The following is a 144,179-nucleotide window of genomic DNA, read 5'->3' as shown; positions in this document are numbered from 1 at the left end:
CACCTGTCAGGCTTCGATCCAAAGTGGCTCAACGACAATTTTCCTTTTTGCTAATAATGCAAAGAGGAATGTTTGTGATGATGAAATAGGCAAACTCTAATGAAATGGTGTCACGTTATCATTAATTTAAGAAACACTAGCCTACAGAAAGAAGACGAGCGTCTAGGATTTGGGTAATTGCTGCTGCCTGTTCATATGGTGCATTTGAGTTCTGCTAACCCGATCCTGCAAAAATGTCTTTTTGTTCTACTAATATATAAAAACCTCTGCAGAGATACTGCTGCAGGTCTTTGGTAGTTATAGAGCCTCACATTTCTCACAGTTGTGTTTAACTCAGTGGCTACAGCTGATTTTCACTGCTGTGTAGAAATATAGCAGAGTAAAGTTATCAGGCAGCTTCTGAAGGTGGATGCACCTCCTTTACTGCTGGCTCTGATCTGCTTTAAACCCTTGCTGTGCATCAATTTAAGCAGCTTTAGATCATGAATTATTCCCCACAAGCTCATGATCAGGCAACAGGTAGACTTATTGATATGCTGTGAAGGATAGCTTGAGTGCATGTAGCAGCATCGGTTATGGGGATTAACATTCGCTGCGGTGATGATCAATAACAGCTAATAACGCCTGTTGTCAAGTGGTCTTTGTTGTTTTTCACTGCATTGCATAAACTTGGACGGAGAGAGTCGATGTTGGTTTGGTCCACTTCTCATCTAGTTCTCTGCACAAATGCCAAATATGTTGTTGGTCTGACCTGAATATTTGTTCTTCAGTCATTCGTTTTAGGATTTTGTTGTGAAAAAGAAAGAGGATACAGCTCGTTAAATCAAAACCAGCCAGTCTGTGGTTGTGCTAGTTCAGTAGTCTGTAAGTGAAGTCGATTCTCCCGTGCAATCCTTATGAACTCTCTTTTACACCTTTCTTTCAGCTCATGAAGGTTCCCATCAAAGGGAAAGTAAAGAACCAAGGTGAAGAGGGGAAGGAAGTGACCTCATAACCTTGAAATCTATACTTTCTAAATACTCTGTTGCTGGTTGAGCTAGTAATAGCTTTTACCAAGGGTCTAGATCACACTGCGTATTGTTTTGATGATACAAATGTGTCTTTGATCGTGAACGTTTCAGTTAAATGGAAGGTCAATCAGTCTTTTTCTTTTTAATATAAAAACATGCATTTCATCCATGTCCAGGTAAACTTTCATTCTCTTTATGTGTTTTTTGGTAAACTTGGTTCTGAAAGTCAAAATGTATTGTTCCTCAAAGTAAGACGGGTTTGGGCCCATTATACCTGGCACCCAGTGCCTGGGAAATGGCACCATATGACAAAGCTAACATCAAATTGACATCACATCCACTTTCGCAAGCTGCCATTTCTGCCGATCCTGCACCTTTTGATTTCTCTTAATCTGCCACTGCGGCCACAGCCAGGTTGAAGACATGAGAGCACAATCATGTTGGTTTTTACTGCTATTTTAATGATATATCAGTAGAGAAGCGCAGATATTCACAGATTATTAAGAAAAACCATTTGAATTCTTTATGACTCCTATACCATCGCTGATTTGTGGCGACACCCATCACTTAGCAGAATACTGCAGCAGCTACCTGTGCCACAACAACATAAATGGTTGTGGCTGTGTGATGATGTCGTTGGAAGTGCACAAAGCAACCAATGCGGCAGGTATCATGTGCCCCTAATAAAATGTGTGGGCTGTTTCAGGAGCTTGAACGATGTCCTGTCAAGTGTCAGCCAAATAATATCATTAAGGAACGTCTTTGAGTAGACATCTGTTCAATGACATGGGAAGGTTTGGTGAGGGTTAACACTTTATTTAGGATTTTTAAACCATCTGTCATTCCCAGATGGAAGTTTTACGAGGTAGTAAAACAGTTTCGGAAACTGTTTGTTTAGTGCACCCTAACCCGAAGTGGTTCACCAGTGACATGGTGGATATTTGAAGGTTGGTCCTTTAACTTTGCATGGATTTTTTGATGGGTGGGCAGGGCTCAAGGGTAACACGAGGCAAAGTTTTGACTTCGAATGAGGAGTTCAACAGTGGCTGGAATGAAGTTATATATTTTTTTTCCAAAAAATGTGTGTGATTGGGCTTTCTACGAGGCAAATGGCACATGGGGCTAAGGCAGTTCTTCCTTACCAGTTTCTCCCAGTACTGCTCATACTGTAGGAGCTTCCATTTATGATATGAAACACCTTCAGACAACTGTTCTCGTGTGCAGGTGTTACAAAAATTTATCTTCATTGAATCAAAGTCCTACACCTTTGCTCACTTTCCTCCCACCTCTCTCCTTTTTTCCTACTTCTGTATATTAAAGCTAAGTTCACTTTAAGCTCCAGCTGCCCTCAGATGGTGTCGGGAGACGTTCACGGTCTTTTGCAACAAAGCATAAGTGAATTCGCACCAATGCAGATTTGCCTCTATTCACATCACCCTGCATTCATTTGTGTTGTTTGCATTATTGCATAGGCAACATGCTTATGCTAAAACATGCTTCTAGAGGTACCAGAGCTGGAGGCTGCTCGTTTTGAAGCAGTTTCTTGTGTTAAATTCTGTTTTTTTTCTTCGTTTGGAGCTGCTGGGATCCTCCGTGTTTCCACTCACATCTCTGTTTTGTTTCCCACATTAGCACTGCTTTAGCTGCTGTTATGATAACAGAGCCGACCTGACCTGACCAGCCGGCCTCTTCCTCCCCTTCAAGCCTTCCGTGACGGGAACCTTTGCCCCATTGTTCTCTCTCTCTGGCTGTTGTTTGTGTGCTCCATCACTTTTCTCTCTCTTTCCTTTGCAGCCTGAGTTGCACCAGTTTATTTAGTTTGGCATTAAAGAAGCGACGTTCGCCGTTCTCCTTTTAGGTTAGTTGGCAGTGGAAGTTACATGTTTGTTGGTGCATTTGTTCTGGAGATAAAGCTCGCTGCTCACATAGTTTCTGGCATCCTGTGCTAAAATATCATGCGGCTGACTCTGCCCCTTTAACTGATTAAGATTCACTTGTTGCAAACAGCATAAAGCAGAGCATGATGGGAATCTTGAATGAGATAAGAGGATTACCTCTGCCCCATGAATCGACTCTTATCTTCCTGTATTCTCTTTCTCCTCTCATCTATCTGATACCGGTGAGTTTATGTTTACAGCAGAGCTAATCCAGCTTAGCTTCTTCCTCTGCGCTCACACTTCCTGTTGCTATAAAGGGAAAAGGACACTTAGTGCTCCCACATACAGGTGGGTATATCAAACGACATGTTTGACAACACCTCGATCAAGGAGAGAGCTGAATCAACTAAAACTGGCATCTTAACCAAAACCCTTTTCCCCTCTAACCTTATGTAGCTGTTGCTGTTCTGTGAGTCTATTGTGCAAGTGGTGTGATATGCCCATGTAGAAAGGATGGCACTGCAACGCTGGACTTGCCCTTACTCTGGGCTCCCTCTTTATTCTGGCAACTGGTACAAAGAAAACAGCACACAGTCTTCATTAACAGTGTGTAACGCAACTGCAACCTTCAGTTCACCAGCTTGGGAGTTTTTTTCCTTTTTCTTTCCAAACATAACACTTAACAAATGAATAAGATATATTTATACAACACAACATCAACAAAGTCTTTCTTTTAAAAGTTCTAGCTGAAACCAAACCTGTGATCGTATAGTAGCAGTATTATGTATTTATTTTTCTCCTTTTCCCTAAACAACAACAACAATAACATATAAAAACAGCTTTTCTATTATAAAACAATCATCATTGTTCATCTTTTTTTTTTTCTATACAACAGCATCAATTAAAACTTATACTTAAGAGCGCCTACCTGGTACAAAGAAAACAGCACACAGTCTTCATTAACAGTGTGTAAAGCAACTGCAACCTTCAGTTCTGTTAAAAAGAATTAGAACAATTACAATCTCATAGAGAAACATTAGAACTGAGTGCAAGTCAAAAAGCACCCGACTAGCTAACGAGTATTAGCTTAGCATGCTAACTAAAAATGCTACTCGTGAATAAAGTTACTACCCATGCATCAAAATGCCTGTAACTTTCAGGATACATGCTAGTACTGCTTACAATCAAAATATATGTTGACAATTACCACTATAAGAATGTTTTCATTAATACACATATAAAATTGACAACAGTATCGCTCACAAGCACCTACCACCAGCTTGGGAGTTTTTTTCCTTTGCTGAGGCATGCGCTGTGCAGCAATTTGGAACTTTAACAGTTGCAGTTGCGGTATTTGTCCACCAGGTGACTCCAACTATTCACAAAGCACATCAATTTTGAGGAAATTCATTAAGCTATTTTCTAACTCTGTTACATCAGATTGGTCTCCAGTGATTTCAGTTAGGACCATACAAATGGAAAAGCTCTTAAAAAAATGTATTTAAAAGACGGCATTCTCTACAAGTAGCCAAGACACAAATTTGGTACCAAATCCAACAGTCAGCACCTTAAAAAATACACCATGTTTATTCTTACTGGATAGCTCTTTATTAGCTTTGATAATTTCAGATAAATCTGAGAAAATAACCAATTATGTTTTGCAAACCCAACTCCCATTTTCTTGATACAGCCAAAATTATCTGCTTGTTAAGACATTTCATTGGTGGAGAGAATGATAATTTTGTGCTTTTATTAACTGTCTCTACTTTTTAAGAACAAAATCATTAGGATTACAAACATGTGCAGTCAAAGTGCAATAAAACTGTATATTGCTGGTTTTTGAGTCCTGATAGGTGGGGAAAACGATCATTTATGTGTCAGGGTGATGCCTTTAGGCACTTTCATCTTTCAGATTTATGAGTCAGTGTTTAGTGTTAACTGGGACTAGATCTTCATAACTTCTGCAGCCCACCTAAACAATACCTGGACAGAAGCAGTAAGATGTTCTCCATATATCCAACCATACATCTTCAGAAATATTCACCAGCAATTCTTGGTAGAATGTAGATAGGTATTTCTTGTCCAAATGCTTTTGAAGGACTGCTGACCAGACATCTGGGTAGTTCTGTGGCCATAGATCCAAAATGTTAATTTGATGATCTGAACTACTAAGCTGTCACTTTTACCTTGTGTCAAAGAGCTTCATGATGTTGTAAAATGCACAGATTGTCACCAAACTGCTCCTGGATCGTTGGAAGAAAGTGGTCTTTGAGGTAGTTTTTTGCATGGGCCGTCCTGTCTCCCTACCCTCACCCCGAGCTAGTCACAGCAGATGGCGCACCCTCCCTGAGCCTGGCTCTGCCGTAGGTTTCTTCCTCCTGAAAAGGATTTTTCCTTGCCACTGTTGTCCAGTACTTGCTCATAGGGGGCCATCTGATTTGTGGGATTTTCTCTACATTGTTGTAAAGTGTTTACCCTATCAGTATAAAGAACCTTAAGGCAACTGTTGTTGTGATTTCTTTTCTATGTAAATAAAACTGAATTGGAATTGAATTGAATGAAAAAGCAGGAGCTCCTTGAGCCTGGTTCTGTTGGGGGTCTCTTCGTTCTAAGAGAGAGTTCTTCCTCCTCGCTGTCACCAAGTGGCGTTCAGGTTCTTCACATAGCAGCACATTGAGGATGTGTTGTTGTGAGCTGATGAGACCCTATTTGTCAGGCTGATGTTCCTAAAATCTGGAAAGTCAGTGGCAGGATTTTTGATCTCATTATCAAAGAAACCATGATGTGCGAGGTCACAGCAGTCACTGCTGCGGTCATGGAGGACACGTGTTTTCAGAAATCTGCCCTCATTGATCGACCTCCCTCTATCTCAACTCCCATGAAAATACACGTATTGATCTCCAGTACTATCTTCATATTTTGCTGCTCCTCTCTCTTCTGCCTTTATCCTCTGGTGCGCCTCTCTTTTCTGTTTCAGTTCGATGAACATCAACCAGAAAAGAGAGCAATGATTAACCCCGAGGGAGGAGAAATCGAGCGAGGTAGAGAGTGAAGTGTAAACAGAGACAGAGATGTAGGAACTGAGGCTCTGATGCAACACTTTTAGTTTTAGAGAATAAAAGACAATCAGGCGGGGGTCTGAGTGGATCTGAAATCAAAGGAAGCGTGAAAATATGAGGTGTTATACACCTGAATGTTTTAAGGCTTCATTTTGAAGGCATCGATTAATTTTTATCAGAACAGAAATGTTATGCGGCGTGAAATCATATCTTCTTTCTTGTTGCACAAATAAAACATTTTTAAAATTGTTTTGATGGTTCCTGAGCGCGACGGCGCCCGCAGTGTCCCTGCTCTTCGTGTATCGAGGTAATAAGGACAGAGCACTGGGGGCTGCATATTGGCAAGAGTTTCAGTTGGCTTGTGTTTCTGTGCATGACCAGGCATGAGAGAACGAGCTCAGAGCGAGACTGAGAGGATTACTGGCCGACATGGGCCTCCAAAGTCAGGGTCAAAGGTCATGCAGCAGTGGCAGGACAGCTGAAGGGCGGAGGGGGATGATGGTGCTTTATACTCATCTGTCTTTATTCAGCTTGATGGTATCAGGATGTACAAACACTGCTTTAAGTATCTGCCTAAAAGACAGAGTCGTCCAATTTACCAGCTTTTTGTTTGCATCACAGTTTAATTTGTGTTTAAGGACCAGTTACACACAGTGTTGGGAAGGTTACTTTTAACTTTTACTTTTATTCCACTACAGATTACAGATTACATGCCCCAAAATGTATTCTGTAACGTATTCCGTTACGTTACTCAATGAGAGTAACGTATTCTGAATACTTTGGATTACTTAATATATTATCATGCTGTTTACAACTACATGAATGTACTATTGCTGTGATTTATTACTGTTACTGAAGGTCCGCGGCTCCGAACCGTAGTAAAGGGACCTCTGACTAATACGGTGGGTTCGTGTCGGCTCGTAGCTGAAAACTAGCTTTACTTTGTTGTCTGGGTCAACTTTGCTAGCAGAGACAGAGAGAGACGTTGAAAGGCTGCTCCAACAGAACTTATTGTTTCAGAGGAAAACATGAACACGGTGTACAGTCGAGTCTTAATAACGTACTTACAGCTGGGCTCGTCAGGCTCTCTTCTTGGCTGCAGTGGTTATTATTATATTTACATGCTTCCAGCTCCCGTTTCTGCTCGATGACAGCTCGTACTTTTCCTTTTTCTCCCTCCCTCGCTCACAGACACATAACGGGTACGGGCAGTCCATTCTCCCTGCAGCACGGACCTGCGACAATATGAAACAGGGAAGTACCGCCGTGTAATCCATTTATTTCAACAAAGTAACTGTATTCTAATTACCACCTTTTTAAACGGTAACTGTAACGGAATACAGTTACTCATATTTTGTATTTTAAATACAAAACGGCGGTACATGTATTCCGTTACTCCCCAACACTGGTTACACTAACGTCGCTCAGTTAGGTTTATGAAGCCAATTCAGTTTGTTCAGAAGCACTTTTAAAGACAACAAAGCACCCCCCCTCCCCCCGATTTAAAAAGAGAATAAAATAAAATAAAAACAGGTTTATAAAATGTTGGCGAGGTCCTGAAATGACAAACAGGAGCAGAAACTACAAAGACCCAACCTCCTCTATGTTTTAATCTGGATCAAGGGACAACCAGGAGCACCTGCTCAGCAGACCTCAGTGATCCTGTGCTCCAAATATTAGAGATCTGACAGCTGAGGAGACGCCAACCAGCGCAGTGACTTAACCTTGTAACAGTCATGTTGCCAGGAGGTTGCTCAGATTTGGGGAATGATGAGGTTCACATTCATACTTGTAACTGTCCCCTGTTTGGCATAACAAAATGGAAAACTTTTGGAAAACAATTCAAATCAATTCAAGAATCTGCAATAATACAGAGAAATTCCCAACAATCAAATAATCCCCTATGAGCAAGAACTTGACAACAGTGGGAAGGAAAAGTGGAGTCCAGTCCCTGCTGGATGTTTACAAATGTGTGATGGTACCAACATTTCAAGTGCTTGACCAAAACAAGACACCACCCGGCCAGAAGACACGCTAGGTGTCGAGGTGTTAGCAGCATGGTGACTCAGGCTGCTGCATGAGTGGAGCTGCATACACACTGGAAGCCGTTTAAAAGCAATGTGGCAACCAGAGATCACAGGAAGTGAATGGCAATCTGCGACTTTGAGCGACTAGCCACTGGACATAGGAAGTGGGCAGGACCAGAGACAAACTCCTTAAATTCAAGGTGAGCAACTGAAGTAACTACCAATGAGAGCAAATGATAGCACTGATTGACATATGACCTTGTAGTAAATACTTTAGAGGGTTACCTAGGCAACCAAAGCCTGGAATGTCCACAAGCATCCAGCCGTCAGTTTCCAAGTGATGAGCGAATCACTTACAGTGTGGATGCAGCTTTACACATGCTGTAGATGGTAATGTGGAATAAATCTCAAAGACTTAGTTTGAGAATTCTTACTCACTCTTTAATTCATATAAAATTTCAGTGGGACTGGGGTGGCTACTATTTTGCATTTATGTTTACTGCACAGCATTCATTAGCTTAGTGATGATATATATGCTTAAGATTGTTGCCCTGCAAATTTTCTATCTATCACAGGTTTAAAGTTAAAGTCAAATAAGAGGTTGAAATGTCAGATACTATCATCAGAAGACGGTGCTATCTTCCATGATGTTGCTTCTGTGTCCATTAAACATCGATGTGTAGCAGTGTTGGCAGTGCTACAGGATTTGGTCATCTATATTTTATGTTATCTGATGTCTCTCTTCTGTAATTTGCCAACATGTAAAGAATAAGATGAACTTAAAATATCTGATTAGGTCTCACTCATTTCACTAACAGATAAATCAGGTAGAGTTGCTGCCAAGGGGAAATGCAGTGTCCTTCAAAATAAAAGCCCAGCTATTTCTCATTTGGATAGCTGTGTGCTCTCGTGCTGGATTGTACGATATGACTGAACAGTAAAGTATGCACAGTTCTTCATGTGCCAAGTCCGGCTGGATGAGAAGCGTCTTGCTTTGGTCGTCAAGTTTTTCAATCATCTGGCCTTCCATACACCTGCTCCCCATCAGGTCATCACCCACATGCATATTTCAGGAAGTTCAATCATCTACTCCTTGCGTTGCAGCTTCTCGCAGGGAAAAGAGGCAGTATCCTGGAAAATGAACTCACCGAAAGAATCCCAACTGCCTGCCCACTCTCCACCTGGAAGGAAATTCTCCAACCTGCCCACTCACCTCTGCTCCTGTCCCCTTTGGCTCCCCTCCCTAAGTTCCCCATCTGGTTACGATCCCAGAGGTCCAGTTCAGAGACTCCGACGAGCTGAGACGAATCCTAACAGACAGCTAGCAGCTATAGCCGCCTATGTCGCCATCCACCTGTCAGTCAAAGAAGCCACGCCCTAATAATGCAAACATTTAGTCTTGATGAACAGGTGACTTATACACACACACATATATTTAAAGTCGTTATGAAAGGGGAAATGGTCCATTCACATTTACCCACAGATGTTTCTTCTTCAGTTCTGGTTGACAAACAGCTGGAAGCCCTCTCTGACAGGTGTGTCCAACAAGCTTTGAGGCCTTGAATTCACCTAATCAAACTATTTTGAAGACTCTGTTGGGATGTGAAGACAACCTGTCCTCCACAACATCTCTGACATGCATTTGACATGCCCGCCCACCCCACCCGACCGAGCCACGCATCAAACAAAACTGTTACTTCCACTACAACTTACAGCCGTGACCGTCCTTCCTGTGATGCTCTTCCAGAAGTCTAATGGCTCCACATGACGTTATAATCACGACATCCAAATCAAATCCCTGCCTTTTCCCCCATTTTTTTAAAAAGAATCCTGCGTGACATCGTGAAACACTTAACCAAGAAAATCCACTTCGCCTATCATCAGCTATCTGGACATCAGATTTGTCTCTAATCAACATTCAGAGGCCTAATGGACATTCCTTGGTTTCTGCAAGAATATCAAATGAGAGGAGAGGGAGGTTTTAATCTCTCCAATTACTCTGTATCTCCTGGTAATACAATCAGGCCGCAAAGGCACGATGGCAAGCCTTCAGGGCCTGCAAATCAGAAACAAATGCCTGGGAATCTAGCGCTGTCTCCAGCACAGAGAGAGGAAGCAGAGAGACAGATCAGGGGGGAAAAAGCCCTCAGAAAGTCAGATGAGGGAGTCGATAAAAAGTTTTTTTGGAAAAGGACTTCCACACCACCATGAAATAGGATTTTCTGCTCTGAATCGGGAAAATGCTCCCTCCTCCTCTTTTCTTCCTCTCTCCTTTAATCTAATTTGAAGGTTTTAATGGCAGTAGGGAAACGATTTGAGGTTGCTGGATCTCCTTCATATCTTGTTGCCTGGAAGCTCACAGATGTAACTGCGATCCTGCATTTATGTTAAGTGCTTTCTCTGCTGGTGAAAACAGTGGTTTTTGGACGTGAGGCTGTGAGGTTGGCCTCTAACTGGCACTCCTGTCAGTCCAAACCTTCTCGGTCCTCCTAACACCCCATCCTCTGACTGAGCCGCAGACACAGAGACGATTAGAAGCTGAGAGTGCAAACGGAAAGCAAACAAGAGGATGGAAAAGACATCTCTGTGCTGCTTCTCTCTCTCCTTTCTCTGCCTCCTTTCGTGGAAATCAGATAATCTCTGTGTCATCCTGTGATTGCTGCACTGGCGAGGCCGTCTCCTGCTTCTTAACTGGCAACATAAACCGTGGTTAAGGACCGACGGCGCACTGATCATGCAAACAGTGCCCTTAACTTTATACTGAACTGACTTATAGTGGAGAGAGGTATTAAGGGGTTTCATGTGCTTGAGCACACCTGAGGGATGCTCAGCTACTTTTTTGTCAAGATGAGGAAATAAAACGATGATTTAAAAAAAAATTCAAACATCATTGACGTGTTTTTTTATGCAAGGGAACCAATAAAGATCAACTGAACAATTAAAGAGCTGCAGAGGAGACGGACGCATCTGGGCGGGGTCTGCAACCACGCCTCGCTGGCTTAAAAGGTCAGCCAGCTCCCGAATGGTCATTGTTGTTGGTATGTGTCGGGCTGTGAGCCCCGGAGCTGCAGCTGACTGTGCGTGTACAACAACTGTAAAGAAAGTGTTGAAAAAAGTAAGCTGAAAATCACGTTCATGTTGTCGGGTCTGCTGTGGTTCTATTACAATGATCCTGCAAGGAAACCGTCCACCTTAAAAGTTGCCTCCTTAAATCTGGCACAATGAATTCAGCACTTTTGTCTTATCTTTTCTGTTATGTTGTAAAGATTAAATTCAAAGATGTTTTGGACATTTACTTTTAAAGGTTCGTGTAAATCAATACTTACTTGTATTCCATCTTGACCTTTGACCTCTTTTCACCTCAAACGAGATATTCCTTTTTTCATAGAATAATTAGTCATAAATTTTTTGAAAAAAAAAATCTTTTTTTTTGTAGAAAGTCAACAGTTCCTGTAATATTTCAAAATAAAAGCCCCCCAGCACTTCATTTCTAGTATGTAAGTAAACCACCTTTTGAGACAAAGATCACAAAGTGCTTCACAACAAAATACCAGAGAATTTAAAAAAAAATGAGATGAAACCCAGTTTACTAAATGCAAGCATAAAACGATGAGGCTTTTATTGCGGGTGCACAGTGTTTTACTATTAAAAGCAATATGCCCATAGAAATATGGCCAGGCTCACAGCAAAATGTGAAATATTAGGAAAAACAATAAATTTGTTTGTGTTTACAGGCAAATTTCATGTTTCTTCATCACAAATTTGTAAGTAGCATATTTCAAAATCCACAAGGTGACCGGAGAGACACTCTAAAGTGCTTCAGTTGTGTTTGTTGACTAAGCTGTCTAATCTTTAACGTAGAAAAAGCACGGTTGTTGTGATTTATAATTAAAAGTTAATTGAATTGAGAAGACGATCAAGAGAATTATTCAACACTGAAATATATACTCCGCAAACATGGTGGAAACTTGGCGGATAGAAACTGGTCACAGTACGGCTACAAAAACCAAACCACAAAGGAACAGATGTTTACGTTGTTTCTATGTAGAATACAGGTTGGGTACGAGAACAATAAGTGAGAAATATTGATCAGTAATTATCAGTAAAAAAAAAAAATTTTTTAAAGACAAAGAAATGGGCTGTTACTATATAAGTGAATATACTTTACTACTCTGAGCACTCAGGCTACGTCCACACGTACACGGGTATTTTTGAAAACGGAGATTTTCCAATTTTCATTTTAAAAAATAATCCCGTCCACACGTAAAGGCAGAAATGAAGGAGGAACATGTCAAAGCAGCAGGTGGCGCTATATTCCTAACAGTGTAGAAATGTTGGCCAATCAGAAGTCTAGAAGCCTCGGTGGGAAAAAGTAAACAAAGCTGGGGCATAGAAGCAGAACCGAGTCGGGACAGTAACTGTGTGTGTATATGTAAGCATTTAAACACTGCAGAGAGAACAATTAACAGTAACAGTATTGTAGAAATTCATTTCACCGAAACAATAACGTGGCGCACAGTGTGATGTCAAAAAAGGCGCACATCTTTGACGCTGCGTTTTCTGCGTTTTTCTCGTCCACACGTAAATGCAAAAACGGAGTTTTCAAAAATATCCACCCTGGCCAGAGTTTTTAAAAATCTCTGTTTTCAGTGACCAAAAACGCCGTTTACGTGTGAACGAAAGGTGCAAACACATAGAAAAATCTACGTTTTCAAAAATACCCGGGTACGTGTGGACGTAGCCTCAGATCTACCAGCCTCACTAATCCATGTTCTTCTTTCTACACCTTAGCACCTTGTCAAACATTCACACACTCACAGACTCAGGGTTTAGTATCTTGCCCAAGGATACGAGAGCACGCAGACTGGAATAGTTCGGCCATAGCCGCCCGCCTGGTTCCTACCTGTATGTGAGCAGACAGCCCATGAATCCTGCTTGTTCGGGAAAAGAAAAAACACTTTAAAGCCGCACTCTCCCAAAGTCAGCATCGTAAACCTGGGACAGGACTGTTTAGATCAGTTCGCCACTGTTTCTGGTTTCTTCTCATTCTTTATATGAAGAATGTTTTATTTAGTTTTATTCTAAATGATAAATAGAGTAGAAAAAAAAAAAATTATCTTGTCAGAAAGTCTGTGAAAGACATTAATGAAGCCACTCAAATCAATGTCGTAGATGTTACCTCGATGTCCGTGACAAGGCATTAACAAAAAGATTCAGGAGTTATGCATCAAAATATACTAAAATGCAAAAACAAATATAGGGAAATGGTTTGTGGAAGCCGGTACAGTACATAATTGAAGTTTGCCATCATCAGATTCACTGAAAAGCATAATGACCTGCAAGCCCAAATTTAGGGGAACGGAGAGTATCATAAAAGACAAAGGCATTTGTGCGACTGTAATGTGAATTAATGAGAGAATAACTGTTTTATATACTTACTAAAAAAAGAAACTGCAGCATTTTGTTTTGGCGAATCATCCTAAAAGGAAAGAAAAAGACAAAAAATAAAAGACAAATGATCCAGAACAAAAACATATATTAAAAAATGAATAATGATCAAACAGACAAACCACTGAAAAAGCTTCAGGAAATAAAAACAGATTAGATTAAACACGTGTGCAAACATGGACAGGAGGGAGGTTTAGTTTGATAGAGAGGAAGTGCACTGAAAGAGCCTGAGATAGAAATTAACATAAAGGTAGTAAGAGAAATAACAGAAATCTGTTACAAGGCAGGAAAAAAACCCCAAAAGGACAAAAACCAGGAGGTGATAAAGAAATCTTACCAGAGATCCTACAGCTCGAGACCTAAGGGAGAATAATGTTGAGGAAACAAAGTTTTGGAGGGAGAAAGTGGGAGATAGTGGAGTGGGTTGTTCACGTCTGCCCGTGGCAAGGATAATTCACTGCTAGTTCCAGGTGAGGCTAATTACTCCCGTCTGTCTTCCTTAGCACCGATGCTAAAGCACGAGAGCCTCGGAGCAAATCTCGCTGAGTACAGGTAGGTAAATAAATAAAGATAAATAAATGTTTTATTTAGAGGATAAATCTTCAGCTTTGCCCTGCAGCTTTGCTCGAGTTTACTCTGAGATTATTAACACAAAGAAGAATCTCAGCACAGATTTATTTACAGCAGGAAGAACGAAGGAAGATGTTCTAAGGAAGGACTTTCCCCTCAGTATCACAAAGGGTTTACAAATTACACATCAGAGAATAGTCACGTGTCCGTCATGCACTGTATATAAAAGATGCACAGTCTAGTTGTTTCACTTCCTGTTAATGGAATTGTACAAATATTGCCTGCACTAGAGGGCGCTCTAGGGACAAAAAGGCTGAAACATTAACGTTAGTTTTCAGAAATGGAGCATCATAACTGTTCAGCGTCTTCCCTCGATGGCACCTGTGCTTTGATGTCCCTAATACTCACATGAAGATATTTTACTGTAATATAAAATTAGTCCAGTAACTTAAAAAATCTGAAAAATAGATGAATATATAGCACATGATGTGCCGTGATCATGTCCGAGACTTGAACATATTTGGGTGGACGTCACTTAAATCAGCTCAGACTCGCTGAGCGCTGCCTCTAATGGTTTTTTGGAGTTGTTTTGTTTAACTTTTAGGGCTTCAGGCTGGAATAAGGCAGGTGGTATGTGGCATTCATTAACTATTAAAATCTCCAGTTTATTGCTTTGTGTGTGAAACCTGCTGCTTCTTTAACCTGCAGCTCAGATGTTTATGCAGCTGAGGTGAGTTTTATCCCCAGCTATTAGTGTAGGCACTGCCTAGAGAGGGGCTCTCTGAGTTACGTTATCATAAACTTTTACTAAAACAACAGCGTGTTACTCTACAAATCTCCTCTTTTATTTAGACTTTAATCCACCGTTTGCTCACAAAAAGCTCCACTTGACCTCCATGGCGGCTGCAGACGTGGGGGGTAGCTGGGAGATTTGTGACATTGGGCTTTTTTGAGGAGCAAAGAGCTTTTCTTCTCCAGCTTTTTGTGGTCCGAGGCACCTGGTGTGCGCTTAAGGCATGAATGGGGCAGCTGGGTCGTACTTCAAAGCAGACACAGGCCTTTCTAACAGCGGAGCTAAGTAGCACTGGAATGTAACTGAAGATCTGTGGTAGAGAAACAACAATAATAGCGAACAGAAGGAGAAGTTAGTAATAAGTTTATAAAAAATCCAAACTGTAAATACTTTTTAGCTGCACAGAATGGAAATATCTAGTAGCTGCGATCATATTTCTACCAAATTTTAGCAAAATGTGCCAGTTTGTGATCTCAGCGTCACAGCAGTTAGAAATACTGGATCATATTCAATAACAGTAAAATCTGATAGACATTTTGCCTGCCGCCATGTTGTTATTTGGATGCAAAATGACCATTTTTGGATGAGCGGGAGTGCTAAATTATCAGCTAGCTAGCTTAGTTAGCAAAGTTGATAATGTTTGTGCCATTCATGCCTTTCGGAGCACAAGTAATTCTTCCCTTTTTCTTCCCCAAGAAACTGCTTGCTACATGCTAATACATTAGGGCTGTTCGATATAACGATATATATCGGATGACGATATAAAAACGTCTATCGTTTCATTTTAAGCTATCGTTTGTTTCGTGGTGTCGCAAAATAAACTGTTTACGGCAATATTTTTTCATCGTTTTGATGGTCACTGTAGTGACTATATTAATTTCTTAAGTTCTCTCTTTCTCTTATATTTAATATAACCACACTATGGACAGACAAGCGCCTGTTTTTATGCGTTGTCGTTAGCAACAACAATGGTAAAACCATCACGTGTCCGCTTGTTTATGTTCCACATAAACCTTTCACAATAAAGCTCAAGATCCTGTTGAGACTTTTCGAAATAAACTGAATCACGTGAAATAGTATGCAGAGTATTTACCGATGAGAAGCAAAAAAGAGCCATAGGTGCTAAAAAATAAACCTTACACTCAAACGTTAGAACAGGCTTTTCCCTGCAGCACGCCGCAAAGAAAACGGCGGCCGTTTCAACCTATGTCTAAAAGTGTATCCTTCATGCATCGGTAAAACACTCAACTCCAGGTACACAGCGCGCAGTTGGAAACACTTCAGCTACCTAAGATTCACAGAATTTACAGAAAATGTTACATTTTTGTGATTTATATCGTTATCGGACGATAGATGTCTTATATCAGATATGAGATTTTAGTCATATCGCACAGCCCTATTTGTAAGTAATAGTAACTTTCATTATTTCAATGATCAAACAAATTGAAGTACCAAATAATCATAAATAGCTTTGCATTTGTTTTTTTGAAAGTAGCCATGACATTAACTGGCTAATTTTACCTAGCAGGCTGCATCATCTTCACTATGAGGCTCATATACACAGAATTTTTTTATTTTTTTTTTATGGGGGGGAGATGAAAAATGTGTGATTTGATGCTAAAGGTTGACCACAACTAAAACTCAAAGCACGTTTAATATGATTTATATTTTTATTATTATAATGCTTAAGAAACAGGATAAAACACAGTCTCACACACTCAGCACTTTACCTTTAATCTGCTCTTAATTCAGTTCAGTCCTGGGGACCCTTTAACTCAATTACACCCAACCCCCCTCTCACACACACTAATTGAGCTCTTCCTCCTTCACCAACTCGAGGAGCATCAATCAACGTGAAGTAGTTTCTGGAGCTTTTTTCTCTGGGAGGACAATTCGATTTGTCCACGCTCTGCGGCTGAAGAGGGACTCGAAACACAAAGAGAGTCATGACGAGGAAAAACTTTCTTTCATTACATGTTAACGTGAGTCAGGCCGTAATGTCTTGCTGCATGGCTGGGGCAATAAAAAACATGTTAACGTTACAGAAGCGTTCCATTAAAAGCCGTTAAACGTATGAAAAATCGGATTCCCAGGCTAATAATCTAATTGCTGGATTGGAAATTGCCTTCCACACATTGGAGAAACAGCACAGTTTTATTCCCCCAGTTTGCAGATTAGTGACATTTGAGAAATTAATTTTTTTTCCTGTTTAAAATTGGATCTACCGTGTTAAACTCCTGCAATATGTGCAGGGTGCTGAGGGGGCTGCACAGGTCTGTAAATCAGGTCCTGGTGGGCCCACGCCAGGAGGAATTTGTCATTGTAAATGCCAGGCGGTTCAGTGGAGCAGTAATGAGAGTTAATGTGTTGGAGGAGAACCACCATCAATATGGTGTGGAGCGCCTGATGTGGGGTTATCGTCCTGGTGCAACATGTACGCTCACTGTGTCAGCAAAATGACTGATGACCGTGTTGTGCCCGCTTGTAAGAGTATAAATGAATTAAATAGGTCCTGCCTTTACTTTGATAGATGCAACACGTGCTCGTGAGTCACGTCAGGAAAACCGTTCAGCCCGTCAAGATGTTTCTTGTCGATATTTCTGGATGACGATCTCGTCTTTCTATTATGCTGCAATTCTTTGGTTAGTCATCATCCCCAACCCTCTGCAGATTTTTATCAGCACTATTTACATTTTTAAGTTTGTTTTTTAGACACAATGAAGGCTACGACCACACGTACACGGGTATTTTGATAAGCATAGCTTCCCTACATGTTTTGGCCTTTCATCTGCAGATAAATGGCGTTTTGGACCACTGAAAAACGCTGTCAAAGTTGTGCACCTTTTTTAATACCATACTGTGTACTTTGTTTAATATCTTTTTGTTAGTTGGAACTTAATTTTTGAAAGTAAAAATGTTGGTGGGAAATCTAGTTCAGCCATTAAATGGTCAGAGGATCAAAATGAAAACTCAAAAGAAAATAAAAAATACATCCATATGTGTGATCAGAGCTGTGTGAAAGTTTTTGGGTGGACCTCAAAAGATTTTCAGATTTCTAACTTAGCTCTGTTGGTCTGAAGTTTATGAATTGTTGGAATACAATTATGCCAGTGATCCGGTTGAGACAGAAATGTTGATCACCTTCAACATTTGAACCCTGCTGTGAAACCAAAATTGCTCTGACCAATGGATATGGGACCTCTGGAGGTGGCGTCACAGCTTTGACTTCTGAACGGTGTTGCTAGCATCACTTTCTCTTAAACCAATCAACTTTCAAATGGTTAAAACATCTCAAAGACCTCCTTTGACTTCCTTCCCTGACGTACTGTCTATGCATGCAGAAATAAGTGTTGATGTCACCGTCCCACCCTGTATTTTGGTAGATTCTTAATCGCATTAGAAGTGTGATAATTCCACAAGTTCAATCTGTGTTGTTGTGTGTGACTTGACCATAAAAATGTCTGACAGCAATTTGATAGAGAGCCCGAGCGGTATTATGTGTGTGGGCGCGTTTGATTTGCGTCCGTCGCCAGCATGTGTCGCTGAAAGAGCGCCGCTGAGCGACCCCGGGATTCATTGTCCCCTCCAGATGTTTCCCCGAGCCACCCAAAGAGCTGCAGCCACAGGAGAAAGGAGAAAGAGTGTCCAGACAGCCATACGCTGTAAAGCCGGGCTGTAAATTTGACGCATGCCTCGGCCGCTATTTGCACCTGAATGGTGGTCAGGCTCAAGTGGAGGAAGAGGAGGAGGAGGAGGGGGGTGGTTGTTAAAGTCTACCACACAGAAACACATTAAAAGCAGCACATGCTCAGTTAGTAGAACAGCCTGCGACCTCCCCCTTCTTACTTTTTCAACAGGACAGTGTGACAGAAACTGTTTTTAAATGTTAATGAAAAACAATCAGTGAGCTAACGGGGAGTGTGTGAGCAGATCCGTTACACTGATGTAATGATAATGGTCAGCTGCTCAGTGGAAAGTCTGCTTCACGAAACTGATGCTGATGCTGACTGTAATTTTATTTATATAGCAACAATTCACACAACAGTTGCCTCAAGGCTCTTTATATGAGAGGAAAACCCAGCAATCTGATGATCCCATGTGAGCAATGATTGGTGACAGTGGGGAGGAAGAACTCTCTTTTCAACGGAAAAGTTCACCAGGATAATAGGGCAAAAAATAAGAACAGGAAAGACAGTGACATGCAGTAGTGACTTATGGAATGGAGGAGCAGTGCATCATGGGATGTCTCCAGCAGCCTGACAGGTCAACACGACCTCACCTGAAACTGTCACAACCTCTGATCTGCCAAATAGAATATTTTTCACTTTTACAAGCAGAATACGTCTACGTTAGAGCCTGGTTTAAGGTCGCTGCCTTAGTTGTGTTGGGCATCAACTGTTCCTGTTTATGTAGGTTTCCAACCTGACATCATGGTGGACACAGCTCGAGGTTTGCTAGGGAAACAGATGTTTGGCATCGCATCCTCGTTGTCCATCCTCGCAGCAATCACAAAGAGCTTTAAAGATGTGTTTTTTCAAAGTCCAAAATGGCGAATAAATTGAGTCACACGGTTAGTCTGCACATGTCTGCAAAGACTCAATAGTGGTGTTTGTGGCATGCGTCTGAATTGCCATTCAGGAAAAACCTCCCTTTGTTAGACCCTCTAACCTGACATGTTGGAAATTGAAACAGGAAGTAAAGAACTTCGGTCATTTTCTCCAGAAAGTTTCATCTTTTCCAGCTGCTACAGATTCTCCCTGTCTGTAATTTGAGTGTCTCTGAACTCATGCACTGATGTCTCATCGAAGCGGTGATAAAGACCAACAGAACCTCGCATGAGGGTGACGACTACATCTTATTCTTCATTTGCATTTCTTTTAAATAAAACAATGAGGTTAGGTTTAGGCAAAAAATAATTAGCTAAAGGTGGCAGAGCTAAGTCCTTCGATGGGAGTGACAAGATTAATTGTTAAGACTGGGATGGTTTGGATGTGTGCAGACGAGGGATAGTGGATATGTTGAAGAAAGGATGTTGAAGATGGAGCTGCCAGGCAGGAGGAAAAGAGGAAGACCTTGGAGAAGATTCACAGATGTAATCAAGGACACAACAAAAAGTCTGAGAAAGTGGTTAATTTCTTTGTTAAAATCAGAGCAGTTTGTGGATGCTTACTTAACCATCATGACCTAAAACGTCCTCCACACTGATCTACAGTAACTAATTGTGGAGCTCAGCTGAAAGTTGTTTTCTTTTAATCTCCCAGCTTTGGTTCACTCCCTTTCCCTGCCCCACGTCATCTCCCTCCACACTCACATGTGCTCCGTCGTATGTTTACTTAGCTCGAGCCATGTACCCCGAACGCCACATTAACTCCATTTTGTCACTCATCACAGAGTCGTGTTAGCGCTGTGACCTTTCAGCAGGCAGACTGACATATCATTACCGATACCCCAGCTACAGCCCATTAGAAAGCCATCTGAAGGCCTGCTTGTAACGACCGAATCACTCCCTTACGGTGTAATAAATAGAGCCGATTCACTTGCATAAAGTCCAGGAAATCTCTGCTTTATCCGACTTCTAATTCAATTCAATTCAATTCAATTTTATTTATATAGCGCCAAATCACAACAAATGTCGCCTCAAGGCGCTTCATAGGTACAGAGAAAAGCCCAACAATCATATGACCCCCTATGAGCAAGCACTTTGGCGAAGTACTAATCAGGTGACGCAGCGTTGTAAGAATGCAGTGTGAGCAAGCTGCAGCTTATAAACTGTTGACTTAATCAACAGGTTTGTTTGCACTGTTAATTTAGCATTTTGTCCACTAAGAGTGGATTTAATTAGGTGTCTACAGTCAAGGCTTCGTACAGACAAAATATTTAAGAAATGTGATCTGGAAAAGGTCAAACCTGGATCTGGTTTATCTAACTTTTTTTGTTTTAACATATAGAGCTGAAGCAGCTTGCACAGTTTCCACCTACAGAAACACAGAAAAAAAAATCAGAAGATTTAGTTCTTAAAACCAGCACTTAAACAGTCAAAGGAGGGACAGAGCTTATGCTGTGGGATCTAATAGATTCTGGGAATGGCTTGGGATTTAAGGTGGAAAAGCTGTTGTGAAGTCTTTTATTTTGGAAAGATGCCACCACAACTTATAGGCTTCCCTAAAATCAGAGGTGGAGGAGCCGTAGTGTGTGTTGATACAGGTGTGTTTTATCACCTGTATCCAAAGTAAGTATCATGTTGCTCAATTAGAGCTGAAACTGCAGATTGAAACCATAATCTCATCAGGAAAATATAATCTAAGGTCACAGATGTGTAAGATCAGACTTGTTTGCAATTGAAGGCCCCCTATTGGTCATTGTAGGGGGCCTTCAAGGAATGCAGGTTCAAGGTGCTTCATTATTGGCTGTTAACCACAACAGCTGGACCAGCAAGTACAAACATACAGGCGACATTTTTTAGCCCTTTGAAAGGTAAAAGACCAGATCGACTCTTGGAGTCCAGAAAGGGTTAAGCCTAGTTATGGACAGTGCACGCACTCACACACACAAACCAGGCCAACGAAGATCAAAACGAGACCAAATTTGATGGTGGGCCTGGCAGTGGATTCAAAGAGGCTGGTGTATTAGCATTCACACGCTGCTCTCATTTTTGCAATTAAACCTACATTGTATGTTGTTGCTGGCAACTACCAGAACTACCGCGATGGCACTGCAGCATTCACACTACCACGCTGTTCAAATAATGCAAACAATATGATGGTCCAAAACAAGCATCTTTGTAACGGTGGGCTGTGCAGCCTTACAAACACTGGCTGCTGGTCAAACAGTAACCAGTCTGGAAGTCTAATCAAAAAGCAGACAGGATGCTTTCTTCACAGAAAGTCCCCACATTTAGCTTTTCGTCGCTGAACTTGACTTTTGGCCCCTAAAAAAGGAATTTATATCAGCACGCTGAGGGTGTGAAACAGTCCATGAAGCAAGCATGTGTTCCACTTAAAGTCCTGAACATAACGTGGCTCATTTATAATCGATGGAATAAACAGATGAGCTCACTTAGGAGGCACAAAACTGCACCAAAGACACAAAATGAATCAAAAGACGCAAAATGTAAACAGAGAGAAACAAATCGGTGCCAAAGAGACACAAAATACACCAAAGAGTCAAAACGATATCTCCATAGAGATAAAAAAAAATATACCCAAGAAACGCAGAACGATGCCAGAGAGACTCGAAGCATAAGCAAAAGATATAAAATGGTAACAAAGAAACTTAAAATAACACTGGACTGACACAAAAACAATACCCAAGAGATAAAAAATGGTGCCAGAGAGAGAGAAAGCGTAACCAAAGAGATAATAAAAATACAACAAAGGCTACGTCCACACGTACACGGGTATTTTTGAAAACGGAGAGTTTTCGTTTTAAAAAATAATCCCGTCCACACGTAAACGCAGAAATGAAGGAAAACGCTGCTAGGAACATGTCAAAGCAGCAGGTGGTGATATATTCCTAACCGTGCAGAAATGTTGGCCAATCAGAAGTCTAGAAGCCTCGGTGGGAAAAGTAAACAAAGCTGGGGCATAGAAGCAGAACTGAGTCGTATGTGTGGAGGGACAGTAACTGTGTGTGTATATGTAAGCATTTAAACACTGCAGAGAGAACAAGTAACAGTAACAGTATTGTAGAAATTAATTTAACCGAAACAATAACATGGCGCACAGTGTGACGTCAAAAAAGGCGCACACCTTTGACGCTGCGTTTTCTCAGTTTTTCTCGTCCACACGTAAATGCAAAAATGGAGTTTTCAAAAATATCCACCCTGGCCGGAGTTTTTAAAAATCTCCGTTTTCAGTGACCGAAAACGCCGTTTACGTGTGGACGAAAGGTGCAAACGCATAGAAAAATCTGCGTTTTCAAAAATACCCGGGTACGTGTGGACATAGCCAAAGACTCAAAAAAGTGCCCTGGCATATGTGAGCGTGCTCGGGGTGTGAAGCTGGCATGTTTTCCATTTAAAGTCCTGAACTTAGCGTGGATCACTTCAGAGACACAAACTGGCACCAAAGAGACAAAAATCACACTGAAGAGTCAAAACAAATCAAAAGAGACATAAAATACACCAATGAGTCAATATAATCTCATCAAAGAGAAAATAACAATACCCAAGAGATTAAAAATGATGTCAGAGAGACATAAAACAAAGACATAAAAATACACCCAAGAGCCCAAAAGAAACACAAAATGAATCAAAAGACTTTTAAAATGTTAAAGAAACTCAAAATAATGACAGAGAGTCAGAAAATATTACCAAATATTTAAAATAACAACAACAGAGGCACAAAAACAATTTTAAAAAAGGACACAAATTACACTGAAGAGAACGAGTCCCAGCGTATGTGAGCGTGCTCAGGATGTGAAGCAGTGCATGACCCTGGCGTGTTTCCATTTAAAGTCCTGACCATAACGGGGATCGTTTATTATCAATGGCAAAAGCAGACAAGCTCGCTTAAGTTCTCATAAAGTGCTCTGAAACAGTATCGCCTCCAACATATATCAGGTGCTCTCAGGTATGTTTCAGTCAGCAGCTGCAGAGGATGTGGGAGCTGGATGTCCTGGTCACCCAAAAAGTGTAACGTAGAAAAAGAAACATATTTCTTCCTCAAAAGCAGCATGAACAATTTGCTTGTCCTCAAGGTTGTGGAAGTTGGATGTCTTGGCCATTCACTGTGACTGAGTCATCCATCTTTTTTGGAAAATCATTCGCCTTGGTGAACGTGAACTGACACATGAACTCTCCATTCATGTTTTCATACACTCCCGTAAGATCCTGGGTGCTTTCCAAAGATCCAGACCCGAGGTTATGACTCTTAATTGATTGCCATTTATGAGGAGGGAGTTCTTCCGTCAGTATTTAATTGCCAAATACTTCGTCATTCTTTTTTCTACAGTAGCAGATAATGACTTGAGGACAAGGATGATCATCACAATCATACTGGTTTCAATTGCTGCTGTAGTTCCAGATCCATTGTTCATAGTCTGTGGTGATGGAAGATGTAAGGGAGAACAGAGTATAACCTCTTCCATACCAACAAGGCTTACGACCACGCACCTGTAGATTCAGTATCACTCTCTGTAATCTTGCGTAAATACAAGTCACCAGCTGTAGTGTCAACAAAGGCACTTAGAGGCAACATCTGGTTTCCGCTTCCCTTTGACCAGCTGTAATCCAGAGCAGGAGTACCTTGTGAGGAACTACATCTCATCCTCAGATTGTTTCCTTCCACAGCTTCACCATCTATGTAGCATACCCGCATACTTAGCCTCTCCATTACGAACAAGTTAAAGTTTTTCAAAACTCCAGTAAATTTTTCACCTTGCTTTGGATAAACCTGGATACAGAGAACTAAGAGGCAATAGATGAAGAGTTTCACTAATTATTCGTGCTGTCAGCGTTAATCTCGTTAAAATGACGTTAATGGCATAACTGCATTAAAGCCCCGTGCATAGGGCTGCACGGCGCTAACGCATTAATGAGCTAACCAAGCTAACGAGTTGACGCCATCCAGCCCCACGCACGGGGTGATCCGCTCTAACTCGCTAACAGAGATTTGCCATGTTAATGTGGTCATGGCGTTAACATCATTTTAATGAGATTAACGCTGACAGCACTACTAATTATACTTTAAACCAGGAAGACGGCGGAAACGACAGCACGGTGAGGACACGACGCGGCAACAAGCAGGGGATGAAAATACACTACAGACTAAAATACACAGCAGGGTTATCAGCGCTGTGTCCCATTTTAGGGTCTGCACGCTTGAAGTACGCATTTTAAGTGCGGTTACGTCACCGCCACGCGACGATGGCTGTCCCAATTCGAAGTGTACTTCAAATGCATACTCCAAATGCGCCGTCGATTTCCCCAAATATCAAGCGTGGTCCGGTGCACGCTTCGTGGTCCCATATATCCCACAATTCATAGCGCGGCGGTGGGTGTGGATAATTTTGCTGCAAAATACGGCAGAAGGGAGCGGCCAAGAGTGAACTGTCAAAAGTAAGTACTGAATATGACGTCACTTATTCATGTGCGAATGTTTAATAACGAAGAACATTAAAACATTGCTGTTGGCCACATGTCGGCAAAGTTATGTGACATTAGTGATGTTTGTACTTTCAGCATTAACTTGGTTTTAAAGCCTCTACTTCTAAATATACATATAGTCGACCTTAATCTTACAGAGAATCTGATGATTTTATGGATAATTAAAGTCAGTCATATATCCACAAACACAACAAGCTGAAAGTCAGTGATATATATATATATATATATATATTTATACATATATATATATAATCTGACAATACTATAATATTGGCCATATTATATTTACATTACTACAGTGAGATGACTTTAGTCTCATGAACAACATTAACTAATTATTATTTACTAGCTAATCTTAAATGACTGTTCAGGACAGAAATGAAGCCCAACAATCATGTTTTACAGTCCTGTGATCTCAGCCTCAGATATTCAACTAATCAAAGTGATGTCATGACAAGAATGAATGACCAACAAAACATTTTTTCTCCTTCATTTCTGTCACACAAAGCTGTATCTCGCGGTTAGTATCATGGTTGCTAGGCAACCTGAACTGCGCGACGAAGCATATACCGTCCCATTTCACAAGCCTCTCACTTCCGCACTTCTCGTACTTATAGTACGCACCGTACGTAGTACGCGTAGTGCGCGTACTTCAAGCGTGCAGACCCTGAAATGGGACACAGCCCAGGAAATGGGAGGCAGAAGGGAAACACAGCTGGGAATAATTGGGCTGGACGAGACAAGGGAAGCAACAGAATAGATTGACATAAGACACGGACCTTCAAAGTAAAACAGGAAGCACACCAACTGAATGTACAAACTCAGAGACCCGATTCTGACACAGTACAGAGAGAACATAGGACAGGACTTAGACAGGAGACATGGGACCAGGGCAGCCACAGAGACACAGAAACCAAAACCTAAGAACTAGCAAATCCTAACAAGAATTAAACCGAAACATAAGACACTCTAAGCAAAACAAAAGCACTGAGTCAACAGACTCAGGACCATGACAAGATGCAAAGTGGACACTGTTCTTTAATGGCTCATAGAGATTATTGTATATCACACCTCCAGTATACCAGATAATTATCTCGTCACCTTGCTGTTTATCTGAAGGCACAATGTGCCACTCTATCTCCGTATATGCCAGGTTCTCCGATTCAAGGACAAACTCACAGTTAAGGGTCACACTGGAATCTCTAGCCACACAATCGTTTTTTATGTTTGAGGTTATTTCTAGAGCACAAACAGATTCTTTGATAAAGGGGTCAAATATTCACATAAAGATAAAAGGCAACAGCCCAAACTTTGTGGTGAAATATCTTGACTTCAGTGGCATAGACTGGATACAGCAGTTTTTGGGGGGGTTTGTAGAAACATCTTTCTGGCATACTTAAATATTGAGGATGGGATTCTGGCTCACTGCCTGGATTGAACTGGAAGTGAGCTGCAACTGTGAAATTTGAAGAGTGAACATGATCAGCAGCAATATCCCCTCATAATTTAAAATCAACAGGCGTGGGGGCAGCGTGGGCCAGACATGGATTACGTAGTAAAACAAATGCTTAAGCCTCGGCCCGTGGCTATCAAAACAGCCATTAGCATTTCCGCGACTGGTAATCACTGGTGTTGGGAAAACGGCGAGGAAGCCCTCTCAGCTGGCTTCCCACACGTCTCGCTGCAGAGTGGGCTTAAACACGCCTGCCGCTCATGTTGGGAAAGGCGCGTACACGCATTTGTACCGCCGCACATGAAAACACACATTTACTGGCTGACTTTCACACACTCGCACACGCTGTGTCACCGGATCCCGTGGCCTCAGGATGTAACGGAGGACGTGGCGGGTTCCCAGGGGAAGTTCGTGTTGGGCAGCGAGAAAACAATTAAGTCATCAGCATCGGGAGGAGGGGGAGGAGGAAAGGGAAATTGCCAGTGATAAGTTAAAAGGGGGAAATGGGATTAAAGCAGAAACAATAGGAGTTTCTAAGATATCAAATTAAAAGTCAAATGTCTCCAATTGTTGACGTGAACGTCTGCAAGAACAGGAGGGGAACTGTAAGGGTCGCTGTGGCGTGCAGATCGTCTCATTTAGAAGCTTTAGGCATGCACGGGGAGGGATGAAGCTTAACCTCTGCAAGCATGAATAAAATTAAACAAACACCAACCTGTGGAGCTAAAACAATGAACCAAAGCACCAAAACCTGCAGCCTACCAGAGGCTCCAGCAGTGAGTCAGATGTTAAAATGTCCAAGAAATAAACATGGTTACAGCCTCTTCTGGTCTCTACGACGAACTTCCTTCCTTCACAACAACTGTAACGAAGGGTGGGGTCTGGATTATTAGGGGTGTGGCCTCTTTCACTGACAGGTAGCGGTGAAATCTGTATCTGTCTACAAAGCGTCTTATTTTTCTTGACGTTAAATTAAATCCACATGTCTACTCTTGTCTTCCTCGAGGGAGGAGAGGAGCTACTTGTACCGCTTCCTCATACCATTTAATTACTTCTGATTGGATAATTTCCAAACTCGTCCAGCCTTTCTACACAACTTAATTAGTTCTGATTGGAGCTCCTCTCTTTGGAACATCATCTCGGGTTTTTTTGTTGATGAGAGGTTGTCAATAGTTCATCATTTTTATTTAGTTTTCTTCTTGTTTCCATCAGTCCTGTAGGACCTGAGGTTCGACGAATAGAGGGACTCTCCTGGAACTTGACATCGACCTTCCCGGGGAAGGGGGTGCTGAGAAGCATGAGCCCTCTATAACTAGAACACAAGCACCAGCCCCTTTATTAAAACAAAGTAAAGAATTCTAAAAATGTCAATAAAAAGCGATAAAATGCACATATTGCGGCTGGACATAACGTCTCTATATAATAACAGCTGAATAAACTCGGTGAAACACAATAAAGGATTAAAAATGGCTCATTAAAAAGTAAAAAAAAAAATAAACAGCAGATGTGAGGTGGCTTTAAAGTGCCTCAGTGTAACAGGCACATAAAGTTTAACATGCCCTGATGTTTGTTACACTAATGTGTCTTTTTCTTCGTTGTCCTAATAAAATCCGCAGAGCAGCATGTGGACCGACGCTCATCATTCAGAGGGTGTGAAAACGCACACCAGCTCACCCCGTCACCCTCTCCGAGCACACTCGTTCTGGTTGGTCTGCTTCGGCCCATCGGCCTCTCTTTGAACTGCTAATTGTTAATTACTTCAACATTTCTCAAACAGCTGAGAGGCTCACAGACCATCTGGGGCTGATTGTGCCGAGCGGCCTTTGATGGTGATTTATTTCCTGATGTCCACACGGCAGAGTCAGGGAAAGGCTGAGGCCGCCCGGCCCACGTCGCTCTGCACGCTCAGGAGAAGCAGCGATTACCGGCGCGCTCTCCTCTGCGGGCCAAGATCACGTTTCTGGTGAGATTAAATTCTCACTGCGATAAGGACCGTTGGAAACAGTTCAATCATGATCGCAAAGACAAGGAATTATTTATAACCATGTAGACACAATCTGGCTTTTGTTCCACATGACTTTTCTTTTTCTTCCTCCAACCAGCTCTGAGCATCAGTATCAAGAATATATCTTAGTTTATGCAGCAGTTTAATGTCTGTGATTTTGAGCAGAGGCAAGATTTAGTAGACTCAATGTTTACTGATAATGTGCTGGAGAAAACCTAAAAAAGTGCATTCTGGGAGACTTTCAAGGCTCATATCACCAGGTGGCCAATGACAGCTCTTCTTTTTACCTCCATTTAGGTACCAGGCAGATATTTTTACTTTACGCAATAAGGAGTTAACACAGTAAAAAATTAAATGTTACAGCATGTTTCAGGTGTATTTTTTCATTTCCAATAAAAATAAGTCAAACCAGAGTCTCTCGTCCACTCGATGAGCGGTCAAAAAGATGGATCATGGAAGGTTTTAGTGCATGACACAGTGCCGGGTGGAACGTGTCAGGTTAATGGGACTTGGTGTGTAACATTGTAACTAATCTGATGTAAAACAGCAAGTTTATCCTTCATGAAGCGCAGCTGACGTTACCCCGCCACCAGAAGATGAGTTAACCAGCTCTCCCATCATCCTCTGAGCTTCTCGTGGGCAGAATAAACAGTTTCCTCCGAAAGGGGTGTGTGTGTGCTGTCAGCCTCGCCAAGCCCAGCGTGCGTGTGCGTGTGGTGGTTGTCGAGCCATCTGTCCTCACTGTGGTGGAACTGATGAAGCTGTCAGACCATCTCCATGTGAATCCTTCCTCCCCTCATCATCACCTCTTTGTCACTAATTACAAGGTGTGTGTGTGCCTGTGTGTGTGTGTGTGAGATTGAGGTTGTCATCTTTCCAGTTCTTTTGTTGTTCCACCCATAAGAAGCAGTAAAGTCATTTTAAGTCGAGCTGCTCCCCGTCTGTAATGAATGCGTCGGTATCCGTTTATCTCTGCGAGGGAGCGTCCTGACAGGTAAATGAGCCGCAGATGGTGACATCACAGCAGGTGGCGGCTCTACAAAGCCGGTGATGTGACGAGGGAGGCGGCGTCAATGAGAGGGAGCGGTGACAGGGCTGTCCGTGCAGGAGACAGATACACTCTCAGCTCACACCTGAGGGGATCCGGCAGCACTTCTGGGGGAAGTTTTGTGATTATTCGACTTTCAGAGTAACGTGGCACGCTGAACTCGCTGAAATCGTGAACTTGATATCCAATCTGAGATGAGCTTTTACTCACTGATGCCAAAGACCAGAGTCTGATGGCAAAGGATTGTATTCCACATTTCAAGGCATAATCATTAGCGCTAAATATAACACAAATGACCCCAAGAGTCGGTATGAAGGAAGGAAATCTTGCAATCAGTGCGCTGTAGCTCAAAACACGCTGAATACACAACGATATACACATAGAAAAATAATAGTGTTTAAGATTGTGGGTGCCTACATTAGACACAATGCAACCAGTCAGATGATGTTTTACAAAAGCAAAGAGTCATTCTTAACTTACTAATGTCGCTGTTTGAACCGTCTGCATTAAAAGTCTTGAATCTAAAGTTTCCTTCGCCGAATTTCATTTGAAGAATAAAAAAGTTTTATTCTCTCTCTGATGTGACCTGGATTGTGTGTTTCTGTGTGTTTGTGGGAACCTGAGTGTGCGATGGCCTCCAAGGTCACTTCTCCTTCTCATGACCTCACTCTTTTCTCAGCATCCCCCCTCCACTTCCACCACCACATCACTTCCTCCACGGGCAACAAAAGGACTATTTTGGACCACAATGATCTTCCTCTGACAGAGACTCGAGCAGAGAGAGGAGTCTCCTCAGGTTCCCATCCACGTAAACATGATCGGACAATAAGTAAACAAGATCCGAAATAGAGCTGGAAACTGATTTTTTTATGAGTTGATTGATTGATTCTGGAAAATCATAAAGGTGCTGAAACACTTTGAATCTCAGTTGGTTTTCTGCTTTGGTGATTAGAATAACAAAAACTAAAAAAGTTGTTTTGTGACCTCTGAGAGGAAATAAAAATCCATTTTTATCCTGGAGATTTTTCAGTTTTCCTGACAAATTCTTTTTTTTTTTTAAAGCCACTGAATTGATTTTTGAGAGGAAGTGTTGTCATCATATCCTGGGCTGTTTACCCGGTGAAGGCCACCACTGAGACACTGCCTTCACATTAAATCACATTAATTATGAAACACATGCAGGAAGCGCTGCACTAATATCAGCAGCAGCTTTATCCATCACTAAAAACAGCAAATCAGCAGAGCACACACCGTGTAAATACACAGATTCAGGAAGTAGTCAGAGCCATTCACATCATGCAGACTTCACCCTGCTGCAGGTTTAATTTTAAAAGGTTCACATCTGTATTTTTACACTCAGCTGATCAAAGCAGCAAACTGAAATCCCTCGTTTGATGTTAGAAACTGATGTGGAGAAGTCATCATAGAGCCTGATGCTATGCAGAGACTCCACAATAGGCTGTGCAATACTGCAAATTTAGGTATTACCGATACTTTTAACTAGGGCTGGGTATCGTCATTGATTTCTAGAATCAATTCGATCCACGATTTGAATTCATTCAATTCAATTTTGACACAGACAGTCAGAAATATTGTAATTCTGATCATTTATCAGTGCAGACACTTGTGAGACTTTATCAGAGGTGTGAGCATCACAGCAGATGCCTTTGTGTCAAAGTAACCTTAAAAATATTCTGCAGTAGAACAAAAACAGAAGAAAACCATGAATCAACATATAAACATTACCTGATGCTGCTGAGGTGAAGCAGAGCAAAGTTGCAGAGGTTTGATTAGAGACACAGCGTTTTAGAATTATGCATAATTTTAAAAGGTTTAAATTTCTTTGATATTGAAGAGCAGAAATTAGACTAAGTCATTAAAAAAAATAGCGGCCGACAGCGATGTAAACAATGGTAGACTGGGGGGTAATAAGCAAGTGAATAATGCAGGAAACAGAGATTTGAGATGGGAAACTGTTATTGAAGTACACTGAGAGAAAGAGAGAGCTGTGCAGGAAGTGTGATTTTATCGTGGTTGCAGCAAAACAGCACAGCTAAGAGGATGATGAAGTTCATCAAACGTGAAGCGTAGTTTTGATCTTCTTTTGCTGCTGGTTCAGGCAATTTTGGTTGGAGAGTGATGAAACCTGCAGCTTCAGAATCTGTGAGGTTTGGCTTTCAGCCCCGACGGCGTGTACCTGGCGTCTGGTGAGAAAGCCGACAGCTCACTGATTCTGATACATCGGCGGGTCTTTGCTTTGTGTTTACGTCTTTGTGTGGAAGTTTACCTGCTCTCATTTACTGTTTTAGCTGTTTGGTGGTTGCTGAAATAGTTTTGAGAGGTTTAACGTGAGATTCTGGCGTTTCTGGCAAAATACATTTATATTTAAAAATCGATTCAGGATTTAATGAATTGATATCGCTTTATTCAAGCTAAAATCGATTTTAATCGGAAAACCCACCCCTACTTTTAACCTATGAAGGCAGCTTGTTTAGGGGAGATCAGTGTGTTTGGATGTGCCTGTCTCGTAAACACTTTGGGTCAACTTCTATTGTTTAAATGTTTAATAGACTGGAAATAAAATGCGTGACAGTCAAACAAAAAAAGGTTCAGATGTTTCTCATAGTTTGAGGTATACTGTTTCATTAAGAAAATGTAAAAAAAAAAATTCAGAGATCTTCATACTGAACTTGGAGATGGAGGAAAAAAGTATTGATCTGCCCACCTCTACTACATGAGTGATCGATGAGTGATTAAACTAGTTTCATACTTTTGTTACCTGTTGAAAGGTGCTGTTTTTATGTGATCCTAATTTAAAGAAATAACAATATGCAAAAGTGTGTGTGAAAGGATGTAAACAAGTGTTAGATCTGGTGGTAATCCTGTTTCATAGAGAATAAAGGGCTAATGCAGTTCAGATGAGGCACATATTGATGTATTAATGCCAGAACATGCCTCTGCAGTCAGATGAGTTTGGCCGAGCGGTTTAAAATGAGACACAACAATGTGACAGGAAGCCAAGATTGTTGTTTGGGGATGTGTCTCAGTTTGTACCATAAACAGAACGACTTCCAAACAAATCTGAGCCGTCTGCTGATGGCACTCTGGATGTCGGATGTGTCCGTCTTGTGGCTTTTTGCTTCTTTTAGCCTCACCTGGGCCTTGAACCTGTGACCCAGAGAGGCAAAGGCCACAGCAAATGGCCTCTGGAGATGCGCCGTCACCCTCCCCCTCCTCCTCCTCCTCCTCCTCCTGCTGCTGGACTTTCAGTTTCTTCTGATTTCCAGAGGCCGTTTTGACTGTTTCCCCTTGCAGTGATGTGCACACAGCTCGGGGTGTGTTATTGCATTGTGTGTGAGTGTGTTTGGGGAAAGCAGCAACCCACAGAGTCACTGCTGTGATCCAATGATCTAACCATGGGAATTAAAACAGCTTCGCCAGCTCCTGACCTCACCACGCTGGTGATCAAACAGCTTCTGGAAAAACAGCAAAATAACCTCTGAGTGCTGCACAATGAGAAAAACATCAGCTCTCAGTCCCGAGCTCGACTTCGCAGGGATTCAAACCAAAACGAACTTTTCCAGAAAGCTGACACTTTAAGTCTCTGTTTACATAATAAAATCTGTGGAATCGACCATTCCCAATGTTTCCCTGGTCGTATTTCACAGCCTTTTTTATTCACACATGCTTATTATTATGTGCTCATCTGATTGGATTTGAAACTGCAAACCAGCACCAATAATTACATAAAATTCAGTGTTGTCATAATATTTTTTATTCAAGTCAAATGCTTTATGTCTCAAATCACATTTTTCCATGCTTGTACTCACTGCCAGGTGCGACTACATGAATTGCTTTACCAGTTTTAATTTAGCTAACCGCATGACCAAATCCATTACCCAACATAAGATGGTCTTTATGTGTCCCAAAGCTCAGAGATTATTTTACTACAGCAGTTAAAATTAAATGAAATGAACATATAACAAATAGAGTCGTGTGAAAAACAGTTTTTCACAGTTCTTCAGAAAGTCGGCTGTTTCTGCTTCCAGAGGATAAGTAAGTAGTTTTCAGGTCAATCAGTCAAATACACTCACTAAAAGCAGAAGTTCTGACAGTTTAGCGGTTTGGAGCATTCATATGTGTTATCACAGTGCTACAATCTTCCCCGGAGTGGACGTTCCAGTGTGAAGTTGTGCGATGCCAAGCACAGCAGCAAATCTACAACAGAATGACTGAAATAGAAAATAATCAATGTGTTGAAACGGTTCAAATTCCAGAGATCCACATTACTGAAACGCTGCAGGGGGACCTTTGGGGAACTTTGCATAGACAAATTCCTTCAAACTTAAGGAACTTAAGGAACGTTTTAAAGAAGAGCGGGAAAAAATTTCTCCACTGTTATGTGAGAGACTCATACAGAAAACCTCTACTGCAAGTCGTTACTGATAAAAGAGGTACCTGCTCCTGAATCATGTGGTGTTTTAGTCTTTAGTCACCTGACTCAAAACTTTATTTTTCACATGACGTGTGAGCAACACATCACATTTTTCAGCTGTTCAGAGGTCACCACAGCAGATTGATTTAACGCCATTACTCATGCAACGTTCCCATTTACCTAAACTTGGAACACCAACTGAGGATCCGCGAATGTGCTAACCACTACATCACAGAGCGACTCATCACCTCCTCATGAATGGGTCCGAACAGACCTCAAGAAATTGGGGTTTTGTTTTGTTTTTTGAGTTTTTTCAGGGGTGCCCTGTCAACAGGAAGCATTTTAAACGCACATAGTTGGTTGTTTTTTAGCGTATCCCAAAAAAACAAACGATGCTAATTTGGGCATCTTGAATATGGTAAAGAACACCATTTAACGCCTTATTTAGTAAAATTGAACCTGATACATTAAAATTCCAGTTTTCCCCAAAGGTGGTAACTTTGACATCACAGGAAAACTTTCATCCCCAATCACAGCCTTTAACTTGGCACCCTAACAAAGTCTTTGAAGTCATAAACAACAGTTCTGAAGTAACAAAGTTCAGCCACAGTAATAACTGTTGTACTGACTCACAGTGCAGGAAGATGTGGAGCCTCTTTGGGGGTCGGAAGGACTTCTTACTGGTTGTGGACCCAAACAAATAACTAAGGAAACACTAATTAAGGGTCGTCCACTGGCTCTCTGTGCCTGGGAATATCTTTGCAACAAAACAATAAGTTGAAGTGATCTAAGTAAAGAGAGTCTGTCCTGTGAATCTGAAGTAGTTTTCTCAGGTTTGGAGGGGCTGGTGCTGGAGGAGGAAGGCTCTCCCAGCATTCACCTCTCTGCATGGGGGGCTGGGGAACAGGAAACGCAGGACTGGGCGTCGCTCCTTGATGCAGGGATGGACGCGGCGTTTGTATTCTTTTTCCCAGAGGCTGCTATATTTATGTCTATTGTTTTGGAGACGGAGCTCCAACTTGTCTCTCCTCGTGTGTCCACTGTCTGTGCGTGTTATTGTCTGTTGGCGGCCAGCTGGCCACCGTCCAGTAATGAAAATAACACGTTGACCAGAGGGTGACCGCAGAGCTCGAAGGATGACAGCGGCGACTTTCTTTCTGTCTTTTGTTTTCTTGACTGTGAGATTCCCACCGCAGGAGCATCTGAATACAGCCATAAACACAACAATGGCTGGGAAAGATGCATGCAGGAGGCTGCACGTGTGTGCTTTTATGAAGACGTCAGTACATGCTGCCCTTCTTAAATGACAGGCCACACAAACGCCGGCATTTCATTTCAAAGTATTAGCGTCCAGTCTTAGTTCCAAACTGAAAGTGCTCGGTGAGAGTTTCACAATTTACAGTGTCTCAAAAAACCTATTTGAGGTGTTTCCTTAAGGACATTTGAAGGAGAACATTTTTTTGTGGAACTAGAATTTGCATGATATCCTTTTGAAGAAAGTTCCGGTAAGCACTTTTATTTTCCTATACTCCTCAAGTGGACATTAGAGGAACTGCAGTTTTTGTCTGGGTTTAAAGCGTGAAGGTGAGTGTGCAGGTAACACTGGTTACCTCAGTGCAGATAAGTCAGTAAGTCACCAGCAGTCTTGTGAAAGTTGAGAGGCTCATGTAAATGGGAAGAACCCAACACAAACTAGTCATACTAAAATCTTTGCGCACTTCAGTTGTAACAGTGGGTCCACACTAGGGATGGGTATTGATAAGATTTTCACGATTCCGATTCCATTTTCGATTCTGTTTAACGATTCGATTCTTTATCGATTCTTTTATCGATTTTTTTTTTTTTTAAAAAGGAGAACACTAAGGTCAATTAGCTTAGATCTTTGTTTTATATCTTCTCTTTGAACAAGATAGAAATTTAGGAGTAACATGGCCTTACAAACCCAACAGTGAGATCTTAACAGATCCAACCTATGGCTCTTCAATGGGGTGTCACAGGGTCCCCAGGAAAAAAAATTGTGAATGTAAAATAATAAAATAAATATTCTTCTGTAGCAATTACACAAGAATATCCAATAATGTCCCTGCCTACAATTAAACACATTCACTTACCGAAAATCGGGGGCATCTGCTGTGGCAAATGGGTTCAAGCCTTTGACCACAAACTGAGTCTCTGCTCGGTGACATTCGTCTATCCCGGCCTGAAAGGAGACGCTACGGTAGACTGCAGCGAGAACTGCCAGCATCTGAGCCAGACTCTGTCTGTCTCTCTCATCATGGTCACCTAAACGCACAGTAATGGCAGGTTTTGTAATAAGGCAGATCGCACTAACATAATCTGCACTGTTAGTTGATTATTTACCTGCCGTATTAACGGGAGAGGACGTGCAAACGTTACCGCTGCTGCTGGGTTGAGATTCACGAGTCCGGAGCGGAATTAAAAACACGACATTCATTTAAGGTCATCGTGTGTTTTGTGAGCAAATGCTTTTGCATATTCGTAGTGTTTCCTCCCTTAAATGAAATATCTACTTTGCAAGTATTGCAAGTTGTCCTGTTGTCATCCGTTCTCGTAAAGTATAACCAAACTTTTTAGCGTTTGAGCCGCCATATTTCCTGCCAGGTAAATGACGCTCCGCAACGTGGTGACGTCATTCGGGGCGACTGAAATCGATAAGGGAATCGTTTGCAAAAATGGCAAACGATTCCAAGGAATTGAAACAGTGGGAACCGGTTCTCAACAAGAACCGGTTTTCGATACCCATCCCTAGTCCACACCCAAAGTTCCCATCCCTAACAAGTGACTCACACAGGCCTGTAGTCTTTAAGTGCCTTTGGAGTTTGGTTTTCTTGGCAGAGGTATAATGATGGACTCCTTCCAAAGGTGAGGAACCCTGCGGAGCTGGAGTGACAACATGAAGATAAAGGCAAAAAAATCTGCCAACTGTTCAGCAGCATCGTGACCTCCAGTGTCAGCAGGGCTCACCTTGAGAAAGTTTCAGGTGCTCAGCACAGCTTAATGTGAGTCACTGTGCCTCCCTACTGAGTTTACAGTAATGTGCTGATTAACTGCTCTTCCAGACAGGGCAGGATTCAACTTCGCGTGGTTGCGCGTGGTGGGTCTGTCAAGCGATAGTTATGGCCAGCACTAGCGGTCCAAATGGAGGAGCAGAGGAGTTTGCTGTATTTAAGCAGCCCTTTGCTGCCCAGTCCGACCGGGCTAAAGCTATTACAAAAGCTACTGGGTTTTTGATCCATTGCACCACTAATATCAAGCATTTAAAACTGGTCCTTAAACAGGCTTTAACTCTTCAAACAACATCTTCAAATACTATCAGTGTCAGTGCTTTATGTTGCAGTAGCAACATCTGGATAAAGTGGGAGAAATTCAAATAATGAACTCTAGACAAACAAAAAAAGCTGCAGAGGCTGCAGAGCTTTTTTAAGTGTTCATAATCAAAGGTGAGATCGGATACTGCTGCTATAATTGGCCATCGGCTGGGACCACTGGGAGGAAATGATGTCAGACGGTAATAAACATGAACACAGAGAAGCTGCCAAACACAGCCAGAGGCGTCGTCCTCTGGAATCACTGTCAGGAATTTGCAGAGCCTCATTTTAACCTACAGTGAAATAAAAATGCTTTAGAGAGGAAAGCTGGCAGAAACAGTGGACTCCTTAGTGAAATATCCTTAGAGTCCATTTTAAATATGTTTTTAATTTAAAAATTTACAAGAAACAAAGCCAAATACAATTTATGGACAAGAAAAGCCTCATATTTACAGGAAAAATATAGAAAAAAAGTGAAAAACAGCTAAAGCAAATTTCAAGAATAAAAATAAGACCCACGAAGACAAATTAAAATCACACTTTTATGATACGAAACTCAAATAAATAATGATTGGGAATTTTTCAGTAAACAAGCTTCTTCCTGTAGTCATTTAAAGAGGCCACGCCCCTAATAATGCAAACTGTAAGCTTTAACACAATTCAAAAAGGTGAGTTATTCAAACGTTCTCCCCCACGCAGCTGTTAAGACAGGGAAGGGCAGTTTAACTCTGGAGTCTATGGGGACTGACTCACTGCTGGAGCCTCTAGTGGACCTTACAGGAACTGCAGAAAATAAAAGATTCATCGTCTAATTTTAAAAACAAACATCGACTCAAAAGATTAAAAGTCCACGAGCCTGCGTGAGTGACCACCCAGCTGGGTGAGGAACAGCTGCTGAGGAGAAGGAGGAGCTGCCCTGTTATCTCAGGAGCATCCAGTGTTGTGACAGAGCACAGCGACGCGACACCACATCACTGTGTGTGTGTGTGTGTTCAGTCAGGTCACACAAGCAGGCCTGTTGTGATTAGGGGTTTATCTCGTATATTTGGCAGGTTAATTGGTTGTGAGGTCGCGGCCAGGTCGTGAAAACAGGAGTTTACAGGAGGAAACCTGCAGCTGCTGTTAAAGCTGGAGGGTTGTGTTAAAACAAGCCTCTGAAGTCACGCGTGTGTTTGTACCTGTACTGATGATGAACGCGCCCTTTATCCTGATCGGTCTTCCTCTCTGGGCAACAAATTGATCCCTCTGTCTATCGATCAGCTCCTCCTCTGCTCCTCGCCCTCATTACCCACAAATCCCTCCCGCTTGCATCATCTGTCAGCCCGTGACTCTTCCTCGCCATTTCTTCTTTGTCTCTTAATCTTTCACCTTCAGTTTCTGCTTCCTCGTCCCCTTTTTCTTTGTCTCTTTTCTCACTTCCCCTCCATCCCTTAGAGCAGCCCAAAGTCACAGTGTTGATGATCTTGCAGGAAAAAAATTCCACAGAGGAAATCAATAAAGAGACTTAATGTAGAGGCAGCTCTGTGGACAACGCTGCTTCAAATGTGGGGATTCCTTCATTAAATCTCTGCAGGATAAATACAGCTGTTCGCCTGTCACTGCCTTTCCTAAAGATGACAATCCATCGTAGCAGTAAACACAGTTTGTTTGTGTTGTTATTGATTATTAGGTGGAGATTTGTGGGGAAACAGATGCTCTGTTCAAATGTACAACTCTGAAGTTGTGCATAATAATAAATTAATAAGCTTATTTATCACCTCAGTCATGTTATTTTTTGGACTTTCTGTGTTTTTCTTAGTCTATTATGGTCACATTAGTACGAGTGGAAGGTGATGCAGACACTGTATATAAATGATGGACAAAAAACTTGCCATTGGTTTGCAAACTCGGGCTGTAAACATTATGTTTCTTTCTTTTATGGCATTGGTCTAAAGGTTTTCTGTAAAAACATTTGAAGGATTGTGAAAAATTCCTAAAGAACCTATTTAAATATTTTTTAGAGAACCAGTCAGCTTCACATAGAACCTGTCTAGATATTTGTTCTTTAAATACGCCTTTTTAGTGATTTTAATGTTATTTAAAATACTTGAACAATAGTTTATTCTAAAAAAAATAGTTTAGGCTACCTTAGTAGCTTCATTAAGGAAACAGTTCTTTAAATTGGTTCTTTAAAAGAGCTGTGCAAACAAGGTTTTATGTGGGAAAAATGGTTTTGTTATTGAAACAGTTAAAAGAACCACATTTGGTTCTGGATAGAACCTCAAGATACCCATGATGACCTGTGGCTGTGGAAGAAAAGAGTTCTCTGCGTAAAAGGTTCCTATTGGGGCCTTTATTTTCCTGTGTGTACAGCTAAAAGGCTGGTCATGAAGGAAACAGGCATGGTGGGCAGTGCCAGCTGGTTGAGGGATTATTCATGTTCACTGGGGTGCTGGATCTATAACACGTCACAGCCTAAATCACTGCTGCCTCCTGTTGTGGCAGAACATGGTATATTTAGCTTCTCTTCGTCATGAGGAAGAGTGAAACTCAGCTGAGATACTTCCATCCACTGTAAGTATGACAGTAGCAGATGGTAGTATGACCCCTACAGAGATGGTGGTCACCCCTCCAGTGACCACCCTTGGTGGTCAGAAATCACTACTGAACACAGTTAGCTACCTGAAAAAGAAACGTCGTAAACACTGAAGCTCTGCAGACACACCTGATTCGCCGGTGGATTAGTTAAAGGTGATCTAGATATATCAGGTGACACGTTATGGTTCAGTGAGGGGTGGTAAGGCTGTGGGTGTTATGTCAGGTTGTCTTCCTCTCTGAATATGTATGATCCCGTGGCCAGATGGCTCTATCCAACTGCAGGGGCTTCAGAGCTGTGGGGTGTGACGACAGTGCATGTTCCTCATGATGTATAATGCTAATAAAATGATGTGGAAGATGTGTGACATCTCCACTGCATTGATAATTAGGCTTTGCTAAAAATTTTAGCATTTCGCAGTACTGGCCTGTGTGAACATGACATCAGTTATTGTGCTTAGTTATCTTTTTAAATACGCTTTTCTTTGTCAGGGCTCTAAATGAGCTGCAGATATAATAATTTAAAAAAAATCAGCACCATTCATTCATGACATATCAGCTCAAATAAGTTTTAACTTTGCTCATAATTTTATAGTTTACTGGGACTAATGTAATACTCTTTTCAGATCAACTTGTATGTTAGCCATAAAAGCTAGTCTAATATTTTTTGTAGTAAATTAAAATTTGGTAATTAGATATGACTGATGGTAATAAGCTTTAGCATATTTAAGGTAAATTTTAGTGGTGGTAACTACAACTGGTTATGTAATAGCTTGAGTTATATGTTTAGTTAGGTCAATCAAAGTTGTTACACAACATTTAAGTTAGCTTATCAGGAAATCGTAGAAGAGAAAAAGTTCTTATCTAGCTAATAATGTTGTTTTATCATGTCTAATGCAGTGTTACTAGCATGCTAGTAGTGGATTAATAGACCATAGCTAACTGAACCGCCCCTTTGTTTTCATTATTCAGGCTAATTGTGTGTTAGACATTTTTTGGCTAGCATCATGTTAAATTCTTGTTGAAAAGTGACTTGTACAATAACTTCTAGCACAAATCCATCTACATATCACACACCTGTCCCAAAACAGTCGTTCACTTTTACTTGATTAACTTTAGCTTAAATTTTAGTCAGTATAGGTTAAACTAGCTTTCTGCTAACTAACATCAGTGTAAATATGACTTTAGTTACAATTAGCCTTTTGCTAATTTAGCCAACACTTGAAACATAAGTTATAACATCCAGATATTTTCCTCAATCTGCTTACAGCTAGCCCCCCTGCAAAAAAAATGTCTAGCATAATATTTTTATAGCATCATGAAGGCTATCATTAGGATCTAAGTGATTAATATACAAACAGTTAACCAAATATATTACGTCCTCTATTTTTTTTTAGTTTCTGTCTTAATTTATCTGTATATCTCATACCTATTCATAGACATCATTTCAAATTATTAAAGAGGAGTTCATTTATCATATTTATGTGCTAAACAAGTCAAGTCCATTTTCTCACCAAACTTTCATCAGCTGGGTCAGTGGTTTTTGTGATAAACTGGTGCTGCGTGATAATACCTTTTAGCATGGTTTTTCCACGCGCAGGTTTTTTTTTAAGCACAAGCTGTGATGGCTGCTTTTGTCTCTTAAACTCAAATGAAAGCAGAAGTCTTACAACTCCTCCTCCTCACTGACTGGTTTTCCTGTCATCTGCTGGTGTTTCCGAGGTTCATTTTAGACTAATGTTATAATAGCAGTAAATGTGAACGCACTGCAGAAAATACAGGGAGTACAGGGTTCGAGAACAAGCCTGCAGGGGCGTCGTGAACAGGTTTTATTACCAGGCAGCACCTTTAAAGTGTTAATGAGAGAGAGCTTGTTAACTCTTGATTTACCCCAGGTCGGGGCAGATATGTTCTGTCTCCTGGAGGCTGTGGGCGGCACGCATTCCCCAGAGGCCGAGCAGCTAACCTGGGACAGGAAAGTGGCCGAAGGGTCAGCGATAGGTCGCATACCCCGCCACGCAACACGGATACTGACATGCCGAGTTTAAAAAGGCATAACAGGTCTGAACGCACAAAGCCAGCAGCTGAAGTTTTGTTCTGTGTTGTAGAACTTTGTGAGGACTTCCTGATTGTAAAGGATGGCACTGCAGGGAAATGAAAGACAGAGACAGCTGTCCAATGCCTGGCATGCTGTTCCCACCTATCGGGAGGCTACCTCGGGTCACGGAGGAAACAGAGAGACGACAGTCACACAGTCCAGATGGTGAAAGTGTATTTACAGTAGCACTGCCTGGCATCCAGAGCGCCTGGAGACTCTCAGCCAGCTAATTAGATAACTTACAGTTTGTGTTTGCCAAGAGCGTTCAACGAAAGGAGCCAAATGTGCATTTTTGATCAAGGGCATGTAGTTAGTGTATATTTGATTAAGTTTTAAAGTGATAAATGGCCATATTTGCTGCAGGGAACGCCGGTATTTTTCAACATTATGCCGGTGCAGAGGAAGGATAATTGCAGGGCTGTCAATGAGCTTGTGCACCTCTATCTGTGCGTGGCGTATGGGTCACTTCTGCTGCATTCAAGGGTATTTAATCCTCTACATATGTGTATAAAGGTATATACAGTTTAACACTGCAGGTCAAAATCATTAGACCATGATGTCCTCAGATGAGCCACTGTGACCTCCCCCCCAAAAATAACCTCTTGTATTTGCTGTTGTGCTTTTAAATGCACTACTTGGCATCATTTATTTGGCATGACAGTGCTAAAAACCTTTGCCTCGCCCACATTTCATCAGGTGTCATGAGGCCACTGGGCACGCCCCAATCAGCAGCTTAAAAAGCCGGAGTCACGGCGCTCATCCCGCTCCATACAGCCGTCAGTCACAGCAGAAAGAAAAGGCCCAAAGGAGCGACCCGATGTGGCTGTGAGGTCTTCGGGGAACGCTGACTAATCAAATTCCAGCACCAAGAGGATACTAAATGAGTCAGGGGACGTCTGAGGGAGGCGAGGGAAAGAAATGATGAGTGCCAAGTGGGAGTGAAAGAGAAAAGGGCTGTGAAATGCACAAGAATTGATTAGTCACTGCCTTCAGATCTCTGGGGACTCAAACTCCTTTCTGCAGGAAGTGTGTCAGGATTGAGCTTTCACTGACTCACACGCCTAAAAACCTCCTCAGACTGTCAGTGTTACAGACTTTATCAGAGCCTTTTTGTAACAGAGCAGAAACAGATGTTATCCATGCATCCATCCATCCTCTACCACTTATCTGATCAAGATAAGTGGAAAGAGTAAGAAAGAGTGTCCTCCCTCACCTCCTCCAACTCCTCTGATGAGACACTGAGATATTCCCAAACCACCTGAGACATCACCTTTCCAGACTGGACATTCCTGAAGCACCTGGTTGGATACCGAAGCATCCCACCTAGTTCCTTTCATTGTGGAGGAGTAGCAGCTCTCCTCTCTAAGGCTGGGCCCAGACATCTTTCACATCAGATTTTATCTGTGACCTCCTTCGTTTGGTCACCACCCAAAGCTCGAGGACACGGGTGAGGGTGGGAACACAGATCATCTTTAGCGTAATCTCCTGTTTCACTCTCAAACTTAAACTCCTCCCTGTTCTGGATGAAACCCACAGCTTCAGACTTGGAGGTGCTGAATGAATGAAGCCAACAAGACTGGAACATCCATGAAAAGCAAAGAGTAAACTAGCAAACATGATACCCTCTGCACTTTTGGTGCAACTGGAACTTCCCACAACAGGCCAGATATATCCATGCTCCCCCTACAGGGCATCCTGAGAGGTGCACCTAAATTACTTCAAGTCTTTAATATAGCACAGGCAAACACACCCTCAAGTATCCTGCTGAGGGTGGCATAACTCTTGTTCTAAAGGTGGATATTCACATTAAACATTACTAAAGCGGTTTCCAATAATGAGGTCAGTGTTTGTATAAGCTCAAAGCGTGGGCTTCAGACTGCTCTGAACACTTAGTTTCACAAAGTTTTTTCTACTCTTTGATCTGTGTGATGTCATAGAGAAGGATTACGCCTATACCTTCTCTTTGTGAGAAGTAGCTAATTATGAGAAAGTTGGTTTAAAGGTGGAAGAAGGTTGATAAGCGTCCTTGTTTCAGACAGAGGTTGAACTGAAGACCGAGAACTAAACTAAAGAAGGATTATTTTGAACTGTGAATCATGCAAAGCTGCCAAAGTAGAGTCCAAGAATAAAACACAGAGCTGGAAAATGAGCAGAATAGATTTGCTATTCAGGATGTTTAAGTTCAGCTGATATCTGCTGAAGGAGAACTTTTCAAACTCTGGGGGGAAAACGTCAAGTTAAACGTTGGGAGCGTTTTCATTGGCCCTGGGAGTGAGTTTTCCAACGCACCTGTCCCTCAAGGCTTTTATACGAGATCGCACATGCACATCTTTGAAGTTTGGCAAACACCTGAATTAATTTACTGTCCTGAGCATCAGCGTCTTTGGCTAACAGCTCTCCAGAGCACGGCTTTTACAGAGCTTCACTTTCCTGCCCTTTTCCACAGGAGCAGGTAAGCCTGCAGGGCTCAGAGGTTTGTCTTCGGAGGTGAGGGGGCCGCCCGAGTTTAGTTGCGCCCTGGAGAGGGAGCGAGTGTTTCAGCAGAGAGTCTGACAGCAGAGGCCTTCTCATGCAGGAGCAGCGAGCTCCATATTGAATGTGAATCAGGGCGGGGGCCGTGCAGCCCCATTGTCTGGATAAGTGAATAGATTGACTTTCATGTCCTGAAGTCTGCAGCCCTCTGGCTCTGCTGCTATCAGCCTGCTGATCTCAGAAAATGAAAATGCTTTTTTCTACCTGTCACTGATATGATAATTACAGATCTGTGTGAGCAAAGGCTTCCTGCTGCATCTCTGATGTGCAGCTTTATGCTTACAGGTACATGAAGACGCCTATCTGCACGTTTATTTACAGCTTTAAACTTTGTTTTATTTTACTTGGCTTTAGTTGTTTTTAGATTGCATAATTTTTTAGAGGTACAGGTGTGATCAGCTCTTTCACAGGTGTGCATAAAAACACCAGAGGAGAGTCAAAACAGAATGAAGGAAAACGCTGCCATTGTTGTTCGCAGCGTGCACCGCTGACGGTGAGAAGAGTGACCCGGACTGCTCGCTGGCTGTGGAAGCTTTCGGAAGCTACCATTTGGAGCGGACTGTGCCGTGCTCTGATTGTTTCCCGGATTTGCTTTTTATTGTGTTCTAGTGTGTGTTGGACTATTTAGCCATGTTTTTGTCCTTCCCATGATTTTATTGCTTAGTTTAAACAACTTAATTCCCTGTAGTTTAAAATATCCCCCCCCCCACGAGCCTTAGTCAGATTTAATTCAGGTTAGACTTCCTGGTTTCTCTCTATGGCGTCGGTGACATTGAAGGTAAATCAGGATGAACTTTTAACTCATCCCTGTTTCTCCGTTTGTCCCTGCCCTCCCGAGCCTGGAACTCATTACCCACTTTCCCTCTCCACACAGCTGGGTCCCAAACCTTTTATCAAATTAGTCCTTACTGTTTTTGTGACCTGCTGAGATTCCCACGTGAGTGGGGGTGGAAAAATGTGTGTGTGTGTGTGTGTGTGGTCAGTGATTTTCAATTGTTTTCCTGTGATTGTCTCAATGCAGGGCACTTGTATTGTATTGTTTTTCCACTATCTCCACCCATCTGGCACTTTAGACAGGTTAAAACAAACAGAGAAATCTGCTCTCAGGTCTTTTTATTTGTTCTTTCCTTCTACAAACTGGCATTTAAGGCTGATGTCTCTGTTTCATTAGAGGTCATGTCGACTGTTTCAATCTTTTTGAAGAATTTCGCTCCAAATATCGGAGCGTATATAAAAATAAAACCTTATTCCATGGAATATCTCCCAATAACTTGTATATTTATCTTTACAAACACACCAGCACACAAAAGAGAAAATTAAAAATTCATGGATGGAAACCCAAAACGATCGCTTTAAAAACCAGAAGAGCAATCAATCAATCGATGAGAGACAGGCATGACTAACATGAGAACATTAATCATCTTCTATTGGCAGCAGTTAATACCAAAGTCTGCTTTCAAATCTCAGTCAATGAGCCTCATTAAGGTTCATCATCTGCAAGATGTAAAAATACACCTCTAAACATGGCCGTCTTGTTATCGAGGTGATGTGTCTTTTCCCCAAACACAAACTTCCGCAGCGGCGATGTGACCTGAAGCAGCTGATGATGAAGTGTGATTTTATCCACCGACTGCAACAGTTCAGACATGGAGAGATGATGACATCACCTAAAGGTTCTGCGTAGCTACAAGCTGCAGGTTTTTCACCCAGAAGAAGCAGCTTTGTGTCCTGATTCAAGTTTGTACTCACTGGTTTGGTTTAGAGCCTAAAGATCATGGATTAAAAACAAAACACAACGGATGTGTCTGATTATTGCTGTAACACACAGGGCTCGAAGGATGAATCAGTGTTAATGCCAATTTTATTCATGTAGCAAATGTCATTGCATGTAAACTCAGTGTACTTACTATAAAAGCTGAAAACATAAAAGCTGTGTGGCTCTATAATGTATTAATTCAATAAAAACAACAAAACAAAGAAATAAAGTAAACTAACACACAGAGTTATTAACTGTGAGTCTGAAAACCAGTGACTAGAATAAAAATAAATAAAATTACATCACAAAAAATAAAATGAATTAAGTCCCGACAGGATGTCTCAACAACCTTACACAGAATTTTTGCACTTTCTACTTTTTGAATGCATTACATCAGGTTTTGACTCCCAGGAGAAAGTAATTTGTTACTCGTTAAATTACTGCAAAAGTAATGTGATTACAGGCAGCTGCCACCCCTCCAGCCTCCTAATGCAGACTGTTAGGTCTCTGAAACTGGAACAATGGAGGACATCAGAGGCCGCAGCCTCTGCTGGTGTGCATTACAGGTGGACATGTAAAACAGGCCGAGGTTGGTTTAATTAGCCTCAGTTGGCTCCAGCAGGTCCACAGATCCCTGCCATGTCTACCAGCAGCTAGTTTTTCCTCCTGTTTGTTTAAAAGACACTGTTTTGGTTTATGCCAAATCCAAACTTTTTAAAAAATAAAACAAGTGGAGGTGAAATTGCTCCTTTGGCAGCGCTCCGCTTGGATTTGTCGGATCATTTGTCTGAGTATCTCTTACACCTCTGGAAAATGTGAAGGGGCCGCAGATAGGTGTTAAACTATCCAGCAGACAAATGGGTTTGGGACTCAGATCCACACTGAGGTCGACCCGGAGATGGTGGGGCGTCCTCGACAAGTTAACCCGGCTGTGAAGAGGCTTTCTCCTCCAGACAAGGCGTCCATACATGCAGGCGGGGCCTCCTGCTGCTCGCAGAGGGCCCGGCAGGAGAGCTCGGGGAGGCTACTGTTTCTGCCACTGTCAGTGAGATGGATGAGGGGGGAAACACAGGAAGAGGGCGAGTCTGTGACATCTTAGCCTGCTTTTGACACCTGAACACATCACACACACACACAGTGAACATATGCTGCCCCCAACATTTAAAACACACATGCAGAAGGAATCAGATTCGAGCTGATGATGATGATTGAATTAGGTGTGTCACCCCCTCGCCGGGGAGCGCACACGTGTGCGGTACAAAGGTTTGAATTCTGCACAAAGGAGCAAAAGGACGACTCCATACTGAGCCAGAGGCAGGCGAATGATGGATATGATGGATCAATCACCCTCGCTGTTTAATCAGGACATCAGTCACCCAACTCGAAGGCAGGAGGGGAGGAGGGGAGCTGCAGGCTCTTTATAACCACATTTAACCCCCGAACGAGGAGGCCGTAAATCTAAACAAGCAGAGAGTCCTGTTAAATCCCAGGAAGACGCGACAAAGAGAGAAAGCAGGAGGTCAACAAGCTCAAAACTGATAACACAAAACATAGTCAGAGTTTGAAAACTATCAATCTGAGTGCAGAGATGACAGCAGGGGAAACTTTAAATCGGACTTTTTAAGAACAGTCTGGATCAGGAAATCACAGATCGAAGCACTGAATGCTGCCACACGGGGATTTCTTTTTTTATTAACACAAATCCAGAGTCGTCGTCTGAAACAGCAACAATCCATCTTAGATCAGATGAGATAACTTTATAAAGTATAATGGCTGATTAAATAGAATAATATATACTTCATTAAATAAGATACTGAATGACTTTAAATAATGTAAACAAGTACGCAAAAAGCAAGTGAACTAAACTAATTCAGAATCTAAATACATTGTTTAAAAAGCTGTATGGAGTAAGGAGCTCATTAATTTAGAATTAAAAAAATATATACATAAAATAGTAAAAATGTATTTTAACAAATTAAAAGTTGAAGGAAATAAAATGTTGTATATCAATAAAGTAAAATACTACAAAATATGCTACACAATATAAATACACTAAATATAAATTATATTAAAATAATACACATAATAAAAACATAAAATATATTAAAATAAAATAAATTCAATCAAATAAGAAATATGAAAAAAAAATTAATTCTAAAATGATATGTTTGTGTAACCTGGTGGATCACCCTGAAATATGTTAAAAGGACAGGTTCATCAATAAATGCACTTTTTTAAATGAAAAAACAAACAAATCAAACAGTTTGTACTTGACGAAAAGCTAAAATAATCATTTGAGAAGTATAATCAATTGAAATGAGGTTTATTATTTATTGCTGCTGTCAGTGTGACCTTTGCAGAAACAACACAAAGGACTGAAGGATTAAATCCTCCCTTCACAAACCATCACTGAGCCACTTCAATATTTAATGAGAAGTAAACTCAAAATTCAACAGCAGAACATGCTGATGTTCAAATAAATGAATGAATGAATAAATAAATAAATACGCAGCAAACGCAGCTGTTTGATGATCGAGCTGACAGCTCCTCTGCTTTCCTGTGGAGGTCATCCGATGTGTGGCCATCATCATCATCTCCACACCGGAAAGGAGGAAACTGCTCATTAGCTGAGATCAACAGCTGGCTTTTCAGCTGACAATGACTCGCTGCCTCTGCGGCGTGTTTTACAGCATCGTGGGCCGCAGCTCGGGGTCCATGTTTTCATGTAGAGTCATCAGCCCATCACAGCAGCTGCAGAGCCAACAAGAACATTTCTTCAGTCGCCTTTTGGGGAGCACTGAAGTAGATGATCAGGCATGTCGCTGTTTTTGTGAAGCTTCCTATAAAATCTGATGCTCTCTGCAGAACAAGAAGCCATGCATGAGCTGTACTGCACAGCAACCTAGGGTATTTGTCAGATAAGTGCAGCAAAATTGCTCAAAAGGTTACAGTTTAGCTCTAACGTTTCTCTCTGGTGTGCTCAAGAAGCTCTGAGGGCTCAAAAATGATAGCGTGAAGGTAAAATTTTGCATAAATAAAGTTACTGTTCTGAGAGGGTCGAGGGAGCTGTTGTCAGAGGGGATGACCTGCATGGAGCGTATGGAACGAGGGGTTAAACTCATCTATTCATGTGAGCCATTGTGAGCTTTGTGAGGGTGACAGAGCAGCGCCTTTTCACTCAAAGCAAACTGGACAAAGAGGCCAAGAAGGCCTGAGAGCGACACGACAGCTCGCCGCTGCATTAAAGGCATCAGACTAATCAAAACGGGCTCCTGTGAGTCACTCCCGATGAGGTGATTCCTGAACAGCAGCCAGAAAATCCACTTTTGAGAGTTTTAAGCTGTTCCGGCTCTGCGAGCAGATACAGATCTGAGATCTGATTGAACCGAGACGTTTTGCATTGAGAAGCAGCAAAGCGGCGAGCTGCAGCCGCTCCTGAAAGATGACGAGGAGGAAACGGGTGCAGAAATATGAAAGCAGTTCTCAGGGAAAAGTGACGATTGGGTGTTGAGTAAGACCTCGGCTCCTTCTCGAGCGCTCAAAAACCGGCGACTCGCAGCGTAACTGTGACCCGAGTCTGCAGGAAGCGGCCATTGTTACAGCGGCGAGCGTGAGTGTGCGTTTGGCTGTGATGGATGTGTGTCTCTTCCTGTTTGTAGTTTCTCAGGAGCACCCTTTCTTCCCATGCTGCGAGCACACACTCTGCAGCCGTGCTTTCTGAAAGAGAGGAGGGAGATGAAAGAGGCGAGGAGTAAATCTCATCCAATCGGACACCAAACACATACTCGGGAGGCCTGGGAAGTCTTTTAAGTCCGGTCCTTTTTCCCTCACACGCTGCAGCTCATGTTCCTGTCAATCTTCTCGCCCTCGTCAGTTGAGCAAACACGGCCCTACCTCTCTGCATTCGCTCGCAGTTTTTAATTTCACCTGATAATTGCCCCCAACCTTCAGGAAGTGAAGCAGACACTCGTCTCAGATGAAGAACCCGACCCCTGACCTCAGAGTCACAGTCACCTGTCCCTCCTTAAGAAAGATGATCCCAGGAGCTGTCCACCGCCACTACAGCCGCCGCTGCCATCTATACGCGGCGGTGACAGGAGGGGTCATCTCTGAAGCTCCTCTAACACTTAATTATATCTCCTCAGAGGAAGGAGACAAGCAAACCGTCAGAGGGAGGACATCGGGCATATGGCAGTCGAAGGGAATGGAGAGCTCTTTTCAGGGCTTCTGAGTCTGAATGGAGCCGAACGTTTGTGAGAAATGGTCAGTCAGACCACAGACATCTGGTCAGTGGCTATATGGAGGCTTTCAGGGTGACTTGGACGTTATAAAGTACTTTTTGCAACATTTATCTGCAGAGTCTTCACCTCTACACCGTCCAGCAGGTCACCGGAGACCCATCTAGGGTCAGAGTTGGGCCTGATTCTCTTTGTATGAAACTTTTGGATGTATGGATGGGTGGACTATCAGTAAAGGCTGTTTCAAGCTTGTTTAAATAGGCAAAAATTATAGAAAAAATAGGCCTAAAAGGCTAAGTTTAACCAAACAAATCTGTAATACTGGAAACCTGAAGCTCTTATAAGTTGGTAGTTTCATGAATATCATAAGAGAAGATTTCTAATTTTCACCTTTGGCCCAAAAATAGCCCACATCTGATATTTTCCTTGGTCTCCATTGGGCCTTGGCTTACAGGGTTCCCTTTACACCTGGCCCACACAACATCTGTTAGCATTGTAACTGAGCCATAAGTGCCAAAGTAGCCCCGATCTGATCTAATGTGGCTGCTTAAATGTCAGGTGTGTTGTGATATTTAGGCCACATCCTGCCCACATGACATTTTCCACTGTTGTATTTTGTTGTTACAAAAGTAGCCCAGGTGTTTTCTCGGATATCGTATTTTTGCACAAATAACATGAAAAACTATTAATAATCTGATCGTAACGTAAAGTAACGACTAAAACTGTGAAGCAAATCACAAACTGCACGGTTCAGATAAAAAAAACCCTCCCTGCTGTTCTTTATTAAGCGATCATCACGTCGGTGCTGTTGTTTATTTGCTGTCTTCCTCTTTCAGGCTTCTTGTTATAGTTTAATCTGGTGTGAGTCACGCCTCCTAACGTGGACGTTTTTTCAGTCTGAGAATGAAAAATCTAAACGTAAGTGTGGGAAATGATGGTTTTACTCACTGCTGTGAGACTGTGTTAGAATGGCAGGAAATGAAGCTGAAGGTAAATTTGTAGCGTGTTTGTTGCCTAAAGCCAGTTAAAGGGGGGCGTATAAAAAGAAAAATCCAGTCAGTGGGAATCAGGTGGACCAGAGAGGACTTACAATACAACACCGCCAACATTTAACCCAAAAGAAAACGGCTCTAATGAGTGAGTAACGATTGTTTCCTGGTATCACTGCTCAGTCCTCCCTCCTCAGTTCCTTCCCTTTCCTACAACCTCCACCTCCACCATCCTCCCCTTTTGTCTCCTTCTGCTCCTCACCTCTCCCATACCCAGCCCGAGGAGAAAGAGCTGCTCTCATTCAGGCCTTTCAGGCTCCCCTCCTCCTCCTCCTCCTCAATAGCTCTTTATGCTGGGACCCCTGGGCCATCAACATGACAATGTGACAATGTGGCGGGGCTTTTTAAAAGAGATCCTGTGTTTGTTAAGTGTTTCTGCCCCTGAAGAGCCACCACGGGGCAGGAGAGGGGAGCTGTGAAAGCAGAGGGTGAACTTTGATCACATGATGTGAAAGGACGGACTTTTTGATTAACTTGAGCCGAGCAGGCCGGGGAGGTTTTCTGATTTCCCGGATCAATGCTGAATTTATTTTAAAGAAACTCTTCAATCTGTACATTAAACGGGTCTGACACAGAACGGCTCACACTGGAAATTATTTGAAGGACATTTCATGTAAAATTAGAGGAATCTTCCCACCATTTCAGAGACATGGTCTAAATCAGCTCATATTTTCTAAAGTAACTTTGCCAACATATATGAAGATGTCATGACTTACAGCCCTATGAATTCAGGAGACATCCACATTAAACTTTCTGGGCTAAAAAACACGTTTAAACTCTGCAAAAACTGAAACCAAAACAGTTTTATATCCACTCCAAGAGTCACAATATCATTTTTGTTCAGCATATTTTTTTCTATACCCAGCTTTGAGCATCAGTGTTGCTGAGGTTCATCTCAACACATGAATATCAATGGGATCAGCAGAGGTTTCCCCCCTGAAGCAACAGCATGCGCCGTCTTTGAAAGCACTGTTTCCACTCATGCATGTAAACAGGAAGGGTTGTAATCAGGGGTTAACGTGGGATTTGCAGTACAGCGTGGGGAAAAGAATAAACTTAGAAATAAGTCAGATAATTTCAGATGTTTTCTTTGTGGACGGGCTGTGATCAGCTAACCTGTGCTGTTGTTCTCTGTGGATTCATCCAACTACATTGAAAGTATACAGTATAAGCAGATGTCATGTGATTCATCACAGCTGCTTTCTAACCTCTATAAATGTGGAAAGAGCATCACTGGTTAAAATTCAAAGTGATGACAGTTGACCTTATATAATAATGATGATGATAACAACATAGCTTGTACATGGTACCATTTACCTATTACAAACCACCCAGTTTAGTCTGCACTGATTTACAATTCTCACATAACCTTTGAATAACATTCAATTATCAGCTTTTAATTTATCAAAGACTTTTCTCAGTATGAAGTAGAGATGGACCGATCCGATATTACCTATCGGTGTCGGTCCGATACTGACCTAAATTACTGGATCGGATTTCGGAGAGAAATAAAAAATGTACAAAACTTGTGCCATGGTGTAACTCAGCTCATAACCGTAGCACGTCAGAGCAGTGTGGTCACGTGATAGAGCGGCTGTGTGTATTTGTAGCCTGCTAGCAAACATTTCATCTCCGAGGAAGTTTTCCCAGAGAGAAGTAAAGCAAGTGTGTAAGTTCATCTCTGAATGTTTGTAAAGCATTCCCGCGTTAAGCTTAACATCCGATATATGGAGCGACTGCCTCTCTCTCTCTCTCTCCTGCTGCTACTTCAATCGTGAAACTGATCAATGATCAGCTGATCGGCTTTTCTGTAGCGAGTCCGTCTCTCTTCTTAGTTTTTGGCCCACTTCTCACCAGAAAGAGGAAACCAGCGGCTGAACAACAGCAGCACGTTTAACCTTGATAAGCTGTTGTTAGAATTTATTTAATATTATTTCTACACCAGGATCTTTTTCTATGCAGCTGACGGCTGGTAACTGTGCAGGGGCGGATCTAGCAAAGTTTAGCCAGGGGGGCCGATAGGGCATGAACAGGGAAAAGGGGGCACAAAGACATACTTTTCTTTCTTATTCTCATTTAAAATATCTAGCTTTTAATCATTTAATAATTATCTGAATCTTACACCCAAAGTTTTAATCTGATGTAAAATGTATAGAAGTCCATTACTGTATATAGTAACTGTTAAGTCTAATATACCCTAGTAAGCTGTAGTACTTTTTCCTTTGGGAAGATACCATCTGTGAATTCTGCAATTCTGTTGAAGAAAGATGTTGAATCTATTTAATTAGTCTTGAAAAATAATTTATTTCTGTGAATTTTTTTCACCCTGCATCAAATTAAAGTTGATTACATTGATTAAGCATCATGAGGAAGAGGGTGGTTCCCTATTTTCTTTTGCTGGGAGTTTTAGAGCCCTATTAGTTAGGTTGCTTAATATTTCTGCTAAGTACTCTTTAAAATACCAGAATAGGGAGGATGGAGCAGGTTTAACTTTATTAGATTGATCAGTGTTGCTGATCTATGAAATATTTTGGGTGCAGTGTGTTTTTTTTGGGTTTTTTTACATACAGGTATAACAGAATAGCTTTAGTGTTGTTGTTGTTTTTTAACTTGAGTATGAACTTATACAAAAAGCAGCAAGATATTAAAAAAACATTTTTGTTGATTAAAAAACACACTATATCGGATTCATATCGGTATCGGCAGATATCCAAATTTATGATATCGGTATCGGACACAAAAAAGTGGTATCGTGCCATCTCTAGTATGAAGTAACCGGTGACATCTTCACAGCCATAGTTTTGTCTGATCAGCAGTCCAAAATCTAACAAGATTAACTGGCCTGTCATGTTATTTCCTGCTGTATTGTTGTCTGTTGCTGGTAGTTTGAGTTTGGGTTATTAAAACTGGACATCATCTATATAAATGAAGATGGATCTATCTAAATACATATTATAACAGAAGCAGGCACAAAAAAGAGGGTTTAGAATAGAGCCCTGAGGGACGCCACAGGACAAGAAAGCAGGTGAGTCAATGGTGCTTTCAGGTGTGAAACCCATTTTTACGTATCATTTTCTTCCCATCGTGGTGTGATGGACACTCGTACATGGACTAAGACTGAAGTCCATTGTTGAGATTTTAGTTGACCACTTCAGTGGGTATTTTGCGCTTCAAAGGAGTTGGTGACGTTCCTGTATCACATACACCTTTAAGCCTTGACTGACGTTATTATCTGTGACTTATCCAAACTGCTTCTCCTGAGATTACCTCTGAACTCTTTCAAAAGAGGATTAGAGAAACATTAAACCAACTCTATTGCTTCTTCTTCTACTTTCACCTCAAACCACCCAGAAGCAAAGCAGACAAACTGAGGCAAAGTCTTTCATTTACACATCCTCTGCTTCTCCAATCTGACTCCTCCTCTCCCCCCGACCGGAGTCACACTGGAGCTCCTTTCCTCTCCACCTCCATGAAGCATTTTCTATTATTCATCAAAAGGGGGCTTTAAGCACTTCTGCCTTTTCCAAATGAAAAACAAGACATCTCTGGTGCTTTAATGCCGATTCCTCTCATCTGCGGGACAGAACGCCGCAGATCATTAAAATAAAAGTTAAAGAAAATCAATTATTTGGCTTCAAGCAGAGGCACGAGGAGCAGAGAGGGAGGGAGGAGAAGCTGTTCCTGGATGGATCAACTGCAACTTGCCCTCAATTTGTGGCAGTAAAATTACCTCATTTCTGACTTTGCTTTAATTCAGAGGAAATTTGTATTTCTGAGGAAGTGCTCACACTCAATGTGACACCACAGGCTCACGGATGAATGCACAGCAGCTCAACACAAAGGCCCTTTTCCATCTGTGTGTGTATAAAAGTGAGTCATCTGACAACTCAGTTCACAACAAGTAAAAGTGCTTTTGATGTGCAATCGAGGCAGCACGCAGTGTGACTCCCTGTGAACAAATTATTTCTTTCTACTAAAATTAGATGCCGCTGCAGGTAATTAGAAAAAACAAAACAGAGAAATCCCTCTGAAGTAAGAACACTTTCATTTCGAGCTTGAGCGGTGTGACCTTTTTGAAGCTGGGCTGGTGAGTTATGTGTTTTTAAATATAGTAATGGCAGTTTATTTTGAGCGCAGCACTCCGGGGAGAGTTATCACAATGGCCTCATTTTGCCAGAGCGTGATGGCAAACGTTGCGTGCAGGATTGTGTCATTGTCAAGTTAGGTTTCTCTTTTTCCTCCCTCGTTCTGTCTGTTATCTGATGTTCGTGTCTCTATATTTACAAGCTTGGATAAAAGCGTAATTTTCAGCTCTGATAGTGCATGAAAACAGCTTTTAAAAATGGACACGGTGACGTTAAAGATGGGTCAAACAGGGACAAAACTTCAAATCGCTGTCGAGCCCCTGCAGCAGAGCAACACGTCCAGTCAACTCTTTATAACTTTTACTGTTTAAACTTAATTTTTGTCAAAAATGAGATCACCTGCCAAGTTGGTCCCAGATGATGTGGTTTGGGATTTTGTGTCAACCCCGTATTATAACAGTAGCTTCACAAAAGGTATTGAATGACGTTTAAATTTACTAACCTAGTAGAGATTAAAGGCCCTGAATGACAGTGAGTTGGTAAAATTTATGGAAAAAACCTCACATAACCACATGAAGAAAATAAACTGAGGAGAAATGAGTGAAAAGTGCCTGGGTTGGGAGTTCAGCTGGACTGGGTCTTTAAAGGCCCCAAAGCACTCTTTAATTATAAAAAAGAATGAAAATGAGTTTAAAAATTTTAAATGACTGAAAATCAACACTTGGAAATAACAACCTAGCTTATTAAAATAAACACAATATCACAGAACTAAATAGTTCAAAAAGCTAAAGGAGCTCAAGTAAACAGAAAATACCACAAAGTGAAGAACTCAGAAAATTAGAGGCAAATATGACATGACAATGAGCTTCAAATGAATCTAAGTATTGTGTATGAGGTGATGAAAATTTGAAAATATGTTTTGAGCTAAGAGAGAAAGAGTTCAGCTGCATGTCCAGTAAATGGTGCAGAAGATGGTCTGGTTCCATCAGTTCAGTTGTATTTACATAGAGCCAAATCACAACAACAGTCAGCTCAGGGCACTCAATATTGTAAGGTAAACCCCCTAAAATACAGAGAGACCAAAACAATCAGATGACCCCTATTAGCAAGCACATGAGTGACAGTGGGAAGGAAAAACTCCCTGTTAACAGGAAGAAACCTGCAGCAGAACCAGGATCAGGGAGGGGCGGAGCCAACCTGCTTGGTTGGGTTTGAGGGGAGGTAGGCAAAACAAGAGACATGCTGTGGAAGAGAGCCATAGATTTTTATCCATTCATCATAGCCTCAGTATTTTGGACTACCTCTCTGTCAGACTGAGGAAACCAAGCAGCATGCTGATTCAAACTGGATTCAATCAACAGAAATAACAAATTCCTTCACTTTATCTTTGGTATGATGTTAAAACCACAGACTGAATACAAATATAGATTTAACTGCCTTAACATCACCCACTTGGTTCTAGACTCCCAGAATTGACCACATGTCAAATTTCATTAGCGAATAACAAACAAATACAAGTATACATGTTTTCATTAAGAGAAAAATTTAAATCATGCGTTAGTTTAGAAAAACTTTTATTGAGTCTTCTAAAATCCAAAGTTCAAAATGGAATGCCAGAACTTTTCTTAAGCCTTCAATATGTGATTACTTCACTTGGGAAAAGATAAGTTTATGTATCCCAGTTATATATTATATATAAAATGCATTTTACACTTTTTTAAATGTATAAATTATATACAAATCATATATTCCCATTCATAAAGGACTTAAATTTGTTGAAATGTTTTGGCTGGTTTCTGGTCTTTTCAGTCTATTAGTTTGCTTTGAGCGGGAAATGCCGAAGAGTGACGGAAAATCCCGAAGACCGCGGTGCCTGCTGGGAAAACTCATCAAACCGCCATCTTTCCATAAAGCGAGTTAGTAGGGCAAAACAACAGCTAGTTTGAAGGGTTATTTCTCCAAAATTAACCCGCTGGAGCAGCGCAACATCAGCTGTTCGTGTGAATAAGAAGCTTAAAGAGGAGCGGGCGGAGTGGAGGGCCTGATTCGGTACATATATCAGCCGTAGAATCCAGCAGTCCGCGGGGCACCATGGGCCGCTCTCGGAGCCGCAGCTCGTCCCGGTCCAAGCACTCCAAAAGCAGCAAGCACAGTAAGAAACGGAGCCGGTCCCGGTCGCGATCTCGAGACAGGGAGCGCTCCAAGAAACGCTCCAAGTCCCGAGAGTCGAAGAGGAACCGGCGCAGAGAATCCCGGTCCCGATCCCGGTCCAACACAGCGTCGTCCCGCAGAGAGAGAGCAGCCTCACCGCCGGAGCGCATCGACATCTTCGGCCGGACACTGAGCAAGAGGAACGCGCTTGATGAGAAGCAAAGGAAGGAGGAGGAGGAGAGGAAGGCGGAGATGGAGCGGCAGAGGAAGATGTGGGTATATTTAATACAGAAACCGGCACGTAAACTGTTACATAACGATACTGAACCCCAGCCCGTGTTCGGCTACAAGCTAAGCTAAATGCTAGGCTAGCTGCGGTCATTTGCATGGCGATCGTTAGCTCTCTGAGCTAGTTGGCTAACGCTAACAGGCTGCACAGGCCGCAGCGCCTGTCAGAGGAAAGCTTACCTGTTCAGGTGGATCACACTATTAGTTCTACCGTCATTAATTCAGATAAACATAACTATAAACTCGTATTTTAAGCACCATGATAGATTTGTGAGATTGTTCTCGCTGACCTGCAGTTTTCACTTTGGAAAAAAACAAACAAAAAAAACCCCACATCGTGCTGGTAAAGTTGAACTAACGAAGTAATGCATGTTGGATTCTCTTTTAACGTTTAAATATGTCGAATGAGTGGCTATTGGTGTGCAGATCTGTCAGTTAATCCTGCAGTCATGAACTTCCTGCAGCAGGCAGAGATTTGACTCTCTGACCTGCACTGAAGGTCAGATCAGTAGTGATGTTGATGCTTCAGGAGGTGCTGATGCTCAGTTACCGACGTGCCTAATGTTTCCATGCTGAGTGAAGAGAAAGCGATCTGTGTGGGTTTAGCTCCAGGTTCTCCACAGACATCAGGGCATCAATTTCAGTGCATAGATTCTTGAAAATCCTGCATTTAGAATGAGGATAAATCTGGCACAGTTAGAGTAATCTAATAACATTGAGCCCAATATTAAACCAGAGCTGATGGTGTACTGACAACACCTGGAGTGCTCACTAATGAATGCATACATACAAATGCAAATAAATAAATAAAGGACACTGAAAGGACAAACAGCAGTGGAGTTGATGTAAATCCAGAAGAGCGAGGAGCTTCACAGCCTCGTGTAAATAAAACAAAATCCCCACAATCTGCTCTAACTCTTATAGATGAGTCACTTTATTTTCTTTTAAAGCAAAGATGCTCAGAAAAAAGTTTAAAGGCAAATTTAAAAATACTGTTCATACAATAATAAAGTTCCAGCAGTGGGGCTTTTAACTTTCCCCTCACAGGTGTATTTTGGGGTTGAATTGTTCTTGATGATGCTCTTGCATGATTTCTATGTTGAATGAGTGTTTTTCCTCCAATAAGCACTTTGATTTCTCCTCTGGAGAGATAATTGTATTAACATATAAACTAGAGAGCGAGACATTCAGTGAAAACCTCTTGATTTATTGAATATTAACTTTACTCATTGATTATTTTATCTCACTTCAGCTGTAGCTGTACTAGTAATGAGTGTTTTTGTAGACACAAACAGCTGGACAGCTGTAGCTCTGGGCATGTGGAGAGAATGTGTTTCTCTTATAGAGAATAAATGCACAGATGTTGATGCCTCCAGTTAAAACCATCTGGATTGTTTATTATTAGTTAAGGCGGGTTTCTGATTTTTATTTGTATTTTTTTGTGAGGGATTATATACAGGCATCTGCACAGGGACTCAAACCAGAAACCTTCGATTTACAGTTTGGCTCATGGTGTTAGCAGGTATGCAGGTGCTGATTCCTGCTGTTCTTCAAACTCTCATACAGCTGCTACATCTCCATTGAAGCAGCTGGCCATCTTTTCTTTGGTCAAACACTCAGTACAAATACTGCTATAATCAGTAGTTCACAGTTGCAGTAGAAGCGAAATAAAAAACTAAAAACATCAACTGAAACCAAACTCAGTAAATGTCTCACCCTGTAGTCCACATGTGAACACAATGGTCCACTGAGAGGAAAAATCAAAGTTTTCATTAGTGAAAAAACAGCTCTTCTTCATGTCATTAGTCTGCTCGATTAATGCAGTACTCCCGCAAAAGTAAGTAATACAACTTGTTGAATTTAACAAACACAAATGTGAGTGAAAAGTGGATACTTGGCTTTAACAGGAAGGCCTATTTTAAAGTCAAATTCTATTGATATTTAAAACTTATTTGGTTTAAACAGGATGCAGAGAGGATCAGGACGCACTGAACAACCACAAAACCTGCTGCAACAGCTAAACATCACAAACTGACTTAAACACACAATTTCAGATTTTAATGAAGCAGCTGTGACCGTAAATACATCCATGTTGACTGCAGCTTTTCAGGTGTGTGTCTGTGTGTGTGAGAGCCTCCAGGTAATATAACACACAGCCCACACCTGGCTTCCTGTCTGTCTGTCCCGCCCCCTTTCTCCTGCTGCCTAACAGCCACAGGGCCCATTAACCAGGCATACAAATGTAAATATAAAGGATGCTGGGCAGGGCTGGGTCCAGTTTCTGGTTTCCAGAGCCTGACAGAGTGAAACCAGATCCCTGAGAGGGTGGAGAGTGTGTGCCTGTGTGTGTTTACATCGCTACTAATAAGTTCCTGTTCACACAAAAAGAACAGTTTAAAGAAAAGATAAACAGGAGGGCAGGTGACCTCCATCTAAATTCCACAAAACACTCAGAAAAACAGTCTAAATTGCGCCCAATCTCACATTTGAAATTAAAAATGTCCTCATTGTTGAATTATGTATATTTAAGAGCTGTTTAAAGCAGTTTAGTAAATTCTTAAATATCCATTTACACAATAGCCTTTCTGTTGTTTTTTTTTTTTTTTTTTACCTGATCAGCTGTGTTGTAATATTGGGTTTGGTATGGCTTGTGAAAACCATTCTCAGGTATGATGAATTAAAAACTGGTTGGTTAGCATTGGGTAAATACAGACTAAGCTGTTATACTGAGATTTTTCAAAGCGGTTTGGTGTGGTTTATTTGATTAGCAATTAAATAGTCCTCCGTTTTAAAAGCGAAACATGAATTAGCGACATGCTAACCTTTTGTTCTTTCCTTTAGCCGGCAGCAGGAGATTGAGGAGAAGCTGATCGAGGAGGAGACGGCGCGGCGAGTTGAGGAGCTCGTGGCCAAACGTGTGGAGGAGGAGCTCGAGAAGCGGAAAGACGAGATTGAGCGGGAAGTGCTGCGACGCGTCGAGGAGGCGAAGCGCATCATGGAGCGGCAGCTGCTGGAGGAGCTGGAGCGACAGCGGCAAGCCGAGCTGGCGGCACAGAAGGCCAGAGAGGTAACGCTCGGTCGTTTGGAACGCAGCCCCTCCCTTACCCCTACACCACCCCGTACCCGAACCCCTTCAGCTCCCTTCACCTCTCAGTTTCCCACTCTGACTGGGTCTTTGGTCTTTTATTTTAACTGCTTAAAGTGTAACCCAGCCATGGCACAAGTTTCACACAGTTGGATGCAGCCGTGGTGAAGGGAAGTGGCAGCTTTCAGAATAAAAGGAAAAGGGATCAATATAATATATATTATATCAATATATCCAAGGGTATAATGAATGTTCTTCATTGGTGTAAACTACTGAAGTAATAATAACAGCAGTGACGAGAATAATAACGAAATTCCTGTCATTCACCTTTTTTTGCAGTAGTTGCATTTCAGCTCAGTGTGGGAGTTTTTCAGGCTGTTAGCTTAGTTTCTCTTTTCATTAGTCAGTGAGTGGACCTCTCACAGTGAAAAACCATCCAATGGGTTTTAAATCGAAACAAACTACCACGTTACCTCAACTCTCCAGCTGTTTATCAAAAAAATTCACTTATTCCTGAAATCATGGGTAAGGTGATATGTTTTTACACATTCGAGTAGTTGAAAAATAATGTTGTTTATGTGTTTATTTCTTATATAGTTTATCTTGTGTCTACCCTGAGTTTGGTTGGATGTAACGTGCTACAGTTAAAAGGTTAAAAGTTGACATTTTATTTCTGTTTAAAAAAATTTATAATTTAAAAGAGATTAGAGGATAGCACTGCATTTCTAACTTGCTGGTGAAAGTTTTGCCATGGCAGGTTTCAAAACAATATTCATTTCTTTTCTGGTTTACTCAAATTTCTTAGTATGTGTATTTAAGGTATATATATATATATATATTTTCTTTTAAATTTAAAGATTAAATTTTACTAACTATATTGCTGCCTGTCAGTGGTTATTTTAGGGTTTCTTTTGTTTTTTAAGGCTTTTTAAAAACATAAAAAATATACTATGCAATTATTACAAGTCTGACATTGTAACTGCCATTATTAGGGTGGATTTTTTTTTTTCTTTCCCGGGCCCCAAAACAAATTCTTCTGAATCTAACAATCAAAACTGTGATATAAAATATTCAAGGTGAAAACAAAACTTATAGAGGCAGTTACATAAGTCCTGTCTCACTGCTGGAATATTTATTAAATTGAAAGTTTTTTTTCTTCCGTCTTTTATCAGAATAAGTGAACGTAAGATTTACAGACGTCCTATCTGCGAATCTTACGTTCAATTATTATCAGGGAAATCTTCAGTGGTGTGAAACATCTGTTATTTAACTTGTTTCTGTGCATAGTCAAGGTATAGACCATGACTTTTTAATGAGTGGAAGAGAACTTCTGGATTATTCATTTAATCAGCCAGGGATCTGAAGTGATTTAGTTATTCATTTTAAAAAAAAGCCCACAGGTTTCTAATTGAATAATGAATAGCTGATTTGTTTGAATACAGGTAATTAGTCTTTTGAATTCAGTATTTCACAGTGCAGTTTTTATTTATTTATATTATGTAATCTTTAGCTCTACAGATGTTTTTGTTAATTTAAGTGTGAGTATTTTTATTCCAAATGTTACCTTGTTGAGGTGTTTGTCATTGTATTGCACTTTAGGCTATTAGGCTAGGCTGTGTTTAACTTCATTTAGCTGATAAAGCTGGATTTTTTCCAACTCTTGGGATTAAGTGTATTATTTTAATACATACGGACTTATTTTAAATTACCTGAACTTAACTTGTCTTAACTTATCTGAACTTACCTCAAGTTAACTTATCCAAAGCTTAACTTCTAGAACATAGCTGAGCTGAGCTTATTGCAACTTACTGCACAGTAACTTACTTTTACTCATTATACTTGATAATAATTTGTGTGAAACTACTTGAACTTAAGTTCAGATTAGTTAAATTAGCTTTAATTCTTAACTTAGCATAAGATGAGTTTAGATAGTTTCAGCTTATTAGTTGGAGCTTATCTTGACTTAGGCTAAACTAATCATTTCAGGTATCTGAACCACTACATGGTTGTTACTATATAAACATACTAATTGTTTTGGTTGTTTTAGTTTGGTACTTGTGTGACATTGTTTGGTTCATTTGGTATTCCTGCTCATGTTTTAACTATCAAAATGTTTTTGCTTTAAAACCTGATTTGTGCTGTGAATTTGTTGAATTTTGGAAGGTAATAATCAGATTAATGTCGTTAGTCTTCAGTTGGTGATAGCCTGTATACCTGATGAAGGTCAGGTGGACAAAAACATTGTAATTTAATTTGTTTTCCAGCAAAAAGTGAGAGTTCGCACAGGAAAGATGCTAGGACATCTGCTAAGTAAGGTCTTCTGGGGTCTTGCCTTTAACTTTATTCAAACTGATTTCTGTTCAGATGCTTAGTCGCCCTAAAGGTTCCTTTTTAAACTAAGAATAAACAACCCTGGGCACTATTAAGAAAAATGGCGTTTGTTTACATCACAGTATTGTGAATGAGCGGTCCAGCTAAAGTGCAGTGACCACTGACTCGGGACTAATAGGCTAAGAAATGTACCCCCCAACTCTTTGTTTACCCTCAGGACTGCTAGGAAGAAAGGTCAGCGATGTGTAGAAATGTTCATCACGTCTGTTTTAATCCACCTCACCTGCTCTTTAACTCTTTGGGGGAGGGGAACATTACAGGGACGCTTCATTTCCTGTTTCCTGTCCTGACAGGTTAATCCCCTCTCACCTGTGTCACCTGTTGATGATTTTTGTGGAGCTTTTCGAACAAAATGTGTTGATTTATTTTTGTGCTGACAACTTGCTTCTCCTGTAGGCTCAGTTTGGAAATGTGTTTGTGCTGTTTTTTGTTAATTTTTTGGAAACACCACCTTCCTAACTAGCATTGACCTGCAACCTTTCAGCTCAGCCGTGACCCGCGTCCTGTACTGTAAGTGTACCGTGGGCGGGTCCACTTCGAACACACACTCTCTCTCACACACACACACACACACGTACACTTACATACTTGCACAAACACACACCTGCACACAAACACAGACAAACATCTTTGTACTGCACTCCTTCACCGCGGCTGCAGGCTAAGCCGTAAACTGATCAGTAATAAAGAGGAATGGCGCCGTATGGCAGAAACCCCCATATCTACCTACCCACACCAGGAGCGCTCCTGTCTCTGCAGGGGCCACACAGTCGGGACGAGACAGTAAATATTCAACCGTTTAACGCTTTCACCAGTTGTGTAGGTACACAGGAAAATGGTATACGTGCATTGGTGAGCCAAAACTATTCCCTCCTTTATTTTTCTCTTGCTTATAAACATGTTAAAAAGCAGCAGCAGCTTTGATTGTCTGTCTTTTTTATATATCTGTCTTCTATTGATGAGTGTAATCATGCAGCACTAGGTGTGTGTTAGTCTTTAATTTTTCTCTAGGCAGCATTAGAGGGATTTTTAAAAATGTGTGAGAGGCTGAACAAACTTGTCGTGAGTGTGTGAGTGAGCGTGTGCGTGCGTGCCTTTTGTGGCCTGTTCGTGCGCTAACATATCACCGTGTTGCTTGTTTAGGAAGAAGAAAAATCGAAGCGGGAGGAGCTGGAAAAAATCCTGGAGGAGAATAACCGCAAGATCGCAGAGGCTCAGGCCAAACTGGTACGCCAAACGGACACACAACTTTCTGTCGTTAGCATCCACTGAGCAGTGTGTTCTCACCATCAGCAGTAATTTTACATTATCAACACATAAAAGTTAACGCAACTTAAAGATAAGGCAAACTGTTTAGTTTACTCATTTAGGGTTTGTGAATAAATGTTTGATTATCGTGATGGATCTACTCTTATTCAGAGAAAGATCTCTTTGAGTTAAAATACAAAAATTTCCAATTTGTCGCCAACATGCAAATTATGCAATTTGGAAAAACGTTTAACGTTCTAATTATGCTAACAAGAAAATGGGCTTTCTTTGGCCACGATACTCATTCAAAAACCCCCCAGAAAAGTGTATGTTCTAGAAATCCTTGCACTGTTGAGTCGTTGCATATTTACATGCAAGAACATAGTTTAAACATTATTTGGTTTTGATGAAGGGACCCCAGGTCAGAAAGAGGTCTAGTGGTTAATTCAAAGACTGAAGTTGGATTGAAAAATTGGATTGATTTGAGAAACTGACATTCATCAGCTTTTAATGTCATGACTACATCTTTAATCCAAAAATCAGGACGGATTAAGACCTTAAGGCTTTTTGCTGTGACGTTACTGGGTATGGCAACACTCTGCTGGCAGGAAACAGCGTCTACGCAGTGGCTTTGAGTTGATGGTTATCATCCATGGAAACGGATCTGCAAATAAGTGGGACAGGGAAAAAAATAAATTCTGCAGAGTTTTGTTTATTTGAATCAGGGTCAAACTATAGAAAACCAGCGTTCCTGTAATACTTCAAAAACCAAAATGAATGTTTAAGAAGAAAAAAAATAGGACCAATCAAAATGGTGTATTGTGGGTTTTTTTATTTTGCTTTTACAAGGGAGCCGTAGAACAAGTTACACAGTACAATAATGCTTCTGTGATGGTGACGAGAAAGAAATCTAATTACATAGTCTAAAAGTAAAATCACGTGTTGTCTTAATCTGTCGTATTTACTATTTAAATTGAATGGAATGGATTTTAACAACTCAATCTAACGAGTACGTGTTTATTGTTTAATAAAATTTCTACAGAATTAATTTTATTGTTTAAGTGTAATAGAAAAATAAATAAATAATCAGCTAAATCTAACAGAATAACTTTTATTGCCTAAATTTAATGAAGTAATTTTACTGCTACTTACTTGTACTATCTGTTAGTATGTTAGTATGGGGGGAAAAAATACAAACACCTGTTGTAGTTCCTTCAGCAGCAATATTCTGGGAAACACGGCACATTTAAGGAGCTTCATTTACTTGGATTTACTTGATTTTTATGTCCAATGTTTTGTTTTTTGGATAAGCCGGTATGTGTAATCATGGCCCTGCGTGACCCCGCCCCTGATTCCTTTTTTGTGTCTGTCCCGCAGGCTGAGGATCAGTTGCGTATTGTGGAAGAGCAGAGAAAGATCCACGAGGAGCGCATGAAGCTGGAGCAGGACCGGCAGAAGCAGCAGAAGGAGGAGCAGAAAATCATCCTCGGCAAGGGCAAGTCCAGGCCCAAGCTCTCCTTCACCCTGAAGGCCACAGAATAAGACTGCTCCCCCTTCGTCCGCAGGTCATCCCCCTCCCCCATCCAGCTCCTTTCTCCTCCTCCTCCGCATCATTCAGGCCCACTCCTCCTCCTCCTCTGTGGAACGCTCGCTTCGTTTTGGAAGTGCTGAAAGAAGGGGGGGCGCAACCAGCGTGTTAACTCGCTCCCTCCCAGCTTTGAAGAGGAGGCAGCTCTTCACCCTAGGACCATCGCCCCCTCCTCATCCTCACCCTGCTGCACAGATGACTCTTGTGCTTCTGGGTTTTATTTTTTGTTTGTTTTTTTGTTTTTTTTTTAGAAAACTTGAACTTTTTTTGATGTAGATGCTCTAACGTGTCCCTCGCCCTGCCACCCGGTTAAGTCTTAACTCTCGTGCTCTTCTTACGGCCTGAAAGGCAGACCTGATAGGCAACTGACTCTGTCTAGCTCGGCTCATGTGCAGCATGGGAGTCGGCCTGTGGGTTTCCTGTTTGCAGACTCTGTGGTTACCAAATCACAGACTTTAAAAAAGCACAGCAAACTTCCCGTCCAGCTCGCCCTCCATTTTAAAAATCCTGCTCCTCTTCTTCTGTGGCTCTGCTTCAGCTCCGCCTGCCGCGTGCATTTTGGCTTTTAAATGTTGTCCTGGGAGGAACAATTTAAAAAAAAAAAAGAAATAGAAATGAGGTGAACCCGCCGCTCGACTCCCAGACTGCCCATGATCGAACTGCCGGAACCTCCTGCAGGAAACTGAGGAGAGATGGCGTTTTCCTGTCTGATGTAATATCATGTGCCGCCTCTCCCTCCTCACTCCGAGTTAAAGATAAAAATGTGTAGGAGACAAAAAGCCACAGTCTGTGTTCTGTCCCTCAGTCATGTGCTAGTAAATTAACGGGCGAGGTAAGTGTTGATTCGTAGAGGACTGATTCGCACAAGTTCAGGTAAGACGAGGATTGAGGTCAGCGCGAGCGTGGATGTGTTTTAAGTGTGTGTGAATGTGTGAGTGTGTGCATGTGGCTGACCTCAGGTGGGTATATAAAGACTTTGTTATGTTGTGGCATTTTGAATTTGTCATGTAATTTCCCCCCCCAATTGTCAAGGGACTGAACAGATCAATAAATCCATTGAATGCCTACACTGACCCGTGTGATGCTTTCCTGAGCTTCTATCTTATTTAATTCAGCCCTTCACAGTTTCATCTGTAATCAGGTAGCCCCATCAGTGACAAATTTTAATGGCGCTGTTGGCACCACTTTGGAAATTTATTTATTTTTTTCGCAGCGATCCATTTTCTCCTCTCGAGTCAATACATCACTGTCAGGTTAACCAAATCCCTGTAACAACATTGCCTAATTAGTTGGCAGCTGCAATTTGAGATTTTTCTGCAGCTGCTGGTTTGTTTCCAGCTCGTAACGGCAAGTGAGGTCGCTGCAAGCCGACCGTTCGCTAGATTACAGAGGATGACAAATGACCTCGGCAAACCCGCATTTCAATGCAGCTCAAACCCAACTCTAATGAATCCAATCGAAACTGTCAACCTGCGTTTGAGGGTGTAAGTGAAGCGGTGAGGGACGGTGATATTAATGTGGCGAGTTACTAAACTCGGGTCACCAGGCTGAGCTCTGCTAATCGGAGGAACAACCCAAAATGCTGCGGTCCATTTTAAAACGGGTAAACCCAAAGTGCTTTCTACTGAATGGAGATGGACCAGCAATATAAGCATAAAACCAAAGAGCAAAGCTTTATTTAAAATAAATTAAAAATAAAACAGCTGAAGGAAAAATGTAACCCAAAACTTGACAGTATATACAAGAACTACAGTTAAGACCACATTTTTCTTTATTTTACTCTAGAAATGTTTAATATATTTGGAAATGTTTGGATTTCATTTAGTGTCATAAAACCAGAAAAATGCCTGAACAATATAACATGCAAATAATAGATTAATAAAAACAATAAACAACAATACAATAAAAATAAAACTACTTTTTTTTTATGATGAATGTCAGTTTAAAGCTTTAATATAATACTAAAATAGGTTTTATTTATTTATCTTTAATTATTATGGCACAGGAAAGCTGGGAGACCGAAAGCATGGGGGTAGATGGCAAATAACCCGGAGCAGATTCCAACTGCTTATCCTGGTGAACCTACTTAAATGTTTAATATTTTTAACAAGAAGCACTGAGATTTCACAGGATAGAATAAACTTTTTCCGTGTTTAAGCTTAGTCTTGCTAGCTAACGCAAGCTGGAAAAAATGTTTGTTAGTAAATTATTTTTATATTATTTAATGAGTTTCAATTGTCTGGTTGGGTTTGGGCACTAAAGCTAATTACTTAGAAAAAGATGGTGGTTTGATTTTTTTTTTCTAAGTGAAATGTCAGATGATAGTTAGCTTTTGATAGCGTTCACTGTAGCTTAGCTAAAATGACCATTTTCCCTCCTTAAAAAAAAGAGATTCATTTTATTGCTGAAACAACTTTGTAATTCAGTTCTATATGGCATAAATGGTACTAAACAAAGAACGAAAAATTGCTAAATTAGCTTAGTGAACAGTAACCTAGCCGACCATAGTTGCCTCTATAAGGAGTTTTACCTGATTTTACGTAAATAATTTATTTATTATTTCCTTTGAGCCTGTCCTGGTGTTTGTTTTTTTTGGGTTTTTTTTTTTTTTTTTGGTTTTTAATGAGTACATGGGCTGTAATATTTATGTTCATTTTAATTTGGTTTATATGGCCGAGGATACTCTTTGGAAACAAATGTCGGCATTGGTTGCTATTTTCTAAATAACTTGGCTAGGTTAGCTAGTAATAGCTGTAGCTATAGCCTAATTTTTTTCCCGCACTTTAAAAGTCCTGCTTCTGTGTTTTTCTTTTTTCTTTTTCCCCAAAAAGAATAAAAATAAACGTTTTAAAGAAATTAGCACCAGTAGCTTAAGATGGCCTAGATTAGCTAAATTATTATTGAAACTTTACGTTGGGAGTTCATTTGTTTCAGTTTACCTCCTTTCAAACTAATAAAGCTCAAATCACAAGTCAGCCTGAGAATTAAATATGTAGGTTTAGTTTTAAATTAGTATTTTTTTTAAATGTTGAGGTTATGGACAATTACATTGACTTGCTGTTTATTTACACATGTTATGCAGTTTGAATTATTTTAGCATGGTCAATGCACATTACATATATTTTGACAATAAGCTGTTCATTTCTCAAAGTAAATCTGAAACTAGAAAAGGTGCCGTGAGTGTAAATGTCAGAGGTAAATAACTGCTGTGTTTAAACATGTAAACCACCTTCAGACCTCACCCAAGTGTCTGCAGACAGAACAAAGCAGCGCCATTAGGGCTCCACGGCTTTTATAGAGGCACTAAATAAAATTATTAAAACATGAATGGATGAAAGCTTAATTTAAGCCTTGAGTTTAAATGTAATAATATTTACAGAGCGGTGAGAATAGCTCATATGATTCAAACCGAAACCAAGCCTGCAGGTGCAGGTTACAACTTACTTTGTTATTTTTGTTAATGCTCTCCAAGCGGTGCACAGAACCGGAGCTAAATAAAATATTGGTTCATTTATTCGTACTGTGACTTCCTGCCGGAGTCAGGCGGTCCCTCTGAGTCTGGAGCCACACGTCGGTGAGACTGTCACAGAAGCTGCGGGAACATCCACCGCCCGACCCGGGTGCCCGGCGGACCCACAGCCCGCGGCGGTGCGCTCCTCTGCGGGCTGAGTGCTGCTGCGTGTCCCGCTACAGCTGACCGGAGCCCGGACCTGCTGGATAAAGTTTAGGGAGTAAAAACACAACTGAGTCTTAGTAGAGTTCCTTAAAACACAGTGAAACGCGAGAGTTTTTAAACGACAGTGTGTTTTTGGATAAGAGACACGTCCCGCACTGTTTCCTTTTACCTGGAATGAACTTATTTCCTCTTCCTCCTCACCTGTCTGCAAGAAAGTAAAGGTGTGCAAGAAAAAAAGGTGTTTTTTTTTGTAAATGAAGTTAACTTGAATTTCTCTTAAACGAACTTACACGAAACTTAAAACCACTTTTATTTCCACAAACTTGAATGAAATTAAGTTTCCACGCAACTCCCTACATCTTTTAACGCTGCTGAAAAAAACACAGAGGCGAGTTGAAATCCTGTGCAGACTGGCCTCCTGTTTCTAAGTGTCAGACAGTCACAGGTAAGTGCGTGTGTGTGTTTTACGCTTGTTTTGGCTGATCTTTGCGCACAGACGCTTTCGTGCCCCGACGGCTTCGGGAAGAGCTTTTAAGACTGGCAGAAGCTTCCTCTGTCCTGATTCAAACAGAAACAATTAGAAACATCAATAAAAACAAATAGTGGGGATTAAAGGCTGCTCGTGAGGACTTTCAGGTGAGAAAAGGATGATATAGATATATTTTTTGCTGTGGGTTTGTCACAGACTAGAGGTGCAACAGCAATAATACAGTAAAGCATATTTAGAGTTGTGCCCATCCGCCATCTAAATTCAATTAAAGTGAAGCTCTGACAATAAACATCCAGCTCCGAGTGCAGCTCTGTGTGTTGATTCCGGGCCGGCAGAGGAGAGGGGAGGACGGAGGGGACTCCTCAATTATCTCCCGGGTGAAGATCCGCAAAACAAACACCCGCAATCCACTTTAAAACCGCAGATAGCGTGAAGTGTGAGAGAGTGTGAAAACTTCACAGAGAGGAGTGCTCATTAAATTAGAAGCTGTTTACCAAAAGTCAGCAGGTGTGACTGTTTCATTTCAATAAACAGATAAAACAGTAATAATAATGTTTGTAGAGTTAATTGAACGAAGGCTGAGCATGTTTGACGGCTGGAAAATATTATTTATTACAGGAAAGGAGTCCTAGGACACAGCAGAACTAATTTGTATCCCCTGAAAATGTTTATTTAAAGGTGTGAATGTGTATAAATTTAATTTACTGGGCAACACACAGGCGGGAAATAATGTTTTTAGACGTAATTAAGCAAAGTCTGAGCATACTAAATATTTTTATTAAAGGGGGAAGTCCTAAAACAGAGAAATAAACTGGTTTGGCCTCTAAAGACGTTTCAAAAGGGTTAAATGTTTGTAATTTCAATAAAAGGGGAATAAACGGGTTTCGTTTTTAATATTTCAACCAACTGTGAGAATGTTAGAAGGCTTATTTTTTTAATCCTGTAAAACCTTTTTTTTTTTTCATAAAAGTGCGAATGTGTTTCATGTCAATATACAGGTATGAGATAAAATATAAAAAGTGCATTCGACAAAGTGTGGGCATGTTAACAGTCTGAAAATGTCTTCATTGAAACGTCATTCTGTGCCTTTAAAAAACGTTTTTAAAGGTGTGAACGTGTTTAATGACAGCTCAGAGTGAACATGCAGGTCATGACTCGTGTTAATCAGTCTGAGTTTCTAGAAAAGTGGAAAACATTTATTAAAGGGCAAAAAAACTGGAACATAGAAAAACTCCCTTTTAACCTTTAAGAGTGTTTAAATTCCTCCTTTAAATTCATTAAACTCTGTCCCGAGTTACTCCTTTTTAATTAAAACTATATATTTTATCTTTTTTTTTTCTTTTTAAACTTTAATTTAGAAGTAAGATAAACCTAAATCTTTTTCTTCGGCTGTCTCTGGTGCAGATTTTCCGCTAGTGGGCGCTCTTGGCTTGCGGAAAAACTCGACGTGCTGAGTTCGAGTGTGGGTGAGTGTGTATGTGTGCGCTCCTGCAGCAAACACACACACAGTCCCGTGTACGAGCCTGATGGGAGCAAATGTTTTCATGATGTTTCTTATGCAATAAACGCGCTGCGGAGTAAAAACGCACTTTATTTACATGGACTCCGGTGCGCTGCGTAAACCTTTAAAAAGGTGAGATGAGGAGCTTTACGCTCGCACTCCCTCGTTTTTCGGTTTATTCCTGATGCTAAAATGTGGGTGAATTTGCACGGACTCTGGCTGGACTGTGAGTCGGTGGGTTTTCGGCTCCCATTTCTGCGCACAGTCGCCCCTCTGAACTGAACCAGTTGCCCTCTTTGAGTGACAGCCCGGCTCCAATTGACTTCCCCAGCCAAACGAGGACCAATCAGCGGCCACTGGGGGCGGGGCCTGTGCTCAGCAAATATTCCCAGTAGCCGTCCTTTGCAGTTACTTTCCATCCAGGTTTCGGAGCAGCCGCTGAGGCTTCATCCTCCCTGCGCGCTTTGGTTTATTTTGCGGGAGGACGGATCTGCAGGATTGCGCCGCAGCAGCAGCAACACTTTGGTGTGTGTGTATGTGTGTGTTTATATCCGTGAATGTGTGCGTTTTTTGGAGGGGTGTATAGTATGAGAAGTTCCATCCCAGCTCCTTTTATTTCTTTCATTCTCACATGTGATCATTTTCTTCATTTTGACCACCCGACCTCATTGTTTCGCCCTCCTCATTTCTCTGCTGCTGTCACCCACAGTTTGTTGCTCACCAGCTGAAAGAAAGAGGGAATATCTCACCACCACCAACAACAGCCACCACCAACCACCACCACCAACCATCTCTCCTTTTCTGTGCTGCTGCTGGATTTTGCTGGACTATAACGCAGAGGGATTTATATTGGTATTGATTTGCTCTCTGATGGGATGTATTCCAGCCTTTACGCGCTGAGCGGGGAGAATACAAACGCACTGTGCGCCGAATGAACTGCTGCCGTTTGGTTTTTGGTGCATCTGGAGATGCTCTGATCGGGGTTTGTGGTCCGTGCGCATCCCCTCTGGATCGGGATATAAGCTGAAAACACTTTCCTCAGCCCTCTCTGTCTCTCTGGAGCCTTTTTTGTTGTTGTTGTTGTTTATTTTTCCCCCTTCTCCTCCCAGTGTGGACGTTTGGCTGGTTTGAAGGCGCACAGGCTCACCATGGGGGACTCGATGTGGAGATATTATTTTGGAGTTTTGTTTATTGCCTTGAAAGTGGACCTGTGCCGGGCGCTCATCCTGGAGTCCATCTACTGGAACACAACAAACACCAAGTAAGTGCCGCTCGGAAACCCCCCCAGACGTAGTAGTAGTAGTAATAATAATAATAATAATGATAATAATTAAATAAAAATTATAATAGTAATAACTAGACTGAAATCCATCCCATGAGCGCGCAGAGGAGCGGAACAAAGAGCTTCGGATTTTAATCCTGGGCTGTTATTCTCAGGGTCATTTTTACTGGGTTTCTGTCTCGAGTCGTGCGAGAAAAGCTGGGTTTTTTCGGAGTTAACCCTTCGTGTCAGCTCGCCTTCGAGCTTCACGTTAATGGTTGGTTAGAAAATAGCCCGCTGGTGTGCTCCCGCACTCCTCCGGCGCGGTTTCTCAGAGGTTAAACTCTGATCCGTGTCAGATTTGCGGCTTGTCGGGGCGTCTTTACGCGCAGCGTTCGGCTCGGGCCCGCTCGGCCGTGAGTCACGGCGGCGTGTTTGGGGCAGATTTCTGCGGCTGAAGTGAAATTTTCACGCGTTGCTGTGATAATAATCTGCTGCCACGCGTGTTTGTGGCGACAGGGGAGAGGACAGGAGCTGTTTCAGTGGCTGAAATGTTAATGTTTCGTTTTAGCGAGAAGCGGGGAGTCTCCGCGGGGTCAGCCGGGACGCTCCGCCGGGCCTCAGATGCTCTGCTGCGGGTTGTGTGTGTGTGGGAGAGTGCGTGTGGGGGGTAAATATAAAACAGTGAATTCAACCCCCTGAGCAATGAGGTGGATTTTTAGTTTGTGGGGTAAATGTGTTTAGGACGTGAAAAGTTTTTCTGGAAGTTGGAGATAACCGGCGGCAACGCAAACGCTTCCAGCCGCTCCTCGCTGCTGCCAGACGGACAGAAAAGGCCTCAGAGGGGTTGAACTCTGCTCTGGTGAATATTCAGAGAGGCGGTTAAACTCTTTTAATGGAAATTAAAAATAAAAAATAAAAGAGGAGAGAGGGGAGGTGGTACTCCTGCGTGCAGCCCGGCGGGGGGCGCCCCTCTTTGTGGCCGTTTGGTCACGGGCGAACTCCTGCAGCCAAAAGGCTCCAGAGCGGGAACGTTTTCTGGTTGGTGGTCGCACTAGAACAGGTGTAAGTCATGGAAATGTGCGCCTTTAACCTGACTGGTGCTGTGTTCCTTTGTGACGCAGAAAATCAGCGCAATTTCAGAAAAGACGCGCAAAAAATGCACTTTAAAAAAAAAATATTAAGGCGAGTGTTGGTGCAGGGCGCAGTTTAGATGCTGGTTTAGTCTGGACCTTTAGAGGCTAATCTTGATCAAAAATATTATCTTATGTGTGTGCGCACAATAATTTAGTTTCTTTTTTATTTATCTTCGGGTTATTTCAGAGATTGCTGTGATTAATCTTTAAATTAAATTTTTAAGTATTTGAAGTTTGCACACCTGAGACAGTGTTTAGTAAAAATACTTTCAGTTCAGTTTTATTTATGTAGTTATTTTAAAAAGACGTAGGAGCACCCTCACCTGCAGGAACTGTATCAGTTTGTTTTATTTATTTATTTTTCTTATTATTTTTAAAATGTCAGTTTTTATGACATTTGACTGAAAATGTCAAAAGTTTCCTTCTAAAAACTCCCTGATTTGGATCTAGATTAGCTCTGGAAGATCATCACGTCTAAGTTAAACTCAGTTCTTCAGATTTTTATGCAGACCTTTAAGAATAATCCTGCTGATAAGCAGACAAACAGGAGGGGAGGGAGAAAGCAAAAGTATTCCTGTGTCTGAGTGGAGAGGTCAGAGGTCACACAATGATCTCATTGGCTGATTTTTCTTTTTCTTTCTTTTTTTGGTAGTTTTTAAACTCTCCGTCTTTTGCTTGGGTTGAATAACACCCTGAAAGTCCTTAGTGTCTTCATCAGCAGGTCGGAGCTCCCCCTGCCTCCTCTTCCTCCTCTTTGACTATTCAACTGAGGATGGATGTTGGAAATCTGAAGGATTAAGCCTCATTGTTGTAGCTTTACTACTTTACTGCCCTCAAAAAACAACACCAAAAAAACCCCCAAAAAACAAGAGAATGACCCCCTCCTCCTCACCACCCCCTCCTCCTTCGTGTGGTAATCCATTTTGTAGTTGGGAGGGAGAAACAAAAGCGAGGCCTGCTTTACATGGTTTTATGTAAAAGAAGCGCTCCCTCTCCTCCTCTGCACTTCATTAAGAGATTAGACAGCAGCCCCCGAAGGCCCTTTGTGACCGGGCAGCGACAGGGGCACCTCTCGGGGTCCTTTTGTGAATGTGGAGGGATGCAGGGAGGGACGGAGGGAGGGGGCGCAGAGATGCAGAAACCTCCTGAATGAGTGACGAGGAGTCCGTGTTTTTGTGTCTATGAGGCCGTGATGGCGTGGCACATTAAACCCAGCTCGCCCTGCTCCATGTGCAGCTAGGGTTTATGTTCAGTTTATGGTGAATAAATACATTTAACCTAACTTTTACAAAAAGCCAACACAGCACACAAAAACATATGAAAGCAGCACATTGTCTTATTCTTCAGATTTTTTGACTTTTTACCTTAAAACAGACTCCCTTTGCGCATTGCCTGTTCCCTTTTAAATAATCTTAGCAAATTCAGCTCTTCATAGCTAACTGATCCTCGCTAACAAGTTTAAGGAAAACATTTTTCAAGTCTTTTGTTAGAGCAACTGAAATATAACTATACTACAGTAGATAATAATAAAAAAAAATGTTAGTAGTAGTATTTTTGCTAACTTATTTTATCCTTAACTGATCCTAAATAACACAACTGATTTATGGCAAACTGAACCATGATAATTCAAAGATTAGCAAACCTTGCTGATCCTAGTTAACTGATCCTGGCTAACTTAGCTGGTCCAAGGCAGCTGATACCAGTCAACTTAACCTCTTCTAGCTAACTTAACCTATTTTAGCTAACTTAAGTAATTTTAGCTAACTTCAGTTATCCTAAACCTAGCTTATCCTAGCTAACTTAACCTATTTTAGCTAACTTAAGTAATTTTAGCTAACTTCAGTTATCCTAAACCTAGCTTATCCTAGCTAACTTAACCTATTTTAGCTAACTTAAGTCATTTTAGCTAACTTCAGTTATCCTAAACCTAGCTTATCCTAGCTAACTTAATCTGTCCTAGCTAACTGATACTAGCTAAGATAGCCAGTTTTAATTAAATGATCTTGGCTAACTTAACAGATCCTAGATAACTGAAATACTAGCAAACTTAACTGAGTGAGGCAAACCTAGCTGATCCTAGGTAACTTAACCAGTCCAGGCTAACTGATACTGTCTGGTAAGCTAATTGAGATGACTAAAGTTAGTGTTACTTCCTTGAGGGCAGTGGTGTAAAATAATTCATGTTTTATTTGTCATTAGTTATGTTAGTTGGTTAAGTGTTAGAGGTGTTTAATAAAACCACGAATGATTACATATACAGTATAACTAAAAATAAAATGCATGTGTTTGATGAATATTCAGTTTTTAAGACAGAAAATAAATAAATACTGGCCTGACATATTTACAGAGGAGGTTTATGTGTTGCCTCAACGCTGTTTGTCAGAGAAACAGATGCTCAACCAATCACAATTACGGCAGCTATAAATCAATGTTATTCCAGTGTCAGTGTCAGCATACTGGCTGGGTTCCTCTGCGTTTTAACGCCAACCCAATGTTTATTTAGCATTTCAGTCTCAGGCATAAAGATGATTCAGATGAAAAGTTGGAGAAGCAGTTCGTGATTGCCTCTATATAATGAAAGAACAGGGAGAGAAGAAGAAGACGAAAATCTCTCTGGGTGATTACGGTGGTTATGTTTAGCTGCCTCGGGTCAGATGAAAGATACGAGGCCACCACGTCTCGTCCGACAGAGGGCGAATAACCCTCGCTGCAGCTAAACATCCAGCTCCCCTCGCCGTTTGCTCATGACTTAAGGGCCGCAGGAAGAGGTCAGCGGCTCCATTTGGTCACACAAATCCACCAGAAAGTCTGAAAATAGAGAGAGTGGAGTGTTTGTTTTTCTTCTTCTACCATTGGGCTCCTTTTGTCACCCTGCCCTCCACAAACACTAAAAACACTTAGAAGATAAACGAGAAAACAGATGTAAGCCTTTGAAGACTCACTCAGGTGTCGCCTACCTGTGAGCCTGATTTATGTCACTTTCATCACAGCAAAGTTACACCTTTAAAAATCTTGAACTCCTTTTTGCTGCTGTAGAGATGAACCCCGTCTGTCCTCGCCTCCTCTCTGCGCCTTCACAGAGGCCCCGTGAGGCCCGGGGTCTCCGTCCAGCTCCTCTCCCTGTGATTTTCTGCCTGTTCACTAACAGTTGTTGGGGAAAAACTTTTAATAGTTGAGTATTTTAACAGTTAAGTGTGTGAAGTAGTAAAAAAGTTGGCAGTTTGTCGCAACAGAAGTGTAAAGTAAACTAAAAGTGTGTCGGGGAGGAGTGAAAGTCATTAATTTATGCCTTATGTGCATATTTTTAAACCAACTCCATTCTGATTTTGTACTGATTTACATAGATTTAATGAATTTTAACATTTAAGTGCCTCAAACAATAGAAACTGCAAAAGCTCTGACACATAAATGAAAGAAATCCTTTTCAGCTCAATGTCTTCAGTGTGATTTTGTTGAACTAAATATAAAATATGCAAGTGTTATTTTTCTTCCCGCTGTTTTAAAAACCCACCTTGTCCACCTACATGTTTGTGGTTTATTGTTTTGTGTTATTTCTTTTTTACCTACGCTTTACTCCAATCTGACTGTGTATCCAGGAACAAAAGAAAAGTTGGCTCTTTGACTTTGATCTTTTTTTTTTCTGAATATGAATTTGTAAAGCTGTATGTGTGATAGTAATGATTATTGCTGTATGGATTAGAATTTTTGATTATTTTATTTAAACCGGTTTCTCCGGGCAGGTTTTGTTGCCCCGTAGGAAACTTTTACTGTCGTTTAACGGCTTCCTAACACCGTCGGTCCTTTTACACACAGCAAGTATTTGACTTTAACAGGTTTAAATTGTTGGTGTGAGGGTGACACAAAGCTTTTCTGTAAACTTTGAAAAATTACTGACAGAAATCTAGCTGCTTTTTGCTGAATAATCAAACAAATAAATGTAAATATAGAAGTTTTCCCACAGTTTTCTGGAGGGTTAAAGGCTGAGACGTTGTGTTTCAGTGGCGTAGGCAGTGTTGGGATGTTTATTTTTAGATTTTTATTTTCATTTTACCAGGAAGTCGCAGTAAGATTAACAGACAGAGACGGAGCCAAGTTAGTAGTGTTATGAACTCCATTACACGCCCTTCAAGGACTTTTCTTTTGTTCTTTGCACTTTTAAATTCACGTAACTCCTCTGACAGCTTCAGCTTACTATGAAAATTCAGATTTCCACAAAGAAAACATGAAGACATTGTTCTCTTAAATAATTTCACTATGAACATCCCAGCATTCACTTGTTTACAGACAAGTCAGTTAATAGAGGATCTAATCAGCTCATTTGTTTACAATAAAATGTATGTAAAATTCAAAATGTGCTCCAGTGGTGCAAAACTGGGAACTCCTGTTTTATTATGAATCCGATATGAAAAATCAGTCATTTGAGTCACAGGGACATTTTTCTTTTGATCAGTTTCAGTTTTTCTTGTCAAACTCGTGTAAAGTGCGTTTAGAGTGATTCCTGAGAAGCACGGTTATTGTTCAGTTCCTGTTCATGGGTTCAGCAGCTACGTGTAAGGATTTTCAGGTGTCTGACTTCTTTTAGTTCATCTTTTAATTTTGGCTGTTGTCTGATGCTTTAACATGTTTTCTCCACTGCTTCATGACCGAAGTGCTGTAGTTTGTTGTGCTCCAGTACATCCCCAACACAGGAAAATACTGCATTTTTACTACAGTACGTTTTTCTGAGAGATTTTCACACACAAACATGTGAAGATCATTAAGTACAGCATATAACAATGAGGGCATTAGTGATCTGACAGAAAATTGGCACGTTAAGGGCTCTTACCACAGCGTTTTTCACAGTTTCAAACATTTTAATGAATCGTAACTAAAATTCGTTGATTCGATAAATCATAATCGAAGTCGTCATTAGTTGCAGTTTCAAATCCTGTTTTTAAAACGAATACGTAAGTGGGAAAAATGCAGTCATGTCATCATCTGTGTTTTAGTACTTTACCAGATGTTTTTGAGATTATACCTACATGTTTTTACTGCCGTAACATGTTGAATGCGTGGTGTTTTGAGGCAAGTTTATTACAGTTTCATACTCAAAATGCTAGTTAGACATATTTGAAAAATAAGATTTTTGCACACAGACTGAAGGGAGAAAACAACATTTGGATTAGTGATTTTACAGTAAATTGTTTACTTTAATGTGCTTTTGATGACATTTTTCAGAGTTTTCAACCCTTTAATGAACCATAAAATCCAGTTTTGTTTTTTATGGGTTAATGTGAGATAATAATCTAGTCATAGCTTCATGTATCTTTTAATACTTTAACGTGTTATTCTGGATAATAGTTCTCTGCTTTTACTTACGTAACATGTTGAATTCAAGGCTTTCACTCTGCGTTAACAGTACTTAGCTTCTCCCTCCCGTCATAGAAAAGGCATTTCTGTTTTTACTCCGTGTCAGTGACTAAAATGGAGGCAGTAGATTAAAACACACTTTACATAACACATTTCCAATTGATTAAATGACATAAACTAAAATAACGTGAAGTAAAGGTCCTGTTTAACCACCCTGGTCAAAAAGAAACAGACTCGTTTAACATCATGTGACTTTTTACTGCAGAAAAAACAGCAGTCCATTAAAGGTCAAAGGTCATCTTTTTAATGAGGAAATCAGCACCCGATAAGCTGGTAAACATGTTGTGGAAGTTCTTTTCTTTTATTCTGAAGAATGCGTGCCAGAATACTCTGGGCTCTTTTGGTTCAGGAATATTTATGATGGGGGGGGGGGTCACTAAAGACGGGGTGAGGGGCCTTATAGCACGGTGGGGGTCAAATGCATTTACGATCATGAGGTGGAGGGGCAGGCTTGTATTTGTGTGTCCCCATTTGGCAGCGTCATCAGCCTCTCTGTATTCGGCCTTACCTGCCCACCGGGGGGCCAGGTATCCGGTAACACCGTGTTGTTGTCCTTTTGTGTTTCTTTTTCAGCCCCTTTTAAGCAGCTACTGCTTTTCTTTTTTGCTGAACTCTCTCTTTATGAGCACTTCAGCTGAAATATGATGGATGGTTGTGTTTTTACCTCCGGCTAACGCATAAAGTGGTGACAAGAATCCCGCTGGACTGAAAATGACTCAAGTTTCTCGTTAACTCACTGTAGGCATTACATTTGTTGATGGCGTGTTTAAGAGAGAAAGTAAGATTAATTATTTGCGTTTTTGTCCTTTAATTATTATTTTATTTTGGGATATAGTTCTGTGAGTACATGCATGTAACTGTAATTTTTTTTATTTTTTTTTACAGATTAAGGGAAATAAAAGCAACGTAACAGCAATGCCACCTCCAAAATTCAAACTAGGCTTTTGTAAAACATAAAAAATATAAAACCTTCCTGATGTCAAAGGTCATTTTAGATAAAAAGATTCACTTTACTGTCACTTTACTGTGGCAAATAAAAGCATCAGATAATGTCTGTTACATGGACTGTAATATGCTCTTTTGACAATTGCTGGGTTCTGTTTTTATTTTGTTGTCTTAAACAGGATTGCTTGTGATTTTTAAAACTGTACAGTAGCCCTGGGTGTTGCTATTTGTTTAAATTATGGGGCTGAAGTCATACTAAAGTGGGTGTTTGAGGCATAAAGGGAGGAGCCGGCGAGGTCTAATAACTGCTTAATGTTGGCGTTGCAGTGTATTCATGTGGCTCTTAAATATCTGAGTCATGCTTGATTTCTTGCTAGTAGCTAGCTTCCTGTAGAGATAGCACTGATGGCAGCAGAGCAGGAGTTCCTACACCCTGCTTGATAATATTGTTACACAGGTTCTGATCAAATTTGCTATCAGAAAAACATCGAAATCATTAACTCGCTTCATCCGTGTATGTGTGTTCAGGAGACGTGTGCCTGTGTGCGGCAAAACGCACGTTTTTAAAATATTTTATGTGAATTTAAAGTCGTGTTTCAGGTTTGTAGCTAGAATCAGGGTGGGTTTAATCTGATTTAGCATAAAGGAGGTTTAATTGTTGTTTTTGAAGCCTTGATTTTGATCTTCTGGCCATCATTATCTGCCTTAAATTATGCCCTGTTAACGGGGAGCTTTTGTGCTCTCAGATACATACAAAACAACCGTGTCCGTGCCTTTCAGCTGCTAACGTCACTGCAGCTCTTTAATAAATCCTAAAGTCGGTTTTCCACGGGTGCAGGCCTGTTAGTAAATCTGCCCTAAAGTGAGCACATGCATGCCTGCCTGCTTTTACCCCTGTACAAACACACATGCCCACTTGCACGCATGAATGAACACTTCCAGTCACACACACATATACACGTCCATGTTTTTAAAGTGCACAGCTCCACAGTATTTGTGTTCGAGTGAAGCCCCGAGGCTCTTCAGAGGACCTTCCCTCCCTCCACATCCACACACGAGATGATGATGCCAGATGGTGCTGCATGTCTGTCTGTCCATCACTGTACACTGTATCTTCACAGAGTGTGTCTCTGGAGGGGGGCGGGGGGCATAAAAAATATTCGCTCGGCCTAGTTATCCACTGCATGTGTGTGCGCTTGTACTGGAAGCGGGGAAGATGATGCAGAGGAATAATGTACGTGTGTCTGCATGTGGACGTTTCAAAGACAAAGAGCGATAGAGACAGGCAGAAAGCAGCCACTATATATGATATGACATACTGTATGTATGTCATGATTATAGTGCTCTTTTTAACAGCAGATATCTTTCAAGCCTTGACAGATTTGCATATTTCTATATTTTTTTTAAGCCTAAGAGAAAAGATGTCATTCTCCATACGTCACCCAGGCTGAACATGTTTTATTACCAGCAGTCTCATGGAAATTCGTGAACTAGTCATGAACTCTAAATTACTGAATAACGTTTCTGGACACAGATATTACGGGTTTTTCATGTTGCTGATCACAGTTATTGTTCTTTCTAGTCTGAAATGTTCCTGATTGGTGTTTGTGTACATTAAATTAATATTTTCCCTGTTCAAAAGGCAAAAGAAGTCCACATTCAGAGACAGAGAGGATGTGGCTCACACCCGAGACCATGTTTTTAGTCCCGGATGTTGTTTTAGCATGAAAAACAGGGAAAATCGATTACGTTTTCGTGACTACAGGACTTTACGAGAACTGTTCATTGCTGTGGCAAAGATCATGGAAAGTTGTGTGGAAGTACATTTTTGTTTTTTAAAATTGTTTTTTTCCCACTTAAACGTGATGGCTAACAGACCAAAGTTGCAGGATTAAAGCGTATAATAAAGCGTAGAAGTCGCGGAGGATGGAAAAAACAGCTCGGCTATAACGATTCGTTTTGATGATGCTCCTTTTTGCATTACAAGATTGAAAGTCATATTTATGCGCATTAGACAATTTAATAATATTTGCAATAGAGAAAGGAACCAGTATAGTTATGAGAAAAAAAACAGAGCCATTAAACACGTATTCCTGTGTAAAATATGTTAATTATGAATCAGGTCTCCTGTGTAAAGGTTCTGCAGCTGCCCTGCGGTGCCTGTCTTTGTAGTCAGCTTTAAAGAAAAACCCCCAAAAAACTGTGAAATCCTGGAGCTCAGAGGACTGTTTCCCATCTCAGTGATTCAGAAATGAGCCGACCCTTCAGGCAGAGGTCAGAGTTCACTCAGAGATGTTTACTGTAAATATGTATGAAGGGATGCAGGTTTGTGAGGGGAAAAACATGATGAGGAACGTTAACAAAGAAATTTCTCAAATAAATATTGTTTTTAAAATCTTTTTGTTAATAATTTATTGATAGTTTAGGGTTAAGAATTATTAAATTATTACCGTGTCCGTTACAGTATTGGTACTTTATCCAAACCCAATAATTTTTTTTATCCCACCTTTACTTTATTGCTATATACCATTATCACCATCCCAACTCTACCGTTTTGCTGTTTCATGCTACATTTTCTTTATTGTTATTTTATACCATGTGTGCCTTAAATTATTTTATTCCATCTTCAACAAAAGCAAAATAAAGATGCCGTAAATGATCAAGTAGCTTTTGTATCATTTATTTATTTTTTTGATAGGAACTGTGCATAATGGTCAAAAATAAAAGAATTTAAGAAGGAAACTTGCTGCACTTACACCCTTAGTGTAAAATACAAAATACATTAGAGAGACGTATTATATACATGACAAGCAGAGAATACATGTAATGAGTCATGTCAAGTAAGACTCTGTTCAGCTCCATTTCTTTGGGGTAAAGACCCATTTTCCTGGTCGTAAACCCAGCGCACATTTCATTATTTGCTTTGCCTTCGTGTGTGTTTACGTGCACCGGTATTTGCAGCACACCGTAAAAAGCCTCCGTGGTGTCCGTGGTTAACGCTCCAAATTGTGTTCGAGCGTGGGGGAAAATTTGTTTAGCAGATAAATACGAGGCTTCACCTCTGAGTGTGTGTGTGTGTGTGTGTGTGTGTGTGTGTCTGAGTGTGTGTGTGTGTGTGTGTGTGTGTCTGAGTGTGTGTGTGTGTGTGTGTGTGTGTGTCTGAGTGTGTGTGTGTGTCTGTGTGTGTGTGTGTGTGTGTGTAGTCACTGGAATGCTGCAGGGGCTCTCCTCACTCGGAGACTAAATGACAACATTATTTTACTTTGGGAAGAAATTTAGGGAAATTCAGCTGCACCCCTCCAGGCGCTCTGCCTCTCTGTGACAGTATTGTTGTGGATTTGCTGAAACTCCGAGATGAGCTTTTACTTTTTTTTTTTTTTTTTTAATTTCCTGTTTTGTATTCCAGCGATGTTCCACCATTTTCTCAACCGTGCCGCCTTCTCCTCATTTATCCAGTTAATTATTCGCTCTTTCCAGAAAAGCTCAGTGATTTTTATCTGCAGATACTGGGGTCACTTTGTACCACACACACACACACACACACACATTCCTTCATTATCCTTCATCATCCAAAATTAATGGACACAATCAGTAATTACCACATCAATTATTAAACCGACTTTTCTTTTTTTTTTTGTGAGTATGGAGAGGCTCAATGGCAAACACTCCAATCCACAGTGCATAATGAATGACTCCTCATCAGTTCTTCGGTGCCTCACTAACAACCCTCTCTCCTTTCAGATTCGTGCCAGGCCAAGGCGTGGTATTATACCCCCAGATTGGGGATAAGTTGGACATTGTGTGCCCACGTGTGGACGGCGGGGTTGGCGAGGGTGTGGAGTACTACAAGGTGTACATGGTGCCCAGAGAGCAGCTGGAGAGCTGCACCATCACCAAGGCCGACACGCCGCTGCTCAACTGCGTCAAGCCCGACCAGGACGTCAAGTTTACCCTGAAGTTTCAGGAGTTCAGCCCCAACCTGTGGGGACTGGAGTTCTTCAGGGGAAGAGACTACTACATCATCTGTAAGTATCCATTGAGTCAGGAGGGTAGATTATAGCTTACATAAATCAAAGGGGGAATTAACCTTAAACAGATATATACCTTAAATTTCAGAGTCTAGTTTGATCTCTGTAGATTCTTCAAATTCAGCGCAAAGACGGTGAAGAAGACTGTGGCTGATTGGTCCCAAACAGCCAATCATGTTGTTGCACAGTACAGGTTCATGAAATTGTATCAAGGCTTATAGTTTGCAACATCAAAGGTGTGGCAGTTTTTCATTTCCATGTTACTCGTTAGATAATCACCTCTGGCTCAAAATCATCAACATGCTAGTTGCCAAAATGTTAATGTTTAAGCTTGAATCCAGTCAGTGATGATGTTGTTCGTTTTTATACACAGTCAGCAAACTTTTTAAGTCTGGGTTACCATAGAGTTAAACCTGTGGCTTTATCCTCATTCATTTTAATTGGGGTTTTAAAATAACTGCCCTGAGGTGTTGCCAAGATGGCCATCGAAACAGAAATGCTTCCAGGAGAAGTTAGGGAAAATCCAAAGTTCCAAGAAATATCCAACTATTAAATAAACATATTGGATCCGTTTAAATTTAAAGTTGGGTGTTGTTTCCTGTGACTGTAAAATCATCTTCGATTATCTTGGTGGTTGTAGTCCGGTGGGTGCAGGTGTGGCTGCTGGCGATGTGCAGCATTAACACCATCCTGGGAGGAAGCTGGTATGGGGCTTAGCGAGGGCCCCCTGGTTTGAAACACGGGAGGTGGACTGAACCATCTGTGTGGCGCTGACGGAGGACGGAGGGTGGAGGGTGGGGGGACCATCTGCGAGTCTCTGCCACTGCCATCTGTGAGCTGTCACAGAAGGGGAAGGCCATATTTCTGAGTGAAGGAAGGGGAAGAAAGCAGGGAGAAGAGGGGATGAAAGGAGAGCAGGAAATACTGCTTTTTATCCAGGAGGCTGAATGTTTGCAAAACAAACGTGCAGGTAACAGGTTTGCAGGTACAACACCCTCCTCTTGACTTCAAGCAAACATGTAAGAGTAGCTGCTCAAACAGGTCATAGCTGCAGGTTATTTGCATGGTGGGGCTTGTCTGACAGGTACCTGAACTGTGTTGCAGGTGAGGCTTGTATTCAGGTAAATATAGCAGGTTAGATGTTTCTTTTAGCTTCTGTATGCTCACTTTGGTGTTAGAGGAGGTGCACGTGGACTACAAAGGCTTCTGACTGACGCGATGTCTCCTCCTCAGCTCCCTCCACCTCAAACGCTGATGTTAATTATTGATGAGCTGGTGTTTACACAGCACGGAGCCCGAGGTTGCGTCCGCTGTGCGTCCTTCTCGCTCTGTAAATCCTTCAGTTTCACGCTAAAAAAACTCAGCGTCCTGCCGAGTCGACAAGTTGGAAGAGAAAGGGGCGGTGGGAAAGTTCAATTCTTAAAAAAGATGGTCGCAAAATCCAATTTTGCAGTTCTTGCAGATTCATCCTCGCTCCTCCCTTCACAGCTCCCCTCAAAATGCTAATACATAGCCCGAAGAGGGGAGAGTTTTACTTTTAATTGCCTCACTTCTCTCCTCTGTTAGCTCTGGTCCCACTTCTGCCGCTTTAACAGCTGCACGGTGGCGCTTTGCACGAGTAAACATCAACAACAACAGAAAAAGAAAAGAAAAAAGATGCGTGCAGTTGCCATTACCTTGCAGCGCTAAAGCGAGCCAGCACCTGAGACAGTGCTAAGTGCTTTTCCCGCATTTGGCCTTAAATGACGGCGGTGACTCAGGGCACGTTTGGCAGCCGCACCTGAGCCACAGATCCGCCTCATATGAGCCAGATGTCAGGTGTGGTGTGACATCTGTGTTCGTTATTTGATCTGTAGCATGATTTAGCATGTAGGTCCACAATAAGCTGTCTGGTTCCACATTTGGCCCACATGTCAGCCTTTACTTTTGGGAGCATTTTAGCGCACATTAGCCACCATGTGGGGTTGACACTTAACCCTAATCAACACCATTCCAAATACAAATTCATGTTTGGCTCAGATCCACCTTACATGGATCAAATGTCAGGTGTGGTGTGGCCCACAAAACACTTCCTGTAAACCTTAACCCCAGTTTGAACTGAAGGTAGCCCAGATTTGGCTGAGTGGGTCTGCATCTGGGTAATCTTGATATAACCGATTCAGGTCCACATTTAGCCTGTGTAGCTCCACATTTGGGGTGAATCTAGGATAATACTTCCAAACATCCTTCTTCTACTTTCAGAAACGCTATAGGTCGTTTAGTCCAACGTTGGACTCACATTGGTCCAAATGGACTGAATGTTAGGGCCAAATGTGGCCCATACTTGCAGTTTTCTTGGAGTCATGCCTAAAGTAGCCCTGAAGTCTGGCATGTTTAAACTGAAAGCTCGGTTCCTGTGTGTGTGTTTGTCAACTGATACACAGACTTCCATCGAAGTGTGCCACAGCTTCAGGAAAGTTCACGCTTGATACGTAATTAATTAAGCGCTGTTTAATCCTTCATTTCTTCTCACAATTGCCGAGGCCCCCGCACCAATGCCACAGATTTGGAGTCTCAACCAATTGGATTAGCTAGCGCTGCCTCGCGTTGAGTATTGTGCCAAGGCTCGGCCGAAATTAGACAGGCACGTTCGACCTCCCTGCTCGCCGCTCTTTGCGTTCGGAGCTTTCTGGTCGGATATGTTTAAAGATGCAGCTGTGTGTCCTGTGTCGGCCTGCGTGCCTCTTTGAAGCAGCCGCACACAATGCTGCTGCAGTTGGGAGCAGATGAGTTTGATGTGATTGTTTGCGGCAGCGTGGCCTGCAGCCGAGAAGCTTGCGAGCGAGATGATTACATGAGCCGAAGAGGAAGAAGAAAGGGAGAGAGAGATGAATGTGGAGGGAAAGGGGGCAGAAAGGGAGCTAACGAGGGAGAAAAGGGAGGATAGCAGCAGACAGAGTAAGGGAACGATGAGCTGAAGAGGGCAGGAGGAGCCAAAACTCCACCGTCAACGTTCTCCTCCTCCTTAAATGTCTGATTGAAAGAATCTGAATGCATGCATCAAAACGTGGATTTTTTTTCTTTTTCGTGTTACTCTGCTTTTAAAATCGTATTTGTGAGCGAGCGTTGATATTAACGATGACCCGGCTCTGCCACGACCTCTTTCCGAGGGTCACTGCCGACCCTTCCTGTCACGATCCATTAGGACATGCTGCTGTGATGGGCGCCAACCAGCCCGTGAACTGCACGACGGCTGGTAATCACATCTTCTATCCACCCATCCATCCATCGTTTTTTCCTTCTTTTCCTCTCCGTCTGCCGCCATGCCTCTGTTCCACTATTTATGGGCGCCACAGCTTTGTCTTTCGGCAGTGCATTGTGTATTAATTATACCCAGGGAATCTGGCAGCATGAGCGGGACAGTTTTACAAAGCTGAAATACAAATAATTAATCTTTTTGCTGAGAGTTACGTAAAACCAGATCAGGGGAAAGGCTCAAATCGGGACTCGGAAATGTCAAAAGAGTGGTAAATCCGGAATTAGAGGAACATTTTTGTTTTGAATGATCTTCAAGACCTCATAGTGCCACATTATCCCAGTCTGCTTTTTGAGTGATGACATATCGACCGTGTTTCCGGATCTCAGGGTCTCTTCATCGTTTTTCCAGGAGTCATTCTCGGACAGCTTTTTTATTTATTCATTTATTTTTTAAATGAGGCCATTCATTGTGCAGCACATCTTTAGAAACTCACGGGGTCGTTTCAGAGAAGAATCCCACTCGGGCAGACTGAGATTACAGTGTGACGTTAAGTGACATATTAACCCTTTAAGACCTACAATAGAACCAAGTCCGCCAGAGCTTATATTATATGTTTACATGCTGTGGAGCCATTTTTGGGAGCATTTCAAGTTGCTATACATCAATACAACCATTACAGCCTAGATTTTAATAATATGTCTGCATTAAGTGCATAGAAATTACATAAATTGCAAAAAAGTGCAATAAACTACAAAAAAATTGAAAATCGTTTTTGTTTTTTTAACATATATTTCTAGTTAGAGAAATTTAAGAGGCTTATCCCTCAAAACTGTAAATACAAAAAAGTTGCACAAAATAGTTTCCCACCACAGGAAATTTATTTTGAGTGTCTTCATAGTTTTATTTTTGAAATACACCAATTTTTATACACTGCAGGAAAAACGAAAATAAATATTATAATGCAAATTTGCAAAAAAGCAGCATATGCATCAAAATAAACTATTTCCAGCAGTGCAATATGAGTCCTAAGCATCCCAGAAACCACACAGAAAGTCAGAAAGTCAAACATAACTTTTAAAAACACCAGTATAGGCTCATGAGGCCCTGATGGTAAAAAAAACTACATTTCCGCAAAATGACATCACTTCCGGTTTCAGGCAGGTCATGGCGGACATGCGATAGTTCGCGCTGATGGACGTAGGAAGTGTTACAAACAGCTGATCGGATCAGCAAAGCGTGTTTCTGGAATATTATGTTTTTGTTGCTGCAAGTGCTTTTTATGCAGTTTTTGCAAAACTATATGTGGAAGGAAACTGTGACCGAGGACAAGCTGATGGCATAAGATGTAAGTACAACTCCTCCGGTTTCATATGCAAAAAAATTATTGTGCTAGCTCACGTGGTTGCAGAGCTACCGGGATTTAAAAATAGTTACGCAAAACGGAGCGTGCTGCTCCAACCGGCTTTAAAGGGTTAATGACTAACCTCATGTTGTAGATGGATCATCTTAGACGTTCTCTTTTCTGAAGTTAGGTCTGTTTTCAGCATCTTCTTCCTGCCATGTCACACGTTTGTCTCAACCCACTGGGGAGAGATGAACATGAATTATTTTACTCTCTTTCGCCATCCTTCCCTGTGCTAATGTGTTCATATTAGTCAAACCACAGCGGCTCTGAACCAGCAGAATCCAGGTAGTTATCTTCTGTGCCTCCTGTGCTGTAGTTTGTTCTTCATGGTCTCTCTAAAGCATCACATGCTCATCATAGAGTCAGCTGAGAAATCTGGAGCCCTCAAGGTTTCCTTATTTTTGTTCCTGCCGTTCGCTGTTTAGGAGAAAAGAAATTAAAACCAGCTGAGAGCTGCTCTCACAGTCTTTATCTGGATTGCAGCTCAGCTCACAATTGACTGTCTGGTTAAACACGGGGTGATTTTCCACCCGCTTGATTTGATAAACAGGAGAAAATGAAGTTAAGGAGGGTGAGGATGGGGGATTTGCTTGAGGCTGATTTCACTGAGTGAGGACTCTTTTTGACTCCCATTTGTTGTGAAGGTGTGTGACTTTACGAGCTGTCACAGTCTGGCCTTTCTTTATTTGCTCTTTTGCCAATTCTGAAGGAAAATCTGACCTTTTCCGCTCCTTTTTTCCTCTCCCTGTGCTTCCCGAAGGTCACGCGCCTCCTCCTTCTAGTGGTAGTTGGTGACTAAATTCATTTTCTGAGGGGTCTGTCCCATCCACCCCACCTCCCCTTCCTTCTTTCCACCAAGCACACCCCCAGCAGGATGGATTAGCTGGTTAATGCTAGCCAGATAGTGGGAAAAAGTGGCCAATTGCCGGGCTGGCCGAGGAGGGCCTGGTCATTCAGCCAGCCTGAGCCGATTCAACAATCACATTCTGTTTAAATCCAAGTCAGGCTCGCCTGGACTGCAGCCTTGGCACACGGAGAGTGTGTGTTTTCACATTTAAAGGGGAAGAAGAAGAATTTAAAAGTTTAAAACGACTCCAGATTGAAGTGTGTTTTTATTTGGTGCAGCCATGTTTGAGAGGGATTAGATCACAAAGGGGTTTATTTTAAAAAGGAGAGGTGTTTCAATTCAATTCAATTCAATTCAATTTTATTTATATAGCGCCAAATCACAACAAAAGTCGCCTCAGGGCGCTTCCAATGGTGATATGGGGCAAAAAGGGGAGAAGAAGAAGAGGAGGTGAAAGTAGTTAACGCCTCACGGTGGTTAAAGATGCTAAAACTCAAGCGTGTTGAACTAACAGGTTTATAAAATCAGCGCTCACACTCTCACGAGGAGCCTATAAGGAGCTTTGTCTGTAATGTGCTTTTTGGACTCTCCTGGAAAGCCATAGGTCAGCCAGAGAGGAGGAGGAGGAGGGAGTCCTTGTTAACATGCTCTTTGTGTCCGCTCTCATCACCGTCTTATTGAATCCAGTGGATTTGGATCAAAATGATCGGTGCCTGGGCGAGGGAGGAAAAGAAAAGAGAGGAAGGACGAGGAGGAGGCACAGTTAAAATTTCAGACCTGTTTCGATCGGGATGTGATGATGTTTTTCAGGGAGTAAGTGGCGCTGAATGCGGGCCACTGAGCGCTGGCCGAAAGCCAAGCTGCTAAGCCCCGGCAGCTCGTTAGCTCTCTGTGTTACTGACCTGATAGACCACAAGCTCCACTAACCCCTCCTCTTCATCCTCCTCCTCTGTGTTTGCCTGTTCTCTGTTGTGATTCAGCGGCAACTCCACCAGCGTCCTCCAGAGGCAGCGGAGAGGTGAAGCAGCGGGCCATACTTGTGCATGTGCGCCGTTCCAGAGTTCCTGTTTCCTCGTATTTAAACTTTTTTTTAAGTAATTCATTTCATTTGAGAGCCATCCAAATATTTACTGCCATTAGCTATATACAAATCAGGAGGTACTCGGTCTGAAGGTCAGTCTCACTGTGAGGGAGCCGGAAGTCATTTTTGGCCAGAATATACCTTTTAACTAATCTGTAGGTAGGCTTGTAGGGGTGTAGCCACTTGGAGTTGCACTGAAAAACTACTTCATGCCTTAATTAATATAATTTTTCTGGAGGTTACCTGAACTCCCTTTTATGGTTAAAAGGGAGTTCTGAATCCCCACCCTCACCAGGTGTTGCTCTCACGGACGACCGGTCCACGCATAGTTACGCCTGTTAGCTTGCGTCTTAGTTCTAGGTATTTAATAAACAGTAGGGGTGCAACAATATTCGTATCGATATTGAACCGTTCGATACAGTGCTTTCGGTTCAGTACGCATATGTATCGAACAATACAAAATTTTTAATTTATTTGATCAACTTTTCTTCTGACGATGCTGTCTGTGTTGAGCGCTCAGTGGATCTGCGCTCGACAGTGCAGCCTAGGCGGAGTAGTCGAACGCAGATCCCACTGAGCACAGGGCAAGCTAGCGAGACAGAAGCTAAGCTCGTTGCAACATGGCAAATTGAACCTCCCCCACCCTATTTCAGATTTGAGGTTTGGAACTATTTTGATTTTCATGTGAAGTATGACCCTGAAGGTAAGCGCGTCATGGACAAAATTAAAACAGTATGTCGGATGTGCCAGCAATGCTCAATTACATTGGTGGGAACTAGTGCGTTAGCGTAGTTAGCTCATTGTGGCATTAACGTCATTTCAGATTAACGCTGACAGCACTAGTGGGAACACAACGAATATGACTGCACATTTACTCCGACATCATCCTCGTGCAAAGACAAGTGGAAGCAGACAAAAACAACAAGCACGCATGCTACAAACTTTACCCGAGTCATTTAGACAGCCGTTAGCACATGATTCTCCTTATGGGGACCTGATATGTTTAATATGCTGCTGAGAATATAGCCCAGAAGAAGCGTATAGTATAGCTTTTATTTTGGAAAGAGACATTTCTCTGTAATAAACTCTCTTTTCCAAAGATGAGGGATTTCTCCATCAGATATTTATTTTTTTTATTACTTTGTTGTTTCAGCAACATTAAATTTAAAAACTGTACTTTTGAGTTAAAATATATATTTACAATTTTAATAAATGACAAATTAAAAAGGCATGAACATTTTTTTTGTATCGAAAAAATATCGAACCGTGACACCAAAGTATCGAACTGAACCGTGAATTTTGTGTATCGTTGCACCCCTAATAAACAGCATTGTATTTCAACCTGGAGTAAATCAAAACCCACCCCACAGTCCTGGTGATGTTCCTTTGGAAGAAGGTCAGAACCTATTTGGTGGGTGCCGAAATATTTCTATATGTAGGAAAAGCCGAGCTTTACTTCTGGGGCTTTGTTTTATAATTTCAGTTTTTGTTTTTTAAAATATAAATATTTAATTGTACTTGTGAACAAATCATTTAATTGTCTTTAATTTAGTTCAGTATTTTATCATATGTTGAAGCATTTAATGTCTTTCACTATCTAAAAACCGTGTTCGTCTTTAATAAAGGGCTTACGGCTTACTCCAATATTACTGCCTCCGAATTTTCAGCATGGGCCCTCTCATCCCAGTCCTCTTCTAACCGCCTCCGTGTCAGCACAGTTAGAGACATTACTGTCACATTTACTTGAGCTAATACAGTTTGTAGGAGGCGATGAACGGCAAATTGTGATTTTTATTAACGGGGGTGTGAGTCGTGTCTTCCCGCCGAGCTGCTGCTGTTGTCTTTGGCTGTTTTTGTGAGATAGCTTTAAGGCGTTCGTGGCTAAGGATTTTTCCCTGGCGCTGGTGGCTAATTCAGACCTTTCTCTTTTTCTCTCTCTGCAGCAACATCTAACGGCACCATGGAGGGCATTGACAACCAGGAGGGTGGCGTGTGCAAGACCAAGTCCATGAAGATTGTCATGAAAGTGGGACAAAGTGAGTATTTCATAGTTGGATTGCAGGCTCGTGTGTTAAATAGTGGCAGCATCGTCTCCATGACACCTGGGGCTGTGATGGGCCAGGAAATGTAATCTAGCAGAAGTTAATTCAACCAAACAGACACACGTAATCCCGTATGCTTCCATGCACTGGTAGCATCTGCTCCTATACGCTCTGGTCGAAGGCTTTCCAGTTTTCTGATCTGTGAGCCTCTGCATGCAACACCTCAGACATATTGGACCAATAATTATTCACCAGTCTGTCACCAGAGAGGTAATTTCCCGGGGTCGACCCTCTCTATTGAGGGTCAGGAGGAATTAATCGAAGGAAAGACAGAACAGACGGTGAAAATGGTTTTCTTATAAATGTTGATGCGAGCTCCGCATAAATCACTGCATTTATTGAAAGCGATGTTCGACAGAGAGCGGTTCCGGCACAGAGTTCAGCCCGGAGATTATAACAGCAGATGCTCGGCGAATGACTCCGTCATTTAGTGTGTGTTCGGCGTTTAAACCAGAAAACACGTACGCTGACAGACGATTTATCCGCATTTAAAACCATATGGGTTCATTGTGGAAGCTAAAACTCAACCATTAGCAGGTCTTTATGGTTGATTACAGTCGTATCAGAGTCATGAAGGGAAAACAGCTTGCCTTTATGTGGAATCAGTGGAAAAGATTTGGCTGTACCACCATGAGAAATAAAAAAACCTCTTTATATCCTAGCATTACTCCTTCTGTTATTTTTACCACCTTGTTTAAACCAACACAGTCTCACGAATGTTCGTGAAATAATCTCAGCTTTCGAAAGTTGAACTTTTTGATGTCTTTTGTGTTCCAGTCTCAAATCTGCTAATTTATATGAATGCACTTTTACATTTTTACTTCTCACACCAGAGAGCAGTGCAATGAATCTTGCATTTCTCCATTAAAAGTATTACGAAAAGTATTATAAATGGCACTATTTAGGTAATAAAACCGTGCAGTACGGTAAAAAATATACATACTGTTTAAGATTCTGGTAATACATTTTTTTTGGTTAGGTTTAAGTATTAATACGTTTAGACAGTAAAAACTATCCTGTTAGATTTAGAAAAATATTAGGATTTGAGTTAAAATTCATGTTTTCTCACGAGATCTGGATTATAACAGCCCTGGTTTAATCCTTGTGCTTCTTATCTGCATTTTTCAGATCCTTCTGACCCCGTCTCACCCAAAGATCCTACCAGAGTACCCTCCTCCCCCAAGCACCCAGATAACAAGGACCCCTACAACCCCAACGATGTGCTGGAAAAATCAAGTAAGAATTACTCTAAATACAGAGACAGGGAGGTAATCGAGGGGAGGATTTATCGAAACAATTTGGCATTTGGGGCGCATGATTGTTCGCCCATCTCAGAGCAGATAGTGCTGAGTTAGTGTGTGTGTGTTTGTGTGAAGGAATGAAAGGTCAGCTAGTAATTGAATGTTGCCCATAAAACTGATAGGCATCTCCGGCCCCTTCAAGGACTTGCACAGTATCTCCAGACTGGCCCCGCTCCAGCACCAACCCGAGACATTTTTCGGGAAAATGATCTGATTGCTGTCTGCCGTGTCTTAATGACCCATTCTGACTCGGTTCTTGCAAGTTTCTACAGCTCTTATCTCTATTACAGTACAATCTCCCCATGTAAAAAATAAAAAAATAATACATTAAAAAAATCAGGACTGGGCAATCAGGCAATTTCTGCAGTGAAGTAACGAAAAAACAAGAAGGAGCTAAGAACAAAAACAAGCTGACCTACATAAGCAGTCGTGGTTCAGTGAGGGCGTGGCCTTGCTCAGCTTCTGCTCTCTGTGGACGTCAGCATCTCGCTTCTCATTTTCTATTTCTAATATCAAATCCTTCCATCCTATCGGAGCATATGGGCGTCAGGGTGCTACAGGCTGAGGCAGCATAATCCTCTTGTAAAACAACCGAAGGGTCCTTGCTTTGGGCTGCCTGCCATCCCATATCCACCTCCCTCTTGTTACCACAGCACTTTGAGGCCCTATGGGAAGTAGCCACAGACGAGGGGACACGATTATTCTGCCCTGCCCACGAACAAACTCCCATCTTGAGAACAGGAGCTCTTGGGAGCACGCTCACCTTAGAGTTTTATTCCCTAGGAGTAAGAGCAGCTTGGCTTTCATAGCTGATGTGCCATGATGATAACCTCAAATATTTCTTTATGATTTTCTTCCTTCGAGGGCAATTAGTCTGGAAAATTAAGTTGTTGTTGTTTTCTTTCTAAATGCTGTTTGTCTAAGTGCCGTTTTTGCCTGCGTCTCCCCAACCGTTGTTTGTCCCATCGGGCTGCGTTTGCCCTACTTCCAAGGTTGCTGCTTTCACTTGCTGAATCTGAATGGCCACCAATCGAATGTGACCTTTACAGAAACGCCTTCAGTGCATAGGCTTCACTCTCAGCTGCTCATGACAGCAGCATGGTGAAGAGAAACACCTTATCAGCTTCGATTTTAACACTGAGCTATTCTGCTTTTCCTTATTTTCCCTCATATGCGTGATGGGAATTCTTATTACTGACGGCCAAAAAGCTCTCAGTTTAGAGACTGCAGGTTTTTTTCTATTCTTGGATCTGTATGATGTCATAGGCACGGAAGCCCCACCCACCTGCTGTTGAAACCTACTGTTTATAAGGGCCAGCCAATCAGAAATGTGCCATGTTAAAGTGGGATGCATTGTAATAGCTTTTGGATTTTTGTCATTAGGTCATAAGAAGTATTACTAATAATGCTTTATTTGACTATTTCTCTTCTTTGCTTTTCCTGGGATCTGGCAGACTATAATATGTTTAAAAAAATTTGTAGTCATAGTTACGGTTTTGGGAGGGCTAATGAAAATAATCTTAATGTGCTGTTTTACCGCTTCTGTTTTTGAGAAAAAAAACAACAAATAAATAAATAAATGACATCATCTTAATCATTCCTTCCTCTCTCTCTTCTTTCAGGTCCAGCATCCAGAGAAAGCAACGAAAACAACGGGAGCGACGGCAAGTCCTCAAACGTCATGCCTTCCGAGGTGGCCATCTTTGTGGCCATTGCCTCTGGCAGCGTCATCTTAATCATCATCATCGTCGTGCTGGTCCTGCTGCTACTAAAGTACCGGCGGCGGCACCGCAAGCACTCACCACAACACGCAGCGACGCTGTCTCTAAGCACCCTGGCAACTCCGAAGCGGAGCGGAGGCGGCGGGAACAATAACGGCTCGGAGCCCAGCGACATCATCATCCCGCTCAGGACTGCTGACAGCGTCTTCTGCCCGCACTACGAGAAGGTCAGCGGTGACTACGGACACCCGGTCTACATAGTTCAGGAGATGCCGCCTCAGAGTCCGGCTAACATCTACTACAAAGTCTGAGGCGGAAGCAGGAACTGGAACAATTCACGAAGCAGAGCGGGTTTTTGGCTTCGGCAGGCGCCGCCGGCACACCTGCTAACGAACACTCTTTTTCTCTCTCACTCTGTCAACTCCTCCTCTCCTCTGATGTTTCGTCACTACTTTATTTTTCCTTCTGGGAGTTTTGCTGACACCTTGTCGCTCTGATTTGGCATGGACGGGAACGCGTGGCGGCCCTGTAGTGAAGCCCACCGCTGCTGCTGCTGTTGCTGCCGCCGCCGCCGCCACTGCTGCTGCTCTCCGGGAAGCAGAGAAGACGTTCTCTTCTTTCCCTAGTGTTGTCTTGTGTTGTGCACTGCGGCAGCCGGCATTCCTGTGGGAGTGTTTGTGGGATCGGGAAAGTTTTTTTTCTTTTTGGAGATGGACAGACAGGTGTGAAGGTTTCCTGAGGAGGATGAGTTAAGGAATTATTTTCTCCTCGCGTAAAGAGAGACTTCTGCTTGGAAAGCAAGAAGGAGAAGAGATGGAATAAAATGAGGAGGTGGAGAATTAAAAGAGGATATGGTCTGACCGTGGACTCGCCAAACGGCGGCCTCCTCGCCCCTTGACACTCACTGGCCGGAAAAAGACTCTGTGGAGCTTCTCGCACCCATCAATCCTCTCTGGGACTTTTTCCTGAGTGACTCACGGACATCACCCCATTAATCCTGCCACCCACCATCACGCACACACATCCACCCTCGGGCACAGACACACTGTCTCACCTCTCGATGTGAACTGTTTGGGTGTTAGTGTGGATCGCCTCATTCCCACATTTTGTCACTTCTCTTACTTGAAGGTTTTAAGAGAAAAATAGACCCCGCCCACACTCTTTCCTTTTACGGTTTACTGTTTTTCATATCCTGGTATAGTTCAGGTGACTCGGAGTGGCAAGAGTGTCCAAAAAAGAAATAAACCCAGGTGGCTTCTGGGAAGAGTGGAGGACTTTCATATTATAGTGCAGCACTTTTAACCCCCTATTTTTTATTTCTTTGGCCCTTCCACTCTTCGCAGTCCACAGAGAGGTTCGCAGTGACGGAGATGGGAGAGCAGCTGTATCCCGGCAGATTTAGTCACCTCTGATCTGGGCCTTGACACGGAGAAGTGATGGAATTAAAAGTCCAAGAGGCCCGAGATCTTGTAGAGGTTAGCTGGCTGAAACAGCTCTAGGTACTGTAACGTTTACCCCAAGGGGTCCAGTGATGAATAAAAGGGCCCCTTAAAATAAATGGCCCCAAATCAGTGTGAATGGTGCTCTCCTTTAAAAAAAAACATGTAAAAAAAAAAAAAAAAGCACAGGGACATCTACTTACATCGTTACTGTTCCTTCATTAGCATTTCCATATTGTGAGTTTTCGATTTACTTCCTTTTTTTTTACTAAATAGATGTACATTTAAAAAAATAACATTAAAAGATGAAAAATGACAAAAAAATAAAAAGCAGAATTTATTTATGATAGACACATACAGAGCACAGGTGTGGTCAGGCGGTGAGGAGAAGAAGTAATGTTAATATATTAATGGTATAAGTGCACAATATGCAATCTAGGTTTTTGATTATCTAATATCTCGGAATCCTGCTGAGGTCCGGAAAAGAATACGGGAGTCCTGTGTTGTTTCCCGCAAGTCAGCCGCTAAGTCCTGTATTCTTTCCACAAGTTAGCTGTTGAGTCCGTTATTTTTATTTTTCTTACCCAGTTAAAAGTATAGTATTTTCCAGAATAGAGGTGTCTCTTTCCCGGGAGTTGGCTACCGGATCCCATATTTTATTTTTAGCACAAAATCCTGGATTTTTTCCCCACTTAGTAAAATAAACCAGGAGCTGGCCACTGGCTCTTGAACTGGCTACCAAGTCTCAGATTTTTACCCACTTGATAAAAAAAAATCTGTTGTCTGCCACAGACCACCATAGTTTTTCAACCCAGTCAGCTACAAATTAACAGATTATTAGCGAGTTGACTGCAAAGATGGAAAGAATGGAAAGAATACAGGAATCAGCCGCTAAGTCCCATATTTTTCCGGCTCAGTTTACGGTTGTCGGCCGTTATAAGCGTATATTTTTGGTGATAGTTAGAGGAATACCAAGAGTAAGCGGTTTTAATCTGAGTCCCGTATTCTTTCTGGCTCGGTCCTGGGAAGGAGGACCAGGGGAGGAGAGTGAACCTGACCCTAAATAGCTCACATTGGTGTACACAAGGGCAGAGTAGCTGTGTCTCCCACGCTCACTCAGTGTAGCATCTCCCAAAGGATAACTCCCATGAACACCCAGTGCGCCCGAATCTCCTCATACACACCCCTCATGTTCTCCGTGTGATTGTGCGAGTGTGTGCGTGTGCATTTCAGTGACTTCACATTCATGAATATCTTTGGCGTAGGCCTGCCCCCGAGCATATATCATCCTCATTCGTACATGATCAAATTTCACCGAAAAGCCAAGCCTTGTATGATCTGAGGTTTGTGCCTCTGAGAGGCTACAAAATCTGCAAATATGCAATTCTTATTTATTTTTTTAAATCGATTCTGAGGGAAAAAAAAAAACACCTATGGAAAGTGTTCTTAACCACTGAAAGATGTAACAACAAACCAACACCACAAAACACAAGCCTGCTGTTAGCTTTGAGTTCCTGCATCGTTTCTAGTATTATTTGAACCTCTTCTGTTCTGACCGTGTGCCGTAGTACAAAGGTAAACTGTGAAAAATGAAACAATTAAAAAGCATATGTATCACACCCAAACAGGTATTTAAGAAAAGAGAAACAGCTGTTTAGTTGCTGTCTGTCTGCGGCAGAATATGACAATCTTATTAGTTTCTTTGAATCTGGCGTCCTTTTTTTAGCTTCGCTAACGCTCTCCCAGCGTCGACAGGTGTGCTCCGACCTGCTTGGAAATATCGTAGCGACGCCATGAGAGTCTCAGCGCGCAAGCTAAGAGAAGCACCTCAGGCTACTGTAAAATGCCTTGCTCGTATGGTCAGCCCTTGGTCACTTGACTCAGTAATTTTGCACCGTACTTCTGTAGGTAAGAAACTGTAAATACATTAATGTTTGTATTGTATATGGATCCTGGGTTGTTACAATAGCCTTATTCACCTTTTTAGGAACGTAAATGGAAGCGAAAAGTACAGAAAATGGAATTCACTTCAGTAAAACAGAGCATACTACTTTTTTGGTAAATAGCTTATGTAAATATTGACCAGAACCCAATAAAATCATTTTTATAAACTCTTAAAGTAAGATGTTTTGTATAAAATTTGAATTTTTTGCTATGTATTTTAGCTAGCGCTCGATGGAAAGCCCGTGTCCTCCCCACTCCCTCCCCTTTTGCACTGTTTCCATTGTAATTTGGTTTAAAAAAAATAAGAAAAGAGAGAAAAGTTGCCAAACTGACTGCTGCATATTTGTGCCATAAGTGTGTACCATAAATATTTATTGAATTAGTTTCTTTTTGTTTCTTTCTTCTTTTTCTTCTGTTCTGTTGATAATTTGAGTTCAGTCCGGTTTGTCAGTAACACAGTATTATATTTGCATTGTTTGTTCGTCCCCCCTGGTTTTCTTTAGTCATGTCATGGTTCTCCCCTTTCCTCGCAGTATGAGATGGCCAGGCTGTGAAAAATGGTTTTAACATTCAAAACTTTAAAACAAGTTCAACGTGAGGATAAATGACACACATTCCACCAGTCTGTTACAAACTGAAAATGTTTTTCAATAAAATGTTTTTCCTATGGATGCGCTGCTGCCTGCTTTGTGTTTCTTACTGCATGAATAAATAATGTCTGTTTTTGACTTTTTCACGAGGCGACTTTATTACAGTTTCACTGGCTTCTTTTAGATGTTTATCACTGCGGAGTTGCTCTAGAGGACAAACTTCATCGCTCTTTGTTCGTTCTGTCGTTTACGTTTTTATTTATACAGTATATCTTCCTGCCAAATATTGGTGGGAAGTGACTGCAGATAAACGCTTAAAAGATGTTGGATTCCTGCAGGGATATGCTCCCATTCTGCCACAGGAGCATTAGTTACGTCCGGGTGTTTAGATAAGGTCTTACTCAGAGTGTGTGTTCCAGTTTATTAAAGCGGTCCTGAATGGGTTTAAAGTTAGGAGTATTGTGTAGGCTACTCAAGGTCAAATTAAAATATTATCTACAATGCTGTTCAAAAGTCTCGAGTCACCCCTCATTCCTTTTATAGTTTGCAAGAAAAATAGGAAATACATGCGGTGATTTACTGAAACGTGCATGGAAACACAGTATATGAAGGCTATTCTGTTCTAGCAAGCTGGTATTGCATGGTGGATCAAAATATGACAGTAGTTTTTAATTTTTCATCGGTTTTTATAAGATCGTCAACACTGGCTGAAACTCAGTGCCAAACCGTGACAGAACCTCCACCGTGCTCCATACATGACGACTCGCTCCATCAGACCTGTTGTCACTGATTTTCAGTTAGTTCTTGTGTAATTTGGAACTTAGGGCCAGTACTTCTAACACTTATCAGATACAAGATGGCTTGAATATGAGTGAAAAAGTAGTCAGTTTTGAAAGAAAGACTTTAAAAGACCTTCAGAAAGCCTGGAGAACCATTACTTAAGACTACTTTAAAAAGTTGTAATTAAGTCTGGCTCTTTGGAAGCAAAATCCAAAGAACCGAGGGGTAGCTCAAGGCAAATAATTTTTTTCAAAAAAGTTGGAGCCAGTCACTAAAAATAGTGGGTAAATGGCTTAAAAGTTAGCAGCTATAAGCTATAACTAAGAAATGTTAAGGTCAAAGTTGACTTGATCTTGTTTTTATAACGAGAGTACAATTAATGTTGCAGTTGTAGGATTAATATTCCACTACCTGACCTAAAGGTGATGTTCATGGGGGTACAGCTGCATGGTCCTACGTCAGTAATGGAAAGAAACCCATGTATCAGCACATGACAGACTAGCAGATCTTCAGCAGCATCCTGTTTCATTTATGTAACTACATCCTGGCGCCATTTGTGATATGAGTATAAGCAGTTCTTACACGTCTCCTCTGTGAATGGGCCCAGGTTGGGTTTTGGTAGTTTTGTTGCGACACATAGTGTGGAGCAGGGTTAATCTGTTATAAATGAAACAGAGCAGGGTGGTGCAGTACTTAGTCACCTTTCTGGGTTGGAACCTGCCAGCTGGGTTTCCTCCAGGTGATCAGTTGTCCTCCCACAGTCCAAAGACCTGGAGCTAAAAGGCTGACTGGCTCATCTGAAATACCCGTGAATATCATGAATGCTTCCAATGCTGAATATGAAACGGTGTGAAAACAGCTAACAAATCTAAGTTTCAACATGACCACTGCACCAACACATGTGCATATTTGTTAACATGGCCTGAATAAAATAGTGAAATTGAGACCTGCTGGCTTTTTTTCAACACCGGAACTGCATGACTTTGGTTTATCTCCAGAAAGATGCATGTTTTTCAAAGTTTTACTAGCATGAATGGTGGCTGGTCTCTGTGTCAGACCTGTGGGTTGTTGGTTTGCCTCACTGGCTCAAAGAGTTGGCAGGTGTAGTTAATGGTTTGACAAACAAAACAAAGCAACACAAAGATTTGACATGTTGTGTGAACTTCAGGGTTTTAATTTGATAGCATGACTCAGGATTTCAACGAGCTACCAACCAGCATGTTCAACAATTTGGCATACACAAATTGAACTCTTAAAAATGTAACCTCCTAAGACCTGAACTCTTCCATGGCATGCATTTTTAATTTCTCTTTGCTATTTAGGCTGATTGGGACCTGATGAATATAAACACAAAGAATTACCAGATTTTGTTTTGTTTTTTACCTGATTTTTGTTTCTGAGAAAATGAGATCCACATACGAGGACATTTGTTTTAAATTTCTATAGAACAGTGGCAGTATAATGTCCCCGTGAGTGGATATCAGGCCCTTGTAGAGCAAAATGCTATATTTTGGTCTAGACAACCCAAAATGTGATGTCCACATATGTGGACGCCAGGTCCTAGGAGGTTAAAGCCAAATTTCATGTTGGTGTAGTTGATATGTCAAGCAATATATTGTATTTTCTGAAACTAGACTTCATTAGCATGTGCCTGAAATGCCTCCTTAAGCCTAAATCTTGGATTATACTCTTGTTGCAAACATTGACAGCTGGGGACCCGGTGGCCGAGTAGTCATTGCTGTTATACTTGTTTGAAATTTGTTGCCTGGGCACATCCGTAGCTAGTCAATTGTAACATACATTCTCTGTAGAACAGTCAGCGCGGTCACAAAAAACAGGCAGCTACCACGGACATTTGTGCAAAGCCTTGATGATGAAATTTATGTTGTTGGGACCCAAGCAGACACACAGACACGGAAAGTAGAAAACCTGGTCAGGTGGTTCTCTCTTTACCAAGTGGATATAACAATGGACAAACAAAGAGATGTCTGCAACAATGGGATTGTCATTGTTTTTGGTGATGCCACGTCCAGGAGGAAGGTCCCAGATAATCACCTGCTGTACTCTCACATAGACACAACTGGACATCAGAGGAGTCTGTACTAAGAAGGTAGTAGATTCTCAAGATCACTGTCCGAATGTGAATCCAAATGGAAAAGGATTTAACAAAAATGCCAAGGTCACTGTGAAAGGCTTAATCTGAAAAGTACTTCTACTTTCTGAAAACCTGCCCATTTAGGCGAAAACAAACCCCAACCTTACCCTTAATCCAAGATGGGTTGGTGAAGACCTGGTGAATTGTGAAAAGCTAAAGACCATCATGGAGACATCTGATTCCACTGAACATGACATTTATATTCTCACACAAAACCACCATCTGAAAAGTTCAAGGCTGTAGTGAAACCAGCTTTTCAGCTTAAGGCACAAAGATGCCCCGGAAGACATTAAACAAACCCAAACCCCAGATCAGTCGCCTATAATCTGGCAGCTTCCCCATACTGAGTTTCACCAAGCTGCAACTTGTATTTATTCAGACATATGACAACCAATGGACTTGAAACAGGATCTATATCTTTCTCTTGTATTTCCTGCACCATCTTATTTCCTTTCAGCTCTGTAACATAAGAGATATGACGGTGGAATGGTTTTGGTTGCAGGTTAATGCACTGTTAAGACTCACAGTATACTGCACAACATGGCAGACGAACGCAGTCTGTATGAAGGTGAGGGTGTGTCGGCTGGGTAGGTTGGCCCACTCCGTTGATGTAATGTGGACACAGTGATTAAGGAATCCTGTTTTCTATCAGCGGGATGATGTTACTCTGTGAAACAGCACCAGCACAGGGCCAAATTGTCGCTAAGCCGGTGAGTCAGTCTTGTTTTGTCGTCCAAGATATCCAGGCATCTAGCCCGTATAACCAGCCGCGCTGCCAGTGAGTCAGGACAAGGACCTGCCAGAACACAGCCGCAGAAAGCCAGGCATCACTTCCACTATAGCTGGCTAGAAACCGCTCACCAAATCAGCCGTCAACTCGCCACCATAACTCTCTGTTCCGCCAAAGCTTGCAAGGAGGGGTATCAAGCAACAGGCAAGATTATAGCTGTGACAGCCAGGCATCCAGCAGGCCAGCATTTATGGCCAAATCTAGATTAGGGCGGTCAGATTCTTGGCTTTACTCTTGTATCAACACTAAGTCACAGAGTCTCTGTTTGCTTTCTGATAAATGATGAAGCACAGAATTTCAGATTAAAACCTTGTTACAGGGTTGGAAGCATCAAGCATAAAGTTCTAAACGCAGCCCTGAAGCCATACCTTTTGTTCTGGTCTCTGCTCATGTGGCTGTAATCAGCCACTGGATGATTAGGATAAGAAGACCATTACAATTTCCACGATTTCAGGAACCAACAAAATAACAAACATCCGACTGTGTAATGTAAACCACACAATAGACCTCCAACACATAACACCTGTGCAAAACAACCCCAGAGTGCAAATGGTGACTACACAGGAAGTTTCTGCTACATTACGCTCCACAGCAAGTCATGAATACATCCTGTCACTCCTGTATCGGCCTGTTCAAGTGCTGTACCAGAACCAGAACCACCACCCAGAGCACAGTTCAAGTTTCTAACACTGAGGTCTGTTTTAAGTTCACCCTCGTCTCATAGTAGAAAGTTCACTAGTCAGGAAAAGTCATTTGTTTGATACAAATTTTCCGATGACTTTAAAAAAATTTCAGTTGGAAGTACAATGCTCGACAAATCTATTACAACTCCACCCAAGGTTTATGTCACAGCTTCCTTAAATTAACAGTGTTAGTAATTACCTAAATAAATTAACCAATACACCAGTATTCCCAAGCTTTTTCATCAAAACAACATTTTTAATGCTAATTTTCGAATTTACTGTTTTACAAAAAAGCAGAAATATGTAGTAAAGCATATTATTATTTAAATAAGATACCAAATTACACTTACTTTTGTTCCTAAACAGAAAAAAAATGTTTTAGTTGTTGGTGTTACGCTTGAATTATTTCTGAATTCTCAGAGGAGCCCAATGTCCCGCCTTAAATTTGGGTACAAAAACATGAATTTAGTAAGTTTTGGTTTTAGACAAGTTTGTGATAGATTTCTAAAATATTTTTCTGATCGTCGCTAATAAAGGAATTTCAGTCTCAGGAAGTTTGAGTTCAATGGACTAGTGCCATAGACATATCATGATTTCACTATTTAAAAGTGAAAGATATTAATTTCTTTATACATGAACACATTTAAGTAGATGGTCAGATGAAAGGAAGCATAAAAAGTCATGACCAGTTCATGATTTCTGTGCAATGACTTGTGGGACTAACATCCACCTCATTTTGTTGAATTCTCACGTGTTCGGGAAACCTGAATGGAACTGCTTAACATTCTAGACCCGTACTGGAACAGAGTTTCCCAAATAGCAAACAATAACTCAAAGTATGTTAACCCGGTGTTATTCCAATGTAATTACTCTTACACTTACACTTATCCAACATTTCTTTAGCACTGAGATTTCAATCTTTACCATAATGATGATTCAGATTAAAAATCATCATTAATTCATCAAATCATGTTGCTGTCTGACTCCAGATTCCTGAGAATTCTCAGAAGAAAGTGGAAATCTGAACAATCTAAACAACTGAGTATAGGTAAAAAAGAAAAACAAGAGGTAAACATTGATCTGACGACCTGCACTCACTATAATAATGGTGACCACAAGGTTTGAGTTAACATAAAATATCAAGAAATATTTAATTGTCCCCCTTTTTGTCATGATTTACTGCTAAATGTTAATGTTATAAAAAAAAATGCCACAAATATACAAAAACGTTTTTGTACACAAACAGTAGTACATGCATGTTGGCCCATCACGGCCATTATGGGGTGCAGGGGGTTAACTAAAAACCACAAGAAGGATTATTAAGACAAAATGAATAATTCACACTTAATTTGAAAGTTTGAAATTTTTAATTTCTGAAAAATTATTGAATACCTTTATTCCAGGTGTTCCTGTTATTTTGGCTTCATCCTGTATTACGCCTGATAACGGTAAAAAGCCACCTTGTTATTTCGGGGTGAAGCATTACAGGCTACAAGAAAAGTCCCCGAGGAGCACAAAGCTCTGAGCGGATGGACTCGCCATCTTTTTTCTTCTTTTTCATCATTATCCAATACACCCCTCCATGCTCTGCCACATCGGCGGCGAGCATTAAAGATATTAAAGCCACAGGCTACATATTCATCATTTCTAACCACATTGTCTTTACAGCCCTCTGTTTATGAGGCGGCAGCTGAAAATGAAAATACCTTCAGAGCTCAACTCCTGTTTATCGGGAGAAAAAGAAGAAGAAGAAGAAAAAAGAGGAAACAAAAAGAGAAAACAAATTTTGAGCCTCAAATCATGGCGGTCTGTCATCTCCTAGCATCTCATGCTTTGATGAGGAAGAGGGTTGCTTTCTGATGTTTTTCCTATTTAACTTTTCCTTTTTATCTCCCTCGCCTTCATGGCTTGGACCGCCGAGCGCTGCAGAGAGGCGACGAGGCGTTGCGGGTGTTTAATGGGTTTTTCGTTTTGAGGAGTCTGAAGAGTTTATCATCAGGGAGTAGTCAGATTTTTAGGCGCTAACCTCCCTCCACATGTCTGTAATTGAACATTGTTGAGAACAGAGGGCCACAGTCTTAAAGCCCAGGAGGCTCCAGTGTCAGCGCCGATTACGAGCTCGGTGGGAAATGAAAGTTTGAGCCTGAGTGGGATGAAATCTCTCTGGAGGCCACTGAGAACGCAGACCTGTTCTTGTGTTGGCTTGCTGTACATTTCTTGTTTTTTCGAGCGCTCTCTTTGCATACCAAACACAGTAACTTAAAATGCTGCGCTCGGAGGGAAACTCTTGTATGATCCGAGATGCGTTTGATTTTCAGCGTTCTCCTTTGCAACGTTCGTGGGTAGATACAAACCGGACTCGGCTGCAGCTGAGTGAAATAATTGCTCCGTCATGCATGCGGCTGTGTCGTGTGTAAACAAGTAAGTCATCAGGGTGCATCTCCGTCGCACAATAAGAAGATAATCCACACAGAAACTCTTGATTCCTGTCGTGTGACTCATCCAGGAATACGGATTCCAGTCGTGGGTGAGCACACGTGGGAGATATTCATCATGTCAACGAGCCCCGAACGCGAAGAAGCAGACTGTTTGTGGTCCTACACAAAAATCAATCCATTGTTGCACACTGCTGTAGCTTTGCAGAAGAGCTTTTCAAACACATGTAGACATTTTGCCTCTACATACACACAATGGCAGGGGTGGGCAACTCCAGGCCTCGAGGGCCAGTGTCCTGCAGGTTTTAGATCTCACCTTGGGTCGACACACCTGAATCACATGATTAGTTCATTACCAGGCCTCTGGAGAACTTCAAGACATGTTGAGAAGCTAATTTATCCATTTAAATCAGCTGTGTTGGTTCAAGGACACATCTAAAACCTGCAGGGACACCGGCCCTCGAGGCCTGGAGTTGCCCACCCCTGCACAATGGTCACTGCCGAGTTAAACCACTGTTCTGCTGTGTAGCTCAGGGTAAACGCTTCTCTGTTGGTCACACGAGATAAGCCTAGATTAACAGATTTATTTAAAGAAGTGCAGCTTTGAAATGAACTATATCCTTCCTGGTAAGGTGAAGACCAATCAGCAGCCTCAGTCCAAAAGTTGCAGTTCCTCTAATGTCCACTTGAGGCTCCAGCAGTGAATCAAATGTTACAATGTCCAACTTTTTTTTCCCCATGTACTGGCTTTTTGTCATGCTGTATTTGAAATATCAAACCTGCTGTGACGCTGTCTTAACTCACATAATTTTAACCTCTAAAAGACAAATTTATAAGGGATTCAGACTGTAGACAATGTTGCATTTACAATAGAAAAAGCAAGAACTTGTAGCCTAGCCTCTGAAAAGTTAAAATACTCCTGCAGAAAGACCGGCTTTGTTAATTTAATCCGAGCCAGGGATCTACGCTCGATCTTTTATAAAAGCAGAAAAAAAGAGTAACATTTTATTTACTTTACTATACAGTGGTTTGTTAAACTTTACAGCAGAAATAAACATGTTTACAGCCTGATATGAAAAAGGCTGCAGTATCTAATTTTCCACCTTTAAAAGTAATCTAAAGGGGTGAATGTTTTATAACTCACCAGACTCAATATCTGACAGATAATATGGGTTATTTTACCATAAACTGTCAGCTGTTAAAGTCAAAATTTCATGGTACTGTTCTTGTCTGATATCAGGAACAGATAATTATATATATAAGATCAGAATTATTGGAGATTATTAAAACACAATACAGAAGTTAATGCCCAACAGTCGGGAGAACATGTTGGAGGATTTGTAGGTTAGATTTGGAGCATTTTCACTGATGTGTTCTTAGAGTCTGAGGTAAAACTGATGTAGAAATAATATTAGACCTTTAATATGTGAAACTGAAAAGTGAAATACACATTAAATGTGACAAAAACACAATTAAAGCCTGGACTTTACTACAGAGGTGTTATGATATTTTTTCTGCTTAATCACACCTGTTGAGACATCATTAGAAAGTCATTTTAGTCTTTAACGATCCAACTGGAAGCTCTCATCATAATCACGTGAATCACTGAGTGAAACTACACTCCCTGAAGTCCTGTATTACGGTGACGTCGTCGTCATGAGTAAAAGCAGAAGCACGAAGCAGGGTTGAGCTTGGGGGCCGAGGTGTATTATTAAATTGACAAAATCCAAAAAAATGCAGGCTGGGAAGAGTCAAAGCCAGAGGAGGCCCGGTGAAGGGATTAAGTGGTTTTAAAGCTCCTGCTTTTGTTCCCCTCTCTGCGATGGAAGCTGCAGACACTAACACCTTCCATTCATGCACACAAAGGTGAGGGGTGGAGCTGGATGTCCTTACAATGCCTGAGCAGAGCAACAGGTGAGAGCGGCTCGGCTGGCAGGGAGCAGGCACACATTTTTATCAGCTGTGTGTGTACAGTCAGGACGATTAGCCGTAGGTGTTGGCTGTGTTTCTGTCGCTGTACCAACAACGTGAACACCCAAAAGTTCATGAGTAATACCTGCACGGTTTGTTGTTGTCCGACTGCTCAAACAGAAACTGAAACTCTCTGTTTGGTAACCATGGATTCAGCGACATCACCAAATCATCAACAGGTGATCACAAGAACCTGGAACACCTGTTCAAGAATCCTTTCAACTTTGACTTAAGGAACGTGTCTCGAGTGTCCCCTACAAACATGTGATGTATAATGCTTTGAGATTCACTTTTTCATAAGTTATCAACAGAATGAAACAAAGACATTGCTTGTTGGTAAAGGTAAATTCAGAACCAGTAGATGCAAATCTGGACTTTAGGGTTTGGACAATAAGGTCTGAAAGCCTGAAACAGCAGGATCAGAGTCCCCTGTTTTTAGTGAAAGTGCCATCATGCATTCAAAACCCTTATTTAAGCCTGGAAAGATGTTGTGGTTCATGTAAACACGTGCTGTAACCGCACACTTGGTGTAAATAAACTCGCACGAACACAAAACCAAGACCTCAGATCTTCACATTATAGTAATCCATCATGCAGCGTCTTCAGGGAGGCATCAGGTACTAACGTCAGATAGATGTCAGATACTGAAATAGCTTTAAAATCCACAGAAGACTGTGGCAGCTTGTCAAAGGTGATTTGAACAGTCGAACCAAACCCAACTGAATCCAATCCCGGCTGAGCCACAGCAGGTAAACCGAGACTGGATATAAACTGGTTTGGACTACTCATTGTTGTCTTGTTGTTTTTGTGAAGCCTGAAACGACTGTATTTGGACGAGACAGTGGTGCACTAACTTATGCTACAGTCACAGCATTACCTAAACTATTGCAATGATGTGTAGTGAATTCACAATCTTGTTGTCTTTTAAATGGTTGCTTCAAAGATGGGGAACAGGTCTGGGATTGCTCATGGTTGCCATCTTCAACACAACTTTGGTGCATCAAGAAGAGGAGAAAACGGGAATACAATGGTGCCGCCCTGTGAGCTCACTGCGTCACCCCTCCTCTGCAGCAGGCCAAAGACCACGCCCCCGCCACAAATTGAATGGAGTCAAGTTAGCAATTGCATGCAATCTGTTTGTGATTAACAACAATTAACTGTGAAAAATCTGCAAAAATTGAAAATCCTTACTTACGCAGAAATTCACATTTACTGCTTACAGTCAGAACCTGAGAGATGTGAAACAAATCAGAAGTTCCTCCTTTGATAGCGACATAGTCGCTAAAGGATAGAGATTTAACTATAAAATGGTTCAACTGAGTCGAATACAACAAGTTGGCAACCAGCTGAGCCGAGGCTCCCGTTGCAGAATGGCGCACTGCGGATGTGCTCATCAGCGCCGAGTTTGTCAGATTGATTGCAGTGTTAACAATATCTCTGAACGTACAGATTTGCAGTTATTTTCAAACCTTAATTTTTCAGTCTGAGAGTGATTGCAGTGAATCTGAGTTGGGCTGCAACTGATTGCAGGTAGTTCCTGGAACTACCTGCAATCAGTCACTGAATGCGGAAAGAATTCAATGTATTACAAGGCAACCATCAATATTTCCAAGCAGAGACTTATTGGACGGGACAATTAACCGCACATTAGCCATATTATTGGTCAGATAATTGCATTAAAAATTAACTCATTCATTCACCTCATTTCTTATCCACAGATGTTTCTACTTGGTAAAACTGCCACGAAATGAAAGAAAAACGTTTCTTTCTCTGTTAGTGTAAGGACATTCAGACCTCTGGCTTAGATTAAAATTCCAGATAAGTCCTCCATGGTGTTGCATGTTTAAAATCCCATGTTTACATTTTCTATGCAACAATTTTAGTGCCTGAAATACAAAAAGCAAACAAATTACGCCACATAAAGTGTCTAATTTTGGTAAAACTGGCCTTTAACAGACAATAACAAACACCTTATTTTGATCTCCCAACTGATTCTTGGACCTCAAAGCGAGCAGCGCTGAGGCCGTGTCACCATCACCTGTCAATCAAAACTCGCCGACATCGGATTACGGGGTGCATCAGTGCAGGCGTCAGTCCCTCCCGCTGTCCGCAGCGGCCCGGGAGCTGTCAGTCATCCCGCCATCACGGGACAACCCTTCCCTTGAACCGCTCAGCTACCTACACACCAGCATCATTAGAGCTCTCGCCATAATGGACCCCCGAGGAGGTGGCGGAGTGTTTTGAAGTTCACCGTGATCTGCTGGCGTCCCCAAACACTCAGAAACACACTCACACTGCGGTTGCTGGTTTAATGGCGGGGTCATGCTCGTGTTTTTGTCTTGTTCTGCTGCACAAAGAGAGTCTTTCCTCTAAATGACATTTTAGAAACAGAAGACACTCAAATATGACAGAAGAAAATGTAAAATGTTAGAAAGTAGGCAGCAAATAATTAAAGGTCATCCATTACCAACATAAACATTTCATAACGACTTTTGTAACCTGATAAAATTTCCAAAGACTGATTTTCTACCTTCTTATTAATATTCAGCAGACCTCTGCCTCCGTTTCTCTGAGATATTTTTAAGTGTAATGTCTTTTCCAACCATGAATTTCTCAGCCAGCTTCTCCTCCAGGTTTCTTTGTAACATCAATCGATCTGTGGGTGTTGTAAGGCTGATGGACGGGGAAAATGGGGAAATACATGTCTGTTTCATTTTTAAAATGACTGTTTTGTGAGAAACAACAGAGGACTGTCTACATAAATGTCTTTCGTTTCTCCATTTTGGATAAAACCGACTGAAGACCCTAATTACTTTTACATGAGAACATTTTTAACATAGAAACACTACAGATTGCAGAGAGTCACTATAATGTCTTAAAAATATAGCCGAGGACTTACGTAATAGCCTAGCACAGAGTTAAAAAGAGCAAATGGAAGATTATTTTGAACTTTGAATCATGCAAAGCTGCTCTAATATGGAGGAAAATGAAATCCACTTTAACAAATTAATAATTGAGAGCACCAACTCGAACGGTAGGAAAACCTCTGCAGTACTAAAAGACTGAAGCGTGATGGCGGTGCATGGGTGACGTTGTTGTTTAAGACTTTCTGTGAGCCGTCGCTCGGGCTGCTGAATGTAAAGTAACTGAATCACCATTCTTAAATTAATCTACATCACCTCTGAGGGGATCATCTCACAGCGGGGCCGCTTCCCTCGGCCTCATTTCCAAAAGGAGATTGACCTTCTTACTCCAGTCACCCCTTCTCCCATCTCTTTGTAAAGTACCTCGTGTTCCCTTCTCCTACATCTTCTTCTTCCTGGGTCTCTAATGCGATGGTGACAATAGAGACCCCCGCCTGCCCACTCCTTCATTCTTCTTCTACCAATCCTTTTCTCATCAGCTGCCTCTGAAAGCGTCAGTGGAGGGTGGCAGATTGCTTTTACTCCCTGTGAAACTCGCTGTGATGCTGTCGGATGATCATGTTCTTCATTTTCAGGAAGCTGAATTTTAAAGTGTGGAAGATGTAGCAAACAAACACTTCACATCGTTTGACTTTCATTGTTGTTTAAACTCCTTCCTAAGTTGGACGTGGATCTCGTCATCAGAGATGTTTTCAGAAAGGTTAATTTAATCCAACCTAGCAGGCCTGACCTTCTGTACACTGAAAGGACAAGGGTATTTAAGGGTCTTCATGCCACAGTTTCACCAAGCAGGAAACCTTAGAGGCTCAATATCCATCAATACTACAGTTCCTGTAATCATGACTGAGTCTGTCCAAAGACAGCATTCACTTCACGCCTTTTAAGATTCGTAACCAGTTATTTATATATTATGAATATAAAGTCTAAGTTAAACAACGTGTCTACAGCAGCTGAAGAGAGAGAAACTGAAAGCCTTATACAATACTGGTGAATTCCATTAGCTACAAGAACTCTTTTCTTTTTGAAAAGTCAGAGTTTCTGAGTATCCATTAGGGGGGCTCTTCAAGTCACACTTTAAAGCATCTTGTAAAATTCCTGCATCTATCTGGGAGATTTTACTTTGAAATGTGGACATTTGTTCAGCATACTGGTCTTCCATTAAAAAAATAATCCATCTAGAAATACATTGTGGTAAAAAACAGAGTTCAATTATGGGAATAATTATGGGAATAATTATTCCCATAATTGAACTGGATATAAACTGGTTTGGACTACTCATTGTTGTCTTGTTGTTTTTGTGAAGCCTGAAACGACTGTATTTGGACGAGACAGTGGTGCACTAACTTATGCTACAGTCACAGCATTACCTAAACTATTGCAATGATGTGTAGTGAATTCACAATCTTGTTGTCTTTTAAATGGTTGCTTCAAAGATGGGGAACAGGTCTGGGATTGCTCATGGTTGCCATCTTCAACGCAACTACAATGGTGCCGCCCTGTGAGCTCACTGCGTCACCCCTCCTCTGCAGCAGGCCAAAGACCACGCCCCCGCCACAAATCGAATGGAGTCAAGTTAGCAATTGCATGCAATCTGTTTGTGATTAACAACAATTAACTGTGAAAAATCTGCAAAAATTGAAAATCCTTACTTACGCAGAAATTCACATTTACTGCTAATAGTCAGAACCTGAGAGATGTGAAACAAATCAGAAGTTCCTCCTTTGATAGCGACATAGTCGCTAAAGGATAGAGATTTAACTATAAAATGGTTCCACTGAGTCGAATACAACAATTATTCCCATTATTATGGGAATAATTCCCATAATAATGGGAATTATTCCCATAATAATGGGAATAATTATGGGAATAATTATTAATAATTATGTTCAATTATTCCAGTGTTCCAGAGGGATCCATCCTGTTGAATGCAGGACAGTTTTCTAAGAAAGGCGCCAACCTACACCAATCAGGATGAAGATTGTTGCCTGGTTTATACCAAGACACAAGTTTTTGAAATGATGGCAATAGATCAGTTACTGTTTTTTTGCTCTTGTGTCCTTGAACATCGTTTTTTTTTTGTTTGTTTTTATCTATCCCCGTTCATATTTACTAATTCAGGTCCATTCACATGAAATTACTATTTCCCACTTTTTAAGAGTGATGAAGTCTACATACAGAGGTGTAAAAACTTAAATGTGGGTAAAACTAATAGAAGCAGGGCTGACAATGAATGAAAAAATAAAAAAAACAGAAATAAAATTATGTGGAAACATCTTCAAAGTAAAATGAGACAATAATCAGGTATGAAACATACGAAGAGCCAAAGAGGCAGAACAAAACCAACAGAGAGGCAAAACTGTCTCCCTATCCATTAATTCTTAGGCAAATATTAATTATATGGCTGGGTATCATTACTGATTTATAGAATCGATTTGATTCCGATTCACAAGGTCCCGAATCGATTCGATTTGAATCGGGGAAATCTTGCCTCAGACAGTCAGAAATATTATAATTCTGATCACTTATCAGTACATATCTATATTTTTATACCTATAAAAAGAAAGCTGACACTTGTGAGACTTTATCAAAGGTGTGAGCATCACAGCAGAGGCCTTTGTGTCAAAGTAACTGAGGTTAAAACACAGAAAAACATGACGGAGATTTTCCTGGCCTGGGATTTTATAGCAGATGACCTTAAATATATTGTTCAGTAGATCAAAAACGAAGTGAAGCAGAGCAAAGTTACATAGGTTTGATTAGAGACACAGCTAAGCATTTTGCAATTTTGCATAATTTTAAAAAGTTTAAATTTGTTCAGTATTGAACAGCAGAAATGAGGCTTTCTTGTTGGAAGTAGGCTAAGTGAAAAAAACAAAACAAAACAAAAAAACGGCGGCTGACACCGTAGACTGGTGGGTAATAAGTAGGGGTGGGTTTTGATGATAGATTTAGAGAGAGAGCTCTACATGAAGTGTGATTTTATTGTGGTGGAAGCAAAACAGAAAAAGTAAGAGGAAACTCGTGACGATGTTTATGTGAAGCGTAGTTTGGATCGTCTTTGGCTGCTGGTTCAGTCAATATTGTTTGGAGAGAGATCAAACCTGCAGCTTCAGAATCGAGCGCAAAAAGGACGTAAACACAAAGCGCCCGCAGACGCTTCAAAATCAGCGAGCTGTCGGCTTTCAGCCCCGACGGCGTGTCCGTGTCCGCATACGTGCTGTCGGGTGAGAAAAGCGACATCTCACTGATTCCTATGCGCTGGGTCCGCCTTTTGTGTTTACGTCTTTGTGCAGAATCGTGTACCTGCTTTCATTTACTGTTGTAGCTGTTTGGTGGTTAATTAATTATGTATCAATTCGAAAAAGCACCTGAATGATAATTTAACAGACCTCTTTGAGTCTCATATTAAAGAACAGAGATCTGTTGTTCGGGATCCTTTTAGCGGTCAGTCTCACCTTGTCTCTCAGGCCACCTGTTCCTCATTTAGCCTTCATCTTCAGAGCTCTGATGTTCACCACATCTGCCTTAAACTGGTTGTTATCTCCAACCGTGTGACACCAGCACAGAGATTCAGATCAGCATCTATCTTAATAGCTTTAGTGAAGAAAAGCAGAAAACTGAGAAGTTAACAGAGCAACTCAGTTTGATTTGCATTGTTTTAATCGTGAGGTGGAGGTTTTGCATACATACATATAAATGGATGAATTAGCTGAAAGAGGGAAAGCCTCACTGACAGGTCTGTCCTCTGCAGTGGAGACAGAGGAAGGAGGAAGCGAGTCCAGAAACAATAGCTTGCTTTTCTTTTCTCACGTTCCAGCAGGATCATCGGCACTGATCCGTATGATTGGCTGATGATGAGGTGCTGGGACGCGGCGCTAATCGCAAGCAGGGTGACAGACGATCGGATATTATGGTGGAATAATGAGAGGACACGCGGCGGACAAGCAATAATGGGGAGTAGGTAGATCTGAGAAGATGGAGGACGGTTTTCTGAATTTTATTTATTGGTTTATTTAACCCTTTAAGACCTACCATAGAACCAAGTCCGCCAGAGCTTATATTATATGTTTACATGCTGTGGAGCCATTTTTGGGAGCATTTCAAGTTGCTATACATCAACACAACCATTACAGCCTAAATTTTAATAATATGTCTGCATTAAGTGGATAGTAATCACATACATTGCAAAAAAGTGCAATAAACTACAAAAAAATTGAAAATCGTTTTTGTTTTTTTAACATATATTTCTAGTTAGAGAAATTTAAGAGGCTTATCCCTCAAAACTGTAAATACTAAAAAGTTGCACAAAATAGTTTCCCACCACAGGAAATTTATTTTGAGTGTCTTCATAGTTTTATTTTTGAAATACACCAATTTTTATACACTGCAGGAAAAAACGAAAATAAATATTATGATGCAAATTTGCAAAAAAGCAGCATATGCATCAAAATAAACTATTTCCAGCAGTGCAATATGAGTCCTAAGCATCCCAGAAACCACACAGAAAGTCATAAAGTCAAAGATAACTTTTAAAAACACCAGTATAGGCTCATGAGGCCCTGATGGTAAAAAACTACATTTCCGCAAAATGACGTCACTTCCGGTTTCGGGCAGGTCATGGCGGACATGGATAGTTCGTGCTGACGTCTATTCCAACATAGGAAGTGTTATGAACAGCTGATCAGATCGGCAAAGCGTGTTTCTGGAATATTATGTTTTTGTTGCTGCAAGTGCTTTTTATGCAGTTTTTGCAAAGATATATGTGGACGGAAACTGTGACCGAGGACAAGCTGATGGCATAAGATGTAAGTACAACTCCTCCGGTTTCATATGCAAAAAAAATTATTGCGCTAGCTCACGTGGTTGCAGAGCTACAGGGATTTAAAAATAGTTACGCAAAACAGAGCGTGCTGCTCTGACCGGCTTTAAAGGGTTAAAGGGAATGTCCACATTAATAAACATTGCTGTAAATGTCCCAAAGATAGCACACAGGCCATTTTTCATGTGGACAGATGGTACAAAGTCACCCTAAAAACGGAATATTAGATGAAATCTCAGCGTTATGGAGATGGTTTTCCAGCATGCCGGCCAATAATAAAAAAAAGAGGACACTACATTTCCAGCAACTATTTAAAGCAAGAAAAAAGGCACAAAACATATAAATGGAAGAATTAATGGATGTATGGCCACTTTACACAAACCTCTGGGATTGACAATTAATAATGACCCCAAACCACCAACTCTTATATGGAGACGAGCAGAAAGAACTCTTTGGTGCATCTACTAGGAGGCTGAGGGGTAGTAGCACTGGCAGCTGTCAGTATTTTATCTTTTAGTGTTTATAGATGAACACAAAGAGACTTCAAAATGAACACCACAGTGAGTCTCCTGCAGAAACGGTAACTACAATGATGCGAGTCAGGCTCTGGATGCTGGGCTGAGGTCTGCATACACTCTGCTTTAACATCACTCGAGCTTATGTTGCGTTGCTAATATATAACTCCCAGATGTTTCTGTCCTGGACATAGTTTGGAGTGGATTTCGGCATCTTGATCTTTTTTGTACTTCTTGTCTTGTGTGTTTGTGATCCAACAGGACAAACAGGGTCCACAGGTCCAGATCAGGGACTCACAATTAGCTGAGGTGAAGTCTAGCAGTGAGATAGCAGCTACAGCCGCCTGTCTGCCTGTCAGTGAAAGAAGCCACACCCCTAATAATGCAGGCTTTGTGGTTTATTACAATTTAAATAGGTGAGTTACATAAAGTAAGCTCAATTATTTATAGAGACCAAAACAGTATTCTTCTGGCTGGGACTGAAGGGTGTAACACACAGGAAGTGGTCAGTGGCTGCTCAACCAGGTGAGCTACAGTGCCACCGAAGTCTGTGGGGAGTGACTTACTTTTGGAGATAGCCTCAAGTGGACATTAGAGGAACTGCCGTTTTTGACGAGTCATTACATCACATCTAGTGGGTGTAATCTAACAACCAACCCCGTGAATTGTATCATCTGAAGTGAGCAACCGCTTAAACACACTTAAGAATGACTCATGAGTTTCCATAAAACAAAACAACTGGATAATCTGGGACCCATCCCTGTTGATGCTGAGCTGTGACAAATTTCCAATAAATCAAATTAAGCAGTTTCTGTTGAGTGAAACTGTGACTTTATTTTGGGGAATTGTTAATACAGCCCGGATAGAGAGAGCCAACAAGCGTAACAACAAATGGACACATTACAAGAAAAATGGAAGACAAAGAAGGGCATTCATGCCTTCCCCTCTAAGCTTAGTTTACACAAGGCTCAGTCCACACAGCTGAAGGCTGCACTGTCTTAAATAAGAGTTATAAAATATGCACGCATGAAATTATATATTCTTATATGTGTGTAGTTGGCTATAAATCTCAGTGAGCGTAATCCTTTATTGTAATATGCTTAATGTGTCTTAAAGCCTGTGCAAGGAAATTCACTTCCCCCTGACTGTGCTGCATTAAAGTGAGAATAATCCAGGCTAAAACGCGCATACATTACTCTGCAGACATCACTCTGGTTTATTAAGTGCATAAACAACTCTTCTTCTCTCGCTCACTCAAGATGCAGTCCATGGGACCCGGAGTTCATCTGTGATGTCACCGCCAGATGAAAAGTGGAGCTGCTCCTCGGAGAGTCGTTGGGAGACAGACGGGAGAGTTAGGGCGAGTTTACGCCAAAGATGTTGGGCTTTGTTCAAACTGCAGAGCTCCTCCAAAACAGCCGCGCCCAGACGGCAGCTAACGTGGGGTTTCAGTTGACTTCCAGGAAGACTGTCAGAGTTTTTGTCCCGGCCAACGAGTGGGAAACACTGCCAGAAAACTGAGACCCAGTGGGTGATGATGGAGGGAGGTCGGGTTACCAGAAGTTACCCCGTGCACCTGAATCTGAATCATCTTTGGAAGCTCTAGCTCTTAAATCTGGGCACACCTCCACTTTGGATGGAAAAGAGAAAAATAAAGTTGTACAGCTCAACTTAAGATACCTTTAGATTAAAGATTGAACAGATTGTCATAAAATAAATATCACAGAAACCACCAAACCTCTCATTGACAGAGAAGACAGGTCTGAAGATTTATTCTGTCAGAAACTGTGACTTTATCCTGTAACTTCTAACATTTATGACAGCTTTGTACTCCCCAAACACAGAGACTTGGAAATCACTAAAACACGTCAGTCTTTTTTATTATCCCCGTCCATGTGCAGCACATCTTTAAAATTGTAACATTTTTAAAATGTCTCAGAGTAGCTACAGTCCACCACCTCACAGGTCAGGATCAGGACTTTTCCACAGCGAGCAATCCACACCACACAGCAACATTTATCGACTAACCTCAATCTGTGGATGGATCATCTCAGATGTTGTCATGGCTAAAGGTGGTTTATTGCAGTGTTCCACGTGGCGTCATGAGTACATTTCTTGGAGTTTCTCCATCATATTAGTTGTGATACAACCAATAGTTGCTATGGAAACCTGTTGGTTTCTGGCTCTCGCCCGATGAAATCAGTTACAAAGAATTTCCTCCGCTAAAATTGCTTTGATTGCCGGAAGATTGCCACAGTTGCCTGTAGTTTTTCATGTTTGTCTACAAACACTCACAAAGTACTAGCTGAGTGGTAGTAAAACTTTACAAAGTGCAACACAACTTTCACTTTAAATTTAGTTTGTGTTTCAGTTTCACTTCAGCAGCTGGACTGGGCTGGTGGAAGTCCATCACTTCCACGTAAACTACGACAGAAGCAACATGTTAGCAACCAAAGCAATCAGAAGGAGGATTATCATTTTGATTAGCTTGTTTTGTAAGCTTATATTTGAACTATAATTTCATTAACTGCTGAGCCCTGAGTTGAAAAAGTGTCACAGAAGGTCGAAATAGACAGAAAAACACAAATCTTTTGGTGCGTCGTGGTGGACATGGACCAAGCCGAGCAGCCTTCAAGTGATGCCCGTGAGAGGCAAAGTCAGCGCTTTCAGACCTTTGCTCCTGCTGGTGGCCTCTCAGGGCGAGGCTGACGCCAGAACGAGCGGCTCCTCTGCAGGATGATTGGCAGGTGTCTGAGCCAATTGCATGAGGGAGAACTCAAAGCGAAGGCATTAGAGGTGAGGAGGTCGCGTAATCGTGCTGAGGCTGTCAGAGAGTCCAGACAGACGGCGAGAGGTTGGCTCACACGCATCAATTATTCGCCCGTCCCGGTGTGCGGCCTTAGTTGGAAGGAGTGTGTGTGCATGTGTGTGTGTGTGTGTGTGTGTGTGTGTGTGTGTGTGTGTGTGTGTGTGTGTGTGTGTGTGTGTGTGTGTGGGGAGGATAGATTAGGATGTGCCAGGACTGGTCAGGAGCAGAGAGGGGATCAATGGAGGAGCTCAGTCAGCTGTGACCGCCGACTGTCAGACACTCGACGGATGGATCGGTGTGTCAGCAGGTGGGGAAGTCTATACACACACACACACACACACACACACTTGAACACATACTTCGACAGCCATGTTTCTGCTGCCGAAGATCAAACTTTTCCTGATTAAACACACGACGTCTCGTGTTTACATTCGTCACCTGAATTCTCACATCTGTTGTTGTTCTCCTCCTACCCTCAGCTGAGTCAGCGAGTCTTCACTTAAAGAGATGAACTGAAGCCAGAGCAGCAGAATATATAAATCAAGGCCATGAAATGAGATGAAAGCAGGTTAAACAGTTTATATTACATCCGGTTATGCCTGAAACTCGTGTTTTAAAAGGAGATTTAAAAGCTTCCTCTGATCCTTTTGCTGATCTTGGCTTTAAAGCTCTCAGATTTTTTAATTCCCATTCAGATCTGGTTCCAGCGAAGGCACTATCGATCATCCCACAGGCTGTAACGCAGTCCAGGATTAACATCTGCACAATGAGAACATTCCTGAGCTAATTTCAACATATATACACACTCATGAGACTAAAAAGCCGCTGAACACGAAGAAATCGCAGAAACAAACGTGTTCCTGGTTTTTTTTTGTTTTTTTTTAAATAGATGTGAATAAGATCATTTCTCATGGTTACAGGTTTTGCAGATATTAGCCGAGTACGGCTCAGTTTAAACATGAGTGAGTCTCTCTGGGAGGTGCAGCATGAGCCGAGAGTGTACACTCATACATACAGATAATATGCATCAAAGAGGAGGCGGGTGGGCCGTGGGGTGTCTCAATGTTTCCAGGCTCATAATTCAAATTACAATAGCTACTTATAGACCCGAGCTTCTGCTTGATGTTAATGCATGCAGGATGTGAAGGGAACCGTGCAGAATAATCCCTCGACTGATTTATGTCGAGCTCACTCGCAGCACCGCTGTTAAAGGGACACACCGCTGATTTTACACGCCATAGTCAATTAGATAGTCACGAGTAAGCAAATGCGAAAACAGGCCTGAAGGGCCGCGGTTTTTTTTGTTTTAACCACGCACCAACCTCAAAGAGCCGGACTGTGACAGCAAAAGCTGCAGTTCCTCTAATGTCCACTAGAGGATCCAGCAATGGGTCAGTCCCCACACAATCAAATTCCCAACCCACCCCAACTTCATACTGGCTGAACAGGGGGATCATTTATTTGTAATTCATCTCTTTAAATTGTATTAAGGCTTAACACTATTAGGGGCGTGGCCTCTTTGACTTACAGGTGGACGAGTCAAAGAGGCCGCTGTCGCCAAAGTGCTTGTTAGGGTTTTCTCTGTTGTGTTATTGTAGGGTCTAACTTACAATACAAAACGCCTTGATGTGACTGTTGTTGTGATTTGGTGCTGTATAAATAAAACTGAATTGAATTGACCAAGGTGGTTATAGCTGCTAGTTGTCTGCTAGGCTTCACCTCAGTTAACTAGAATCCCTGAACTGAACCAACCAAACTGCTTGATCAGCAGTGGGAGTCGAACCTTTGACCTGCGACTGCGGCTTTGCTTTCTGAGTTTGGACTCACAGCAGGTCGACAGGCGCTGACTCAGGATCACAAGTTTCAAGAGAACCAGCGATTCCTCACGTGCTCCAACACAAACAAAATGACTCTCAGTGCTGAAGATGATGCAGTGGGGATAGATGCTGACTCCGAGCAACAACAGTGTGACGACGCAGGTTCGAATCCTGTTCGAGGCTTCAAAAAACTATTAGATGTCCCTGCATGAGGATATGATGCTGTATGCCTCTAAAGGTGTGGTCACACTAAAGCCTCAGTCACGCTGGTTGGAACCCCAATGCTGACCTCCAGTCGCTTGACGCTAGATTTGCAAATGGTTGCAGCAGGTTGAAAACGCAGTGTGATTCGCAGCACTGAAATCGTTTGCAAAGAGGGCGCTGCACCACAAACCTTCTTGTGGTTGCTTTGGTTTCTATCCGACTGTTGCAGTGGAAGACGATGACTTATCTGCAAACAGCCAACTATCTGCCACCAAATGAGCGCTAATTAACAGAGAATAGATGCTTTCAACGTTTAAGTTGTGCCTACCAACATGTTTCACTTCGATTGGGAGTCAGTCCAGTTTTATTTATATAGCACCAAATCACAACAGTCACCTTGAAATTGTAAGGCAGAGACTCTCCAATAATACAGAAAAACCCCAGACACTAAGCTGACACCGAAGAGCAAGCGCTTGGCGACTGTAGGGAGGAAAAACTCCCTTTTAACAGGAAGAAACCTCAAAAAGGTTCAACTTGTACTTTGAAGGTGAGCAGTCTCTGTAAAAAGGAGCCATGTTTGTCTTTTAGGAAAACTACAAGCAATCAGGAAGAGGTTTCACTCAACGACAGTCGGCAACCTGCTGCAACCTTTTGTCAAATGGTTAGGGAATTTTTCCCTAATTCTTTTCCTCATTGACCATTGGTTGTTAGGCAGTCAGTGATTGGTCTCTAGAGCTGTGTGAATGGAGCTGTTCAAATGGTGGACAAGTTAACGTCATGTGGTTTAAAAGAGGAGCACTGTTGAAGCCTCGTGCTCGCTCCTGGGCCTAAACTCTCAGCCTGTGTCAGCAGCACTTACAGAACCATTTCTGTATCCACTCAGGAAGACATGAGCAGTATTCTGTGTATGACTAAACAGTAATGATTCTTCATGTTTTATGTGTGTGTCCAGAGAGCCTGAATCATCTCCCACCGCTGCAGGGTGGAGGTATTTCTCTGGAGCGTCTGCTCAGTTTGTTTAGCCAGTTAGATGCTAATATTTAAACCTGAGTCAAACATCTGATAGAAAACCTCCTGTGAGGTACAGTTTGTTTGAAGTGACAATAGGGCGCAAAAGTCCACGTGAGGGTCCCCGCCGTGCCTCTGATATACGTTTCCTTGACATCTCCATAACTTTCCATGAGTAACGAGGCGAGGGAAGCTCGGCTCTTTGCAAATCTCCACATCCTCTGACTTCCCAGGTGAATTTCACATTTTTTCTGTCCTGATTTACACCTCTCATTATTCCGTGTTTCTGAAATTCCACAAGCAACGGGAAACCTGTCGAGCCAAAGCAGAGGGGAGCAGACAAAGACGGGCCTGTGCAGAAGGGGCGATAGCATCGCAGCTCGAGTCAAAGACCCCGTCTGTCTCCCCCGACTCTCAGAAGCACGGCCAAGCAGAAAGAGAGAGAGGAGCTCAGAGCAGAGGGAGATGAGACAGAGGGAGTCCAGATTCTCAGCGCTTTCCACATGATGGTGATGACATGCAGACCTCATCAATTATCATTTTATTTGAATGTGAGCTCAGCTGTTTGGCTCTAGAGTCCACGAGATCGTCATCGCCGCTGTGGACACTGGAGCTGCTTCTTGTTAGCTTGTAATAAAGAAAGTAAAAAATCATTTTGAAAGCCTGAGGGATAGAGGAGATAGTGGAAGGAGGAGGAAAAGAGGAAGACCTCAGAGGAGGTTCACGGATGTAGAGAAGGAGGACATGCAGAGGAAAGATGGTGAGATGGAAGTAGAAGATATTCTGTGGAGGCCTCTGAAAGGAGCAGCTGAAAGAAGAAGAAGAATTAAAGGTGCGGCATCCAAACAAGCAGCAACACCTACATACAGTCACACACCGCGAACACTCCTACCTTCGTCCTGATCTGACATCTGAAGCCCCGCCTCTTCAGTGACGCCCTGATCTGATCACGACAATGCGATCTTTGCCGGCTGATACGGGGGTATAAACCTCATTTCAGTGATTCATTTAGAAAACAAATGATGCAAACTGTGCAATGTAAAAATATTTCTTGCTCACGTCATAACTGACAGATCATAGCTGAAAGGCAGCAAACCTTCACGTGTAGCCAAACAGCTCGTCTGGATCTAAAAAGACTTAACTTTCTTTTTGCTTGCACTCTGCCTTCCCAGCCGGTTCCCGTCTTTAGACTTGTGTACATATAAAGAGCCAAGTGGAAACTCTGCTGCATGTATAACAAGGCCAAGAAAACGACTTCCTCCAACAGAATCTGGCTGAAGAAACGAGCTTCCCTCTAATCCCCCGCCACGATTATTAAAACTTGTTCAGATATGTACAGACTGTTGTGACACGGTTTGTTTTAACATAAGCTTCTCTTTCTGAATAAGGAGAGAAAAATGCAGCTCCTTACAAAAGACTGAGTGCATTTAGACCATTAAACACCTCGAGAAACTAGAGGCAAACATACTGCACACACTGGCACCAGACCCTGACTCCACGCCTCGCTGCCAGCACATGTGAGTGTAAAAAAACCTGATGGAGTTTCTCTGAGCTTAAAGTTAATTACAAGGATTATTCTCCTCTTTATTGTCCCTCTGAGCTCCCCTGCAGCCAGGTACGAATACACAGCGTATATCAGGGGCTCAGCGCCGGGGCCAAAAGGGATCCTGGGTAATGTCTTGAGGCAGAAAGAAGCAGACGGCTGACTGAGTGCCTGAGGTTTGAGCTTTTCTTTAAATAATCAGACGTTTAGAGACGTTTAGGTTGAAGATTGATGCAGAAAATGTCAACTCTCTGGAAATAAACACACAGCCATAATTAATCAAAACACCAGTATATTGATATTTTATTAGATCTTTCTGAGAACATTTAACTTTTTTGTGATTTCCTTCCTCTTTGGAGCTAAAAGAGGCCACCCAAACACATGAGATATCAATGGCATGGCCAGGATGTCTTCTATTTAGTCCATCAGGACTCAGTAGGGTAGCTTAAATAGACATAAACCAAAAACAAATGTCTATTACAGAAGACATAAATGAACAGGCTGGTTTTTAGGAGGATAAATAAGCAGTAATGTTAATATTTAATAATCATTTAGTAAATTTTAGTCATTATCATTTCCTTTTGACATCCATTTAACCACCAGTTGGTCATTTATTGGTGCTGCATTCAAACTTTGGTCAAAGTGGCAGCGGATAAATGAGTCCAGGCTCTCTGGGAGTGAATGGGAGCAGATGAGACGGGATGGGATTCCCTGTTGTAAGCAGAGATTATTAAATTCTCTCCCAGTGTGACTGTGGGGAGGAAATGGCCGTCATCTGCCGTGGAGAATTCCAGCAAATTGTCCGGTCCGTGCACGCGATGTGTGCGGGCGCACATTGTGGGAGCAATTGAGCAAATGGGCGTTTAATTGGTTTTGCAGACTGCTCACATTTTGACGGGGATAAACAGATTTCTTTGTCTGCCGGCATCAAAGACGACAGAGCTCAGATAGTCGGACGGATCTGTGCGGTGACTCACGCCGAGGAGAAGCGATTAGGATACAGACGGTTAGCGTTGGTGTGTCTGCAGGAAGAACATCAGCAGTCGAGCTCAGCGTGAGAACAAAGGTTTTTACTTAAACAGATAAAGATTTCTGTTTTATTATCATTGTGTGGCTGAACAGTTCTGCCCAGCTATGTGGAGGTCAAGCAGAACGCTGACAAATCAATACCCCTGAATCATAATTTTACTTTTTTTCAGCTAAAAATCAATTCTGCAAATCCCCAGAATCTCCAGCGTTTCTAAAAATCTCATATTTTTGTTTTGCAGGTTCTTAAAACCTCCAGTGAAAACGTCCCAGACACAGACAAAGACCTGCCACCAAGAATTCACACCTATAAACGTCACTGCTAGTAAATTCAATTAATTAATGCATCTGTAACTAATTGCATTCATTATGTAAAAGCTGCATCAGTTCCTGCAGTTTAACCTGAATCCTCTGCGCCACATTTAAGACACCTTTACCACCAGCAGCTCATCTGAATCGACCTCTCATCTGTTTGCACCAAAACACGGCAGGACAGGGGCGGCAAATAGTTTCCACTCAGAGTTTTTCCATCAACTCAAGAGAAGTCTGAGGACGTCTGGCATATTTAAGATCGGGCAATAACCAAACCAACAGCTGCCAAACAGGGTCTGGAATACTGTGAAAATCTTTGAAAGCATGAGAGAAAAAAAGATTTGCTGCAAAAATGAGAGCAAAAAACAATAAGTACACAACTTTTACAAAGATTTCTGTGTTATAGGTTCTTGGAGAAAAAGAAAATAATGAGCCTTAAGCTTGTTTATGGCACAGGGAGAGAGAGAAAACACCTCGTTTTCAGTGCAGGTTTTCCCCGGAGAGGACAGGAGCCGACTGCATCCTGCAAAGGTAGGAGCAGATTCAGATTCTCTGCACAGCCTTATCAATAAGAAATAAAGTTATGAAAATAAAGAAGTTCTGTTGGTGCAAAGCAAACAAAGGAATAAAAACAAGGCGGCAGACAATGCAGATGCAGAGGCATCAGTATAGATGTTAATTGCTCGGGGATGATATGCATGGATCTGAAGAGGTAAGAGTGTGTGGGTGTATGTAAATGTGTGCAGGCAGATGAACCTCACACAGGATTTATTGCTTGCTCGGCGTGGTGGCCATATGCTTTGGTACTTCCACAGCAGCTCATTTAGACATCTTTGCTAATAACTAATGTTCTAGTGTGTGCCCACACATCTGCAAACATGCAGGGATTTATATGATACACGTATGTGCACCACTGAGCTCGTGCACCATACTGCTTCCCATGTTTCAATGTGTGTGTTTGGAGTGTAAAGTGTGGGTTTACTTGAGTGCCTCTGAGCAGTAGGAGAGAGTTGATGCTGGTGGACAGATAAGGGTTCGCTAAGACAAAGGTGCCCTTTGTTAGCCTGGATCGCTCCGAGCAACTGCAAGATGATCTCCACCCCACATACATCCACCAGCAACACAAGGAGACCCAAACCGAGCGAAACAAAGTAGGTCCAGACCTGCTAACGAGAGCCAGGAGCCACATGTGTACAGCAGGGAGTGGGGGGGCACGCCTGGGCTGGGAGGTCCTTCTGTGACCCACGTTCCCTACTTAGTAAAAAATCCCACCACCCGGCAACTGCACCAACCTCCGTTTGACAGGTTTTTAAGGGTTTTGAAAACCTTTTGGTTGTCACAGAAATCACACAGCTGGATTTACGGAGGTTGAGGAGCCACTGATCTAAAGGCTGATCTAAGCTGGATGAATTAACAAACATCCTCCTGAAATGTTGACAAACTCCTCAGGTTTCTCCTGCTTCCAACCACGAAGAGTCGTCCTCTGCCAAAACATCAGCAAACGCTGGATGGTGGCATCACGAAAAACCTTCAGGGCAGCAGTTAGCAGTTAACATCTGGTTTTCTTCACAGTAAGCGATTGTTCTGTGCACAAAACATCAAAAAAAATCTGGAAAAGTTCCCATCATCACACCATGAAGTCAGGTTACCATAGTGATCCATCATGCTCTGTTTGCAGCCGTGACATAGTACTCTTATGATGACCTTATCTTCACCTCCATCTTTTGGATGTGGTCATGTAGAAATCTGGTTTTTGGACCTTTATAATTTCATTTGTTATTTTTATATGAATTTGTTGTTAAGCTTTGATGCAACAAATTGCCCCATTTTTCTGCGCAACATCCAAGCAATGACAACTAGCACACTTTCCTCTTTAAAAACCTGATACCAGTGATTTTTTTTTCATATTTTTCCCCTAACAAACAACAAGTCAAACTACTATTCGTTATCAGAATAAAAAAACTTTCTCCAAAACAACTCATTGATTGATTATTTTGGTATTAAGTGCTGTTATGTTTGGATTGGTAATACATTTTTGCCGCACAGCCCTCTAGGAAATAAATCCAGCCAGGTCTGTTACTGATATTATTCAACAATCCATAAGAATTTTGGGAAACTAGCAAATACTTGAGAAAAAGTAAAAATATCTGGATTTTTAATTTCTTTAAGAAAAATACTCGGCTACTCGGTCATCAAAATATTTAATTTCCTCTCACACAAATAAACTGTTTTATTTTGTTGTAGTTTTTTGTTTTGTTTTTTTGCTCTAAGGCTGTTTATGGTTTCATGTATAATGGGGTGGTTACTGGGGGGCCCAACAGGAAGTTTCTGCCCAGGGCCCTGCTGGATGCAGCTCCGCCCCTGCTATTATTCACCTTCTGCTGCATGTTTACGGTTTCCAGATGCTGCCTTATAATTTGGCTGATCCAATCCATATTACATCCAGATTAGTCCAAAAAATATGAGAAATGATTCCTTTAATCAGCTTCAGGTGTGTCTTTAGCGCTAATTAGCAAATGCCAGCATTTTCTCCTGCCAAACTGAACATGTTTGCATGATGTGAGCATCTCTGCATATTTAAAGTCCAGCTCAGCTTTCCCTTCGGAATTTTCCTCCTTGTAAAAGTTAATGTGTCAGACTTTAAAGCTCGTATGAGGCTAAATTTAAACAATTGTTGAGGGTGAGGGGTTGTTGGCACAGCGGGGCTTTTCTGAAGAGCTAAAGGTTGTTTAGATTCACTGGTCTGAGGTCTGAATGAGATTTAATGTGGGCGTAAGACTACAATTAGTCCTCCTGTCAGAGTAAAGTTGAGTTTTTAATAGCCTGCGTGTTATACTCGTACTTCCATGATGAGTTTCTCTCTGTTAGAACTTTCTTTCACCTGTTTCGGAGCACAGGTCATCTATAATTTTCCATCTTCTCTGCACCATTGATCTGAACACAGGTCAGTTTGAAAGCCTTGGAAGTAAAAAGTTGTACTTGTTAATCAGAAGCGAGCTCAGCCGGGGGCGACCGAAGGAAGGTTAATGTGCAATCCTGAGCCCTGCAGGTCAAATTATAGATGCGCGATGGATTGCTTGTGTTAATCACAGTTTAGAAGTTAAGAGGAGGGAAAGAAAAGGAAAAAAGGCCCCAGTTACCATCAGTCGACGAGGTGGAACAAATCGCCCACAGGCTGAGCTATTTCTGGAGGTTTTACCAAGAAAACCAGCAGCGTAATGTGAGGTTACAGAAGTTTTACAGCAAACTCAAACTGTACGGGAGACAAAGGCTGAAATAAAGCAGAAGGTGAAGCTACTAAGAAAGACACCAACCTTTTCTGTTTTCTCACTTCCTGTTTTATTTTGAAAGTGTAAGGGTTTTTCTGGTCCTCTGTGTTTTCCAGCTTCCTCCTAAAGTCTAAAGTCATGAACTTTATGGCATCATAGTGACGTCGTAGTGGCTTCGTTTTAAAAAAATGTGTCTCCATGCTCTTTCATATGATATATTACTCAGTATGGTTTTTATCAAAGTCAGCTTTGACCTTTGGTCCTAACAATCAAGGTCAAGGTCAAAGGTCAAAACCAGGTACGCACGTCCCACAAGGTTATAGTACATTGTTGTGAAATTTGAATACAATCCATAACAAATAGTGCGTAATATAAGCTTTTTACTGATTTTCATATTTTGTATGACTTTGACCCAATTGATGAGGTTTCTTCAGTTTAGGTCAAAGGTCAGAGCTGCAAGGCTAATGCAGCGGGCTGAGTCTGAATCCACCCTGAGGCCATTTACTGTGCATCTTTATCCCTGTTTCCTGTCTTCTCTCCATTGTCCTATCAAAATAAAGGCTGAAAAGCCCCAAAAATAACTTCTAGCTGCTAGCAGTCAGCTAGTTTTCACCTCAGCTAACTGTAGTTCCTGAACTGGACCTCTGGACTATCTGATCTATACAACTTCTAAACCAGTCAGAATCACCTGTTTGAGCCTTTATTTAAGCCTGCAAACACAGCGATGCGATTCCATGTGAGATGGCGAGTTCAAAGTGTGTGTGTGTGTGTGTGTGTGTGTGTGTGTGTGTACGGTAAATGGAGCGTGCTGGCTGTGGAGAAGCTGTTGCAGTGCTTTGGGTTCGCCCACCGCCCCAATACTGCTTTAAACTGTGCTTTAAACACAACACAGCCACTTTGCTGTGAAAGAGACACAAAGAGAAAGTGAGACAAAGGTGAAGGTGAGGAGCAGGAGGAGGGACGGATGTTATCTCACAGCTTTTCAAAGGCCTTTCAGGCATCCTATGTGTGTGTGTGCGTGTTTGTGTGTGTGGGCTGTCAGCCAGATGTGAGTTATTTAAGAAAACGTGTGTATAGATTGAGATGAACAGCCATTTTGAGCTTTGAGGCAGCAGATGTGGACAGAGAAGTGCGAGTGTTGAAATCAGTCAAAGATGATGCCGGTAATTGCACATAATTGGACGTATTTAACCCTCGACGCACAATTTGTCCTTTTATTTGTGCTGCAGCAGCTTTAAAGTGCCGCTAATGGTGATTTTTATAATAATACATCTAATGGCAGTGAGGAAACAGTGTGAGAGGGGAGCTCACTGTAATTAACCTGCAGAGAATTATCACCTGGATCAGCAGCTCTGCAGCGACTCGGCTCATTATTTAACTGCCTCGCCTCGCTCACGCCGCTCTCGCAGTTTTTGGAAACTCTTTAAACCCACGAAAGCCACTTCAGACATGCTTATGCTCTTTAAAAAGAGGTGAGGGATGGGTTCAGGCTGTTTTCACTCAAACTACAGGACTTAAAATAAAAATGACAAATCCATCAGCTCCTCCCGCTCTGACCCCCTTAGGACTGATATAACCACGTTAAAGGCTGAAGGAGTGTTTCTACTGCTACCCACTCAGCACCAAACAGCAGACACAAGCCAGGCCTCCATCTCCAAAAACATATTTTTACTTCAGGATTGAAGGTAATTTACGTGCAAACACAAAGCACTCAGGAGGCTGAAGCTCTAACTTCACACAGTCAGTCGTCTCAAATTACTATGGCTAGCTTCACAAAGTGACCCCTGAAAACACACCGAAGGAGTCCGACAAGTGTAGACAGGCGGGTGGGTGGTGAGTCTGGGTCTTTGGGTGTTGGTCAAAAAGAAGGGAACAGCGGGAGAGGAGTGGGAGAAAGGAGGAAGAGCGGGGCTGACGTCTTGGGGTGAAGTAAAAGAGATGAAAGGCTGAGCTGCAGAGCGGGACGGCACGAGCGCTGGGTTGGAACTGGTGTGGGACAGCCCCTCTATCGCCACCGCCTCCACCCTCCCAATGCTTTGTAACACTTCCTGGTTTCTGTATGGCAGCAGAAAGGAAGGTGTCCGAGTTCAGACAGCGTACTCGGCGTCTTCTATCTGAGAACTAAACACGGCTGAGAATCTTCTTCTTCAGCAAACTTTGGGTTTGCAGTCATGTGACAGTCATGGTAACAGTGGAGGGTCGAGTGAATAAGATGATGGTCACACAGGATCCTCTGGCATACGCTAGTCGTGAGGGAGACATGTTTGCAGTTGCTTTCACAGTATCATGGGACTGGATGCAAAAATGTCACAGTAATGCATATTTTTATATCATTTTGACAGATTTTCATGAACCAAGAAGGGGAAAAAAGGATGGAGATGCAAAAAAATGACCTTCTGAATTTGGGCAGTTGGGCAAAAAACACGCTGTGAGCTGTAGTCAAGAGGTTGCTTCCTTCTCCAGGAGCAATTTGGAGACTATTTGTGCATTTGGTCACAAGACAACAAGGATAACCAAACAGCTCAGAGTTCATCAAATTAATATTTTGGAATTGTGGAGGGTAAAACCTTCAGATCATAATCTGATTCAGGATCTGGATCCTGGGTCCAAACCGATGGTCCGTGACTTTGAGACCTCATTTCATCATTGTCATCAGAAATCAAGGAGAAGGATTCAAAAATGGGAGGTTAGAACATTTTCCTCATTGTTACACTAAAAGCTACGCTAAAACTCTTGTACTTCATTATAATAGCTGATTATGACTGTCACCACCACCTTCACCTCTACATCCACTGCTCCTCTTCGTATCATTAATACATGAATGATGAAACTTCTCTAAACGTAACAGAGAGGACGATAACTCCGTAATGAGGTCAGACCGCCTGATCCCAAAACTTTCTTTTTCTACTCTTTGAAAAGCATGACATGCACCCAGATTTCTCGCCTGTTTGCATCACAATTTCAGCTCAGATCCTGCGTGTTCTTCATCTTTTATCCTCTGAAAGGAAGCCGGTGAGCCTCGTGTGCCTCAGGGGCCGCGAGCTAATGGGAGTTTGCTGTATCTTTCAGCAAAGAAGTGTGTTTTTACGTATTTTTGAGATGCTGACAAGCGCGTAAAGCACGGCTACTCAGACCTCTGTGGGCGGGGGGGTTCAGTGTGGTTGTGTTTTTAAAGTTTTTGGGTTTATCTGTGTGTTTGGGGTTGTCATAACAGACGCATCCTCTCCTGTCACGCTGGTGGTATTCAGAGGAAACGCAGACACTTCCCTCCTGCAGAGAAGCGCCGCAGCGTGAAGAGGTTTCCTGCTCGTCTTTGTCTGTTTGTCCTTGAAGGCTGCATTAGGGGTTTCAACCTGTGCGCCACTCATTTGTTATTTTAACTTTCAGATCAGTTAAATGTAATCTAATTTAATCTAACCTAACCTAATTTACATGGGCACTACCTCTGCCTTGTGTTCGTCTCTCAGTGCGTATTGAACAAGGTCGATCAGTCCCTGAACTCCCGTCTTCCTCCTTGTTTTCCCCCGTTTTCCTCTGTAACAGTGCAGGAAACAAACCTTTATGCTTCCATCACATCCTATTGTTTCACCTGAACCTCAGCCGTCCACAAACATCTGGTTTTTGTCATTCGCTGTCTAGGAGCTCTGTGAAAATAAAAGTGCATCAGACTCCTTTAATGCTTTCCCAGCATTTCATGCATCCTTCCAGGACTCCTCATGGGACCGTGCAGAGCTGCACTACAGAAAAGAGCTATTTCCTCCCAGGCAAACATGAAAACAGCACTTCTGAGGACCTGCGCTGCCTCTTACCTTTGATCTAGCAGGCATCGAATCCTCTAATCCACTCAGGATGAGTCGGATGATTTTCTGTATTTGTCTGACTGTCAACAAATGCCAAATAAAGACGCAAACCAACAATGGATGGATCCACTAACAAGTGTCGGCTGCGTCGTTAAAGCCTTACCCCCTCATATCCTTCTTATTATTTGAATATGATGATTATGGATACAAGCAGTAGAAATGAGCATGCTCCAAGGGGCGTCTGGGTGCGAAATCTGTGCTTCTGAGTTAGAAGGACGCCCTCTTTGGTGGGAACACCTCAGTGTCCTCAGAGAAGAGCTGGAGGAGATGGCTGAGAAGGCGGAGGTCTAAGATTCCTGCCTCTGGGTGATTTACCTCCTTGTTGATTACTGTTAAACCAGGTAACATGTTCAGGTGTTATCGTCCTTTTGCACAAAATTCTTGGTGAAAATTGGTGAATATTACCACTGTGTGGTATTCCCAACTCTAACTAATTCTAAGAAGTCAGAGTTTATCTACCTACCCATCTAACCAGCTCGGAGGTTATCCTAACGGTGCATTCACACTGAATGCGATAGATGCGACTAGAGCGTCAGGTTTACATGTAAAGTCAATGGAGGAGCGCGATGAAGCGCAACTGGGGGTCCCGCAAAAATTCAGAAGCAGATTTGCGTCGTGAAAAAGCGTCAGTCGCGCGAGCAAGTAGCGCTGCTCTGCACAGTACGCCGCTGCTCTGCACAGTACGCCGCTGCTCTGCTCTGGAGAATGTCTCTTCAAACGCTAGATCAACAGCTGCCATCTTGCAAACATACCGTCTGCCACTACTTCCTCCCACATTTCCGCTTCATGCGCCTGAAAATTGCATATTTTGAAGCGCGACCAATTCGCGTCGAGGTGCGATGGTGCACGTGACCAGCTAGGGGCGTCTGGCGCTTTGTGGTCACGTCTATCACGTTCGGTGTGATCACACCGTAAGGTCCTGGGTTTGTAGCCTTTGACCAGCTGGGGTTTTTCTGGCCCTCCGTGTACTCTGGCTTCCTCCATCACTCTAAAGACATGCATGTTAAATGAACTGGTGATTCCAGACTTGGTGTAGGAGTGAATGGTTGTCTATCTGCGTACCGTGGCGCTAGCCCAAAGGATAGCTGGGATAGGTTAAAGCCCCACACGGATAAATGTACGGAAATGGATGGATGTTGTTCCATGTCTTGGACGAACAGACATCAAACATGTTCTCAAAAACACTTGTTTTAGCCTTTCTGAAAAGGGTTAGATTGGGATTATCACCCGTGATGAACCAGACCTCAGAGGATTAAGCAGCAAATTCTTTTTATGTCTTTAAATGTTAATTTCATGTGATTGTAGTTTATACCCTTATATAATAAAAATGCATTTTATGATGTGTTAAGCAATTTTTCCCCTCAGTATGAAGCAGAAAAGCTTCTCCAGGCTTCTTCGGCTCATCGACCGCTGTAGTATCTTGTCATTGGGTCTTCCTCCAGCGTCACATAGCGGGCCTGCATGTGATTTAAGACTGCTGTTCCTGAAAAAGAGGAGAGCGTCTGGCTCACGCTGCTTCCAGCTTTATTACGTGGGCTCCCTGTTGCTTTTAGAATTGATGTTCAGGTCCTTTTATCGGCCTCTCTTTTAAAAGGCTTAGGTCCAGCTTATTAAACCAGACTTTTAAATCCAAATGTTCTTGCGTGACATCCAAATATTTGCTCCTCAGGATGTCAGACACCCAGCTGATTGGTAAACACTGAAGATGCAGCCTTCTTCACCCCCTTCAGGTGACCTCAGAGGTGTATGGCGTTATTTTTGTGCCACTATTCTGAGTGCACGTAAAAAACATTTGCAGGTGCAAGTGTTGCATTTTGAGGAGAAATTTCAGCTCAGATCCTGCGTGTTGGTACCGGGCCGCGAGAGTTGAGACTTGGGTGTGAAATGTCTGGTTTTCAGGGTTTTTATCGGTTTTCAGCGTTATTTTGTTATCGTTTTGATCATTAATTCTGTTTTCCTGGGTCTTTTCACGTGTGTTATAAATAAAAATTTTCTGTACCGGTATTAGTTTTATTTTGTTGTATTTATCCGCGACACCTTCAAGGCCAGTCCGTGAAAATATTGTCGGGCACAAACCGGTCCGTGGCGCAAAAAAGGTTGGAGACCACTGAGCTAGTGGGTAACAGGCATCTCTGGAAACGTTAGAGCACTTATGAAAATATGTGATGTCTTGATAAATCTAGCAGATATTTGAAGTTTACACAGCACCATTCTCGCATGAAAATATCTTAAAAGTTTATTTTGTGACCCAGACAGAGTAATATTTCAAACTCCGCCCCTCTGTGTTCCTCCGCCACTGCCTCGTCTGAGTTTTGGACGAAATGGATTCTGGGATATTGCATTTCGTCATTTCGAGCTGATTGATTGGCTGTTTTCGTCTCCAGATTTTTTTGCATCCAAGTCTGTGATTGGCTGGTTTTGTGGCACAAATATAACGGTGTACAGAAAGAGTTGAGAGCGCACGGGCAGAAATGTTGAGAGCGCGAGCAACACATTGCGAGTGAGCGCAAGTGCAAAAACTGAGCGAGAGGGGCTGCTGTTGTGTGTGTGTGTGTGTGTGTCTGTGTGTGTGGATAACAGCAAACACTGAAATACATGTTTTGCATGCAGCAACGAATTTTGTTCACTCAAATTCAGCTTTTCTTCGCTCAAAATAAATTTCTCCTCAAAATGCAACACTTGCACCTGCAATTTTTTTTTACGTGCGCTCAGAATAGTGGCACAAAAATAACGCCATAGAGGTGACCTTAAACATTTTAGTGCAGCTTACAGTGAAGTTCTTTTCTTTTTAATTTTGCAGCTTTTTTTGTTGTTATTGGTAGTTGCAATAGATATTTGGATGGTCACCTGCTCTTTAACATTTATTTATAAGGAGCAGCCAATTGGGAGAAAATTATTACAAAGGGGGAGGAGTCAAAACAACTTGTTGAAGAGACTGCAGGGAGGCCAGGCATCACATCAAGAAGGATGCAAAGCTGCTGTAAACCTGCTAATTTCTGCTGTAACATTTTAACATGGGAGTTTATGGGGACTGACTCACTGCTGAAGTCCCTAGTGGACATTAGAGGAACTGCAGCTCTGAGTGCTTCAGGTTGTTTGGTTCCATGTTTTTATTTCTCAGATGGATCAAAAGTAAAAAGCTGTGAAGTCTGACTTTAACTCAGAGACAGAGGACCGACTGAAGGTGCCCACGTGGTCATATATGACCCTCGCTTATGTTTTCTGGGTCTTTGTGCAAAAATATCTTCACTAACGTCCTCACTCTGTGAATGCGTCCTCACAAAGACAGACGAGGAGAAACAAGGTCGGTGAAGGACAGACGAGGGAAAAGGCAGGGGAGGACAATGTCAAGTCACCCACACACACACACACACACACACACACACACACACACACACACAGTTACCATGGGGATCAGTCAGGATGCAGATTGCTCCATGGGGGGGCCTTGAGTCTGGCTGAGATCAGAAAGCCTGACTGTCCTTATTCGGGATCAATATGCATGGAAACACACACACACACACACACACACACACTCTTTCTTGGTCTGCACCCAACCTTGAGTGCGACCCCACCCCGCCGTCCCATTCAGCTCGAGGCAGAGGTGAAGTATCTGTCCGTCCCTCTGATCGCTCTCCAGGCGGGTCTGACATAGAGAATTACTCAGGAGGGTCAGTTTGTGCACCGCACATCCATAATAAACCAATTTCACCTTCAGCGTGCAGGAATCAGAGGATCTCCGCCTGTGAAAAGTGCCATAAAACTGCTGTTTAGCAGATCTGATGCTTCCCTGCCTGATTTATGGCTGTAATTTCTGCTAATGGGTGCTGGCTGAGAGTAATTGTACACACACCTATTTACAGCCTTTCCAGTGCATTCAGATGCATTTGGTAACAGCAGACCATCCTCTCTGTTTGGATTTATTACCATTCTGGATCCTTTTTTACCGACTCATCTATAAGATTAATCTTGCATACATTTAGGGACCTCAAACAAGAGCTTTGCTTTGAGAAATGACAACAGCAGTGCCCTTGAAAGGTCTAGTTCCAAAAAAGTGGATCTCACAACACCCACAATGCACCTTTTGTCCCTGTAGTGTCCATTTTGGTTGTTCCGCGGTGCATAATTATCCTCCCCTTACTGTAACACATAGTTTGGGTAGTTGTGCGTCAGGAGTTTCACCTCAGGGAAACATAACTCCCGTCGTGGGTTTTATCCCTCTTGACAAAGACCTCAGCAGGGTGGGGACTGCGGTGTGCGTTCCTTTTCAGCCCTAAGGAGCCTGGGAAACGTAGGAGATGTTTGGGGAAACCACCCATTGATGTGGATAATAGGGAGGAGAGGAAGTGTGCTAATGTTATGAGTATTTATTGTGAGATTTAAGTCGATGAATCTCATCCGAACCCAGGGAGACGTCGGAGTAATGACCCCCCACTTCCTAATTGTGAAGTCTGAACGAGCGTGCGTGCTCAGCTATAGTCCGCTCACGTGCACGCGCCCCGGATCAGACAGCATTTTGTGCGGGCGCGCTCCCGGGCTGCACTCAGCAAAATAAAAATCTCATTATGCTCATGAACCTGAAGGTATGAGAGCAGTCTCTCATCCCAACCCGTGGCCTGGAATATTAAAAGGCTTTCTGCTTCCCGCTCCCCCCCGCTGCATACATATGACTGCGTCTCTCCGTTTCCACACTCGCTCGCTCGCCGTTGGGATCAAACGCACTCAGAGCACCCCAGGGGCCCGAGCTGGAAATGAATTGCAATTACAGCCCTGCTTTTCTCACAGTCTTTTCTTATTATTTCATTGGTGTCTTCCTTTTTTCTTCTTTTCATTCTGCTTCTTCACTCCTGCTGGATCTTTGTGTGAGCTGATATATAAGAGTGTGTGTGTGGACAGATTAAAGCAGAGAGGAGTGTGAGTGTGTGTGTGTGCAGCTTAGCTGCTATATACTAAGACTGTGGGTGCATATTGACCAGATCAGCATGCGGTGGAGGAGGCGGCGGTGCATTCGTCTGTTTGCAGATGCTTTTTGAACACACCGTGAATGATTTAATAAACGCATCAAAACATTTTGTGTGTCAGCTGAACGCTGCTTCACTGATGTTAACGCCACATTGGTACCGGATGCGACGAGCATGGGGTCGACTCATGATTCAAGAAAGTAAAGACCGGCTGCACAGTCCTGTACTTCCTTTGTTTTGCACTGCATCACTGTCGTTCATGCGTGCAGATTCCCATAGGGTTGAGCTACGTGAGCATCTATGTAATGCTGCTGCAGTGCAGCGAGCATACTTGGAGGTACTCTCTGTTCTTGAAGTGGCCGCAAAGTTTCAAACAGATCGGCAAACATCAGTGAGCTACAGCAGCAGGTGCTCCACTGGAGGTGAAAACACAAACACTGATGTGAGATAACGTCTCAGAGATGGAAGAGATGAAGCACAGGAGAGCTGAGATAAAAGATTATATGCAAAGACAGCAACATTTGATGAACTGGAAGTTTAAGTCTTACACGTAATGTCCTAGTTCCTGTTACATTTTATTAATCTGATGATCTGTACAGGATGTGCTGCTGAATTTATGATCTCTTTTAAAAAGGAGGCGCCACAGCGGGTCGCCTCAAACGTTTGATCTGGCAGAAATGTAATGATTCAAGTCAAGGTTCCAAAACAAATACCTGAGCAATTTCAATATGGCTGGATTTACCTCTAGATGGACTATGTTCAGAGTCATAATTTGAATTTAAGCGGATGACTTTAAACTAGCATTACGCTGTCTATGGGTTGGAAGCAGCTCGTGTAACATCTGGTTATATACAGTCAGAAAACCTCAGAACCAGCTGGTCACAGTCGGCCTCACAGCAGCTCACAGTACCAACTATTATCCAACTCAGTGATTCTTTTCACTTCCCTCAGAGGCTCGAGCATAATCAAACCAGACAAAGCAATATTCAAAACACAAAGCCAGGATACAACCATGTAATAGAGACTTTGATGCTCTTTAAAACAGGACCGTCCCTGGATCCTAATCTGAGCACGTGACGGGGAATTTATGATCCAGTGGTGGTAGTGCGTGTCATGAAATGCAAAATGTGAAACCAAAAGGCGGACTCAAACACAGACAGAGGCAAACCTTTATTAAGGCTGATGAGAAGTCCAGAGTAAAAACAAAGTTAGGGCAGATGGCTGCCCCTCCCTGAGCTCAGCTGGAGGTCTCTTTCTGATAAACAGGAGTTTATCACAAATACGGGGTCATCATGATTGTCCCCTTTATTACCACAGGGTCTTTACCTTGCAATACAAAGCTACTTGAGGTGACTGCTGTTGAGATTTAGCACGTGTAAATAACATGCTAGAGACAAGTACCTATCAAAACAAAACAGGAAGGAAAAAAAAGTCTTCCTGTTTGCGAGAAACCGCCTCTTGCGAGAAATCCAGCAATTTAAATTCGTTGCATATCAGGATACTGTTCTTTAATAAACGGTAAGCATTATACATATTGTCCTTGCATCATTGGAATTTCATAAATGAATGAATCGCTTGGCTTGCAAAAGTATGACGTCACAACAATGTGATTGGTCACTTGCAATGTTGAACCTGGAACAAAATTTATGATGATGATGTGGGAACAACACGGACACGAGGATATCAGATCATCCAGGGATCATCGCAGCCCATCTACCTGTACAGAGCGTCTGCTAACAGATGGAGGCAGTGGTAAAAACTCGTGTTTCCACCAGTCTGACCTGTGAACGGGTCTGTGTTTGTATAGCGCTTTACTTAGTCCTTAAGGACCCCAAAGCGCTTTACAGTCATCCACCCATTCACACTCACATTCACACACTGGTGATGGCAGCTACGTTGTAGCCACAGCCACCCTGGGGCGCACTGACAGAGGCGAGGCTGCCGGACACTGGCGCCACCGGGCCCTCTGACCACCACCAGTAGGCAACGGACGAAGTGTCTTGCCCAAGAACACAACGAGCGAGCTGGAGCCGGGGCTCAAACCGGCAACCTTCTGATTACAAGGCGAACTGCCAACTCTTGAGCCCCGATCGCCCATACCGTTCTGCGGGCCACGCCTATTTATGCTGTTGTTTGTTCATCAGCCGTGGAGAAGAGCCAAGTTATGCTGCTACGTTCCAATTACCTCGGAACTCAGATGCCGGGGTGTGTTCCAGTTATGAGGTCGGAAAAGCACGAAAAACAGGATTTCCTTTAGTTCTAAGCAAAGTTGAGCCATTCATGCATCACCAGCAATATACAATACACAATCATACTTCTTTTTTGTGCTTAAAAACACCGCTGCAGCAGGTTCATGGACAGAGCCTCATCAGTGCTCTGTGTTTGGCCTATTTAGTGAGTCACAAACCCACTGTGTCAGATTACAGATGAAGACATTTTTACTGCTGTTTATGTTCACTGATGCCATCCTGGATTGTTAACTCGGGGTTGGTGGGGCGTCTTCGACTTTCCAAGTGGGAAGTCTAAATTGAAATGGCATTCCGTATGAAAATTGGGAACTTCACTCCCTTCCCTGTTCCAGCTCACTTGTAAACCAATCAGCATTCGTTATTCAGAGAGGTCATCCACATCAAGCAACGTGCAGTTCAGACTTTGGAGGACTGAGCAGGACCACATTGCGGTGGTTGTACCTCCATGAATGGACACAACCGCGGTAGCATTAATTAATCAGGAGGCCCAACCCTCCAACCCTCCAACCCTCCAGCCCAGCCCAGCATGGAGGTTTTATTGCTGAAGCTGTCAGTGAATGAATAGCTTTTATTTGCCATCAAAACACTTCAATGTGTGTTTGTGTACCTTTAATGTGAAGGTGGTAACCTCTCCACGCTCTCCACACCTGGCTGTGGTTTACACAATCAAACTCCAGCCTCTCCTCCACCTCTCTCTCTCGCTCCTCAGCTGCTCCTCTGTTTTTTCAGTGTCTCAAATCCACTCACTCCTGATTATTCATCTTCATCTTCCTCTCAGCCTCACAGTCACCTCAGTGGGCTTCACTCCTCCGCTTCAGCTTGTTTTCCCTCTCCAGAGGTGGCGGTGGTGGTGATGCGTGTGATCTCGACGTGTCATCAATCCTCACAGAGACGTTGAATAATTAGCCTCTGTGTGCATTAGCATGCGAAGCCCTTAATCCCCTGGATGTGCGAGTAAAGTAAACCATCGCCTCGGAGACCCCTCCGCTGACCCCGGGCCTCCCCCTCAAACCCTGTTTAACCCTCCATCAGCAGCCCTTTTAACACCCAGCCCACACCTGTGACAAACCATATTTCCTCCATCACCGCCCACCTCCCTTCAGCGCGCTCGCTGACAGTCCGCTGTGAAGCCAGCAGAGGTGCAAATATGTAAATTTTAAATTCATTTTCAAAGCCCTGCAGGAAAAACTCCGGCCAGAGGCTGCTTATCACCTCCATGAGATGTTCCACCACTGAAACTTTTCCAAACCGCACAAAAAAAAGCAAAATCAATTTCAAACTTTAAAGATCCTGGATGGATTTCATGAATCACATTTGTGCCGCTGCTGGAGTGAGATCGGATCTTTACACCTGCCTTCCTCTCCCTAAACTCAATAAAGAATAAAAATTCTAATAAAAAATAAAATAAACTCTCCTCCACATGGCTACTGTGTGTGTGGATGCAAATATTTTCTTAGCATCCATTACTCCATCATCTTCTTTATCTTCCATCCGTCCACACTCTCGCCATACATCTTCTCTTTCACCATCTTTTCTTTTTCGGTTTATTTTCACATCCCCGTCCCTCCTCTTCCTCCTCTCCTTCCCACGGCTGCACAAATGGACGCCCCCCCCACCCCCTCCCCGCTGTGGTGCATCAGTGCATTATGGGTGCATTAGGATGAATGTCTGTTGTTAAGTGAACACTACGATTACAGCGGCGCTGTGCAGAGGGTGATATTAATGGAGGCTGGAGTGGCTGCCCGCGTGCTCCTCGATCGATGGGCTGCTCGCCGCCTGTTAATTCAATCGATGGCAACAGCGAGGGGAGATACGGTGGCTTTTCCTTTCTTATTTTGCCTCAAACAGCTTGCCGCAGAGCTCCCGATGCCTCGCCACCCCCCAAATACAACAGAGTCGTCTCCAGACGCAGACTTGTGCTGCAATGTGTTCACCCCCAAATTAGCGTAAACACGGCTCTGTGACTGAGTCACCGCGAGCAGACGCTCAGCACCTGTTTGTGTTTACCGACAGCTCACAGATACTCGCATCACCGCAGTCGACATTGCCGCATCCGGTTGACCCCACATGATTCGTCCTCGCTGTCTGCAGAGGTCGGACTGTGGCAGAAAATGAACAGATTAGCATTCACGATGATTTCGCACAGAGATGTTTGTACGTAGGCCCGAGCGGCTCCTTGAAGTAATCTGCCTGCAGCCAGCACAAATTGCATTTAGATTACTCGCTTCCTCTGATATTCTTTAACACGGTGAGAACAAGGCTGTAATTTGTTTGTTCTCATTTCTGAGGAAGTCCCATCACAGAGCTCACTTTCGCTCCTGTCTCCTTCGCAGAGTTCTCCACTGTGCACACATGCTGAGCTCTCACAGTCGCTCTCCACGATGTTTTTAGTCAGCCGACCTCTGACCCTAAACGCTTCCTCTGTGTAGGTGTTTGGATTCGTTCTGCCAGTTACTAATCTGATTCACTTCAAATGTTATGACAGGCTACATACTCATGTTTTATAAGTAAAAAATTAACTCACATTTGCATCTTTCTATGACTATCTTTAAACAAGTCCTAAAAATTTCTGATCACCTTGCCGGGTAATTTTTACAAAGGTCAAAATTTCCATAAAAATCCACGGTTGGTGACACGGTGTATGAACTGAATGGGCACCCAACTGCTTGGACAGATTAGGATAGATTAGGAGGGACATTATCTCTGGGTATGGAATTGGATGAAAGAAGTCGCCACACATCAGGACAGCAGACTAAAGAAAAAAAATCTGAACACATTTTCATTTGTTTTGAATTTTTCAGCAGGGTCATGCTTTAAAACTAGCTGCACAGAGGATGAATGACCTCTTTTTAGTGCCAAACAGACATGAGGGGTACTTCCCAGAGTCTGACCTTTACATGCCCATACGCTCAGTGTCCTCCTCAGTGTTGCTGCTTACCACGATTCCCGTAGAAGCACTTGCAGTGCAATAACTTTATGCAATTTGGTAATGGAACACTTCATTACACCCATATCGCAGAAAATTCGTTTAACTTGCAGTTACAATTCAGCTAAGGGGGCACAGTGACTTTGCTAGCTGCTGTATCAACAGTGTGCAACACTAGCTAGTGTTAACTTAAAGAAATGGTGTCCGACAATCAGTAAAAATCACTAAATGACCAAAACAAACACTAACGTGGCTCCAGAAAGAATTCTGTTGGTGAGAAAGTTCGTAAGAAAGGAAGCTAAGGTTAGCCAGCTAGCTGCTATATTGGTTCTAAGCTGTTTTACGAATGAGCTAATGTCTCAATTATTGGCAGATAGAAAAAATAGATGCAGCCACCAATTAGTTAGTTTGTTCACTTATGAAGCCTCAGCTTCACAGCTGTTCTTTTTAAAAATTGTATGTGTAGATACATCACATCGCCACAGATACTGCTAATAATCTCTAATTACACAGCTAGCAGCTACAGCCACCTGTGTCACCATCCACCTGTCAGGGAAAGAATATAAAAACATTACAGAGTTTCTCAGTTGTTCCACTCTTGGATCTGTATGATTTAAAAGAGAGGGGGATTCCCTTAAATGGTTATAGAAGCTCCACCTCCTGCTGCAGCCAATCAGAAGAGAGTTATCATAAAGAGGGAGGTGCTGGTTTCAGAAAGAGGGCCCAGTATTAGCTAAACGTCGATTATTTTGAACTGCGACCCATTT

The 144,179-nt window shown here is 42.0% G+C and overlaps 2 protein-coding genes across 2 annotated transcripts; both read left to right on the top strand.

Annotated features, from left to right (window-relative positions):
• The first annotated feature begins 57,374 nt into the window (after positions 1 to 57,374).
• LOC102796198 (arginine and glutamate-rich protein 1-A) lies at positions 57,375 to 67,315 on the top strand. Its single transcript, XM_006803761.3, has 4 exons — positions 57,375 to 57,914; positions 60,772 to 60,997; positions 64,550 to 64,633; positions 66,032 to 67,315. Exons 1-4 carry the CDS (start codon positions 57,583 to 57,585, stop codon positions 66,194 to 66,196), a joined length of 807 nt encoding a protein of 268 aa, XP_006803824.1. The 5' UTR covers positions 57,375 to 57,582; the 3' UTR covers positions 66,197 to 67,315.
• A 5,011-nt stretch (positions 67,316 to 72,326) lies between these two features.
• On the top strand, positions 72,327 to 100,437 carry efnb2a (ephrin-B2a). The gene is made up of 6 exons (XM_035913372.2): positions 72,327 to 72,434; positions 72,619 to 73,170; positions 84,402 to 84,685; positions 93,203 to 93,295; positions 94,490 to 94,597; positions 96,285 to 100,437. Exons 2-6 carry the CDS (start codon positions 73,058 to 73,060, stop codon positions 96,692 to 96,694), a joined length of 1,008 nt encoding a protein of 335 aa, XP_035769265.1. The 5' UTR covers positions 72,327 to 72,434; positions 72,619 to 73,057; the 3' UTR covers positions 96,695 to 100,437.
• Positions 100,438 to 144,179: the final 43,742 nt, after the last annotated feature.

This window comes from Neolamprologus brichardi, chromosome 16 (genome assembly GCF_056152115.1).
Source record: "Neolamprologus brichardi isolate AB-2024 chromosome 16, ASM5615211v1, whole genome shotgun sequence".
In the NCBI taxonomy this organism is placed as follows: Eukaryota; Metazoa; Chordata; class Actinopteri; order Cichliformes; family Cichlidae; genus Neolamprologus; species Neolamprologus brichardi.
Note: the sequence above shows the minus strand (reverse complement) of the source record. Positions and strands in the feature narration are given on the sequence as shown.

Bases quoted from the DNA above. Each gene is read 5' to 3' on its own strand.
- LOC102796198 (XM_006803761.3), top strand. From the start codon at position 57,583: ATGGGCCGCTCTCGGAGCCGCAGCTCGTCCCGGTCCAAGCACTCCAAA. The intron at 57,915-60,771 runs GTGGGTATATTT...TCTTTCCTTTAG, and splicing joins ATGGAGCGGCAGAGGAAGAT to CCGGCAGCAGGAGATTGAGG. The intron at 64,634-66,031 runs GTACGCCAAACG...TCTGTCCCGCAG, and splicing joins CAGAGGCTCAGGCCAAACTG to GCTGAGGATCAGTTGCGTAT.
- efnb2a (XM_035913372.2), top strand. From the start codon at position 73,058: ATGGGGGACTCGATGTGGAGATATTATTTTGGAGTTTTGTTTATTGCC. The intron at 93,296-94,489 runs GTGAGTATTTCA...TGCATTTTTCAG, and splicing joins TGTCATGAAAGTGGGACAAA to ATCCTTCTGACCCCGTCTCA. The intron at 94,598-96,284 runs GTAAGAATTACT...CTCTTCTTTCAG, and splicing joins CGATGTGCTGGAAAAATCAA to GTCCAGCATCCAGAGAAAGC.